Genomic DNA, 144,179 nt, shown 5'->3' on the forward strand with positions numbered 1-144,179 from the left:
GTTCCAGACCCGCTTTCCCCCTATGCGATAGAGGTAGCAAACACAGACCACACCCTTTCGGCCGTGCTCCTCCAGGAACGGCACAAACAGTTAAGGCCCGTGGCTTACGCCTCCAGAGTTTTAGATGCTGTGGAGCAGGGATTTTCAGCCTGTGAAAGGCACCTGCTCGCAGTTTTTTGGGCAGTACAATATTTTTCATACATAACCGGACTGAACCCCATCACAATCCTGACGGAACACACCCCCACCCAACTTTTACTGGACGGACGACTTAAGGATGGTACAGTCAGTCAAATAAGAGCAGCCAGATGGACCCTTCTTTTGCAGGGACGGGACATCACTGTTAAAAGGACCAAGACCCACACTTTCTTAGCAGATAACCTACAGTACCCAGGCACCCCCCATGAATGTGAAATCATCTCACCACACCACACACAAGCCCCTTTATTGCAAAAACACCCCCCAGAAAGATAGGTAGTTCACCCCAGAGCCCTCAGCCCACAGACACGTGCAAACCCACAAGAATATATGTGGATGGATCTTCCATAATATTAGAAGGGAAGCGCATTACAGGATGCGGCATTTATGTTGAGGACGTGCAGGGACGCGCCCTAGAAGAAATATCACTAAAGCTGCCAGGCCACTTAGGCGCGCAGGCGGCAGAACTAGCAGCCGTGGCGTACATTGTGGATCACCCAAATTCCTTCCCCAGCCCAGCAGACATATACTCGGACAGCCTCTATGTCTGCAATATCCTTACAGAATTCCTACCCCTGTGGAAAGCAAGAGTATTTGTTTCCGCAGACGGAAAACCCCTCCCTTCAGCCCCATTGCTCCGCCACATTTTAGAAAAAGCACAGAACAGGACATTCGGAATCGTTAAAGTTCGAAGTCACCACCGTTCCTTCCCCCCCTGAAAATGTAAAGGCCGACGCAATGGCAAAAGCAGGTTCCAGGCACGGATATTTTTGGACACCCCCCGAAAGCGCACCAGTAAATGCAGTTCAGGTGTCGCAGACTAATATCGAGGATTTAGGAGAGGCCCAGAAGCAAGACAGCAATCTCAGGGAGATTTTAAAGGGAAGATTCCCAGCACCCTATGATAGATTTAAAAATGCACTGACCACACATGACGGTGTGGTGTTAAAAGACACCCTTTGTGTGGTTCCTGAACAGGACAGGAATCAACTTATCTGTTTATTCCAGGACAATCATGGACATCAGGGAATTGATCCCACTACAGCCCACCTCAGGCAGCTCTGTTGATGGCCGAGTTTAAAAGAAGACGTAACTCACTACGTTGAGAATTGCCTTATCTGTGCCCAGAACAATCCGGACAGATACGCCAAGAAAGCTCAACTTAGTCACACCCGCCCCGTTAATGGCCCCTGGACTAACCTCCAGATTAATTTTATAGGACCATTGCCCCCTTGCAGGAATGGTTATAAGTATGTACTTGTTGTGATAGACACGTTTACAAAATGGGTAGAGGCATTCCCATCCAGAACAAACACGGCAAAGACCACAGCCAAGATCCTAACCCACCACATCTTTACGAGATGGGGTCTCCCCCGCAGCATTGAATCCGACCAAGGTTCCCATTTTACGGGACGTGTCATGAAGAACGTCCTCACGATATTTGGCATTACCCAAAAATTCCACATCGCATATCACCCCCAGTCAAGTGGTATCGTGGAGCGCAGGAATCGGACCCTAAAATCAACCCTCAGAAAAATGGTCCAGCAAAACAACACCACTTGGGATTCAGTCCTCCCTTTTGCGCTGATGTTTTTGCGAAATACGGTTTCAACATCTACAGGTTACACCCCACACACCCTCATGACCGGATGCCCCATGAAAGGCACAGAATTTTTATTGGGATTAGATTTGACCAGCCCCAAAGTGACGGCCCTCACACACGAGAAAGCAATAGAACAACTGGTAGAGAATGTTAAAACGGCTCATCTAGCAGCCGCAGTACATTAGGCACAAGAAAGAAACAGAGCAAGGCCAGTTTCGATAAGACAGTACATGCGACTGAGTTCAGTATAGGACAGCAAGTCATGCTCTCCATATACAACCCCAGCACATTCGGGTCCGTACTCCATTGTGGACAAAGTAAGCCCCTCCGTCTATAAAATTAAGTACCCCAACAGAAAGACTGCGTGGTTCCATATTAACCAGCTTAAGGCATATGGCCCACAGTCCAACCACGCAGCAGACCACACCCCGCCCACAGCCAATGTATCCCTCCCCCCCCCCAACATGCCCACCACATCCATGGACTCGCCCTCGACTCTACCCCCGCATCCAGTACATGGTGGCATCCACGGCAAAATTGCCAAGCCAGTTCCGCTGCCGGCGAGTGGGGGCTCGGGACCTGCTTTTCACCCTGGACTCGGGGTCCCGAAGCCTGTGGTAAAACCCAGGCCTTCCTGCCCACCATACAATGAGCAGAAAATCCAAGTCTGTGGTAGGAGTTTGGGAGAACCACAGTTTTCCTGGTAATATCTCCCAGTATGTGTGGGCACCAATGAGCGAGCAAGTCTCAAAAAAGAATTTCACGTGCAGCCGATAGGCCTCCTTATGTGAATCCATACTTCCACCTCCTGCGAGAGCATCACGGGGACCTCAGCACTGCTCATTCTTCGGATTTTTTAACCATTAGCTATAATGAGGGCAATATCCCAGTCTTTAGGGCTGGCCTCTCCTTTTCTTTACTCACACAAGGGATGTGAGCGGCAATGGCAAGGCCAGCATTTGTCATCTGTCCCCTGAACTGAGTGTCTGGCCAGGGCATTGCAGGGGGCAGTTTGCAGTGAACCACTTTGCTGTGGGTCTGCAGTTACATGTAGGCCAGACCAGGTAAATCCGTCCCGAGGGATTTTAGTGATATTTTCATGGTGACCCTGACTGAAATTGGGCCGGGATTATTCGATTCCCCAGCCGCATGTTTCTTGGTGGCGCGCCGTTCGCTGACGGTGGGATTCTCCCTTTCCGTCGCTTGGCAATGGGATTTTCCATTGAAGCACCCCACTCCGCTGGGAATCTCACGGGCAGGGGTGCGCTGTCTGTGGGAACAGAGGATCCCGACGGCCGGAGAATTCCGGCCTGGATTTCAATTCCACATTTGTGAATTGAATCTGAAATTCCACCAGCTGCCATAATGGGATTTGAACCCATATTCCCGAAGCATTAGCCTGGGGCCACTGGATTACTCGTCCAGCAATATCATCACTATTCAACCATCTTCCCATAAAACTGGCAATCTGTAGCCATTGGGATGGCCACTTACAAAGGAAACATGGATACTAGCAAAGACTCAAGGGAAATATGGCCAATACAGGATTCAGGCAAACCCAGAGCCTAAAACTATATTTGCTGACAGAGAACGAGACAGTATCGAAACCCCTAGCTGATTGGCCCATTTCCCCAGGACAAAGGACTGGTACTCAGGTATCACATACAATTCCAGACACATCGGCGCCTTCACCCAGGAAGCCCAAACAGCCAAGGTCAATGACCGCTCAGGACATGCCCAGCCATTCGCTCTCTTTAGGCCCTTGCACACCGGCACTCTTCGGCCCGGCCTACACCTGAAGCCAACCGCAGCACCACGACCAGAAGCAAGTTCAAGATCAACGATCGCGACCAGACGGATGAGCCCAGCAGAACCGAAGTTACTTCTCCAGACCCAGTCGCTCCAGATCCGAACAAAGGCCTTGTTCCTCTGCCAAAACCGGGTGCCTGAAGTTAAGTACAGGTTGTTGTAGTGTTAGGTATAATTTAGCTTGTAGTGTTTTTGTGTTGCATGTGTGAGTTAATCCTGTGTGTAAATAAACTATTATTGAATTTGAACTAACTGACTTGATTGTTGGGTCTTTGATCAATATCCGGTTGAACCTTGTGGTGGTATCATTCGATACCTGCCGACTCTGAAAGCAATATCCCACTCAGTATTAAAAAGATCAACAAACCTCAAATGTGTCGCTTGTAGAGTTACCATTCCGAAACTGACTCTGTGGGGTGGGAATGCGGGTGCTGGTTTCCCATCGGAAGCCAAGCACCATAATCCCAGGCAGGCTGAGAGTTCCAGTGTCGACACTGTGCGCGACAGTGTGTCTGGCCCTTTGTGCTCCGTTCTGGGTTTGTCCTCCTGGAGTTAAAGAACTCGGGCATCCAGACAGTGTGGGGTAAAACACCGGGTGAATTTGACTCAGTATGTCAGCTGGAAAGGGGATGGATGGGGGGAGTGGGGGAGTGCAGTATGTAGTGTGTGTGTGTTTATGTATACCGAGTCAGAAAGATAGAGAACCACCGGGTGAGGAACTACTGGAGGAACTACTGGGGAAGGCCCAGAGAGTGGGGAAAGCCCCTGGGGAGGAACCAGAGGCTGTTGAATCACTGGGAAAGGATACCACCGGGGGAGGGAGGGTGGGGGGGGCAGAGGAAGAGGCTCCAGGCAGTGAAAGTGGTCCTGTGCGCTGATTCTATATGGTTTGGGCTCAGAGAAGTCCCGTGGAGTTGAAAGGGCGACGGTAGGTCATTGACTCTGTGCCGCCGACCTTTGGCACAAAGGTAGCCAGCCCTATGGAGCAGTGGTGTTCTGCTCGGGGAGGCTGAACAGCGGGAATTGTGCCTGTGAGTGGGTGCTGGAGCACTGCCTCGGGAAGCCAGTGAACACAGTCTTGAGAAGCCAGTGAACACAGTCTTGGGAGGAAAGATTGGTCCATGGAGGTGAGCAGTGAGCAGGGTTCGAAGCAATAGGAGTCGGAGCAGGTTTTTAGGCAATTCAGGAGCTGGATCTCTGATAGTTAAGAATTGAAATCCCTCTGGATTTTCGAAGTCAGTGACTACGGATGTCAGGATGGATTACTGACACATTTGTGGGATCTGGAATGTGCAGGATATCGAGCTCGGCCACCGTTGAGTTGTTAACTCGCATTAACGTCCTGTTTTAATTTTCTTTTAAAAAAAATAAATTTAGTGTACCCAATTCATTTTTTCCAATTAAGGGGCAATTTAGCACGGCCAATCCACCTACCCTGCACATCTTTGGGTTGTGGGGGCGAAACCCACACAAAAACGGGGAGAGTGTGCAAACTCCACACGGACAGTGACCCAGAGCCGGGATCGAACCTGGGACCTAGGCACCGTGAGGCAACAGGGCTAACCCACTGCGCCACCGTGCTGCCCTAATTTTCTTTTTCTTTAAATGTAATAAATTTAGAGTACCCAATTAAGGGGCAATTTAGCATGGCCAATCCACCTACCCTGCACATCTTTGGGTTGTGGGGGTGAGACCCACGCAGGCACGGGAAGAACGTGCAAACTCCACACGGACAGTAACCCAGGGCCAGGATCGAACCCGGGTCCTCGGTGCCGTGATGCAGCAGTGCTAGCCACTGTGCCGCCGTGCTGCCCATTTCCTGTTTTAATTATGAATATTGTTGATTATTTTACTGTAAAAAGTTTTTTAGGCTGTTTAAAACCTTGGAATTTTGAGGTTTTATTTTCTTGGCAAATAACTGGAATTGCCAAACTCTGCCTATGTTTGAACAAAAAGCTAAACTTGGGCGTCCGAATCAAACTTGGGAGTCTGGCTGGGGATCATTAGAACACTTCACTTCCCTTGCCATTGAACTGCTGAAACAGCAGTAATCATGCCAACTGTAAAGCGGTTGAAAAACGCGCATGAACACATTGAACTTCACAGACAAACTTAATGATTGCTCAATCCACATTGCTGTGGATCTGGAGTCACTTGTTTTGCTTCGCTAAAGGACATTAGTGAACCAGATGGGTTTTAACAACAATCGACAGTGGTTTTTGACTTTCTATTCCAGATGTTTAAACTTTAAACTCAAATTTCACCATTGAATTGGATTTGAACCCGGGACCCCAGAGCATTGTCCTGGGTTACTCGTCATAGAGGTCGACACCACAGAAAAGGTAATTCGGCCTGTCCCATCTGACCTGGTCAAAAACAACCGGCTAACTATTCTAATCCCATTTTCCAGCACTTTGCACATAGCCTTGTATCGCAAGTGCACATCTAAATACTTCAGGCAGTGACTTCCAGATTCCCAACACCCTCTGGGTAAGAAGGTTTTTCCTCACATTCTCTCTGAACCTCCTGCCCCTTACCGTAAATCTATGTCCCCTGGTCATTCTCCATTAAGGGGAAATGTGTCTTCCTGCCTACTCCACCTATTAAATTCAGACATCTCAATCGTGTCCCCCCTCGGTCTCCTCTGCTCCAAAGGAAACAACCCCTGTCTATCCAACCTCTCTTCATAAGTAAAACTCTCCAGCCCAGCAACATCCTGGGAAATCTCCTCTGCACCCTTTCCAGTGCTATCACGTCCCTCCCACAATATGGATTCCAGAACTGCACACAATACTCCTGCTGTCACCTAACCAACGTTTTAGACAGTTCCAGCATAACCGCCCTGCTCTTAAACTTCATGCCTCGAGTATTAAAGGCAAGTATAGCATATGCCTTCTTAACCACTGTATCCACCTGCTCTGCTACCTTAAGGGACCGGTTTACGTGCACACCACGTAATGGTGCTTCCCACAGTCCTGCGGTTCATCATGTGTACCCTTGCCTTGTTTGTCCTGCCTAAATTTGTCCTGCCCAAGTACATCACCTCACACTTATCCGGATTGAATTGTATTTGCCACTGATCAGCCCATCTATATTCTCTTAATCGAAGGCTATCCTCCTCATTATTTACCACCCCACCAATTTTTGTATCATCCGCAAACTTACTGATCAGCCCTCTTACATTTATGTCTAAATCATTGATATAAACCACAAATAGCAAGGGCCCAAAGACTGGTCCCTGTGGAACCCCCCTGAACACAGGCTTCCAGTCAGAAAAACACCCCCTCGACCATCACCCTCTGCTTCCTGCCACTCAGCCAATTTTTGATCCAATTTGCCAAATTTCTTTGGTTCCCATGGGTTCTTACCTTCGCCATCAGTCTCCCCTGTGGGGCCTTATCAACAATCTTGCTGAAGTCCAAGTAACTACGTCAAATGCATTACCCTCATCTACACACCTGGTCACCTCTTTGAAAATTTCAGTCAGGTTCGTCAGACATGATCTTCCCTTAACAAAGCCAAGTTGACTGTTGTTGACTAATCACTGCCTCTCCAATTGCAGATTATTTCTGGGCTCAATTTTACCACCGCACCACGTCTGGACAGGTGACTCGCAGGAGAACCCCAAATTGGGCTCCACGCCAGGAGCGAACCCTCACACGAGTCACTCGACTCGTGGCGTGAGGTGCAATCTGGATCTTGCCCTCGCTGGGAAATTCCAGGTAATGACATTTCAATGAGTCATTCGGCTCATTCAAATATCCTGGGGCCGTATTCACCCGGGGCCAAGACGTCAATGGCCGTGTGTGTGAGGCCTCAACCAGGCGCCGTTTAGCACTGCTTTCCACAATCGTGGACCGGGTGTGATGGTACCTTTGAGGATCTCGCAGGCCATTAGCGCTCCCTGGGTGGCCAGGGACAGGGCAAGGTGGCACCATGGCACTCCCCCTAGCAGTGCCAGCCTGGTGCCCTGGCAGTGCCTCCTGGGCACCCTGGCAGTGCCAACCTGGATGCCCTGCTGACACTGCCAGGGTGCCAGGTTGGCACTGCCAAAGATCAGGTTTTGGGCACCATGCTCATGAAAGGGGGGAATGAGTAGGAGTTTAAGGGGGCTGCGGAAGGGTTTGGGGAGGTGAAAAGGGGGCCCTGAACGTGGACGGTGGGTCCTGAAAGGGGGGGGCCTAGAGATTAGGGCAGCCTTTCAAAATGACGCCCCGATCTGTTTGGAGCCGATCCCATTGTTAAGCTCAGCTCCCTGGTGCAGGAAACCTTTCTAAGTATGACCTCAATAGTGAGATACCCCCGAGGCCCAAAAGGCGGCTAAGTGTCGCTGAATTGGACTGTCAATCTTGGCACTACAGCCGCCAGGAAGCACACTGCCAAACGCACCCAAAACCGGACTTGGAAATTTATCCAGAGAATTGGGCCCTGTCTCTCAGAACCGCTTCTAATCGTTTCGCCACCACTGAGGTTAGACCTGTAGTTTCCTGGTTTATCCCTTCCTCCCTTCTTGAATAATGGGAGCACATTGGCTATCCTCCAGTCCTCCATCACCTCTCCTGTGGTCAGAGAATAATTGAATATTATTGCTAGCACCCCTGTTATTTCCTCCCTTGCCTCACTCAACATCCTGGGATACATTTCATCTGGCCCTGGAGATTTATCTACTTTTCAGCCTGCCAGAGCACCCAGAATCTCCTCGCTGTCTATGTAATCTCTTTAATTTTATTACAGTCCTTCTCCCTGATTTCTATACCCACACCGTCCCTCTCACTCATGAACACTGACACAAAGTATTTCTTTAGAACCCTACCTACAACCTCTAGCTCCACACACAAATTACCACTATGCTCCTTAATGGACACTACTCATTCCCTAGTTATCCTTTTACCCTTAATGTACTTGTAAATCAACTTAGAATTTTCCTTGATTTTCGCTGCCATTACCTTTTGGTGTCCCGTTTTACTCTCCTAATTTCCTTTTTATGTTCCCTCTTGTACATTCTGTGCACCTCTGAGGCTTCTGCTGTTTTGAGCCCTCACTGTCTGCCATAAGCCTCCCTTTGTGACAATATCGCTTCCCCCTGGATCATTTTAATGGGCAGGATTCTCCGTTTGGAAAACTTTGAGCGGGATTCTCCGATCCCCGACATCGATTTCGTAATAGGCAATTGTGCTGAGAATCCCTTTCTACAATGGCATCGGGGGCGGTGCCTGTTTTTGGATGCTCCGCCCCCTCCAAAACGGCATCACCCAGGAGCGCGCCGCACGCCATTGGGCCGGCCTCAGGACGTCACCTGAAGGCCCTCCCCCTGATGCTCCGCCGCTATGGGCCGAGATCCCGACTGAGCGGGGGACTTCTGGGCCGGGATTCTCCCTTCCGTTGATTAAGTCCCCACATGGGGGGAAAAACCGGCGCCAATGACTCCGGTGTCAACGGGCTCCCCAAGGTGAGGAATTCTCACCTGTCTCGGGGGCTAGGTGGACGGTGGACAGGTTGGCGCCTCTCCAGCCGGCGCCGAAGGGACTGCGCGAGTTTGCACATGTGCCAATGGGCTGGCGTGATCTCACGCATGCGCGGAACCGCCGGCGTGTTTTGCCGCATGCGCGGGGCATTCTCTTCTCCGCGCCGTCCATGGCGGAGCCCTACAGGGGCTGGCACAGAAGGAGTTATCCCATGGCACAGGCCCGCCCGCAGATCAGTGGGCCCCGATGGCGAGCCAGACCACCCCCGGGGTCGAATCCTCCCGCGCCCCCCCAGAGGACCGCCCCAGCCAACTTACCTGCCAGGTTCCGTCGTGTGCGATCATACGTAACGCACGCCAGCGGGACAGGCCAAAAACGGACGGCCGCTCGGCCCATCAGGGCCCTGAGAATTGCCGGCGGACCAATGGCCCCCAACCGGCGTGGTGTGAACCCCGCCCCTACCCGAAAAAGAGCGCCGGAGAATACGGCAGCCGTTGTCGGGACAGCGGGGCAGGATTAGTGCCCCCCCCCCCCCCGCCGGTATTCTCCGACCCGGCAGGGGTTTGGAGAATCCTGCACGCAGTCAGGAACCAGGGGCAAAATTCTCCGGAAACGGCGCGATGTCCGCCGACTGGCGCCCAAAACGGCGCAAATCAGACGGGCATCGCGCCGCCCCAAATGTGCGGAATGCTCCGCCAGCTGGCGGAAAAGGCCTTCGGTGCCCCGCCAGCTGGCGCGGAAATGACATCTCCGGGCGGCGCATGCGCGGGAGCGTCAGTGGCCGCTGACAGCTTCCCACGCATGCGCAGTGGAGGAAGTCTCTTCTGCCTCCGCCATGGTGGAGACCGTGGCGGAGGCGGAAGGAAAAGAGTGCCCCCACGGCACAGGCCCGCCCGCGGATCGGTGGGCCCCGATCGCGGGCCAGGCCACCGTGGGGGCACCCCCCAGGGCCAGATTGCCCCGTGCCCCCCCCCAGGACCCCGGAGCCCACCCGCGCCGCCTTGTCCCGCCGGTAAGGTAGGTGGTTTAATTTACGCCGGCGGGACAGGCATTTTAGCGGCGGGACTTCGGCCCATCCGGGCCGGAGAATCGCGCGGGTAGGCCCGCCAACCGGCGCAACGCGATTCCCGCCCCCGCCGAATATCCGGTGGCGGAGACTTCGGCAACCGACAGGGTCGGGATTCACGCCAGCCCCCGGCGATTCTCCGACCTGGCGGGGGGGCCAGAGAATCTCGCCCCCGGTGTGGTAGCTGCAGCTGTGTCCAGCAATGCCATAAGTCGGGCGGGAGTCATGCTGCTGGCCAGGGGGGCTGAGTGGTTGTACAGGGGGGGGGCACTATCTGGCAGGTTGGGTCTGCGCACGGCATGTTGTACAGCGTGACTGCTGCAGGTCAGCGGCGTGCGCATGCACAGCCACAGCATTTCCGGGTGGGCAATTCGCCAGGCATTTATATCGGGAAAGCCGTGTGTTTTACATAGCATGGCCCCTCACCGGTCGGTGGATTGCGCCGATTTTCCCCACGTAATACGCCACAGATCCTCTGGACATAGCCTGGAAATCGGAGAATCCCGCCCTCTGTTCTCCTGCTGGAGCTGAATCGTGACTGGTTTGCGCTCGTGCTGGGAAGGGCGCCCGGACGCAATTCACCATCCCCTGCTGTGCATATTATGCATATTTATGCCTGGCGCGGATTGCATGGGATTCCCTTGCGAAACCCGCTATCAGGTCACTATTGTGAGCAGGTGGCCTGGGAGCAAAGTCCAGCAGCTGACCCCTCTCCCAGCCGCATGTAAGTCTGCCATCCGAGGTTAGCTGAATCACCCTCCCACACTGTGTAAGCACACAAGGGTGACTGATTCCCCCCCCCCTCAATGGCCCCCCCACCAAAGAACCCCCCCATAACAGAGAACCCCCCCCCTCACATAACAAATGGCCCTGCCTGGAAGCTAAAAAGCAGTCCAGACAGAAACAGTGAAAAAAAGAATCACGACTTTAAAACTCACCTGTCCCCTACAGCTGCTGCCTCAGGCAGAGAAAGCAGCTGCTGTAAATTCCTAGAAAGAAAAAAAGACTTCATTGGGGTTTAAATCCCCTCAGCTTTGATCTGCAAGGCCTTCATGCACATCAATGAAAAATTGCTTTTAATAGATTGACAGCTTCCAGACAGATGTCTTGATTGTTTGATTTAATTTTCAGTCACGCTTGAATTGACCTCACGTACCTTTCTGAGAATTGTTTTTTTTATTAAGAGACAATTTAGCGTGGTCAATCCACCTATCCTGCACATCTGTCAGAGAGATAGGATTTATGATTATTTAGAAAAACATAGTTTGATTAATGATAGTCAGCATGGCTTTGTGAGGGGCAGGTCATGCCTCACAAGCCTCATTGAATTCTTTGAGGATGTGACGAGACACATTGATGAAAGCCGGGCAGTGGATGTGGTGTATATGGATTTCAGTAAGTCATTTGATAAGGTTCCCCATGGTAGGCTCATTCAGAAAGTTAGGGGGCATGGGATACAGGGAAATTTGGCTGTCTGGATACAGAATTGGCTGGCCAAAAGAAGACAGCGAATGATAGTGGATGGAAAGTATTCCGCCTGGAGGTCGGTGACCAGTGGTGTCCCGCAAGGAAGTGTTCTGGGATCTCTGCTCTTTGTAGTTTTTATAAATGACTTGGATGAGGAAGTGGAAGGGTGGGTTAGTAAGTTTGCCAATGACACAAAGGTTGGGGGAGTTGTAGATAGTGTTGACGGCTGTTCCAGGTTACAACAGGACATTGACAGGATGCAGAGCTGGGCTGAGAAGTGGCAGATGGAATTCAACCTTGATAAATGTGGTGATTCATTTTGGAAGGTCGAATTTGAATGCTGAATACAGGGATAAAGGCAGGATTCTTGGAAGTGTGGAGGAACAGAGGGATCTTGGGGTCCACGTACATAGATCCCTCAAAGTTGCCACCCAGGTTGATAGGGTTGTTAAGAAGGCATATGGTGTGTTGGCTTTCATTAACAGGGGGATTGAGTTTAAGAGCCGCCAGGTTTTGCTGCAGCTTTTTAAAACTCTAGTTAGACCACACTTGGAATATTGTGTCCAGTTCTGGTCGCCTCATGATAGGAAGGATGTGGATGCTTTGGAGAGGGTACAGAGGAGATTTACCAGGATGCTGCCTGGAATGGAGGGCATGTCTTATGAAGAAAGGTTGAGGAAGCTAGGGCTTTTCTCACTGGAGCGAAGAAGGCAGAGAGGTGACTTGATAGAGATGTACAAGGTGATGAGAGGCATGGATAGAGTGGATAGCCAGAGACTTTTCCCCAAGGTGGAAATGGCTGTCACGAGGAGACATAATTTTAAGGTGATTGGAGGGAGATATAGGGGAGATGTCAGAGGTCGGTTCTTTACACAGAGAGTGGTGGGTGCGTGGAATGTACTGTCAGCGGAGGTGGTGGAGTCAGAGGCATGAGAGACATTTAAGCGACTCTTGGACAGGCACGTGGACAGCAGTAAATTGAACGGGTGTAGGTTAGGTTGATCTTAGATTAGGATAAGTGGTCGGCACAACATCGTGGGCTGAAGGGCCTGTACTGTTCTATGTTCTATCTTTGGGTTGTGGGGGGGAGACCCACGCAGATACGGGGAGAATGTGCAAACTCCATACGGACAGTGACCCAGAGCCGGATTGAACCCGGTTCCTCGGTGCCGTGAGGCAGCAGTGTGTTTTCGAAAACTCACCACTATTCTTAGAAGTCTCCCTATACCAAAAAGGGCCGACATTCTAAATGGTGACCAGGAATTCTCACTCCCCGACTCCGATACAGACTTCAGTGGTTGCTATTCAGGTCAAACCATATTTTCAAGTTATCCCCCGGTATAGCCCATACCTTCACCGAAGATTTCATCTACTTACCACTTAGTAGCATCGATCCTGGGTCCCGCATTGCTAAGTAAGTAAAGTAGACTAATAACCATTGTTTCAGGTTATTACTTTTAAGTTATTTTATTATAATTTTTTTTTTCTTTTTAAAAGATGCAATCACTGTCTTTACAGAAAAGTAAAAAGATCTTGCTTTTGGATCCTTCTGGTTGGTTGAAGGGATCTTCAGGCCCAACTTGACAATCAATCTTCTTTAAAGTCTGGTCTTCTTTAGATGTATTCGCTGGTGAGCTCAGTTGCTGTGTCCCATCTTTCCCATGTACCGAGCTGTGAGAGCTGGCTCTGCTGGCTGACTGAGCTGACTCTGGCTACTCTTTAAATTCTAGTCTTCCTTAGATGTATTAGCTATTTTAGCTCGGCTGCTTTGCCCTGTCTCTTTCCCATGGCCGAGCTGACTGTAATCTGACTCTGCTTCTCCCCTCTCTCTCTCTCTCTCTCTCTGAGTTCTGATTCTGGTTCTGCCTGCTAGCCCCTTTCTTCGGGTTTATATTCTCTTTCTAACAATTAAGTTTTTATGACGTTATTGTAAAGTAACTCTTATTTTCTTTGATTGTAAAAAGTATCTTTGATCTAAACCTTTTAATCCAACTAAGTATTCATTTTGACATGACTTCATCTCATAGGTCTGATTACATTGTTTCCTTTGTGATGTTCAAAATGCTTTGACTTCAAGGTGTTACTTTTAATTCCTGTCATTTCTATAGTTTTATTTTCCAATTGTCCTCGGCTCATAATTTTGGCTTTGAATTATGTTTCTCGTAGACTGATAGTCTCCAGTTTTCTTTAATTTACCTGGTGTCAGCAAATTTTCACACCTAGAATTCTCACCAAATTCAACTGAACCTCATCCATTCTTTTCCAGATCGTTACTAAGATAATTACTTTCAATGAAGGTGTGAGCCATTGTTTTTGGCTTCATTCAAAATCCTGTTTGTCTTGTTTGCTAAGCCTGCTTGAACAAGGCTATCTGCATTTTACAATCCTGCTCCTGGCAGCTGCTGTTAACCCTTTGTGGGATCTTTCCCTGTATCCTCTCATGTTTCTCAGACCAGATATTGCCAGACCTCCATGTTTCAAATGACACATCTTTCCATATTTTCAATAACAAGCGCTAACCACTACACCACAGTGCTGCCCCAACACTTCTGTGAAACTAACCACAATGTTTATAGACATCTTGCTATGGCTGACATTTCTTGCCACATCAAAAACAGTCAGGTACTTTTTGCTAAGAAAAGGAGGGAGTGGCCGGACCGGAAGATTCCGCCAGCAGGGACTTCCAGAAGGTTCTGGCCCTGGTTTCCAAAAATGAAAACCAGTCATAATGACTGTACTCGGAACACGGAGACAAGGCTGGCCGCCTATTGGCTCACCAGTTGAGAAAGCAGGCAGCCACAAGGGAAATAGCGCAGGTAATGGATAGCAGAGGCAGACTGGTAACAGAACCAAAGGAGGTCAATCGGGCATTTGAGACTTTCTACCGGGGACTGTACACCTCCGAGCCCCCCAACGGGGACGCGGGGATGAAACTGTTCCTAGATAGACTGGAACTACCAGTTGTGGGGGGAAGACAGACGGGGGGAGCTGGAAGCACCAATAGACCTGGGAGAAATCATGGAGAGCATCAGCTCCATGCAGGCGGGGAAGGCACCGGGACCCGATGGGTTCCCGGCGGACTTCTACAAAAAATTTGCACCCGTCCTGGCCCGACCCATAAGGGACATGTTCGCGGACTCACTGGCAAGGGACAACCTGCCCCCCATGCTAGCACAGGCCACAGTCTCACTGATACCCAAAAAAGAGAAAGACCTGACGGAATGTGGATCATACAGACCCATTTCATTGCTGAACGTGGATGCGAAAATACTCGCAAAGGTCCTGGCCAAAAGGCTGGAGGGCTGTGTACCAGAGGTGGTCGCAGAGGACCAAACCGGCTTTGTCAAGGGTAGGCAGCTCACAGCAAACATCAGGAGGCTGCTGATCGTAATAATGACACCCCCCCCCCCCCTCGAGGAGGAGACACCAGAGGTGATCGTCTCCCTGGATGCAGAAAAGGCCTTCGGCAGAGTCGAATGGAACTACCTCCCTGAGGTACTAGAACAGTTTGGGCTAGGAGCGTCCGAACTAACACCACCAGCTCTGAATACTTCCAGATACAGAGAGGAACAAGACAGGGCTGCCCCCTGTCCCCACTCTTGTTCGCGCTAGCGATCAAACCCCTGGCGATAGCCCTGCGGGACGCGAAAAGCTGGAAGGGAATCCGGAGAGGAGACAGAGAGCACAGAGTCTCACTCTATGCAGATGACCTGCTCCTCTATGTCTCGAAACCACAGGAGGGACTGAAGGCAATACTGCAAATACGAAAGAGTTTGGAACCTTCTCGGGCTACAAACTGAACCTGGGCAAAAGCGAGGCATTCCCAGTGAGGGGGAGGGACAGAGCTGGAGGGGCTCCGTTCAAAACAGCCCTGAACAGATTCCGTTACCTGGGGATCCAGATAGCCAGAGACTGGACACAGATCCACAAGTGGAACCTGACCAGCCTGGTGGAGGAAGTAAGAAGAGACCTTCAAAGGTGGGGCTCACTCCCACTCTCCCAGGCGGGGAGAGTGCAGACGATCAAGATGAACGTACTGCCAAGGTTCCTCTTCCTGTTTAGATCCATTCCGATCTTCATCCCCAAGGCCTTTTTTCAAAACAGGACAGTCTAATCATGGTGTTTGTGTGTGGGGGTAAGAACCCGAGAATTCCCAAACTGACACTGCCAAGAAGGAAAATCAAAGGGGGCTTGGCCTTACCAAACCTACAATACTACCACTGGGCAGCAACGGCAGAAAGAGTGAGGGGATGGGTACAAGAACCAGACACAGATACGGTATAAATGGAAGAGGCATCCATTTGAGACATCTCCAAATAAAGCTCTTCCTCCGCAAAGAGACAGTAGGGTACCCCGGGGCCCCAGAAAGCACACTACTAGAGGACCTGATAGGCACAAGCAGCGAGAAGGGGGGGGGGGGGCTATATGGGAAGATATACGGACAGCTACTGGACAGAGCTGGAACACCACTGGACGGGACGAGACAAAAATGGGAGGACAAACTGGGGACAGAGGTAGGGTGGGTCTCTGGAGCGAGGCACTGAGCAGGGTGAACCCCCACCTCCTCCTGCGCAAGGCTCAGCCTAGTGCGGCTCAAAGTGGTGCACAGAGTGCACCTGACCAGAACCCGAATGAGCAGGTTCTTCCTGGAGGTGGAGGATAAATGTGAGCGGTGTCAGAGGGGCCCGGCCAACCACACCCACATGTTCTGGGCTTGCCCCAAACTTGCTGGGTTCTGGACAGGGAGCGGGGGGTGGGGGGAACAACGGGAAAGTGGTAGGAACTGTAGACCAATCTAGAGGGCAGCGAAATGTACCTAGGGTCAGTTTCACGAAGGACAAAATAAACCTCTCTGTACAATAAAGGAAATTAGCGCGGGCGAGGAAAATGTGATGCAGATATACCACTGTTTATAAATATGATAAATGCCAATAAAACGATTTTTAAAAAAACAATGAATGTACCGGGCGCGCACAGTGAAGTATAGATCCTGGGTGGTGAAGGATATTCTTGGACAGTGCCCGGTTATTCCTATCATTCACTCCTTTAGATTTTGTCTGTGCGCAATACACATCTACATGATTTTACCCGAACCGAAAGATTCAGCAGCAAACCCTCCCCCACAGGTCGGTCTGCACTCCCTGCCTGCTTGTACTGTGCCCCATACGCCAAGGTATTCCTGAATTTTTTTCACCCCGCTCCCCCAAGAGTTGACCATCGTGTTTGCAAATCTGACTGGTCACTTCTGTAGCGAAAAGCTTTGGACATGCACCTGTCAAATCCCAAATTTCTTTACCCGTCAGTCTGGCCTCAATAAAAGTCGAGATGGATTTGCAGGTACAGCATTAGTTATTTTATTTAGCTTGCAAGCTTTCCTCAATTCTCAGGAGCACAAAGCACATCCTGCTTCGTACACATCTGGAATCAAGTGAGGCTGTAGAACAAAGGAGTCTGTACTGATACATTCAAATGGCATCAAGTTTCACATACACGATGCCCATAGGTCATCCTATATCCCTCCTGACCTGTTGATATATTCTGATTGGCTCACTTCCAATCCCTTCCTCTGGCCCCTATTACCCAGCATCCTTTTCTCCTCCTTTGGTGGACACACCTCTTCCTTGCTTTGCCATGCGGTCTGAAATCCTTTGTCTGTGAACTCACCAGAATGAGACTGGCCTATCTCTACATTACAGTAACTAATATCTCTAAAGTAACTATTTTATATCACATTCGTCACACCTGTCTAGCGTCCAGTGAAAGTTCCCAAGTCAGCGAAGTGACGTCTTCTGGATGTGTGGTAACGCACCTGACTGATTTGCCTTTGAGAGAACCGTCACACGTAATGTTGCAGAATTTGCTCAACCAGCAATCGAACAAGGAAAAGCTGTGGGTGTATCTGTACGCTTGCTTAAAAACTGGTTTATTTACATGACTTTACAGACTTTATAGTGGGTCAGAGGGAAGGCACTTCTCTCTCAGAGTGAGTGACCCGTCTGCTGCCTACAGCACCGAGAACATGACTTCTTGATGTCACTCCTACATCACTCCGACATTCGGGCAGCACAGTAGCATAGTGGTTAGCACAATTGCTTCACAGCGCCAGGGTCCCAGGTTCGATTCCCGGCTTGGGTCACTGTCTGTGCGGAGTCTGCACGTTCTCCCCGTGTGCGCGTGTGTTTCCTCCGGGTGCTCCGGTTTCCTCCCACAGTCCAAAGATGTGCGGGTTAGGTGGATTGGCTATGCTAAATTGCCCTTTGTGTTCAAAATTGCCCTTAGTGTTGGGTGGGGTTACTGGGTTATGGGGATAGGATGGAGATGTGGGCCTGGGTAGGGTGCTCTTTCCAAGAGCCGGTGCAGACTCGATGGGCTGAATGGCCTCCTTCTGTGCTGTAAATTCGATATCATCATGCGCCTCACGGATTGGCATGTCCATTCTTTTACTCCACCTTCCCCCAAGTGTGCTGCCTTCTTTCTAACAACAATATGAAACTAGAAGTTTGGCTATTTACATGTTGTTTATTTTTGTAACTATGTAGTGCTACCTCCTCTTCAGCGCCGTCACTGTGTTTTGGTCAGTGGGGGTGGTATGTGGCTGATGGTTCTTAGGCAATCGGGGAACCTAATTGTTCAAACAGCAGCCCGTATGAAGACTTCAGCTGGAGAGAATCCATTGGCGTGGGGTGTGGCCCAATAATACTGCCCCAAGGCCACTGGAGGGTTTGTCTGCCATAATCTCCGCACAGTCAACAGTCGAAATCTTTCGGAAGCACCAGATGCTGATAGTGCAGAGCAGGAGGAAACATGTTTACATAGATAGATAGAATTTACAGTGCAGAAGGAGACCATTCAGCCCATCGAGTCTGCACCGGCTCTTGGAAAGAGCACCCTACCCAAGGTCAACACCCCCACCCTATCCCCATAACCCAGTAACCCCACCCAACACTAAGGGCAATTTTGGACACTAAGGGCAATTTATCATGGCCAATCCACCTAACCTGCACATCTTTGGACTATGGGAGGAAACCGGAGCACCCGGAGGAAACCCACGCACACTCGGGGAATATGTGCAGATTCTGCACAGACAGTGACCCAAGCCGGAATCGAACCTGGGACCCTGGAGCTGTGAAGCAATTGTGCTATACACAATGCTACCGTGCTCCCCACCAGTTGAGTGTGAAACCCACGTGTTGCCAGTGAATGGAGGCTGAACTTGGTATAAAATGAAGCAGAAAAAGTACATCAGGGCAAAAGCATGGTTCCTTCCTGAGAATAGTTCCGCCCTGATAGTGCATTCCCAATGCAGCGCTCCTCAATTTGGGATGCTTCCATCTCACCATTAACGGTCCTCGATTTCAGAATGCTTCCTTTCTGATTGCTTCTTCCCAAGGATAGCACCCCTGGTTTTGAGATGCTTCTTTGACGGTGATAGTATTGCTCGGTTCAACTTGATTCCTCCTCGTTAGCAGAGGCTCTACAGAGAAAAGAAAGTTCAGCAGACAGTTAGAAACACAGGAAATTCTGCATCGTTTGCCTGCCTGCTTTGAATTCAGTGGATGGGTGGGTGGGGGGGGGGGGGGTTCAGTGGAACTCCCTTGGGCAATTTGAAACTGGGCCATCCACCACATCCCCCCCGCATCCCGATCCCCACCATCCCATGGAATTGGGTGTAACAGCTTTGCTTTACTTTACAAACATACAAAAGCATAGAATAATGATCAGTTGTCAATTCGTACCTCCGAGATGTCCCGTCTCCTCCAGATACTGCTTGCAGAGGCATTCCCTCCTTCAAACATCAATAAGAAACATTATTAGTGAAATCTTTGAACATCTTCATGTCCCTGAGAAATTCAATGACCAGAAAGGCTGGGGTTCACAAAGTACATCCTTCCTATCAGAAGTTTCCAATGGATGTAAGAGGGAGTGGGTGAGGAAGGGAGCTTGTGGGAGTGACCCAGGAATACGGAGCCCAATCCAAAATCCCAATTCCAATCTCCACCCACCATTGGTTCCCAGGTAAACAACACCTTGATTTCAAAATTGTCTAAAAATTGTTAACATTTCAATAGAAATATTTCCAAAAAGAAATTCCTTATTTTAAAATCCCTCCATGCCCTTCCCAATCTCGGTAATGTCCAGCATTAGTGACCATGGCCGGAATTCTCCGGTCCTTGAGATTGATGTTTCCCACCGGTGGAATTCTTTCTGCCTCTTAGCCTCGCTTTCTTCCTTTAACACTCTTCTTAAAACCTGCCTCATGGAACAAATATCTGGTCCTGTAACCTAATATCCCGTTTTGTGCCATATCTTGTTCCGTTGCGTTTTATCCTTAGTCTTTGATGGTTTGGAGGCATCACTGGCAAGGCCAGCATTTGATGCCCTACGTTAATTCCCCTTGAATTTGCAAGACCATTTCAGGGGACAGTTCAGAGTTAAGCTCTGCACTGTGTGTCCGGAGTCACAAGTAGGCCAGACCAGGTAAGGACGGCAGATTTCATTCCCTAGAGGCATTAGTGAATCAGGTGGGTTTTAATGCTAACCAACGATAGTTTCAGGGTCACCACCACGAGACTAATTTACGTTCTCAGGCTTTTAAAAATTATTATTATTAATAATAATAATAATAATAATAATAATCTTTATTGTCACAAGTAGGCTTACATTAACACTACAATGAAGTTACTGTAAAAAGCCCCTAGTCGCCACATTCTGGTGCCTGTTCGGGTACACAGAGGGAGAATTCAGATTGTCCAATTCACCTAACGACACGTCTTTCGGGATTTGTGGGAGGAAACCGGAGCACCCGGAGGAAACCCATGCAGACACAGGGAGAACGTGCAGACTCCACACAGTGACCCAAGCCAGGAATTGAACCTGGGACCATGGTGCTGTGAAGTAACGGTGCTAACCACTGTGCTACCGTTAATTAATTAGATTTAATTTGCGGCACACACGGGCCAGGCAACAATCATAAACATAAGAACATAAGAACTAGGAGCAGGAGTAGGCCATCTGGCCCCTCGAGCCTGCTCCGCCATTCAATGAGATCATGGCTGATCTTTCGTGGACTCAGCCTCACTTTCCGGCCCGAATACCATAATCCTTAATCTCTTCATTGTTCAAAAAACTATCTATCTTTATCTTAAAAATATTTAATGAAGGAGCCTCAACTGCTTCACTGGGCAAGGAATTCCATTGATTCACAATCCTTTGGGTGAAGAAGTTCCTCCTAAACTCAGTCATAAATCTACTTCCCCTTATTTTGAGGATATGCCCCCTAGTTCTGCTTTCACCCGTCAGTGGAAACAACCTGCCCGCATCTGTCCTATCTATTCCCTTTCTAATTTTATGTGTCAAACAAGAGAGAATCTAATGTTATGGGCGAGGCTTTTCAGAACCCCAAAATGTATCATGGAGTTCAACCAACCTCCCCCTTTAATGGATTTGTTGCTTTTCCGAGCACACGGCTTTTTCCCTAGGTGTGGGATTACAATTATGGACACGTGGGTTTTTAAACACACAACAGTGTTTATTCCATGAACTCAACTTAACATCTTAAATAAACATTGGATCTCTTAACACCCCTTACTTCAAAGATAACTGAAAATATTGCAACAGTAAATAATTCCTTAAAATGTTCCTTCAAACTTCCAAGAGACTTAACACCTTTAAACAGTATCACATAAGGTTAAAGGACATATATATTTTCTGTAGAATGGCAGAGATATATTAGCTTGGGTAACTTCAGCACCTTGCTTTCTTCATGCAGCTCTCTGGAAACCCACAGACCTACCCACGCTGCTTTCTCAAACTGGCTTTCTCGCTTCAAGCAACTCACAGCAAATCAGAACTTCTCAAGCTGCTGTCTCAAACTGGCTTTCTCCTTTTAATCAGCTCACAGCAAAACAGCCAGGCACTTTTAAACTGCAAACCCAAACTGCAAAATGGCTGAACTGAGCTGAGCTCCACCCACTCTATGACATCACAGCTTTCTTAAAGGTACATTGCTTAAACATCCAGTTCTTAAAGGCACTCTCACATGACACTAACCATCGTCCTTTGACATTCAATAACATTACCATCGCTGAATACCCCATTATCAACATCCTAGGATTTACCATTGACCATAAACTGAACTGGACTAGCAATATAAATACTGTGGCTGCAAGAGCGGGTCAAAGGCTGGGAGCCCTGCAGCAAGCAACCCCAAAGCTTATCCACCATCTACAAAGCCCAAAGCAGGAGTTTGACGGAAAACTCCCCACTTCCTGCAGAAGTGCAGCTCTATCAACATTCCAGAAGCTCGACACCATCCAGGACAAGGCAGCCGGCTTGATTGGTACCACCTCCACCCCCGATACGCAGTGAGAGCAATGTGTACCATGCACTGTAGGAACTCCCTAAAGCTCCTTCGACAGCACCTTCCAAATGAGCGATTGCGACCATCCAGACGGACAAGTGCGGACCCATGGGAATGCCACCACTTATAGATTCCCACACCAAGTCACTCACCATCCTGATGTAGAAATATATCGCTGCTCCTTCACTATTGCTGGGTCAAAATCCTGGAATTCCCTCCCTAATAGCACTGTGAGTGTATCTATCCCACATGGACTGCAGTGGTTCAAGAAGGTGGCTCATCACCACCTTCCCAAGGGAACTTAGGGATGGCCTAACCAGCTGTGCTAATACTGTGATAGAATAGTTTTTGAAAACTCACCAGCTGCCCTGGTGGGATTTGAACCCCTGCCCTGAGATAATTTGCCTGTGCTTCTGAATAACTTGTCCAAGAACATGGCCACTGCCAAACTGACACCAACTTTCCTTTGACACATCTTGTGATGTTTCACCAGGTTAAAAGGCGCTACTGTGGCCATCTAAAATGGCCGCCCGCAAAGATCGATGGGAAATTTGGCCAAGCCTGAACACAGACAGGCTGCAGCCTACAAATATACAAAGCTGCAACTCAGACTTATGCAGAAACTAACACAGGAGAAAGGCCATTAAAAGGTCTTCCCGGGATGATGGGCTCCAGGCTGGAACTGATAATAAGTGGCAGACTCAGCGGCACCTGCTTTCCTTATTTGGGAAGACCTACGTGCCTCGGACACCAACGGACATGGCCGACCGGGACCCGCCCCACCATCAAGGTGTCCGCCCGAATTGGTCAGGATCGATCAGGGTGATCGAGACTCTATCGATCCATTGGACCTTCACCTGGGACCACCCAAAAAGCTAGAAGGATAAAAGGGACTGCATAGCCCAGCACTCGCTCTCACAACTGCAGCTTCGACAGCCAACAACAACAGTGAATTCATCACCAGCCAAGAAGAGGACCATCCATGGAGGGACCAGAGCCAAGGACACAGATGACCAGCTACAAGAATTCCAGCAATGCCAGACTACCAGATAAGGCCATATCTGCTCTGTACTTGCCAGTCACTGCAAGTTAAGTTAAGGTCGTTTTAAGTATATTGATTTCTAGTCCAATGAGCATCAACGTGTGATTAAGTAAAGAACCTTGGGCAGGGTTCTCCGTACCCCGACGCCAAATCGTGGCCGGTGCTGGAATGGAGAATCCTTTTCCCCACATGGAATCGGGAACGGCGCCGGTTCCCCGATTCTCCGGGCCCCCGAAATGTGGCGTACTCGGGGAGTACGCAACGCCGCGTATCCCCTACTTGTGGCCATTGCTGGAGGCCCGCCCGGCTATTCTCCGCCCCCAGCCGGCCAAAGTCCCGAAAGTGTGGACCACTCATGGTCCCACCATCCGTGATACCCGCGTGGCAGCTGCGGACTCAGTCCGCGGCCGCCATAGTCGGCGGCGGACCAATCGGAGGGCAGGGGGGCCTTATACGGACCCGGGCAATTTGTGGGCGGGCGGTGCGGATCGGGGGCACTACGTTTAGGGTCCAGCTCCGCGGTCCGAGTCCGCCATGGGGCACAGAACGGTCGCTGGAGACCATCGCCGTGCGCATACGCAGCCTCTGACCCAGAAGTGCGGGGGCTCATATCTGCAGCAAAAGCTGCTAGTTTTACGATGGTTCACTGATAGCCCCCTGCAGGGCTCTGTTGTAAAACTCCACACTTTTTATGACGGCGTCAGCACTTAATCTCCAGAACGGAGAATCCAGCCCCTCGTGTATGTAAATAAACAATTATTGTACTAAATAACTTGTGTGATCATTTGTCCACCGTATACTGGTTAAAACACACTGGTTTAGATAAAGAAAGGACAACATTACTGTGGTATTATAGGTATTACGGTACCTGACAGGCTAAAGCACCATTGGTGGAAACTGTTTGCTTTCTATTGGTAGAATGTATGATAGCTCCGCCCTGCTAGGCGGGGTATAAGAACCCGTGCCGCCCCAGCAGCCATCATTCTGTACCTGAGCTGCTGGGGGAAACATCTAGCTTATTAAAGCCTTCAGTTGGACTACAACCTCGCTTTAGTGGTCATTGATGGTGCATCAACTACATAAATAGAAGTTCTCAATGTTGTTAATTCTGACCATCTATACAGATGGGGCTGAAATTTCTGGCCCTTCCCACTAGCGGGAACATCCAGCCCCGTCGAGGGTGACCACACGCGGTGGGTTCCCTGGCCGCGCGGCTGGCGAACAGCAGAAAACGGCGTAGACATCGGCAGGACCGGAAAATCCCGCCACCGGCCAACGTCGAGCCGTCTCTGCCGCCGGAAAACATGCTGCGGGAGTGGAGGAATATTTATCAGCGCTTCCATTTATCAGCTTTTTTCCCAAGGTCCCACTCTTTCTCCTCATTTCCTGACGATAGATAATAGTACTTTTATTGGAAATATTCACCCGCGATTCATTTCAGATTGCACCATTAGGGGTTTCTCGCACTATATTTTTAAGCTCATTTAGTGAGACACATGTGCTGGAGTGACAGAAAGAAAAATCAATAGGAAATGGCTCTGAAAACTTATCCAAATAAGTATAGATCAAATTGTAGTGTGCAAGATTATGAGGGGCATGGATAGTGTGGACAGGGAGCAGCTGTTCCCTCCATTTATTTTTAATATTTCCAATTAAGCGACAATTTAGCATGGCCAATCGGCGCAGAAGACAAACAAGACGGTTCGCCAGCGGTCAGGTCCGGATCCTTCTGACCCCCTGACCCTGACTGACCCAGTGCCCCTGGCTACTGACTCGGGTGCAGCCGTTATGCCTCATCATCACCCAGCAACACCCGCAACCCGGTGACATAGCGGCATTGGATGACATTTCTGCGCAGGTCCCTGTAGGTGGCGGTAGTGAGGTGCACGACCTTGAACCAGAGGGTGCTCTGTCCCAGCCACAAATTCTGGAGAGAAGCATTGAGGGAGTCAGCCTGGAGGAGCCTCCAGAGACAGAGGTCTCCCCGGTGTGTGACCCTCTCCCCCCGCAAATGGCGTCACTCCAGGTTCATTCCCATAGATGTCACGCCCAGTCCCCGAAAGAAAAGAGGCGGGGGATACTGAGGAAATCCCAGCAGCTGCCACTGCCTGCCAAGCAGGAAGCTTCCGGGTCGGATAGGACCCGAGGGGGCCCGTTCCACCCAGTACAATTTAGCACCCTTGACTTGTTCAATTTCTCAGGGGAGGGGGTGGGCGGTAACTGCCTCCTTCTTGGGTTCTAAGCGGATTATGGTTTGGAAGACTCTCTGTCCCAACCCACGTCTTCGGGCGCCTCTCCCACTATCCCGGAGCTGTTTCCGGAGGTGTTTACGGGCCTTCCGCTGACCAGGCGACGGGGGCGGAGCAGGGATCTGCACCACCGCCTCCCGCTGGCCCGGGACCCTGGGAGGAGCCTGATGAGATCCCGCCTGTTGACGATCACGGTGGCGGGATCAAGGCAGGCCCTGGGTTGGTTGGTGGGCCCGTGTCGCCCGCCACACTCAGTGTGGTGGAGGACTCGGGCCCGGAGGGCGACTGTCCGAAGGCTGACAGCCACCCAGTGTCGGGAGGGCAGGGTGCACGAGACGCTCTGTAGCGGGGTGAGGGTCTCCTCGTGCCTGACACTGTGTCGCTCCTCACCCCCTCTGGGGGACTCCCAGAATCCGGCACATCATAATTGAAGGTTCTTTTGTTTTTCTGCCTCTGTAGATAGTTCAGGCCGTGCCCTATCGGGCCCCCCTCCACCAACACCCTGACTCCCTCCCTCCCCACCACTCTCCTTTCCCCTCTCTCACCCCCCCCTCCCCTTCCTTTCCCTTCTGTTGGTACAGAGGCGAGGGAATCTGGTCTCTCCAGCGCAAAGTTTAGTGCTTGTACCGTTTGTTTTTTGTAGAAACGTGTTGTGAACTGTTTTAATAATCAGAGTATCCTACCCCCCACCCCTCCTCATACGTTGTGTAGCCATGTAAAATGGCTAACTCCCGATTAGAATGGCCAAACCCCGATTTAAACTGGCGAACGGAAGAGGCTGATGGGAAAATCAGCCAACAGGACTCAAACAGACAGCTGCAGGTAAAACAGTGTATTCGCCTCTGGGGTAGCCAGACCGAATCGATACCTGCAGCCATCAACATAACAACACCCCAGCTATCTGCATATTAATCAGCAATCCCCGGGGACAATTGATACAAAATAGACACACAAAGCCAACCCAGACCTTTCAGCGCCAGCAGGAGCTGACACAAAGAGAGGTAAACGACCACCCCTCGGTCAAGGAATCGCTCCAGTATTGGAGAATATCGAACCAAGTGATTGCGACCAAGTCCAATCACTTGGAACCAGGTACAAGGTCCGCCCCGAGAGGGGGGAAGCCCCCGGGGACTATAAGAATAGGGGCCAAGTTCAAATCGACCCTTCTTCTCCTCCCGGCTGCACCCTTCTTCTCCTCTCCGCACACTTCAAGACCCTTCTGCAGAGAACGTAAGTTTTACTCCAACGATCGCTACAAGATGGGCACTCCTGACTATCGACCTGTACCAGCTTTTGAATCCCGCAGGCTCAGAACCCAGTCGAAAGGCCATTCGTTTCCCTGACCTGGTGGGCCATTTCCAAAGTTAAGTATTGGCCTGTTAGTTGTAGGAAGTAGCTTAGAAGTAGAATTAATGACTTCCGGGTGCGGCTATGCAGAGCTAGGTCGCATATTCGGTAGCTCCCGCTTGGAACGGACTTTTGGGCTCTTTTGCAGGGCCCCCACGGCATTTGTTTGACATTTCCCGGTGTGGCAAGAGGACTGCAACACTCCCCTGACGGTGTCCCCCAGGAGTGTTGTGTCTTTTGGCTACCAGACCCGGCAGAAAGAGTAAAAGATTTGGCTGCAACAGGATAAACAGGGCCTCTTCCAGCAAGCAGGCGAGGGAAGGGCAAGCTTAAAGCTGCAAACTGACCTGAGGGCCTGTATCAAAGGTGAATTCTAGCAGCAGAGGGAACAACTGTGAAAAGATCTCACCAAGGCCACTGAAGAAGCGGGGACGAGGCTTCCGGTGGCAGCCATGGAGGAATAGGTCGCGCATTCGGCAGCTCCCGTCTGGAACGGACTCTTAGACCTTTTTCAGGAGTTTCCACAGACATTTTGGGGCAGATTGGTGAAGCGAACACTACCAAAAGGATTCCCCCTCGAGACTTCCGGTTGCGGCTATGCGGAGCTAAGTCGCACATTCGGCAGCTCCCGCAAAAACTGACTTTTAGGCGCTTTTCAGGGCCCCCAAGGGCACTTTTTCGACGTTTCCCGGTGTGGGAAGGAGTTAATAATTGCTCCCCGTCAGTATATGGCTTTAACTAGGAGCGGGGTGACAAAAAAGGTGGTGGTGGACCAGAAGAAGGGAGGGAAGAAGGACAAAATGGCGGCGGGCGGAGACCAGACAGCGTGGAGGCAGTGGGCGGAGGAGCAACAGGAGGGTATCCAGCGTTGCCTCAGAGAGATTAAAACGGACCTGCTAGAGCCGATGAAGGCTTCTATTGATAAGCTGCTGGAGACACAGACGGCCCAGGGGGTGGCGATCTGAGAGGCTCGACAAAAGATCTCTGACAATGAGGACGAGATCTTAGTCTTATAAAGGTGGAGGCGCACGAGGTGCTCCACAAGAAATGGCAGGAGCGGTTCGAGGAGATGGAGAATCGGTCGAGGCGGAAGAATCTGCGGATTCTGGGCCTCCCGGAGGGGCTGGAGGGGCCGGACGTGGGGGCCTATGTGGTCACCATGTTAAACTCGCGGATGGGAGCGGGGTCCTTCCAGGGGCTCCTGGAACTGGAAGGGGTCCATAGAGTGTTGGCGAGGCGGCCCAAGGCTAACGAGCCTCCACGGGCGGTGCTGGTGCGGTTTCATCGGTTCGTCGATCGGGAGTGTGCGCTCAGGTGGGCCAAGAAGGAGAGGAGCAACAGGTGGGAGAACGTGGAGTTCGGATATATCAGGACTGGAGTGCGGAGGTGGGGAAGAGGAGGGCCGGGTACAATCGAGGGAAGGCGGTGCTGCACAGGAAGGAGGTGAAGTTTGGCATTTTGCAGCTGGCGCGACTGTGGGTTACCTACAAGGACCGGCACCATTATTTTGAGTCTCCGGAGGAGGCGTGGGCCTTTGTTCAGGCCGAGAAGCTGGACACAGGCTGAGGGTCAGGATGGGCGATTGGGGACTGCGGTGGATATGTTATGCCTATTTTTGGTTCGGGGGGGGGGCCTTTACATTGTTTTGGGTTTCTTTTTCTCTGTGTTTTCTCTTTCGGGTTGGGGAGGGTGGATGGGGCGGGTTGGGCACTGTTTTGGTTGGTGGCGGGGCCTGGTAGGTGGAGAGCGCGGGATTTTTCCCGCGCCGAAGACTGGGGGGGGGGGGCGGGGAAGCGAGGATTGTTTCCCGCGCTTAGAATGGAGGGGGAGAGCCTGTGAATGGGGAGCGGGAGAGGAGGGTGTGCCACACAATGGGAGGAGTCGAAGGGTAGGCGGGAGTGGTCGGGGTCAGCAGGAGTCAGCTGACTTGCAGAAGTGCAATGGGGGGAGTAAACCAGCTAGGATGGGTCCTAGCCGGTGGTGGTGTGGGGGGGGGGGGGGGGGGGGGGGGGGGAGGAGGATCGAGTTGCTGCTGCTAAGATCAAGGAGGAGCTGGAGCGAGTGGGGTGGGTCGAGACGGGGGTATGCCGCTGTGGGGAACGGGCCGGGTGTGGGGTGCGAGTGCGTGGCTGGCCGAGGTAGCCCCCTGATCCGGCTGATAACCTGGAATGTAAGGGGACTGAATGGGCCGGTTAAGCGGGCCCGCGTGTTCGCGCACCTGAAGGGGCTCAAGGCGGATGTGGTTATGCTCCAGGAGACACACCTGAAGGTGGCAGACCAGGTAAGACTGAGGAAAGGGTGGGTAGGTCAGGTGTTTCACTCGGGGCTAGATGCCAAAAATCGAGGGGTGGCGATCTTGGTGGGAAAGAAGGTGTTATTCGAGGCGTCGAGCATTGTGGCAGATAATGGCGGTAGGTACATAATGGTAAGTGGTAAGTTGCAGGGAGAGAGGGTGGTACTGGTCAATGTGTATGCTCCGAACTGGGACGATGCGGGTTTTATGCGGCGTATGTTGGGTCGGATCCCAGATTTGCAAGTGGAGGGCCTGATAATGGGGGGAGACTTTAACACGGTGTTGGATCCGGCACTGGATCGCTCCAGGTCTAGGACGAGTAGGAAGCCGGCGGCGGCTAGAGTGTTGAGGGGATTTATGGACCAAATGGGAGTAGTGGCCCCTTGGAGATTTGCAAGGCCGGGGGCGAGGGAATTTTCATTCTTCTCAAATGTCCATAAGGCTTATTCTCGAATCGACTTTTTCATTTTGAGTAGGGCGCTGATAGCGAGAGTAGAGGATACCGAGTATTCGGCAATAGCCATTTCGGACCACGCCCCGCATTGGGTGGACTTGGAGATGGGGGAGGAGAGGGACCAGGGACCGCTGTGGCGCTTGGCGGTGGGGCTGTTGGCAGACGAGGAGGTGAGCGAGCGGGTCCGAGGAAGTATAGAGAGGTACTTGGAGACCAACGACAACGGGGAGGTCCGAGTGGGGATGGTATGGGAGGCACTGAAGGCGGTGGTGAGGGGAGAGCTGATCTCCATCAGGGCCCACAAGGAGCGGAGGGAGCGAGGAGAGAGGGAGAGGCTGGTGGGGGAGATGGTGAGGGTAGACAGGAGGTATGCGGAAGAACCCAAGGAAGGATTGTTGAGGAAGAGGCGCAGCCTCCAGGCCGAATTCGACCTGGTGGTCGGAGGTGCAGTGGAGGAAGGCCCAGGGGGCGGTCTACGAGTATGGGGAAAAGACAAGCCGGATGCTGGCGCATCAGCTTCGGAAGCGGGACGCAGCTAGGGAGATCGGGGGAGTTAAGGACAGGGGAGGGAGCGTGGTGCGGAGTGGGGTTGGCATCAACGGGGTCTTCGGGGACTTCTACGAGGAATTGTACCGATCCGAGCCCCCACGGGAGGAGGGAGGGATGGGCCGTTTCCTGGACCAATTGAGGTTTCCAAAGGTGGAAGAGGGACTGGTGGCGGGACTGGAGGCCCCGATTGGGCTGGAGGAGCTGATCAAAGGGATAGGGAGCACGCAGGCGGGGAAGGCACCGAGGCCGGATGGTTTCCCGGTCGAGTTCTATAAAAAATATATGGACCTGTTGGGCCCGCTGTTAGTTAGGACCTTTAATGAGGCAAGGGGGGGGGGGGCTTTACCCCCGACGACGTCCCGGGCACTGATCTCCTTGATCCTGAAGCGGGACAAGGATCCCCTGCAATGTGGGTCTTACAGACCGATTTCCTTGCTAAATGTAGATGCCAAGGTGCTGGCGAAGGTCTTAGCCACGAGGATTGAGGATTGTGTGCCGCAGATCATCCATGAAGACCAGACGGGGTTTGTGAAGGCGGACAGTTGAACGCGAATGTGCGGAGGCTTTTGAACGTTATCATGATGCCGGCGAGGGAGGGGAGATAGTGGTGGCGATGGACGCTGAGAAAGCCTTCGATAGGGTAGAGTGGGGGTACCTGTGGGAGGTGCTGAAGGGGTTCGGGTTTGGGGAGGGGTTTGTCAGGTAGGTTAGGCTGTTGTATGAGGTCCCGATGGCGAGTGTGGCCACAAATAGGAGGAGGTCTGAGTACTTTCGGTTGCACCGAGGGACGAGACAGGGGTGTCCCCTGTCCCCCCTGCTCTTCGCACTGGCAATTGAACTCCTGGCTATGGCACAGAGAGTCGAGGAACTGGAGGGGGTTGGTGCGGGGTGGGGAGGAGCATAGGGTGTCGCTTTGTGCGGACGACCTGCTGCTGTATGTGGCAGACCCGGTGGCAGGAATGCCAGAGGTAATGAGGATCCTTGGGGAATTCGGGGACTTTTTGGGGTACAAGCTCAATATGGGGAAGAGCGAGCTGTTCCTAGTTCAGCTAGGGGACCAGGAGAGGGGGATTGGCGTGCTCCCACTAAAAAGGGCAGAGAGGAGCTTTTGATATCTGGGGGTCCAGGTGGCCAGGAGCTGGGGGGCCCCTGCATAGGCTTAACTTTACAAGGCTGGTGGAGCAAATGGAGGAGGAGTTCAAGAGGTGGGACGCGTTGCCGCTGTCCCTGGCGGGTAGGGTGCAGTCAATCAAAATGACGGTGCTCCCAAGGTTTTTGTTCCTGTTCCAGTGCCTCCCTGTGTTTATCCCGAAGGCTTTTTTCAGGCGGGTTAACAGGAGTATAATGGGGTTTGTGTGGGCGCGAGGGACTCCGAGGGTGAGAAGGGTGTTCCTGGAGTGGAGTAGAGATAGGGGGGGACTGGCGCTGCACAACCTCTGTGGGTACTACTGGGCCGCCAATGCGACAATGGTGCGCAAGTGGGTGATGGAGGGGGAGGGGGCTGCATGGAAGAGGCTGGAGACGGCGTCGTGTGGGTACGAGTCTGGGGGCGCTGGCAACGGCGCCGCTGCCGCTCCCTCCAAGGAGGTATACCACGAGCCCGGTGGTGGTGGTGGCCCTCAAAATTTGGGGGCAGTGGAGGCGGCATAGGGGGGAAGTTAGGGCCTCGGCGTGGACCCCATTACGGGGGAACCACCGGTTCGTCTCAGGAAGAACAAGTGGAGGGTTTTCGGGGTGGCACAGGGCAGGGATACGAAAGTTGGGGGACCTGTTTGTGGACGGGAAGTTCGCGGGCTTGGGTGAGCTGGAGGAGAAGTACGGGCTCCCCTGGGGAACACCTTCAGGTACTTACAGGTAAGGGCGTTTGCCAGACGGCAGGTGGTGGAATTCCCACGGCTACTGCCACACACAGTACAGGACAGGGTGCTCTCGGGGGGGGGGGGGTGGGAGTGGGGAAGATCTCGGAAACTTACCAGGTGATGCAGGAGGAGGAGGAGGCCTCAGTGGTGGAGTTGAAAGGTAAGTGGGACGAGGAGTTGGGAGAGGAGATCGAAGAGGGGACGTGGGCAGATGCACTAGGGAGGGTGAACTCTTCCTCTTCATGCGCGAGGCTCAGCCTCATACAGTTTAAGGTGCTGCACAGGGCACACATGACCGGGACAAGGATGAGCAGGTTCTTTGGGGGTGAGGACAGGTGTGTTAGGTGCTCAGGGAGCCCAGCAAATCACACCCATATGTTCTGGGCATGCCCAGCGCTGGAGGAATTTTGGAAGGGCGTAGCGAGGACGGTGTCGAGGGTGGTAGGATCCAGGGTCAAACCGGGCTGGGGGCTCGCAATATTTGGGGTGGCAGAGGAGCCGGGAGTGCAGGAGGCGAAAGAGGCCGGAATTCTGGCCTTTGCGTCCCTGGTAGCCCGGCGAAGGATTCTCCTTCAGTGGAAAGATACGAGGCCCCCAAGCGTGGAATCCTGGATCAGCGATCTGGCAGGGTTCATTAAATTGGAGAGGGTGAAATTCGCCTTGAGAGGGTCGGTACAAGGGTTCTTTAGGCGGTGGCAACCGTTCTTAGACTTTCTGGCAGAACGATAGACATTGGTCAATGGCAGCAGCAGCTCGGCGGGGGGGGGGGGGGGGGGGGGGTTTACTTTATTTTTGTTTATGTTATTTACACTGGAGGGTCTGAGGGGGTGTATACACCTGTTGTCTTAAGTCGGGGTGTTAAGGTTAATTTATTATTTAGGTACAGGGGGGAGGGGTTGGGGGGGTTGCTTTTTTAGATTGTGTTTTGTACTTAACCCTGTTGGGTTCTTTTTTCTTTCTCATTTTGTTATTGATATTTTATGAAAACCTTTAATAAAAATAATTCTACTTCTTTTTTAAAAAATAAATGTATAAGTATTAATTGCTGTATATAATAAATGTGCGTTGATTTAACTCTTACTAAGCGGTGTGTTGGATTATTGATCATTACTCGGACTTGAACCACGTGGCGGTATCAGAAAGATACCTGGCGACTCAAGAGCAAAGGTGACAGAATTAGAGCAAATAAACTAAGGCTAAAACGAGCAACAGTTGGTACAGAGGGGAGGGTACCTTGTTTCTCCAACGCAAAATTTGTGTTTGTACGATTTGGCCTTGTACAATTGTGATTGTTGCTGTTTTAATAAAAAGATATGGGTGGGAGTGCCAGGGAGGGAGGGAGGGTGGGAGTGCCAGGGAGGGAGGGAGGGTGGGAGTGCCAGGGAGGGAGGGAGGGTGGGAGTGCCAGGGAGGGAGGGAGGGTGGGAGTGCCAGGGAGGGAGGGAGGGAGGGTGGGGAGTGCCAGGGAGGGAGGGAGGGAGGGTGGGAGTGCCAGGGAGGGAGGAGGGAGGGTGGGAGTGCCAGGGAGGGAGGGAGGGAGGGTGGGAGTGCCAGGGAGGGAGGGAGGGTGGGAGTGCCAGGGAGGGAGGGAGGGTGGGAGTGCCAGGGAGGGAGGGAGGGTGGGAGTGTCAGGGAGGGAGGGTGGGAGTGTCAGGGAGGGAGGGAGGGTGGGAGTGCCAGGGAGGGAGGGAGGGTGGGAGTAGAAAAAAAATATATCTATATATGGCCAATCCACTTACCCTGCATAATCTTTGGGCTGTGGGGGTGAGACCCGGGCAGACACGGGGAGAATGTGCAAAGTACACATGGACAGTGACCCGAGGTCGGGATCGAACACAGGTCCTCGGCGCCGTGAAGCAGCAGTGCTAACCACTGTGCCACCGTGCCGCCCTCCTGTGCCCCTTAGTTGAAGGGTCAGTCACGAGTGGACACAAGTTCAAGGTGAGGGACAGGAGGTTCAGGGGGGATGTGAGAAAATAAATTTTACCCAGAGGGTGGCGACGGTCTGGAATGCGCTGCCTGGGAGGGTGGGAGAGGCGGGTCTGGAATGCGCTGCCTGGCAGGGTGGGTAGAGGCGGGTCTGGAATGCGCTGCCCGGGAGGGTGGGTAGAGGCGGGTCTGGAATGCGCTGCCTGGGAGGGTGGGTAGAGGCGGGTCTGGAATGCGCTGCCTGGGAGGGTGGCGACGGTCTGGAATGCGCTGCCTGGGAGGGTGGGTAGAGGCGGGTCTGGAATGCGCTGCCTGGGAGGGTGGGTAGAGGCGGGTCTGGAATGCGCTGCCTGGGAGGGTGGGTAGAGGCGGGTCTGGAATGCGCTGCCTGGGAGGGTGGGTAGAGGCGGGTCTGGAATGCGCTGCCTGGGAGGGTGGGTAGAGGCGGGTCTGGAATGCGCTGCCTGGGAGGGTGGCGACGGTCTGGAATGCGCTGCCTGGGAGGGTGGGTAGAGGCGGGTCTGGAATGCGCTGCCTGGGAGGGTGGGTAGAGGCGGGTCTGGAATGCGCTGCCTGGGAGGGTGGCGACGGTCTGGAATGCGCTGCCTGGGAGGGTGGGTAGAGGCGGGTCTGGAATGCGCTGCCTGGGAGGGTGGGTAGAGGCGGGTCTGGAATGCGCTGCCTGGGAGGGTGGCGACGGTCTGGAATGCGCTGCCTGGGAGGGTGGGAGAGGCGGGGTCTGGAATGCGCTGCCTGGGAGGGTGGGTAGAGGCGGGTCTGGAATGCGCTGCCTGGGAGGGTGGCGACGGTCTGGAATGCGCTGCCTGGGAGGGTGGGTAGAGGCGGGTCTGGGACGCGCTGCCTGGGAGGGTGGGAGAGGCGGGTCTGGAATGCGCTGCCTGGGAGGGTGGGAGAGGCGGGTCTGGAATGCGCTGCCTGGGAGGGTGGGTAGAGGCGGGTCTGGAACGCGCTGCCTGGGAGGGTGGGTAGAGGCGGGTCTGGAACGCGCTGCCTGGGAGGGTGGGAGAGGCGGGTCTGGAACGCGCTGCCTGGGAGGGTGGGTAGAGGCGGGTCTGGAACGCGCTGCCTGGGAGGGTGGGAGAGGCGGGTCTGGAATGCGCTGCCTGGGAGGGTGGGAGAGGCGGGTCTGGAATGCGCTGCCTGGGAGGGTGGGTAGAGGCGGGTCTGGAATGCGCTGCCTGGGAGGGTGGGTAGAGGCGGGTCTGGAATGCGCTGCCTGGGAGGGTGGGTAGAGGCGGGTCTGGAATGCGCTGCCTGGGAGGGTGGGTAGAGGCGGGTCTGGAATGCGCTGCCTGGGAGGGTGGGTATAGGCGGGTCTGGAATGCGCTGCCCGGGAGGGTGGGTAGAGGCGGGTCTGGAATGCGCTGCCTGGGAGGGTGGGTAGAGGCGGGTCTGGAATGCGCTGCCTGGGAGGGTGGGTAGAGGCGGGTCTGGAATGCGCTGCCTGGGAGGGTGGGTAGAGGCGGGTCTGGAATGTGCTGCCTGGGAGGGTGGGTAGAGGCGGGTCTGGAATGCGCTGCCTGGGAGGGTGGGTAGAGGCGGGTCTGGAATGCGCTGCCTGGGAGGGTGGCGACGGTCTGGAATGCGCTGCCTGGGAGGGTGGGTAGAGGCGGGTCTGGAATGCGCTGCCTGGGAGGGTGGCGACGGTCTGGAATGCGCTGCCTGGGCGGGTGGGTAGAGGCGGGTCTGGAATGCGCTGCCTGGGAGGGTGGGTAGAGGCGGGTCTGGGACGCGCTGCCTGGGAGGGTGGGTAGAGGCGGGTCTGGAATGCGCTGCCTGGGAGGGTGGGTAGAGGCGGGTCTGGAATACGCTGCTTGGGAGGGTGGCGACGGTCTGGGACGCGCTGCCTGGGAGGGTGGGTAGAGGCGGGTCTGGAATGCGCTGCCTGGGAGGGTGGGTAGAGGCGGGTCTGGAATGCGCTGCCTGGGAGGGTGGGAGAGGCGGGTCTGGAATGCGCTGCCTGGGAGGGTGGGTAGAGGCGGGTCTGGAATGCGCTGCCTGGGAGGGTGGTGACGGTCTGGAATGCGCTGCCTGGGAGGGTGGGTAGAGGCGGGTCTGGAATGCGCTGCCTGAAAGGGTGGGTAGAGGCGGGTCTGGAATGCGCTGCCTGGGAGGGTGGTGACGGTCTGGAATGCGCTGCCTGGGAGGGTGGGTAGAGGTGGGTCTGGAACGCGCTGCCTGGGAGGGTGGGAGAGGCGGGTCTGGAATGCGCTGCCTGGGAGGGTGGGTAGAGGCGGGTCTGGAATGCGCTGCCTGGGAGGGTAGTGACGGTCTGGAATGCGCTGCCTGGGAGGGTGGGTAGAGGCGGGTCTGGAACGCGCTGCCTGGGAGGGTGGGTAGAGGCGGGTCTGGAACGCGCTGCCTGGGAGGGTGGGAGAGGCGGGTCTGGAATGCGCTGCCTGGGAGGGTGGTGACGGTCTGGAATGCGCTGCCTGGGAGGGTGGGTAGAGGCGGGTCTGGAATGCGCTGCCTGGGAGGGTGGGTAGAGGCGGGTCTGGAATGCGCTGCCTGGGAGGGTGGCGACGGTCTGGAATGCGCTGCCTGGGAGGGTGGGTAGAGGCGGGTCTGGAACGCGCTGCCTGGGAGGGTGGCGACGGTCTGGAATGCGCTGCCTGGGAGGGTGGGTAGAGGCGGGTCTGGAATGCGCTGCCTGGGAGGGTGGGTAGAGGCGGGTCTGGAACGCGCTGCCTGGGAGGGTGGTGACGGTCTGGAATGCGCTGCCTGGGAGGGTGGGTAGAGGCGGGTCTGGAATGCGCTGCCCGGGAGGGTGGGAGAGGCGGGTCTGGAATGCGCTGCCTGGGAGGGTGGGTAGAGGCGGGTCTGGAACGCGCTGCCTGGGAGGGTGGGTAGAGGCGGGTCTGGAATGCGCTGCCCGGGAGGGTGGGAGAGGCGGGTCTGGAATGCGCTGCCTGGGAGGGTGGGTAGAGGCGGGTCTGGAATGCGCTGCCCGGGAGGGTGGGAGAGGCGGGTCTGGAATGCGCTGCCTGGGAGGGTGGGAGAGGCGGGTCTGGAATGCGCTGCCCGGGAGGGTGGGAGAGGCGGGTCTGGAATGCGCTGCCTGGGAGGGTGGGTAGAGGCGGGTCTGGAATGCGCTGCCTGGGAGGGTGGGTAGAGGCGGGTCTGGAATGCGCTGCCCGGGAGGGTGGGAGAGGCGGGTCTGGAATGCGCTGCCTGGGAGGGTGGGAGAGGCGGGTCTGGAATGCGCTGCCCGGGAGGGTGGGAGAGGCGGGTCTGGAATGCGCTGCCTGGGAGGGTGGGAGAGGCGGGTCTGGAATGCGCTGCCTGGGAGGGTGGGTAGAGGCGGGTCTGGAACGCGCTGCCTGGGAGGGTGGGTAGAGGCGGGTCTGGAACGCGCTGCCTGGGAGGGTGGGTAGAGGCGGGTCTGGAATGCGCTGCCCGGGAGGGTGGGTAGAGGCGGGTCTGGAATGCGCTGCCTGGGAGGGTGGGTAGAGGCGGGTCTGGAATGCGCTGCCTGGGAGGGTGGGTAGAGGCGGGTCTGGAATGCGCTGCCTGGGAGGGTGGGTATAGGCGGGTCTGGAATGCGCTGCCTGGGAGGGTGGGTAGAGGCGGGTCTGGAACGCGCTGCCTGGGAGGGTGGGTAGAGGCGGGTCTGGAATGCGCTGCCTGGGCGGGTGGGTAGAGGCGGGTCTGGAATGCGCTGCCTGGGAGGGTGGGTAGAGGCGGGTCTGGAATGCGCTGCCTGGGAGGGTGGGTAGAGGCGGGTCTGGAACGCGCTGCCTGGGAGGGTGGGAGAGGCGGGTCTGGAACGCGCTGCCTGGGAGGGTGGGTAGAGGCGGGTCTGGAACGCGCTGCCTGGGAGGGTGGGAGAGGCGGGTCTGGAACGCGCTGCCTGGGAGGGTGGGTAGAGGCGGGTCTGGAATGCGCTGCCTGGGAGGGTGGGTAGAGGCGGGTTGCCTCACATCCTTTAAAAAGTACCATAGCCGTGAATGTTAAGGCGTGCCAAGTGCTGGCAAATGGGATTCGCTCGGTAGGCCAAGTGTTTTTCACGTGTTGGTGCAGACTCGATGGGCCGAACAGCCTCTTCCGCACTGTGAGATTCTGTGACTGATCTCTCTGGTCGAGTGTTGGGATGGATGGTGGGCAGGCCGGTAACTTCTGACTATCAACCTGATCAGTTGATGATGCTCTGCCACATCTGAGATGAGTTGGTTTTTATGGGAGAGAGTGTGAATGTCATTTATAATGTAGTGTGGGCAATATCCTATTGGAACAGCTACTGTGGGCACATTTTATATGGGGTCATAGACCATAGAATTTACAGTGCAGAAGGAGATCATTCGGCTCATTGAGTCTACACCGGCCCTTGAAAGAGCACCCTATCCCCGTAACCTAGATACCCCACCTAGCCTTTTGGACACACCAAGGCGCAATTTATCATGGCCAATCCACCTAAACTGCACATCTTTGGACTGTGGGAGGAAACCGGAGCACCCGGAGGAAACCCACGCGCACACGGGGAGAACGTGCAGACTCCGCACAGACACCCGAGGCCGGAATTGAACCCGGGACCCTCGTGCTGTGAGGCGGCAGTGCTAACCACTGTGCCACCGTGCTGCCATGTGAAGTACAGGGTTGTAACCAGAGTGGAAGGGTAACGGTTAATGTTACATTGCAGCTTCCCGAATGGAACTGCGGGATGACACTCTACAATGAACAGGGTTGCACAGGGAGCCAGAATCAGAGGAGCTCAGATATCTCAAGAGGGCTGTGGGAGTGGACGAGAATACAGAGATAGGGCGGGTCAAGACCATGGAGGGACTTGACAAGAAGGACGAGAATTTTAAAATTGAGATGTCGCTTGACTGGGAGTCCGTCTGCGTCAGTGAGCAAAGAGGTGGTGGGTGAACAGCGCTCGGTGTGTCAGGATACAGGGAGCAGGCTTTGGGGTGATCTCAGGTCTTTTTATCCCAATACTTACCTCAGATGGCTGAGATTGCGCAGGACCTTCCTGATTTCCATTTGCGGATTGTGCTCCCCCCGGTCGTTCTTTCCTCTGTTTTCTGTCTGTTGGTGCGACACAAAATAAGTTGTAACAATTTACAAATGAGGCGAACATTCTGACAGTGATTTGTTCAGATGTCGGCGGATAGATTTTTCTGTTCCTGCTGAATCGCTCGGGGGAACCAGGTATTTTGGACAGGTTGGAGCATGTGTGCTTCGAATGGCACCCCCCCCCCCCACCCCCCCACCACCCACCCCCCACCCACCCACCCACCCACCCCCCCCCTCCACCGAATTTTCCTTCTGTCAAAAGTTCATTGAGCTGAAAAGGTTATCCAGCAGCCAACCGAGAGGCTGCCGCACAGTCAAAGTCACGGGCCCACCCCGAGAGCTGCTGGACCGATCAGCTGGCTGGCAGCTCAGCAGCCCCACAGCAGTGCCACTACTGGCAGCGGCTCACCAGCCGACCCCGGCTGGCACCCACTTCCCCGTTGTTGGCAACACGATAGGGTGGGAGGAAGAACGGGGTAGGGTGGGAGGAAGATTGGGGTAGGGTGGCAGGAAGACTGGGGTAGGGTGGCAGGAAGATTGGGGTAGGGTGGCAGGAAGACTGGGGTAGGGTGGCAGGAAGGTTGGGGTAGGGTGGCAGGAAGACTGGGGTAGGGGGGCAGGAAGACTGGGGTGGGGGGGCAGGAAGACTGGGGTAGGGGGTCAGGAAGACTGGGGGATCTGCCCCCCACCCCCACCATTTTGCCAGCTCTCCCATCTCTCATCCCGTCCCCAGAGCGCCCAGGAAATTCAGCCCATTAATTGAGTTTTTCTCTCTCCTCAGAAGCTGCCCGACATGCTCGGTACGTCCAGCGCTTGCCGTTGTCATTTCAGGTTCAACAGCCCGATGTACAGGAATTGGAAAATTTGCTCCAACTGCTGTCTCCCGTGACAATTTGGCCTTAAAATCCCAGCATGGGGGGGCAGCACGATGGCACAGTGCTTAGCACTGCTGCCTCACGGCGCCGAGGTCCCAGGTTCGATCCCGGCCCTGGGTCACTGTCCGTGTGGAGTTTGCACATTCTCCCAGTGTCTGCGTGGGTTTCACCCCCACAACCCAAAGATGTGCAGGTTAGATGGATTGGGTACTCTAAATTTATATTTTAAAAATCCCAGCATGCGTGATATGGGTAGCTAAGGGTGACAAGCAACTTCTAAAACTCCCTGGTCCAATATTTAACTGGCCCTGTTTGTATTATTTAGCAGCAGAAGTTCTTAATTGCACTCGGTATAATATAAACAATTCTTGTGCGATTGTTATCAGATAAATAAAAGATTACACCTTGAAATTCTGTAATACTTTTTAACGTAATCCAAGGCAGTTCACAGGATTGTTACTGGGTAAATGCAGACGAAGCCAAGTGAGGTGATAAAGGCAAATGGACCAAAGTTCAGTCAAGGTGTTAGGTTTTTAAAGAGCCTCTGATAGGAGGGACAGAAGGTAGAGAGGTGGGGAGTTTTAGGGAGGGAGTTTACAGGATTAAGGCTCAAAGGGCTAGAATTAGAGGAATGCAGACACTCTCGGAGGGTGGTGCAGATTGCAGAGTAGAGAGGGGCAAGGTCATAGGAGGCATTGGAGACAAAAATGAGAATTTCAAACTCATGGTTCTATTTAACTGGGCTCAGTAGGTCAGCGAGTGCAGGCGCAATGGGACCTGGTGCAAATAAGGACAGGGCAGCAGGGTTTTGAATGATCTCTGCTTTACAGAGGGCAGAATGCGGGAGAGCAGCGAGGAGGGTATTGGAATAGACAAATCCCGAGGCAGACACCGGGCTGGATTTTACGTTTCCCGAGCCGCGTGTTTCTCGGTGGCATGCCGTTAACTAGCACCGGATTCTATCTTCCCACCGCTTGTCAATGGGATTTCCCATTGAAGTCGCCCCACACCGCCAGGAAACCCTCAGGCAGAAGTGTGCCGCCATTGGGAAAAGAGAATCCCAACAGCCGGAGAACTTCGGCCAATAATACAGAGGTGGGAATAGGTGGCCTAAGTGACAGGGCGGATCGGAGGTTGAAAATTCATCTTAGAGTCAACTGTGACACCAATCTTAAATCATAGGCCCGGAACACCTGGGGCTGGATTCTCAGCTGGCGGGAGTCTCCGTTGCGCCGGCTATGCACCCACGCCCGGGGATTTCCCGATGGCATGGGGCTGCCCACAATGGGAAACCCCATTGGCCGGCTGGCGAGACGGAGAATCCCGCCCTTGAGCTCTGGAGCAGTGCAACTGGGAGCGGGATAGCCCAAAGATACCCTGGGGAAGCGTACCTTCTAAATTGACCTTCTCCCTGGCTGCTCAGTTGCTCTCTGCAAGAGTAATTTACCCAGTGCCACTCCCCTGCATTTTCCCTTGACCTTCCACATTTTTGCTCTTCAGATAATGATCCAATTCTCTATGCACCTTCACCACATTCTCAGACATTCCACATCCTAATCATCCACTGCATAAACAGGTTTTTCCTAATGTCACGGGCAGCACAAGTGGATAGCACTGTGGCTTCACAGCGCCAGGGTCCCAGGTTCGATTCCCCGCTGGGTCACTGTCTGTGCGGAGTCTGCACGTTCTCCCTGTGTCTGCGTGGGTTTCCTCCGGGTGCTCCGGTTTCCTCCCACAGCCCAAAGACGTGCAGGTTAGGTGGATTGGCCTTGATAAATTGCCCTTAGTGACCAAAAAGGTTAGATGGGGTTATTGGGTTACGGGGGTAGGGTGGAAGTGAGGGCTTAAGTGGGATGGTGCAGAATCGATGGGCCGAATGGCCTCCTTCTGCACTGTATGTTCTATGTCATATTGCTTCTTTTGCTAATCACCTTAAATCAGTGCCCTTTAGCTCTTAATCCTCCCATGGAATTTTCCATTTTTCCTCCACATCTCAATGGGTTTGGGCCGGGGGAAGGGGGGGGGGGGGGGGCGGGGCGGGGGGGGGGGGGCGTGAGCCATTCAAACGTCCATTCACTTTGATGGGACTAGAAGGTCCCATATGTCAGAGGGGTGGGAGAATTCCAGCCACTACCTCCTGACCCCTCATAATTTTGAATACCTCCACCAAATCTTCTCTCCATCTTCTTCTCCAAGGTGAACAGTTCAGTTTCTGATCAATGGTAACCCCCAGGATGTTGATTGTGGGGGATTCAATGATGGTAATGCCATTGAATGTCAAGGGGCGATAGTTAGATCTTCTCTTGTAGGAGATGGTCATTGTCTGGCATTCCTGTGGTGCCATTGTTACCTGCCCAAGCCTGGATATTGTCCAGGTCTTGCCGCATTTGGACATTTCTAATCTATCCACGAAATAGCTGACATTCCTCATCCCTGGGCCCAGTACCATAATTCCTTTCTGCACTCTCTCCAATGCTGTCACATCATTCCTAAAGGGTGGTGTCCAGGGCCGAATTTGCCTGCCGTTAGGATTCTGTTCCCAGCGGCAGTGCAACCCCCCACCGTGGGTTTCCCGGGCGTGGGGTGGTTTCAATGGGAAATCCCATTGACGAGAGGCGCGAATAGAGAATCCCGCGCCCAGCGAACAGCGGGCTGCTGGGAAACACGCAGCTGCGGGGGGAAGGGAGGGGGGCAGAGAACCCCACCTCAGGCCTGGACCCAATCTCTGGTTGAGACCGCACCAGTGTTTTTATTTATTTGTTTATTGCTCTTATTCATTTATGGGATGTAGGCATCGCTGGTTTGGCCTGCATTTATTACCCATCCCTACTTGCCCTTAAGAAGGTGGTGTAAGCTGCCTTCTTGAATCTCTGCAGTCCGTATGGTGTAGGTACAACCACAATGTTTTCCGGGAGGGTTTTGACCCATTGACAGTGAAGGAACAGCGATATATTTCCAAGTCAGGGTGGTGAGTGACTTGGAAGGGAACCTCCAGCTGGTGGGATTCCCAGGTATCTGCTGCTCTTGCCCTATTAGATGGTAGTGGCCATGGAAGGTGCTGTCTAAGAAGCCTTGTGAGCTCCTGCAGTGCATCTTGTGGACGGTACACATGGCTGTGACTGAACATCAGTAGAGGAGGGGTTGAATGTTTGTGGGAGGGGCAGCAATCAAGCGGGGCTGCTTTATCTTGAATGGTGTTGAGCTTCTTGAGTGCTGTTGGAGCTGCACTCATCCAGGCAAGTGGAGAGTATTCCATGACACTCTGCCTTGTGCCTTGTGGACAGGCTTTGGGGAGTCAAGAGGTGAGATACATACTGCAGGATTCCTAGCCTTTGACCTGCTCTGGTAGCCATAGTATTAATATGGCTAGTCCAGCTCAGATTCTGATCAATGGTAACCCCCAGGATGTTGATTGTGGGGAATACAATGAAGGTAATGCTATTGAATGTCAAGGGGCGATGGTTAGATCCTCTCTTGTAGGAGATGGAAGCCCACGTCTCCACCCTATCCCCATAACCCAGGAACACCATCTAATCTTCTGGACACTAAGGGCAATTTAGCATGGTCAATCCACCTAACCTGCACATCTTTGGACTGTGGGAGGAAACCGGAGCACCCGGAGGAAACCCACGCACACACGGGGAGGATGTGCAGACTCCGCACAGACAGTGACCCAAGCCGCAATCGAACCTGGGACCCTGGAGCTGTGAAGCAATTGTGCTATAGCGCCTTTTTTTCTCTCTGTAAATGTTACAAATTTGTTTTAAATAAAAAATTTCAAAAAAAACAAAAAAACTCCTGGCTGGAAATTGTACAGGAAACTGACTACAGCAGGAATTCAGTCACCGCAGCATATTGCAATGAGACACGGGACCAATGTTGTGCTGAATCATCGAATGTTTTAGGTGAAATTCACTGATAAACAAGTCATGGTCTGTCACCGAGGAATTTTTCGGTTAACAGCTGGGACTGTTTTGTTGCATTGGCAAATTTCAACCGATGTGAAATATTGCCACACATTCCTTCACCCCTTGGGGCTTGAGAGTTTTGGAGAAGTCACGTTATTGCGTTATTTCCCTTGAACTTTCTTCACAATACATCAAAAACAAGGTCATGAAAAATTTACAGATGAGGGTGGCAATGGTTAGCACTGCTGCCTCATAGTGCCAGGGACCCGGGTTCGATTCAGGCCTTGGGTGACTATGTGGAGTTTGCACGTTCTTCCCGTGTCTACGTGGGTTTCTTCCGGGTGCTCCGGTTTCCTCCCACTGTCCAACAATTTGCAGGTTAGGCGGATTGACCATTGAAATTGTTCCTTAGTGTTCAACGGTTAGATCTGGTCACAGAGATAGCGCTTAGGTAGAGTGCTCTTTCGGGGGGTCGTGTAGACTTGATGTGCTGAATGGCCTCATTCTGCCCTATCGGGATTCTATGAAAGGCCACTCAGCCTATCTCAGTTGATCTGTCCTAAATGACGAAAACCTACCAGCCAGACCGTCAATGACAGCAGCTACTCAGTGGAAAGGGGTTCACAGATTCACACCTCAGCAAATCAGTAAAAGCAGATCCCGAGTCTCATTTACAAGATGCTGGCTTCGTCTGACTGTGTCAGAACCACTAATATGGAATATTATAGATGGAGCGTGAGAACTATTCTGTGTACAATGCCAGCACTAAGGTACCACTGAGACTGGTTCTGGTCTGAAAGATTGCCAGGAGAAATGTCAAAAAGCAGTGAGGCGAATTCTCACTCTCAGGATTAAGCGCTGAACCCTAATGAGAGGTGCGTACACGACCCGCCTCAATGTGAAAATGGTTGAATGTTGGTGGCTCACAGATTACACCCAGTGCTTTATTTTACTTCTCACTGACTTCCATGGTCCACACCGATCAGGATCCCAACAGGTGAGTTGTCCTAAAATAATACCCTCTACCTCATGCGACTCCCCCCTCCAACACCACCCCCAATGCCAAAACTTGCACCCCACCTCCCTTCCAGTAAATAATTGCATCTCCTCCTGCGCTGTGGCAGGCCGCAGTCACCACGTTCACTGCACCCACCCCGCCTCCACCCCCCGCTGTTGGTCGCACAATGAGCAACAAATTTGCTAATAATAAGAAATGCTAACAACAACGTTAGTTTAATGTGATGAAGCATCCACAGGTAAAGCACAGGAGCTTTACTAAACAAAATGTGACACCCGTGTTGCGGGTTCTCTGTTGCGAGACCGCCCTGTTACCGTTGCTAATGGGGACGGAGAATTTGGCCGCGCTGTTTGCTGGCGGCTGCATGCTCTACTCCTGCTGCCTGTCAATGGGATTTCCCATTGAACTCATCCCATGCCGCCCGGGAAACCTGCGGGTGGGCATGCGCTGCCCGGGGGATCAGAAAATCCCACCGCCAGCAAACGGCCGGAGAATTCCGGCCCAGGTCAGGATGACCCAAAGCTCGGCCAAAGAAGCAGGTCTTAAGAAGAGGAAAAGTGAAAAATGGGGGCAGGAAATGGAGAGATGTAGAAGGAATTTCAGAGCTTGGGAGCGAGGCAGCTCAAGGATGAAAATAAAGGATACGCAAAAGGCCAGGATTGGAGGAGCACGGATATCTTGGAGGGTGGTGGGTTTGGCGAAGATAACAGAGATAAGAAGGGGAGTGACCATGGAGGGATTTGGAAGCAAGGATGAGAATCTTAAGAACAAAGCACTGTTAGATTGAGAGCCAACATAAATCAGCCAGCACAGGTTTGATAGGGGAATGGGACCTGGAACAAAACACATGCAGCAGAGTTTAGGATGAGCTCACGTTTAGCGAAGGTATTATGTGGGAATCCCACCAAGAGTACATTGGAATAGTCAAGCCTGGAGGTTTATAACAAGGCATTAATGTGGGTTTCAATGGCTGAAGAGCTGAGGCAAGGCAATGTTACAGAGGTGGAATTAGATAGTTTTCCTGATGGAGCGACATGAGGCTGGAAGTTCATCTCAGGGTCAGGTATAACATCTGGTTCAGTCTCAGAGAGAGGGGCACAGTAAGTAACTCAGGGGTGGAGTTTGGAGCAGGGATTTACAGAATTTACAGTGCGGAAGGAGGCCATTCGGCCCATCCAGTATGCACCAGCCATTGGAAAGAGCACCCTACTTGAGACCACACCTCCACCCTATCCCCACAACCCAGCATCCCCACCCAATATTTCTGGACACCAAGGGCAATGTAGCATGGCCAATCCACCTAACCTGCATATCTTTTGAGTACCCAACTATTTTTTTTCCCTTTAAGTGGCAATTTAGCGTGGCCAGTCAACCTAGTCTGCACATCTTTGGGTTGTGGGGGTGAATGCCACGCAAATACGGGGAGAATGTGCAAACTCCACACGGACATTGACCCAGGGCCAGGATTCAAACCCAGGTCTTCAGCACTGTAGTCCCAGTGCTAACCACTGCACTGCGTGCCGCCCCGCCCTGCATATCTTTGGACTGCGGGAGGAAATTGGAGCACCGGGAAGCCCACACAGGCACAGGGAGAACGTGCAGACTCTGCACAGACAGTAACCCAGCCGGGAATCGAACAGGAGATCCTGGAGCTGTGAAACAACAGTGCTAACCACTGTGCCACACTGCCGGGATTGCAGACAATGGCTTTCATCTCCCCAATATATAACTGGAAGAAATTTCTGCTCATCTAACACTGAGTGTCAATAAGGAGTCGGACGGTTTAGCAACAGTGGCGGAGTTGTGGAAGGTGAGGTGGAGCTGGACGTCATCCGTGTTCATGGCCTGAATTTTTCATTCGTCAGGTATGTGTACTGGGCAGGCCCAGAAGTGGGAACAAAACATGCTCCCGGCTCCGGCTGGGCCCGAAACCTAATTTCACACTGGCTGGCCAATTAATGGGAGGGTGACATGAAATTCGCACTGGGAAAAGCTCGGTGCTGCTGGGAGAGGGCGGGAAAAGAACAGGCACCGAGGAAAGTGAGGGTGCGAGCCGGCGCTTCTGAGGTGCACCCTCAGGGGGGACAGCAGGTGAGCAAGAGCTGCTGCAGGGAGCTGAAGGCCTGTAAAAAAAAAATTGTGAGGGAAAAATTATCTAGGCAGCACATTCAAACTATACCTCAGGCCTCAAGACACCTTTTTAAATTTTGGGCCGGATTCTCCGGTCCGCCAGCCGGGTGTTTCCCGGTCGCTCGCTGTTCGCAAGCGGCGGGATTCTATCTTCCCGCCAATTGTCAATGGAATTTTCTGTTGTAATCGCCCCACGCCACCGGGAAACCCATGGGCAGGGGGTGCGCTGCCGGCGGGAAAAGTGATTCACAATGACCTGAGAATTCCTGCCTTTATTTCAGCCCCCGACATTTCATCCCATCCTCGACTGAGGTTGCAGCTAAAACGTAAAGGCAGCCTGGCCAATGGGCCCGCCCGCCACCCATAAAAGAAGACAGGCCTGGTAAAACTTCATCTAATTCGTCCTTTAATGGGATAAATTGCCTGCTCGATTGACTGAAATATTGCACGGGTGCGCCAGGATGACAGGACACGGGACCCATATCTTCTCACTTGATTTCCCGCACTTTCGCCCAAGCAGCATAAAATCTGGACCATGTGTTTTTGGATGATGTGGCCAAGGGGAGAAAGTCGCTGAGAAATAGGAAATGGGCCTATTATACCATCACCAACAGTCCAGTCCCTGCCCAAATGAAGCAAAAGAAAATGGTGCAGAGGCTATGATCCAAAATCGTTGAACTCAATTTTGAGTGCAGGAGGTGCTTCACTGAAAGATGAAGTTGCTGCTCTTTGGGCTGCTGTTGAGCGTCACTGGAACTGTGTAGGAGGCCGAGGACGAGAGGTCAGAGTGCAAATATTCCTTAAAAGCCGATGTATTGACCAAGCTTTTGGACAACTGTCCGAACACCTTGATGTTTGCTTCAATGGCCATTTTTGTCAGCCTACACCCCTGTGAAACACCTTGGAACACATGGTTAACCAAAGGTAGATAAACGCAAGATACTGTTATAGTTTTAAAATGGGTGAGATCATTACTTACATTGTCGGACATAAATTCCAAAGATTAAAACAGAAATAACGATTGGCACCACCACAGCAAGGGAGATACGTAAATGTAGATCAGGTGATGGTTCACATCCTTTACCTGCGGATAGACAACATCATGTAAATCTATGAACTGCAGATTGTAATCAGCACATTCATTGCAAATTCAAAGGAATAGAAGACTATGCAAACCAAGAACAGGGACACTGGGAAAACTCAGCAGGAGAGAAAGAGCTAATGTTTCGAGTCAACGGACTTTGTCAGAACTGAAAGGAGGGAGAATAAAACCTTTAGTAGTATCACAAGTAGGCTGACATTAACACTGCAAAGATGCTACTGTAAAAATCCCCTAGTCGCCACATTCCGCCGCCTGTTTGGGTACACTGAGGGAGAATTCAGAATGGCCAATTCACCTAACAAGCGCGTTTTACGGGACTTGTGGGAGGAAACCGGAGCACCCGGAAGAAACCCATGCAGATTTGGGTCAGGCACAGACAGTGACCCAAGCCGGGAATCGAACCTGGGACCCTGGCGCTGTGAAGCAACAGTGCTAACCTCTACACTACTGTGCCGCCCAAATCTGTTAGAGCAAAAAAATCTTGAATCAAAAAAGTTGCAACTTTTAAAACAAACAACATGGCCTGATGTAAGAGGGGACCCCGGGGGTATTCTGCATTGAGGCAATATATATGGAATAGTAGAAAGAGAAAAACGGGGGGGGGGAGGGTTTAAGAAAAGTTGAAATCTAAAGTTGCCGAACTCAACGTTGAGCCCCGAGGGCTACCAAGTGCCAACCGGAAGATGAGACGCTGCTCCTCCAGCTTGCAGTGGGCTTCACTGGAGCATTGCAAGAGGCCACGGACGGACATGTGGGCCCGAGAGACCGCATTGGGAGCAGCGAAGGCAATATCTATTTTAAATATTTTCGAAAACAATTCTATTTTATTTTGTTAAATGCCCTATAGATGCATTCATCTTGTCCAACTTCCTGTCGTCTCAATTTTTTGAACACAACTTTGTCAACATTTAACACCAAGATGGACGAGGTACACATTTAGAAAAGGAAAAGTTGCAGGCTGTAGCCAGTAGGTGGCACTGGGTGGTGAAATATTTCTGTCCTCACACCATCATCTGTATGTACACAGTGGGCTGAATGGCTTCCTCTAATCAGTAATGATTCAATTATTTCATAACCACGCAATAAAGCAACTGATCGCAGGCTGGATTAAAGACAATTCATAAATACAACACAATATATGACATGTTCACATCATGCAAACAAAAGGAGGTGGTCATTCAGCCAATTTATTCTCTGCTGGCCCTTTGAAAGTATTATCTAATTAGTCCCGCTCCCTTGTTTTTTCCTCTATTGCTCTGATAATGGGCGGGATTCTCTGGTCCCCCAGCCGCTCGCTTCCCGGCGGTGTGCCGGTCACTGGCGGTGGGATTCTCTCCTTCCACAATGGGAACTCCCATCGAAACCACCCTAAGTCACCAGGAAACCCGATCAGAAGGGTGCACTGTCAGCGGAAAAGCAAATCCCGATGACCGGAGGATTCCGGTTAATCTTTCCTTTTCAAGTATATTTCCAATATCCATTTGACAGTTACCACTGAAACTGTGTCCAACCCCGTACTGCATTTCAGATTATAATTTGCTGCAGCAGTGAAATTCCTCTCAGTTCCACGTCCCCCCCAAACCCATAGGACCATAAGACACAGGAGTAGAATTAGGCCATTCGGCCCATCGAGTCTGCTCCGCCATTCAATCATGGCTGATATTTCTCTCATCCCCATTCTCCTGCCTTCTCCCCATAACCGCTGATCCCCTTATTGATCAAGAACCTATCTATCTCTGTCTTAAAGACACTCAGTGATTTGGCCTCCACAGCCTCCTGCGGCAAAGAGTTCCACAGATTCACCACCCTCTGGCTGAAGAAATTCCTCCTCATCTCAGTTTTAAAGGAGCGTCCCTTTAGTCTGAGATTGTGTCCTCTGCTTCTCCTGTTTCCGACAAGTGGAAACATCCTCTCCACGTCCACCCTATCCAGGCCTCACAGTATCCTGTAAGTTTCAATAAGATCCCCCCATATCCTTCTGAACTCCAACGAGTACAGACCCAGAGTCCTCAAACGGTCCCCCCCCCCCCCTTTCAGGTTCTCCTGCAACTCAAGAACCCCCTGAACTCTCAGCTCCTCTCACATTTTCTTTGCTGTACCACTGTCAGCCATGCCTGAAGCTGTCTGGATCCCATGTTCCGGAATTCCCTCCTCAAAATTACTCCACCTCCCCACCATCTCCCCCTTGTTTAAGTCTGTTATAACATGGGGTAATACAACGAGGCAGAGTTTGTAGTGATTGCTGTATATCAATATACATGATCATTGTATGTAAAACTAGTACAGTCAATTCAACACTTGATGTCTCCCTGTCAGGTGGTATAAAAATACTTTTTCCCCTCTTTCTGAGAGAGTGTGCATCAGGAGAGAGAACAGACAAAACATAGAATAGCTAGAGAGAGAGAAGTTATTTCACTGTTATATTGTATAGTTAGTTAGTTATCATTACTATATTTTATTTTATTACTAGTTGAATATTAAGTGAAAAGAACTCACAGTTATAATTTATATTACTCAATAAATTAGTTTATCTTTACTTTTAGATGGACCCAGTTAAATCACTAAGACATCTAAAGACCACTATTAATCTTAATTTGAACTGGAAGTTGTTCAAACAACAGTTCCAGCTCTATTTAGAAGCTAGTGATTTAAATGCTGCATCAGATGCTGGAAGTATTGCTTTACTTCCGTCCCTGGGAGGACAGCAATCAATCAAAATCAACAATTTGTTTAATTTTGCTGCTGGTGAGGATAAATCAAAGTTTGATGAAGTAATAGCGAAGTTCGATGAACGTTGCAAAATGCAAACAAATGACATTTTAGAAAAATTCATATTTCATAAAAGAGTTCAAACATTTGGTGAATCGGTATATAACTTTACAACAGATGTAAAAATTCCCTCAAACCTCTGCAATTTTTTTAATGCTGCGTGATTCTAAGATTCGTGATCAGATAGTTTTTGGAATAAGAGATGAAAGCTTAAGACAAGAACTCTTAAGGCAAAACGACTTAACTTAAAAATAGCAGTGGAAACCTTCCATGAGGTAAAGGCAGTATCGCACTCGATGCAGAAGCAAGAAGTATCAGGAATAAGGGGGATGAACTTACAGCACGGATCAGTACTTGGAACTACGATGTTGTGGCCATTACCGAGACATGGATTTCACAGGGGCAGGAATGGTTGTTAGATGTCCCGGGGTTTCGATGTCTTAAGAACAATAGGGAGGGAGGTAAAAGAGGAGGGGGAGTGGCACTGTTAATTAGAGAGTGCATCACAGCTGCAGAAAAGGAGGTAGTCGAGGAGGGGTTGTCTACGGAGTCAGTTTGGGTGGAAGTCAGAAACAAGAAAGGAGCAGCCACTTTGTTGGGAGTTTTCTATAGACCCCCCCAATAGCAGCAAAGAGATGGAGGAACAGATTGTAACAGAGTTGTTGTCATGAGTGGCTTCAACTTCCCTAATATTGACTGAAACCTCCTTACTGCAAATGGTTTAGATGGAGCAGATTTTGTCAGGTGTATCCAGGAAGGACTTCTGACTCAATATGTAGATAGGCAGACTAGTGCGGAGGCCACATTGGATTTGTTCCTTGGCAACGAACCAGGCCAGGTGTCGGATGTCTCGTTGGGAGAGGATTTCGGTGACAGTGACCACAACTCCTTGACCTTTACCATAGTCATGGAGCGAAGAAGGAAGAGAGGTGACTTGATACATGTGTACAAGGTGATGAGAGGCATGGATAGCCAGAGACTTTTCCCCAGGGCGGAAATCGCTATCACGAGGGGACATAATTTTAAGGTGATTGGAGGGAGATATAGGGGAGATGTCAGAGGTCGGTTCTTTACACAGAGAGTGGTGGGTGCGTGGAATGTACTGTCAGCGGAGGTGGTGGAGTCAGAGGCATGAGAGACATTTAAGCGACTCTTGGACAGGCACGTGGACAGCAGTAAATTGAACGGGTGTAGGTTAGGTTGATCTTAGATTAGGATAAGTGGTCGGCACGACATCGTGGGCTGAAGGGCCTGTACTGTGCTGTATTGTTCTATGTTCTTGGACATAGCTACGTATTTTGGATATGATGATCATCAGCAACAAGGTTGAAAATGACTCCACACAGAGAGTACTGATCAACTCCGTTGAGAGAGCGCTGATTGTCTCCACAGAGAGAACACTGCACGACTCCACACAGAGAGCGAGGAAAGACTCCACAGAGGGAATGATGGAAGCCCCCACAGAGAGATGGTTGACAGAGTCCAGAATGGAAGCAATCAAAGACATCAGAGCAACAACCAAACACGAAGAAGACTATGAAGGTCTATCCACCTTATTTGAGCAACGAGAAGATTTGAAAGTCTATCCAGCTCATTTAAACAACAGCACAGTCAATTCAACACTAGATGTCTCACTGTCATGTGGTATAAAAAGACTTTTTCCGCTCTTTCTGAGAAAGTGTGCATCAGGAGAGAGAACAGACAAAACATAGAATAGCTAGTGAGAGAGAAGTTATAAGTTATTTCATTGTTATACTGCATAGTTAGTTAGTTATCTTTACTATATTTTATTTTGTTACTAGTTGAGTATTAAGTGAAAAGTATCAAGTAATATAACAGAGTTCAATCATGAAGGTGATTGATTATCGATGAAAGAACTTTTTATACACAGATCAACACAACTCCAAACAGGCCTAGTCGCACCAACTACAGTGTTACCCTGATGATTCCCCGCTGCCTGGGTCTGCGCCCCAGCACCCGCTAGGCCCAGGTCCACGCGTTCTGTCCCTATAGGGTCTGAGCAGGTCACATGGCCCATGAAGGATCGCCCCATAAAGCGGCCATGCTATCACAAAGACCCTCATGGACCGAGGTTTGTGTCTGCCTTTCTAACATCTTCTTTGGCACAGTGTCCACTCTCCTCCCTCTCCGTGAAGCACCATTAAACAAGGTTCTACATTGGTTCCACAGGGTGCATTGTGTGCAGCTCTTTTTCACTCTTATCATACTGTAACCACACACATGCAGCACAGTGGTTAGCACTGCTGCTTCACGGCGCCAGGGACCCGGGTTCAATTCCGGCCTTAGGTGACTGTGTGGAGTTTGCACTTTCTTCCCGAGTTTGTGTGGGTTTCCTCCGGGTGCTCTGGTTTCCTCCCACAGTCCAAAGATGTGCAGGTTAGTTGGATTGGCCACGCTAAATTGCCCCTTAGTGTACAAAGATGTGCAGGTTAGGTGGGGTTATGGGGATAGGGTAGTGGGGCCTAAGTCGGGTGCTCTTTCAGAGGGTTGGTGCAGCTTTGATGGACAGAATGGCTTCCTTCTACACTATAGGAATTCTAAGAAATGGTTGTTTCGTGGCTCCCATTACTGGAGCATGGATTCCTATTACCTGCTGGGGGCAATCCTGCCTTTTTCCATTTAATGATAATGGCTATTGACACCGGTAAATTGCTAAAGATGGGAATGATAATAAAATGCATAAAAAGACCGGAACAGTAACCTTTGCTCCTTTCAAGACCTGAGGATGCCCTGAAGTGCTGTACAGCCAAGAAAGGTACTTTAAGTTAAAACACAGAAGTGTGATGAAGTATAATGTCGGATAAATAGCTTCCGATTTGTTTTTCTCGAACTTCCACAAATAACAACATGATAATGAGCATATAACCTGCCTTAATGACAATGGATATCACCTCTGTCCTTTCATAAAGTGCCAGGAGATCTTTCATATCCACCTGAGGGGGCAGACAGGGCTTTTTGTTGAATGTCTCCCTTCAGAAGACGGCAGCGCTGACACTGCAGCACTCCCTCCGTTCTGCAGTGAATTGTTAGCCTGGACTTTGTGCTCAGGTATCTGGAGTGGGACTTCAACTCACTACCTTGAAAAATTGGCGAGGTGCCTACTGGCACTGTGATACGAGGATAGACTAACAAGACTGAGGTCAGAATTCGCCGGCCGTTGGGATTCGCTCTCCGGCAGCGTGGGGGAGCTTCAATGGGGAATCCCGCAGCGGGAGTACAGAATCCCACCGCCAGCCAGTGATGTGTCAAATTCTCCGTCCTCGCTTGCAGCAGTAACGGGGCGGACTCGCAATGGAGAGTCCGGAATCACACACAATAGCCAATTTAATATCGTCACCAAGAGCCCAATTTAAAATTTGAATGATTATATGAGGATTTGCTGCCTCGTATGCATGCGGGTCAATTTTTTTTTCAGTTGAAGTTAGGAGTTAAATTTACCTCACCCTTAGTAAGCATACAAGTTTGAAAACATTTACTCACTCATTAAATATTTTGGTGCAGATAGTGGGCGGGATTCTCCATCTATTCATGGCAGCGGGATTCTCCGGTCCCACTGCAGTGAACGGGAGATTTGGCTGAGCGCCAAATTCCCCGTCCTCGCCAGCAGCATTACCAGGGAGGACTCGCAACAGAGCCAGTTTTTCAGAAGGGTGACATTGCAACTCTTAGAGGAAAATTGGATAAATATTTGAAGCTGAGCAAGATACAGGACTGAGGGGGAAGCACGGACAATTGTATTGCAGTTAGTTTGCAAAGATTTTGCGCTCGTGTTCGCCACGACGACGTGGAAGCAAATTTTGAGAGACACAGAAAACGGGAATCTCTTCGGCGAGATCTCATTTATCAATTTTCCTCGCCTATGATGTAACGAGGTTCCTGCCCAGAAAGGCGTGACGTCACGTCGGCGAAGTTTGCAGCAGCTTTTGATAAATGTCAAGAGGCAAAAGGAACCCATTGGGGGCTCCCAGGAAAATATCCCCCCTGAGGGAGGGGGGGTCATGCCTGGGCAGTAACCTCTGGGCAGCTCCATTGGTGGGGATTCCCCTTATTTGTGAGCGGGGGGTTGCCCTTGTGTGTGTGTGTGTGTGTTGGGGGGTTCCCCTTATCTGTGGCAAGGGGGGGGGGGGGGAGGTTGGCTTTGTGCATGTGGGGATGTTTTTCTGTATCTTGGCAGGTGAAGGGTGAAGGATTTTTTATCGACACCTATCGGAGAACCCCGATCTCTGTAGATCTGGCGTTTCCAGCTCGACCGGGCCCCAGCCTCCTTCTGCCGTGTCAACTTTATTCCTTCAGCAGGTGTCCATGAAAACTGTCAAAAATACCCCAGCAAAATGGGGCAGCACGGTGGCACAGTGGTTAGCACTGTTGCCTACGCCGCTGAGGATCCGAGTTCGAATCCCGGCCCTGGGTCACTGCCCGTGTGGAGTTTGCACATTCTCCCTGTATTTGCGTGGGTTTCGCCCCCACAACACAAAGATGTGCAGGGTAGGTGGATTGGCCACGCTAAATCGCCTCTTAAGTGGGAAATAAAAAAAATACCTCAGCAATTAGCTCTTTTTTCTGGGGTTTCAGAATCTGTTGATTTTATCATTGGACACCCACCTGCTAGTTTATTTATTTCCCAGAGCAGAATGCTTGATGTACATATCACAATCAGTCCGCCCATTGGAGTTACTGCATCCAGAGTGACACGGCAACCTGGCAAAAAATAAATCAGAAAGAATCACAGAGAGCACGCATCACGGACACACATGCGCACACACACACATGCGTGCACACATATACACAAACATGCACACGCACATGCAGGCACATACACACGCAAATGCTCGAACACAAATTCTGAGCTGTCCACATCATGCTGCATCTCTGGAGAATTTAACTGGTCAAAAGAAGAACCAAAACACTTATGTGGGCCTGCGTTTGGGATTTTTGGATCACCTGAGGGTGACAAATATCGTTGTCAGCTGTGGAGGTTGTGTGCGCAGTGGCAGCGTCCCGACTTGTGAAGCAGCAGTTCTGGGTTTGAGTCCCACTCTAGAGCATTGGTTAACCAGGGAAGGTGCTTTCATAACGTGGTCAAAGAGGTTGATTATCAACCTGCAAGTCCTTCAGTAAGACCAGGAGAGACTCATAGTCAGCCAGAACCGTGTAGTAGCTGCAACGCAGCAGACTCCCCATGTTAAAAGACTCCACATAGTGCTACGGATGCCTGGTGAGATCCTAACTGTGTCTAAGATACTGGAGCAGAACCACAATTAAGACTGCGGAAAGACGGGCAGTACGGTGACGCAGTGGGTTAGCCCTGTTGCCTCATGGCGCTGAGTTCCCAGGTTCGATCCCAGCTCTGGGTCACTGTCCGTGTGGAGTTTGCACATTCTCCCCGTGTTTGCGTGGGTTTCGCCCCCACAACCCAAAAGATTTGCAGGCTAGGTGGATTGGCCACGCTAAATTGCCCCGAAATTGGAAAAAATGAATTGGGTATTCTGCGGAAAGACCGATTGTATATGAAATAAGGCTTGGTTATTTTAGAAACAAAACTTTATTTGAACTTAAGAAAAAAACAATATTTAAACTTTTAAACTTCAAACCTAGCAATAACAGATTATGGACGCAATTTAATGGAAGGGTTTCTCAGTATGGGAGCAAGCAGGAACTGTCTCAAGCCTCCAGACGGTCGACCCGGTGAGGCATCACCAGTATTAAACGTTAATTGGTCCACTTAACGAGGCCCCTCAGGCTTCACGCCGCAAACGATGGTCCCACCGGCTGATTCGCCCTGACCACGCCCGCCAGCTCCCCGCCAACTAGGGGGAACAGCACTTGAACTGATCCTACAATTATTTGGGAATACAGGTGGCTCAGGTTTGGGCCTGGCTCCGTAAATTGAATTTCAGGAGCCTGGTTGGCAGGGTCAAGTCAAATTTATTGAAATGGGACAGCCTTCCCCTATCGTTGGCAGGCCAGGTACAGGTGGTTAAGGTGACTATTTTGCGGTGGCTTTTATTTTTATTTCTGTGCCTACCTGTCTTTTCGCCATAAACATTTTTTATGGGGGTGGAATGGTTGATTTTGTCGTTTGTGTGGACAGGTAAGGTAGCAAGGGTTAGGAAGGCGGTGTTTCAGAGAGGGCGGCAGTCAGGGGGCCTGACCCTTCCAAAGCTGTTGTATTATTATTGGGTGGCGAATGCTGAGTAGGTGGAAGATTGGTGCCTGGAGCCAGAGGCTGTGTCGGTGAAGATGGGGGCGGGCTCTTGTAAGGGTTGAGGGTGATGACAACGGCGCCGCTTCCGTTTGCCCCAGGGAAATATTTGTGGAGCCCAGTGGTGGTGGAGGCAATTTCGGCTGCACTTTAGGTTAGAGGCGGGGAACGATGGGGATACCAATTCGAGGGAGTCCCGTTTTTGAGCCAGCGAGATGGATGCTAGGTTTCAGGAATGGGAGGAGTGGGATGTAAGGTGTGAATTTGGAAGAGCTGGAGGATAGGTTTGGGATTCCGCGGGGGGGGGAGGTTTTTAGGTATATGCCGGTGCGGGATTTTGCGAAGAAGGTTTTCGCGACTTTTCCGGTTGCGCCATGGGGCTGGAGGAGGGGGTCCCCTCGGCAATCTATGGGAGGATTTTGGAGGAGGATACTGCTGTGATAGCATGGTTGTGTTGTAATTCACCAACTGACCACTAGGAGGCTCATTAGTATATAAGCAAATGTTAGAGTCAGGTGACCTCAGACTGACCAAGCAGCTGGGAGAGAGGTTGTTTGTGCGAGTTCATACTGCTATTCAAAATCTGTTGTTTTGTATATATTTGACCCACAGTTAATGTTAATAAATCATTAATAACCTTAGCTACAAGTGTTCTTGTAATATAAATCACGCCATCCGAAAACATTTCAGATATGGCGTCGTTGATGGGGGTTAAGGCCTAGTGGGCGAAGGAGCTGGGATGGCATTGGAGGAGGGGTTGTGGTGAGGTGCTGCGGAGGGTGAATGCCTCAACCTCATGTGCGAGGCTGAGGTTGATACAGCTAAAGGTAGTGCACAGGACACACCTGACGAGATCGAGGATGAGCCGATTGTTTGAGGGGTGGAGGACATCTGTGAACGGTGTGGGAGGGGTCCGGCCAGCCAAGTACATATGTTCTGGTCCTGTCTGAAGTTGGAGAAATTTTGGAGGTTGTTCGTCAGCACCATGTCGCCGATCTTGCCCGTGGATTTGGAGCCCAGTCCCCTGGGGGCCATATTTGGGGCGTCAAACTTGCCGGAGCTGTAGACAGGCGGGGGGGGGCCAGATGTTGTAGCCTTCGTCTCGATGATTACTCACAGGTGGGTCCTGTTGGGGTGGAGGTCAGCTTCTCCGCCCAGTGCCTTGATGTGGCCGGGGAGAAGGTCAAATTTGTTTTGAGGGGGGGGGGGAAAAGAGATGGGTTTTGTTTATATTACACTTTAAAGAGTTGGATACCATCAGCTGTTAAGGGTGGGGGGGGGGCAAAGTGGGGCTTTTGTTTCGTGTAATTAGGGGTGGAGGGGTGTGTGGTTTGGGGTCTTGTTGATTCTGCTTCGTTGTGTTGTGTTGTACAGTTAAAATATAAAAACACGAATAAAAATATTTTAAAAAACGTTCCCGCAGAGCAAATCCCACACAGCAGGAGACCAGCCCCAGGATTCGGGGATGCCGACCTGGCCAGATCGTTGGACACGGTCCAGACAGGGTGCCTGGTTTTCCAAGGGTCTCCCACAGGGTAGCCGGCTTCACCTGGGAGGAAGAGGCAGCAGCTGTCATCTCGGGCAGCATCACCAGGAGGAACGGCACCCAGTGCCGGAGGCCACCACCGGGCCGCACAGGTGAGTTGCCACGGCTGCCTAGCACCGGCCCTGGTCGCCACCCTGACGACCATGCACCTGGCACTGCCCCCGCCCAGCACCATGCTGTGTCCAAGCCCAACCCATGTCCAGCAGTGCTGCTCACACCTGCCCCCTCCCTACCCCTCTCAATCCTATTGTCCCCCCCCTCCCACGCCCATCCGCGATGCACACAGTGTGCGACTCAATATGCCCTCTCTGTGTCCCCGTAGAAGAAATTGGGCCACAACAGACGGGAGAGGGCCCAGATGGGCGGTGGGGGTCCCGGACATCAGAGTCCTCACCCCATATGAGGATCGGGCCCTGAGGGTCTTGGGGGTGGCCGAGGACAGATCAGTCACCGATGTAGAGGTTGGCCGATGGTACAGAGGACCCAATGGCAGCCACAAAGGTGCCATACAGAACGATCCGTCCCTCCCACAGACCTCATGTCCATTACCCCACAGGATCTCCATCCGATGGCGCCGGTCCATCCTGGTAGTTTCTCTGCCCCCCCGCCCCACCACCACCCCCCCACCCCCTCACTTCCCATAAGGAAGGGGAGCTAAGAGGAGGTCACCATATTCACAACACACCTCTCCTTCCCCAGCCTCCACCAGCGCATAGACACACATCTTGCTGGGCGACAGTACAGATCAGGCTTCTGGGGCACATTCTGGCGAGCGCCACAGCTGCCGATGCAGATCAGTGGAGGCAGGAACCCCCAGGCCAGACAGCAGTCGGAGGTCTGATGGATCCCAGGACCCAGCTGGGCCCCAGTCAGATGCTGAGCCTCTGGAACAGCTTTACGCGGAGCTGATGCAGTTGATTGGGTGCGGCCGTGATATGTCAGTGACACTCAGCAGGTCGCGAGCCAATTGGAGGAGTCCCAGAGGCTACGGGTACAGGTGATGTCGCCGGCAATGCGTGGCACCGAGGCCAACACTGCTAGGATGATGACCGCAGTAGAGACCTGGGGCGGGATTCTCCGCAAATGGCGTGATGTCCGCTACCCGGCGCCAAACACGGCGCGGATCAGTCCAGCGTCGGGCTGCCCAAATTCTCTGCACCTTTAGGGGCCAAGCCCTCACCTTGAGGGGCTAGGCCCGCGCCGGAGTGATTTCCGCCCCGCCAGCTGGCGCCGAAAGTACTTCGCCGGGCGACGCATTCGCGGGAGCGTCAGCGGCCGCTCACGGCATCCCCACGCATGCGCAGTGGAGGGGGTCTTTTCCGCCTCCGCCATAGTGAAGACCATGGCGAAGGCGGAAGGAAAAGAGTGCCCCCATGGCACAGGCCCGCCCGCGGATCGGTGGGCCCCGATCGCGGGCCAGGCCACCGTGGGGGCACCCACCGGGGCCAGATCGCCCCGCGTTCCCCCCAGGACCCCGGAGCCCGCCCACGCCGCCTTGTCCCGCCGTACAAAAGGAGGTCTAATCGATGACGGCTGGCGTGGGTTGACAGCGGCGGGACTTCGGCCCATCGCGGGCCAGAGAATCGCCGGGGGTGGGCCCACCGACAGGCGTGATTTCCGCCGACCGGCGCGATTCCCGCCCCCGCCGAATCTCTGGTAGCGGAGAATTCGGGACACAGCGGGGGCGGGATTCATGCCAGCCTCCGGCGATTTTCCGACCCGGTGGGGGGTCGGAGAATCGCGCCCCTGGTGCACGACATCAGCAGCATGAGTGGTGGCGTCCAAGGCGTGGCCCAGTCACAGCAGGCCATTGCTGAGAGCGTCGGCAGCATTGCCCAGGTGCAGGCTGGCGTGGCGCAGATAGAGGGAGGTGGCCCACACCCCGAGGGACGCGACCCACTCACTGACTGATGTGGCACAGACCTTCAGGGTGGTGGCACAGTCGCAGCGTGATCTGGTGCAGTTCCAGACGGAGATGAGCCACTCCCTGTGCTCCATGGCCGCGAACATGAAGACCCTTGTCGAGACCAGAGCAGGCCTCCAGGACTGGCAAGTGTAGGGGCGCCTCAGGGCATGGCTCCGCTTGCACCCCCGTCCCATGGAATAGCCTGGGGGCCATCGGGCACCCCGAGGGAGGAGGTGGTGTTGGGGCCCGTGCCGGAACAGCGCAGCACCTCGGACTCCGCCCCCCACATCCCTGGTGCAACTGGTGGGCAGCGGGCAGAACAGGGCGGCACCATGCCACCCGGGATTCCCGAGGAGCAGCCGGGCCCATCCAGGCAGGGCCACCCCAGGAGACATGTACCAACAGGGACGCTTGTCACAGGGCAGGAGTCACAGCAGTCCGCCTCCACGCCTGCTGTACCGTCTGGGGAACCGCCTAGGCAGTGTTAGGACCCGTAAGGCCAGCTTGACACATGGGTATACAGGGCATCCACGACAGCGCGGATGCACCTGTGCATCGATGCCTGGGAAATCCCGGACAGATCCCGACCCGGCGACTGGAACGACCCCGTCACATAGATGTTCAGCGTGACGGTCACTTTGACGGTCCTCCCCCATACCCCTGCAGTGCCAGGTGTGCCATCATCTGGTGGATGTGTCTGACGGTCTCCGTCTGCATGCCCGGTCCAGAAGGTCCGAAAACGATATGCGGTTGCGGTGCATTGGCACCTCCTCCTCCGCGGCCTGTTGGGCGGCCGGCCCTCCAGCCTGAGCAGCTGCCACCTGGCCCTCTGCAGCCCGCTCCTCTGCTGCAGCCTCCGCCCCCTCTCTGAACCGTCCCCGCTCACGCTGCCACTGGGCTGCGTGCAGGGCAGCGGCCATCGCCACGGCGACCAGCATCGCAGGCTGATGTCCGAAAGCCATAACTTCCTGCAGGGGGTGAATGGCAAACGCGTTATCATGGCGCACACACCCGTGCCCAGCCAGGTACCATGGGCTACACGGTGGAGCCGGTTGGCACTGCGTGCCCCAACCCCGCATGTCCCCCACCCCGGCCCCGTCGGTGCCCCTCGGTCCTGGCGCCATTGCCTGCTGCCAGGGGTATGGTTGGCTGGCACTGCCCTCACTGGGGTCTGCCATGGGTGTGGCTCTGGGTGGTCACCCGGTGGGGGCTGCCGGTTGGGTGGGGTGGTCAGGGGTTCAATCCATACGGCCGTTGTCACTGCGTGCACCCAAGGGCCGGGGTGGGTGCCCAGCAAGGTGGCCGCCGTAATGGAGCTCGGTACCTGGGCACAGACCTGTTGGGGTCCGGCTGCTCAGTCTTTCCCCCCCCACCCCCTCCCCTCCCCTGGCCCTGGCAGGGCCCCCCCCCCGCCCCATCCTCTGTAGCCAGCACGGCCAGTGTCCGGGCCGGGACCCCTCAGTCCCCCCCACGACACTTCCTACCTCCTCTCTCAGCCGCCGCAGCCAGCACGCCAGGTTCACGAACCTTTATAGCACATTAGAAACATGGCATCGGGAATTCGGCCCATCCGAGGTCCTGAATCGTTGAAGCCCCGGAGAATCGGTCGTCAGACCCGATAATGATGTGCCTTCCGTACTTTCAAGCCGCGCGGCGAGTGCCGCGATTTCGGCGCTTGGCTCGATATCGGAGTCGGAAGCCATTGTCCGCCCGATCACGTTTCCCGATTTTGACGTCGGCTAAGGGAGGATCCAGCCCATAATTTTCTCAATGATGATTCCATGAGTACATTTACCAAAACCCCTGATTGGTTTGCAAGTCGATGGTCAATAACATAGCAACGGCTGGACTCAAAGGAAGGGGCACCATTGCCACTGGGAGACAGTGTGGGTTATCAGGAGGAGGTTAATAGGACTCGTTAAATTGAGCAGAGAATGGGAAGAGGAAATTTAACCCAGAGTATTAAAAACTTAACATAAATAATAAAATAATCTGGGTTTGAACTTACATTTAGTATTCAGGATTTGTTTGAATGTTTCTATGACCCAGCCATTCATACTACATGCTGACAATGTGGTGAGTATTAGCAGTAAGGACAATATCACCAACATAAATACTGTAACTGCAGAGGTTCCTGTTGAAAGAACAAAAAGGCGATTGAAATGACACACATCCGTAGGTTAGGTAAGAGGTACAAGTGAAAACTAGATTCAACTTAAGTGAATTCTTTACTTATAGATGATAAATGTTTACAGCACAGAAAATGTGCAGCACAGAAAACTGGGCGGCTTGGACAAGTTGGGCCGAAGGCCTGTTTTCATGCTGTAAATCGGGATAAAATGGCTCATTCGGCGTGGGATTTTCCAGCCCGTTCCGGTGGAGGTATCTTCCAGTCCCGTCAAATTTGACCCCGACTGCGGGACCGGCGAGCCATGGAAATTATCATGTCTTCGGCAGGACCAGGAGATCCCGCCGGTGACCGATGTTTACGAGCCGCCTGTCCCACGGGGAAACCAGGCCTAGGTCTGTGCAGTGTGTTGCTGGAGTAATCCATAATTATAACACAGCTCCTTCAGTCTCTTAGGTAAATCTCCCTTCAAAGATACAGTGAACTCCACCTCACCAGCCCTCCGTTACACCCCTCCGCCTCACCACCTCTCCCTTACACCCCACCTCTCCATTACACATCTCCGACGCTCCACCTCTCTTGCATCCCTCCGCCTCACCACCTCTCTATTACACCCCTCCACCTCACCACCCCTCTATTACACCACTCTGCCTCTCTATTACATCCCTCCACCTCCCTATTATGCCTCTCCGCCTCTTTATTACACCCCTCTGCCTCTCCACCGCTTTTACAGCCCTCCACCACACCACCTCTCCATTACACCCATCCGCCTCCCCAGCTCTCTCTTACACCCCTCCGCCTCTCTGTTACACCCCTCCGCCTCTCCATTACACCCCTCCGCCTCTCCATTACACCCCTCCACCTCACTACCTCTCCATTACACGCCTCCGCCACACCTCTCTATTACACTCCTCCGCCTCTCTATTACACCCCTCCACCTCACCACCTCTCTATTACACCCCTCTGCCACACCTCTCTATTACACCTATCCACCTCTCTATTACACCCCTCCATCTCACCACCTCTATTACACCCCTCCACCTCACCACCTCTTTATTACACCACTCTGTCCCTCCACCTGTATTACACCCCACTGCCACTCTACTTCTCTATTACACCCCTTCGCCCCTCTATTACTCCCCTCCGCCTCACCACCTCTATTACACCCCTCCACCTCGTCAGCTCTATTACACCCCTCCACCTGTATTACACCCCTCCGCCACACCTATTACACTCCTCCGCCTCTCTATTACACCCCTCCACCTCACCACCTCTATTATACCCCTCTGCCTCACCACCTGTTTATTACACCACTCCGTCTCTCCACCTCTATTACGCCACTCCGCTTCTCTATTACACCCCTTCGCCTCTCTATTACTCCCCTCCGCCTCACCACCTCTATTACACCCCTCCACCTCTTCAGCTCTATTACACCCCTCCACCTCTTCAGCTCTATTACACCCCTCCACCTCTTCAGCTCTATTACACCCCTCCGCCTCACCACCTCTCTATTACATCGCTCCGCTCCCAACCTCTCTATTACACCCTTCTGCCTCACCAGCTCTCTAATAAACGCTTCCGCCTTTCCACCTCTCCAATACACCCCTCCGCCTCACCACATCTCTATTATACCCCTCCGCCTCACCACTCGATTACACCCCTCTGCCTCTCCACCTGTCTATTACACCCCTCCGTCTCTCCACCTCTATTACACCCCTCTGCTTCTCCACTTCTCTATTATACCGTTCCGCCTCTCTATTATTCCCCTCCGCCTCACCACCCCTCTAATACACCCCACACCTCCCTATTACACCACTACACCTATTCACCTCTATTACACGCCTCCACCTCTATTACACGCCTCCACCTCTAGAACATAGAACATAGAACAATACAGCGCAGTACAGGCCCTTCGGCCCACGATGTTGCACCGAAACAAAAGCCATCTAACCTACACTATACCATTATCATCCATATGTTTATCCAGCTTTTAAATGCCCAAAATGTTGGCGAGTTCACTACTGTAGCAGGTAGGGCATTCCACGGCCTCACTACTCTTTGCGTAAAGAACCTACCCCTGACCTCTGTCCTATATCTATTACCCCTCCGTTTAAGGCTATGTCCCCCCCGTGCTAGCCATTTCCATCCGCGGGAGAAGGTTCTCACTGTCCACCCTATCTAACCCTCTGATCATTTTGTATGCAATTACTCCCCTCTATTACACCCCTCCCCCTCAATTACACCCCTCCATCTCACCACCTCTCTATTACACTGCTCTGACTCCCAACCTCTCTATTACACCCCCTCCGCCTCACCACCTCTCTATTACCCCTTCATCTCTATATTACACCCCTCCGCCCCTCCACCTCTATTACATCCCTGCCTCTCCACCTATTACACCCCTCCGTCTCTCCACCTCTCTATTATACCCCTCCGCCACATCACCTCTCTGTTACACACCTTCACCTCTGTATTACACCCGTTTGCCTCTCCACCTCTATTATATCTCTGCCTCTCCACCTCTCCATTACTCCCCTCCGCCTTTCCACCTCTCCATTACACCCCTCCACCTCTCTATTACACCCTCCGCCTCTATTACACCCCTCCGCTTCTCCACCTCTCTAGTACTCCCCTCCGCCTCTGAACCTCTCCATTACACCCCTCCACCTCTCTATTACACCCTCCGCCTCTCCACCTCTATTAGACACCTCTGTCTCTCCACCTCTCTATTGCACCCCTCCGTCCCTCTGCCCCTCTATTACATCCCTCTGCCACCACCTCTCTATTACACCCCTCTGCCTCACCACCTCTCCATTACAGCCCTCCACCTCTCTATTACAGCCCTCCACCTCTCTATTACAGCCCTCCACCTCTCTATTACAGCCCTCCACCTCTCTATTACAGCCCTCCACCTCTCTATTACAGCCCTCCACCTCTCTATTACAGCCCTCCACCTCTCTATTACAGCCCTCCACCTCTCTATTACAGCCCTCCACCTCTCTATTACAGCCCTCCACCTCTCTATTACAGCCCTCCACCTCTCTATTACAGCCCTCCACCTCTCTATTACAGCCCTCCACCTCTCTATTACAGCCCTCCACCTCTCTATTACAGCCCTCCACCTCTCTATTACAGCCCTCCACCTCTCTATTACAGCCCTCCACCTCTCTATTACAGCCCTCCACCTCTCTATTACAGCCCTCCACCTCTCTATTACAGCCCTCCACCTCTCTATTACAGCCCTCCACCCCTCTATTACAGCCCTCCACCCCTCTATAACAGCCCTCCACCTCTCTATTACAGCCCTCCACCTCTCTATTACAGCCCTCCACCTCTCTATTACAGCCCTCCACCTCTCTATTACAGCCCTCCACCTCTCTATTACAGCCCTCCACCTCACCACCTCTGTTACACCTCCGCCTCACCACCTCTGTTACACCTCCGCCTCACCACCTCTCTATTGCACCCCTCTGCCTCACCACCTCTCCTCCACTTCTCCACCTCTTTATTGTACCCCTCCGTCCCTCCACCTCTCTATTATACCCTCCGTCCCTCCACCTCTCTATTATACCCTCCGGCTCTCCACCTCGATTACACTCGTCCGCCTCCCCTCCTCTCTGTTACACACACTTGACTCTCTTCCTCTCTATTACACCCCTCCGCCTCTCCACCGCTCTATTACACCCCTCCGTCTCTCCACCTGTCTCTTGCACCCCTCCGTCCCTACACCTCTCTATTGCACCCCTCTGTCCCGCCGCCTCTCTATTACGCCCTCCACCTCTCCACCTGTCTATTACACCCCTCCGCCTCTCCACCTCTCTATTACATCCCTCCGCTCCTCCACCTTTCTATTGCCCCCCTCCGTCCCTCCGCCTCTGTATTACACCCCTCTGCCTCACCACCTCTATTACACCCCTCTGCCTCACCACCTCTATTACACCCCTCCGCCTCACCACCTCTATTACACCCCTCTGCCTCTCCACCTCTCTATTACACCCCTCTGCCTCTCCACCTCTCTATTACACCCCTCTGCCTCACTACCTCTCCATTACACCCCTCTGCCCCACTTCTCTATTACACCCCTCCGCCTCTCCAGTCCTCCATTACACCCCTCTGCCGCTATTTAAAAAAAATATTTTTATTAAATATACAGAATGTCAGAAGAACAATATAATCAACCCAATAAACAACCTCAATCCTCCAGCTCCCCTGACCCCAGCTCCTTGCCACATCCGCCTTCCCCATTTTAACCCCCATTACCCCTCCCCTCAAGAACTCCCCTTCGATGACCCCTCATTCCTCCTTGAAGAAATCAGTGAACGGTTTCCACATCCGGGTGAATCCCTCTCCCGACTCCCGCAGAGCGAACCTGATCTTCTACGACGTCAGGACCTCCGCTCACCCGAACCCCAGCCTTCAGCGGCTCCGAATTCCACCAACACAGCAAAATCCGTCTCCGGGTTATCAGGGAGGCAAAGACCAATATATTCGCCTCTCCCCCCCCCCCCCCCCCTGAACTCCGACTCCTGGGTCTTCCGACACGCCAAATATCACAAACCTCCGGACTCATAGACCATAGAATTTACAGTGCAGAAGGTGGCCATTCGGCCCATCGAGTCTGCACCGGCGCCTAGGAAGAGCACCCTACTTAAGCCCACACCTCCACCCTATCCCTGTAACCCATCAACCCCACCTAAGCTTATTGGACACTCGGGGCAATTTAGCACGGCCAATGGTGACTCAGAGACACCCCAACACTGAGAACCTCGGACACAACGTCTGAGAACCCCTGCCAGAACCCCCTCAGACTGGGACACACCCAGAACACGTGGACCTGATTCACAGGCCTACCCCCCGCACACACCTATCTTCCACCCTCTCAAAGAACCTGCTCAGTCTCGCCACCGTCATGTGGGACCTATGCACCACTTTAAACTGGATGAGGCTTGACCGCGCACACGACGAGGACGCGTTCACCCTCCGCCCACGCAAACCCCGAGATCAACCCATTGACTTTCCTGAAAAGCGACTGAGGGACAAAGATGGGGAGGTTCTGAACACGATCAGAAACCGAGGCCACACCGCCATTTTCACTGTCTGCTGCCTCCTTGTCAGCGACAGCGGCAAAATGTCCCATCTTTTAAAATCCGCCTTCAGCCCCTCCACCAATCGGACCAAGTTCAGTCTATGCAGCTGGGCCCAGCTCCGCACCACCTGAATACCAAGGTACCTAAAGCTCGTCCCCACCAACCTGAATAGCAACTCTCCTAACCTCCTTCCCTGCCCTCTGGCATTGATTGGGACCACCTCACTCTTTCCCATGTTCAATTTATATCCCCAAAACCGGCCAAATGCCCCACAATCCCCCAATGCTGCTCAACGGATTTGAAATGTATAAATAACAAGTCACCCGCACACAGCAAAACCCTATGTTCGACACCCCCCTGTACAATCCTCTCCTGAGATGCCCTAAGTGCCAGTGCCAAGGCAAAAACCATCGGGGAGAGCGGGGACCCCTGCTTCGTCCCACGGTGAAGCCCAAACTCACTCGGTTCGTCTGCACACTTGCATCTTATGCAGCAGCCAAACCCAATCCACGAAACCCCTGCCCGAACTCAAACCGCCCCAGCCACCTTGAACAGATATGCCCATTCCACCCGGCCAAAGGCCTTCTCCGCATCCATCGCCACCACTACCTAAACCCCCTTCCCCGCTCCTCAGAGGTTACTTAAAGTAACCTCCGCACATTGACAACAGTTGCCTTCCTTCAACAAAACCCGTCTGATCCTCCCCAATCAGCCCCGGCACACAGTCCTCAATCCGCAATGTGAGCACCTTCGGCGAAAGCTTGGCATCAACATTCAGCAACGATATCAGGCCGTACGACCCACACTGCTCCGGGTCCTTCTCCTTTTGTAGAATCAGGGGTATGGAAGCCTCAAAATTATAAGGGGGGGGTTCCCGCTCTCCCCCACCTTATTATACGTTCTCACCAGCAGTGGTCCCAACCCTAACCCTAACCCCAAATATTTTATAAAACTCTACTGGGAACCCAACCGGACCTGGGGCCTTCCCTACCTGCATCGCCCCTATACCCTCCACCACCTCCCTCAGACCAATGGGGCCTCCACACCCTGAACCCACTCCTCACCCGCCTTGGGAAACTCCAACCCATCCAGGAACGGCCTCATCCCCTCTTCCCCCGTCGGGGCCTCCGACTCATAGAGCCTCCGATAAAAGGCCTCAAATACCCCATTCACCCCCTTTGGGTCCATCACCGCCGTACATCTCCCGTCCCTCACTCTACCAATCTCCTTTGCCGCTGCTTGCTTCCTCAACTGATGGGCCAGCATCCTACTCGCCTTCTCCCCATACTCGTAAACTGCCCCCCTGGGCCCTCCGAAACTGCCCCACTGCCTTCCCCGTAGCCACTAACCAAAACTCCATCTGGAGCCTCAGTCTCTCCTTCAGCAGCCCCTTCTCCGGCACTACCACGTATCTCCTATCCACCCTCAAGATCTCCTCCATCAACCTGGCCCTCTCCTCCCACTCCACCATCTCCTTGTGGACCTGAATCAAAATAACCCCCGCCCCGCTAACTACAGCCTTGAGTGCCTCCCACAGCATGGCAGCTGTGACCTCCTCCGTATCGTTCAGCTCCACATAGCCCCGAATGGAGGCCCTCACCCTCTCACAGCCCCCCTCATCTCCCAACAGCCCCAAATCTAACCTCCACTACGGCTGTTGGACCTCCCCCTATACCACCCAATGTGGCGCGTGCTCAGGGACCACGATTGCCGAATGCCCAAAGTCGGCCGCCCCCGGCTGCAGCGCCTTGTCCACCATGAAAAAGCCGATCCGGAAATACACCCGGTGCACGTGGGAGAACAAAGAACAAAGAAAAGTACAGCAGAGGAACAGGCCCTTCGGCCCTCCAAGCCTATTCCGACCATGCTGCCCGTCTAAACTAAAATCTTCTACACTTCCTGGGTCCGTATCCCTCTATTCCCATCCTATTCATGAATTTGTCAAGACGCCCCTTAAATGTCACTATCGTCCCTGCTTCCACCACCTCCTCAGGCAGCGAATTCCAGGCACCCACTACCCAGTGTAAAAAACTTGCCTCGTACATCTCCTCTAAACCCTCGCATATTAAATCTATGCCCCCTAGTAATTGACCCCTCTACCCTGGGAAAAAGCCTCTGACTATCCATTCTGTCTACGCCCCTCATAATTTTGTAGACCTCTATCAGGTCGCCCCTCAAACTCCTTTGTTCCAGTGAGAACAAGCCAAGTTTATCCAACCTCTCCTCATAGCTAATGCCCTCCATACCAGGCAACATCCTGGTAAATCTCTTCTGCACCCTCTCTAAAGCCTCCACATCCTTCTGGTAGTGTGGCGACCAGAATTGAACACTATACTCCAAGTGTGGCCTAACTAAGGTTCTATACAGCTGCAACATGACTTGCCAATTCTTATACTCAATGCCCCGGCCAATGAAGGCAAGCATGCCGTATGCCTTCTTGACTACCTTCTCCACCTGTGTTGCCCCTTTCAGTGACCTGTGGACCTGTACACCGAGAACTCTCTGACTGTCAGTACTCTTGAATTATGAAGTATGAAAACTCCTTCACCCTTAGCCTCCCAAACCTCCACGGCCCTCCGCCCATGCGCCCCATGAACCCCCTCAACTCCCTATCCATTGCAGACACCCTCGGCGACTTTGGACTCGAGTCCCGGACCGTATTAAAATCACCTCCATAATCAACCGGTAAGTGTCCAAGTCCGGGATCTTCTCCAATATTCACCTCATAAAATCCACATCATCCCAATTCGCAGCATAGACATTTACAAGGACCACCAGCATCCCCTCCAGTTTCCCACTGCCCCCAGCTCTCCCTTCTCAGCTGCACCGCACCAACCACACCCATTTCAGCAACCCCTCCCCCCCCAACAAAGAACCAACCTCACCCCCCCCACCAACGCCTTCCTCCTGATGACCCCCCACTTCACTTCCATTAACTAGCCTGCCCAGATAACATGGTGACCCCCCACCCTAGGCCTCTAATATCCCCTCCCCCCCCTCACAAAAAGCACGCTGACTATCGTCACTCCCCCACCCTGAACTACCCATCCCGTACACTCTACCACACACACAAAGCTCCTCTTCAAAGTTCAGTGTCCTCCAGGTCCATGGTCCCTCACCAGCAGTGGCCCCACTCCTCCAGGTCCATGGGCCCTCATAAAGTCCATTGCCTCCTCTGGCAAGTCAAAATAAAACCGCTGCTTCTGGTGTGTCACCCACAAGCGGGCAGGATACAAAACCCTAAACGACCCTCCTCTTCGCCAACTCCGTGCCCAGGCCTTGGCAGACCCACAGCTCACTCCCTTCTCAGGTACACTTCCTGGTCTGCCTCGCCCATTAAAAAATATTTTCTTAGTCCAAGAATCGATGCAGCCGCACCACCATCGCCCTCGGTGGCTCACCCACTTGGACCTCCGCCTCAGCGCCCTGTGCGTTCGATTCACCTCGAGGAGCGGGTCAAAGGCCTCTTCCCCCATCAACTGCTCCAGCATCCTCCCAACATACTTCGCGGCCTCCGCTCCCTCAGACATCCCAATGATCCTCAGGTTCCTCTCCTGAAGCGATTCTCCAGGTCCTCCAACTTCATTCTCAGCCTCTTCTGGCTGTCCAAGACCATCCCCAACTCCGCCTCCAACGAGACGATCCACCCATCATGCTCCCCCATCGCATCCTCCACCTCTGAATCGCTAGGCCCAGAGCCTTCAATCTCTGCCCCACTCTCTCAATCGCAGCTTCTCGTCCTCTGATCCATACACCGATCTCACCAGAGGGGAATTACCTTCCCGGGGCACTCACACACCTTGTGCACTCAAACATCCCCCCCAAAACGGGTGGGAAAATCCACCTTGAGCGGGTGCTACCAAATTTGCGACCGCTTACTCCATGGCTGCCACTGGAAGCCCCCCTCCACCTCTCTATTACACACCTCCTCCTATCGATTACACCCCCCCCCGCCTCTTTATTACACCCCTCTGCCTCTCCACCTCTCTATTACACATCTCCACCTTTCCACTTCTCTATTACACCCCTCCACCTCTCTATTACACACCTCCACCTCTCTATTACACCCCTCCACCTCTCTATTACACCCCCCGCCTCTCTATTACACCTCTCTGCCTCTCTATTACACCTCTCTGCCTCTCTATTACACCTCTCTGCCTCTCTATTACACCTCTCTGCCTCTCTATTACACCTCTCTGCCTCTCTATTACACCTCTCTGCCTCTCCACCTCTCTATTACACATCTCCACTCCACTTCTCTATTACACCCCTCCACCTTTCTATTACACACCTCCACCTCTCTATTACACCCCTCCGCCTCTCTATTACACCCCTCCGCCTCTCTATTACACCCCTCTGCCTCTCTATTACACCCCTCTGCCTCTCTATTACACCCCTCTGCCTCTCCACTTCTCTATTACACACCTGTCTCTCCACCTCTCTTTTCTTCTTTAAAACACTTCAAGTCTTTGGTTATCTGATCTAATAGCTTCATTTCTGTCTCAGTGTCGTATGTTCCTGTGAAACATGTTGGGGTGATTTTATTATAATAAAGGCGTTATCTAAATTTAAGTAGCTGTTATTCTCAGTTGAACACCATGAGCCACTAAACCATCACCCCAAGTGGGGGATGGTAACAAATACAATTACTAGCTCCAAAAGAAAACAAACGTGAGCACTCATAATACCTCCAGCCTGTAGCCAGCACAGAAGAGCCGCAAAGAGAATGATGAACGAAAGCATTGCAGCGACCTGCAAGAATAGGAGTGCTTTTCGCTGAAAATCCATTTCTGGAAAAAGAAACGAATGGTCATCAATATTACTCCCAGAACTGTAGACTGTGACAACACAGGGGAGGGCCACGTGGCCCATCATATCTTTGCAATCTCTTTGGAAGAGTTAACCAATTAGTGCCGCCTTCCCGATTTCCCCCCCATATTTAGCCAATTCCCCTTTCAAAGTTCCGATTAAATCTGCTTCCCTATCATTTCTTATTCATAGATTTCATAGAATTTACAGTGCAGAAGGAGGCCATTCGGCCCATCGAGTCTGCACCGGCTCTTTGAAAGAGCACCCTACCCAAGCCCACACCTCCACCCTATCCCCTTAACCAAGTAACCCCACCCAACACTAAGGGCAATTTTGGACAGTAAGGGCAATTTATCATGGCCAATCCGCCTAACCTGCACATCTTTGGACTGTGGGAGGAAACCGGAGCACCCGGAGGAAACCCACGCAGACGGGGAGAACGTGCAGACTCCGCACAGACAGTGACCCATGCCGGGAATCGGACCTGGGACCCTGGAGCTGTGAAGCAATTGTGCTAACCACCATGCTACCGTGCTGCCCTAACACTACAGTGTTATCACTACAGTGCAGAAGGAGGCCATTTGGGCCATCGAGTCCGCACTGACCCTCTGAAATGACACCCCCACCTAGGATCAGGCCCCCAACCTATCCCCCAACACGGTAACCCCACCTAACCTAACCTTTGGACACTAAGGGGCAATTTAGCACGGCCAATCCACCTAACCTGCTCATCTTTGGACAGTGGGAGGAAGCCGGAGCACCCGGAGGAAACCAACACAGACACGGGGAGAAAGTGCAAACTCCACACAGACAGTCACCCAAGGCCGGAATTGAACTCGGGTCCCGGTACCGTGAGGCAGCAGTGCTAATCACTGTGCCACCGTGCCCACTTCCACCACCTTTTCCAGCAAAGAATATTCACACCTTTGAATAAATCACTCGACACGTCAGGAGCCGGATTGGGGATGACTCAGTGTCACATTTAACTGCCTCCCATGTCTCAGTGATTAAGTTATAAGAGTTTCAAACTTCTGACGGCAAACTGTGAAAATAACATGTTTTTCTTACTTTGCATTTCGTTGTGCAAACATTGAAGTATTATACCAAAGAAAATCGCAGTAGCAGAAATCAGTGCAACAATGGACAATACCATTGTGTGGTGAATCAGAGGTGGAAGACCTGGAACAGAAAACAGTACGATAAACTTATATTCAAATCAGACTTTAAATTGCAACAGGGATGTTCTTTCCCCTCGAAAGATGTGGCTATCTCCAGGCTGTTTTGGGGAGGGTATAGGCGAGATTTACCAGAATGTTAGCAGATGAATCAGTTATGTGGAGAGGAAGGAAATTATTCTACCGAGAGCTGATCCAAGCTTTGCAGTCCTGCCACATCCAGATGTGAATTGTGGTGCACAATTAAACAACTCACTGGAGGTGGAGACTCTGCAAATATCCCCATCCTCAATGATGGACAAGCCCAGCACGTATGTGCAAAAGACAAGGCTGAGGCATTCGTACCAATCTTCAGCCAGAGTGACGAGTAGATGATCTATCTCGGTCTCTTCCGGAGGTCCCCAACACCACAGATGTTAGTCTTCAGCCAATATGATTCATTCCATGTGACATCAAGAAAGGGCTGAAGGCACTGGATACTGCAAAGGCTATGGGCCCTGACAATATGTCAGCAATAGTACTGAATTTGCCTCTCCATCATCAGCAAAGTGATGGAAGGAATCATCAACAGTGCTGTCAAGCAGCATTTACTCAGCAATAACCTGCTCATAGACGCTCAGTTTGGGGTCCCCCAGGGTCACTCAGCTCCTGACCTCATTACAGCCTTGCTTAAAACATGGAAAAGAGCTGAATGCCGGAGGTGAGGTGAGAGTGACTGCCCTTGACATCAAGGCAGCATTTGACCGAGTATGGCATCAAGGAGCCCCAGCAAAACTGGAGTCAATGGGAATCAGGGGGAAATCTCTCGCTGGTTGGAGTCATACCTGGCACAAAGGAAGATGGTTGTGGTGGTTGGAGGTCAATCATCTCCGTTCCAGGACATCACTACAGGAGTTCCTCAGAATAGTGTCCTAGGTCCAACCATCTTCAGCTGCTTCATCAATAACCTCCCTTCCAACATTAGGTCAGAAGTGGGGATGTTTGTGGATGGCTACACAATGTTCAGCACCATTCACGACTCCTCAGATCATGAAGCAGTCCATGTTCAAATGCAGCAAGACCTGGACAACATCCAGGCTTGGGCTGACAAGTGGCAAGTTACATTCGCGCCACACAAGTGTCAGGCAATGACCATCTCCTACATGAGAGGATCTAACCACCGATCCTTGACATTCAATGGCACTACCATCGCTGAATCCCCCACAATCAACATCCTGGGTGTTACCATTGACCAGAAACTGAACTGGACTAGCCATATTAATACTGTGGCTACCAGGGCAGGTCAAAGGCTAGGAATCCTACAGCGAGTAACTCACCTCCTGACCCCCCCAAAGCCTGTCCACCATCTACAAGGCACAAGTCAGGAGTGTAATGGATACTCTCCTCTTGCCTGGATGAGTGCAGCTCCAACAACACTCAAGGAGCTCGACACCATCCAGGACAAAGCAGCCCGCTTGATTGTTCTCCCTTCCACAAACATTCAAACCCTCCACCACCGATGAACAGTGGCAGCCGTGTGTACCATCTACAAGATGCACTGCAATAACTCACCAAGTTTCCTTAGACAGCATTTCCAAACCCACGACCATTACCATCTAGAAGGACAAGAGCAGCAAATACCTGGGAACCTCACCACCTGGAGGTTCCCCTCCAAGACACTTGCCACCCTGACTTGGAAATATTTTGCAGTTCCTTCACTGTCACTGGGTCAAAATCCTGGATCTCCCTCCCTAATAGCACAGTGGGTGTTCCTACACCTCAAGGACTGCAGCGGTTCAAGAAGGCATCTCAACACCACCTTCTAGGGCAACTAGGGATGGGCAATAAATGCTGGCCTAACCAGCGACACCCACATCCCATAAATGAATTTAAAAAAAGAGAAGTGTTCAGGGGAGTTTGCAAAGAATTGTTCAAAATTCTGAGGGATTTGGCTGGAAAGGAAGACTTGCATTGATATAACATTTGTCACGACCACAGGACATCCCAAATCCAATTATGTAGTTTGTGCAGTGTGGTTGCTATGGTACTATGGGAAAGGCAAGAGCCAATTTCTGCAAAGGTTCCCGCAAACAGCAAGGTGATAATGGTCAGTTTGTCTTATTATTTAAGAAAGATTTTACTGCATAAATGAGAAACTATCTTGACTGAGAATCAGTTTGGGTGGAGATAAGAAATAGCAAGAGAAAGAATCACTAGTGGAAGTGGATTATAGGCTGATGACAGTACCAACAAAGTAAAATCTGGAAATAATTGAGGCTTGCAAGAAAGGTACAGAAATGATCACAGACGATTTAATCTTCACATAAATTGCACAAGTTGGCAAAGGTGGCCTTGACCAGAGACTGAATTCAGGACATTTTCTTAACAATTGATTCTGAATCAACCAGTAAACAGCTTTTTAAAAAATAATTTTAGAGTACCCAATTATTTTTTTGTCCAATTAAAGGGCAACTTACTGTTGCCAATTGACTTACCTTGCACATCTTTTTGGGTTGTGGGGGTGAGACCCACGCAGACATGGGGAGAATGTGCAAACCCCACACAGACAGTGACCTGGGATCGAACCTAGGTCCTTGCCGCTGTGAGGCAGCGGTGCTAACCACTGCACCATCGTGCTGCCCTGAAAACAGAGTTTTGTTTCGACCTGTTAATATGCAGTGAGAGAGGATTAATTAATGATCACAAATTCTCGAAGGAAGAGTGATCATAACTTTTTTTCTGTTCATGGGATCTTGGTGTCGTGGGCTGGGCCAGCATTCATTGCCCATCCTGAAATGCCTGTGAATTGAGTGGCTATTTCAAAGGTGATTTAAGATTGCTGTGGATGTGAAGTTATACGGAGGCCAGAAGGCAGATTTCCTTTCCCTAAAGGACATTAATGAATCAGATGGGTTTTTATAACTGAAGATGGCTTCATGCTCATTATTAAACGTTAGTTCTATATTTATTTTTATTTAGTTCAAATTTCACCATCTGCCGTGATGGGATTCGAACCAGGATCTCTAGAGCTGGGTCCTGGGTCTCTGGATTGCTAGCCCAGTGACAATACCACTACACCACCGCCTCCCCATGATGACATTTCATATTGGGTTCAGAGGTAAGAAACTTTGGAGGGGACACAGTGGAGCTAATCTGCCACCCTGACTCGGTCTGGCCTACATGTGACTGCCTATCCACACCAATGTGGTTGACTTTGAAATGCCACTCAGTTCAAGGGCAATTAGGGATGGGCAAATGGCCGTGGCAGACAATTAAGGAGCTATTTCCCAACAAAAATTGATTCCGTGGAACTAGAGAGATTCAATGAAAAGATGCATCATTGGTGGCCAATAAAGGAAGTTGGGGTGGTATCAAAGCAAAGGCGTACAACGCTGCAAAGTTTAGCGGTGAGCTAGAAAATTAGGAACATATTAGAAACCAGCAAAGGATGCCTTAAAAAAAAAGGGAGAAATTAGAATAGGCGAGTAAACTAGCAAGAAACATGAAAACAGATGGTAAAGGCTTCTACAAGTGCACAAAAAGGGAGTGAAGAGCTAAGATAAATGTTGGTCCCATAGAGGATGAGACTGGTGAATAAATAATAGGAAAGAAGAAAACGGTAGAGGCTTTGAACCAGTATTTTGCATCAGTATTCACAGGAGAAGACACTAAAAACATCCCAAGAATAATAGAAAATTAGGGAGCAATAAGTAAGGAGAAACTCAGAACAAAGACTATTGCAACAGAAACTGTTTGAAGAAATTAACGTGACAAAAGGCTGAAAAGTCACCTGGAGCCATAGACTCATAGAATTCCTACAGCGCGGAAGGAGACCATTCAGCCCACTGCCCTGCCCCATCCCCGTAACCCCACCTAAACTGCACATCGCCGGAGCACCCGGAGGAAACCCCCACAAACGCAGGGAGAAAGTGCAAACTCCACACAGACAGTCACCTAAGGCCGGAATTGCACCTGTAGCACCAGGAGCGACCCCGCTATCTAACGGCACTCTGTTTTTCTTTCATGCCCCGGCGAGAAACCGCCCCCCCCCCCCGCATAGAGGCCGCACTTAGCGTCATTGTTTAATTTTACAAGAAAATATTATTTGTGTGGAGAGAGACTATCGAGTACTGTGTACACTTTGTCTCCTTAGCAAAAGAGTCAGGTGACTTCAGACGGACTGGAGAGCTGGAAGAGAGAGGTTGCTTGTGTTATTGAAAATATGGAAAGATGTGTCATTTGAAACATGGAAGTCTGGCAATATCTGGTCTGAGAGAAACATGAGAGAAAACAGGGCAAGATCCCACAAAGGGTTAACAGCAGCTGCCAGGGAAGGATTATAAAATGCAGATAGCCTTGGTCAAGCAGGCTTAGCAAACAAGACAAACAGGATTTTTGTTTGAAGGTAAAAACAAATGGTTCACACTTTCATTGAAATTAACTATCTTAGTAAGCAGCTGGAAAGGAAAGGATGAGGTTCAGTTGAATTTGGTGACAATTCTAGGTGCGAAATTCTGCTAACACCAGGTAAATTAAAAGAAAACTGGAGACTATCAGTCTACGAGAAACATAATTTAGAGCCAAAATCAAAGTCAAAATTATGAGCTGAGGACACAATTGGAAAATAAAACTATAGAAATGACAGGAACCAAACCAAAATTCACACCTCTTGAAACCAAAGCATTTTTGAATATCACAGAGGAACTTTGAACATCACAAAGGAAACAATGTGATCAGAGACCTGAGAGGTGAGGTCATGTCAAAATGAATACTTAGTTGTATTCGAATGTTTAGATGAAAGATACTTTTTACAATCAAAGTGATCCGAGTTACTTTACAATAAAGTCATAAAAACTTAACTGTTGGAAAGAAAATATAAACCGAGAGACCAGAGCAGGAACTACCAGAACTCAGAGAGAAGCAGAGAGAGGTGGAGAAGCAGAGAAGGAACAAGCAGCTCAGAGTCAGATTACAGTCAGCTCGGCCATGGGAAAGGGGCAGGGCATAGCAGCCGAGCTAAAACAGCTAATACATCTAAGGAAGACTAGAATTTAGAGGAGGCAGATTCAGCTCAGAGTCAGCCAGCAGAGTCAGCTCTCATTGCTCGGTACATGGGAAAGATAGGACACAGCAACCGAGCTCATCAGTGAATACATCTAAAGAAGACCAGATTTTAAAAAGATTGATTGTCAAGTTGGGCATGAAGGTCCCTTCAACCAACCAGAAGGATCCAGAAGCAAGATCTTTTTACTTTTCTGTAAAGAAAGTAATTGCAGCTTTTAAAAGAAAAAATATAATAATAAAGGAACTTAATTTAACCTGAAATAGTGGTTATTCCAAAATCTACCTTACTTACTTAGCAATGTGGGACCCAGGGTCGATGCTACTAAGTGGTAAGTAGATGACATTTTCGGTGAAGGTATGGGTTATACCGGGGGATAACTTGAAAACATAGTTTGACCTGAATAGCACCCACTGAAGCCTGCATCAGAGTCGGGGAGTGAAAATCCCTGTTCGCCATTTAGAATGTCGGCCCTTTTTGCTGACTTCTGGGAGCAACCTGGGGGGTGCAATTACGCTAGAAAAGGATCTAGCAGGGGGGGGGGGGGTTAACTGGGTTGCTGCTGCTGGGGAGAAGGGGGAGCTGGTACAGGGTGGGGTGGTCGAGGCGGGAGGGCACCATCGGGGGGATATACGGGTACGTGGGAACCGGGTGAGGAGCTGGGTTAAAAAAGGGGATGGCTAGTCGACAAGGGGGGGGGGGGTAAAGAGCCCCCCAACCCGGCTGATCACGTGGAATGTGAGAGGGCTGAACGGGCCGATTAAAAGGGCCTGGGTACTCGCACACCTAAAGAAACTAAAGGCAGATGTGGTTATGTTGCAGGAGACGCATCTGAAACTGATAGACCAGGTCAGACTACGCAAAGGATGGGTGGGGCAGGTGTTTCATTCGGGGTTAGACGCAAAGAACAGGGGGGTGGCTATATTAGTGGGGAAGCGGGTACTGTTTGAGGCAAAGACCATAGTGGCGGATAGTGGGGGCAGATACGTGATGGTGAGTGGCAGATTGCAAGGGGAGGCGGTGGTATTAGTGAACGTGTATGCCCTGAACTGGGAAGATGCCAATTTTATGAGGCGTATGTTGGGACGTATCCCGGACCTAGAGGCGGGAAAGTTGGTAATGGGGGGGGAGACTTCAATACGGTGCTGGACCCAGGACTGGACAGATCGAGGTCCAGGACCGGGAGGAGGCCGGCGGCAGCTAGGGTGCTCAAGGACTTTATGGAGTAGATGGGAGGGGTAGACCCCTGGAGATTTAGCAGGCCTAGGAGTAAGGAGTTCTCGTTTTTCTCCTATGTCCATAAAGTATATTCACGGATAGACTTTTTTGTTTTGGGAAGGGCACTGATCCCGAAGGTGACAGGGACGGAGTACACGGATATAGCTATCTCGGACTACGCTCCACATTGGGTGGACCTGGAGATAGGGGAGGAAAAAGAACAGCACCCACCCTGGAGAATGGACATGGGATTATTGGCAGATGAGGGAGTATGTTTAAGGGTGAGGGGGTGCACTGAAAGGTACTTGGAGCTTAATGACAATGGGGAGGTTCAGGTGGGAGTGGTCTGGGAGGCGTTGAAGGCAGTGGTTAGAGGGGAGCTGATATCTATCAGGGCACATAAAGGAAAGCAGGAGGGTAGGGAAAGGGAGCGGTTGCTGAAAGAACTTTTGAGGGTGGACAGACAATATGCGGAGGCACCGGAGGAGGGACTGTACAGGGAAAGGCAAAGGCTACATGTAGAATTTGACTTGTTGACTACGGGTAATGCAGAGGCACAATAGAGGAAGGCACAAGGTGTACAGTACGAATATGGGGAGAAGACGAGCCGGTTGCTGGCCCACCAACTGAGGAAGAGGGGAGCAGTGAGGGAGATAGGGGGGGTGAGAGATGAGGAGGGAGAGATGGAGCGGGGAGTGGAGAGAGTGAATGGAGTGTTCAAGGCATTTTACGAAAGATTATATAAAGCTCAGCCCCCGGAAGGGAAGGAGAGAATGATGTGCTTTCTGGATCAGCTGGAATTCCCTCAGGTGGAGGAGCAGGAGAGGGCGGGACTGGGAGCACAGATTGAGATGGAGGAGGTAGTGAAAGGGATTGGGAGCATGCAGGCGGGGAAGGCCCCGGGACCAGACGGATTCCCGGTGGAATTTTATAGGAAGTAGATGGACTTGCTGGCCCCGCTTCTGACGAGAACCTTTAATGAGGCTAGGGAAAGGGGGCAGCTGCCCCCGACTATGTCAGAGGCAACGATATCGCTCCTCCTAAAGAAGGAAAAAGACCCGCTGCAATGCGGGTCCTATAGGCCCATTTCCCTTTTAAACGTGGATGCTAAGATTCTGGCCAAGGTAATGGCGACGAGGATAGAGGACTGTGTCCCGGGGGTGGTTTATTGGGACCAAACTGGGTTTGTGAAGGGGAGACAGCTGAACACGAACATACGGAGGTTGCTAGGGGTAATGATGATGCCCCCGCCAGAGGGAGAAGCGGGGATAGTGGTGGCGATGGATGCCGAGAAAGCATTTGATAGAGTGGAGTGGGATTATCTGTGGGAGGTGCTGAGGAGATTTGGCTTTGGAGATGGGTATATTAGATGGGTACAGTTGCTGTGTAGGGCACCGATGGCGAGTGTGGTTACGAATGGACGGGGGTCTGATTATTTCCAGCTTTACAGAGGGACGAGATAGGGGTGTCCCCTGTCTCCGTTATTGTTTGCACTGGCGATTGAGCCCCTGGCCATAGCACTGAGGGGTTCCAGGAAGTGGAGGGGAGTGTTTAGGGGAGGAGAAGAACACCGGGTATCTTTGTACGCGGATGATTGGTTGCTGTGTGTGGCGGACCCGGTGGAGGGGATGCCAGAGATAATGCGGATACTTGGGGAGTTTGGGGATTTTTCGGGGTATAAATTGAACATGGGGAAAAGTGAGTTGTTTGTGGTGCATCCGGGGGAGCAGAGCAGGGAAATAGAGGATTTACCGCTGAGAAAGGTAACAAGAGACTTCCGGTACTTGGGGATTCAGATAGCCAAGAATTGGGGTACCTTACACAGGCTTAATTTAACACGATTGGTGGAACAGATGGAGGAGGACTTCAAGAGATGGGACATGGTGTCCCTGTCACTGGCAGGTAGGATGCAGGCGGTTAAAATGGTGGTTCTCCCGAGATTCCTCTTTGTGTTTCAGTGCCTCCCGGTGATGGTCACGAAGGCTTTTTTAAAGAGAATTGAGAAAAGTATTATGAGTTTTGTGTGGGCCGGGAAGACCCCGAGAGTGAGGTGGGGGTTCTTGCAGCGTAGTAGGGATAGGCGGGGGCTGGCACTACCGAGCCTAAACGAGTATTACTGGGCCGCCAATATTTCAATGGTGTGTAAGTGGATGGGAGAAGGGGAGGGAGCTGCGTGGAAGAGATTGGAGAGGGCGCCCTGCAAGGGGACCAGCCTACAAGCAATGGTGACGGCACCGTTGCCGTTCTCACCGAAGAAAGCAAGCCCGGCGGTGGTGGCAACATTAAAAATTTGGGGGCAGTGGAGACGGCATAGGGGAAGGACGGGAGCCTCAGTGCGGTCCCCGATAAGAAATAACCATAGGTTTGTTCCGGGGAGAATGGATGGGGGATTTGGAGCATGGCAAAGAGCTGGGGTAGTACAATTGAAAGATCTGTTCGTAGATGGGACGTTTGCGAGTCTGGGAGCGCTGACGGAAAAATATGGGTTGCCCCAAGGGAATGCATTCCGGTATATGCAAATGAGGGCTTTTGCGAGGCAACAGGTGAGGGAATTCCCGCAGCTCCCGGCGCAGGATAGAGTGATCTCAGAGACATGGGTGGGGGATGGTAAGGTGTCGGACATATACAGGGAAATGAGGGACGAGGGGGAGATCATGGTAGATGAGCTGAAGGGGAAATGGGAAGAAGAGCTGGGGGAGGAGATTGAGGAGGGGCTATTGGCTGATGCCCTATGTAGGGTAAACTCGTCGTCCTCGTGTGCCAGGCTAAGCCTGATACAATTCAAGGTTCTACACAGGGCGCATATGACTGGAGCACAGCTCAGTAAATTTTTCGGGGTAGAGGATAGGTGTGGGAGATGCTCGAGAAGCCCAGCGAATCACACCCACATGTTCTGGTCATGTCCGGCACTACAGGGGTTCTGGGTGGGGGTGGCGAAGGTGCTTTCGAAGGTGGTGGGGGTCCGGGTCGAGCCAAGCTGGGGGTTGGCTATATTCGGGGTTGCAGAAGAGCCGGGAGTACAGGAGGCGAGAGAGGCTGATGTTTTGGCCTTTGCGTCCCTAGTAGCCCGGCGCATGATATTGCTTATGTGGAAGGAAGCCAAACCCCCGGGCGTGGAGACCTGGATAAACGACATGGCAGGGTTTATAAAGTTAGAACGGATCAAGTTCGTATTAAGGGGTTCGGCTCAAGGGTTCACCAGGCGGTGGCAACCGTTCGTCGACTACCTCACAGAACGATAGAGGGAATGAAAAAGAAAGAAGACAACAGCAGCAACCCAGGGGGGAAGGGGGGGGGGGGATCCAGGCGGGCTCTCAGGGACGTCATTGTATATGTATAGACATTTGTTATAGGTAATGTATATTGGACTGTTGGATTGTATCTTTGGAGAGTAACTATTTTTGACAAGGCAGTTGCCATTTAGTTTTGTTTTTGTTTCTGTTTATATATTATTTATTTATTTGTTTAAAACTGGCCACTGTTATTTATATTGCGTTATTGTTGTTTAAAAGAAAAACCATGTACTGTTATGTTTGGCCAAAAAATCTTGAATAAAATATATTTTAAAAAAAGAATGTCGGCCCTTTTTGGTATAGGGGGACTTCTAAGAATAGTGGTGAGTTTCAACAACACTTGTGATTGATCATACTGTTATTCATCTGTCATTTTGTATATAGTTTACCCACAGTTAATGTTAATAAATCATTTATAGCTTTAGCTCCATGTGTTCTTGTAATATAAATCAGGCCATCCAACAAGAACATTACAGCCTTGACAGGGAAGATACTGAGAGGATATTACCCCTTGTTTGGGGCACTAGATGCAGGGGGAACAGTTTCAGGATAACCGGTCTTTAAGATGGAGATGAGGAGCTTTTATTCCCCTGTGGGTGATTAATGTTTGGAATTCCATTTGCTGGGGGGCAGCGGAGGCGGGGTCACTGAACATATTTGTGGCAGAGTTAGACAGGTTTTTGATCCACATGGAGTCCCTCACCAATGCCTGGATTGAACCAGCCTCAATCACACTCACAGGGCGTGCGTTCCATACCTGAACCACCCGCTGCGCAAAATGTCTTCTCCTCATGTCACCATCCCATCGCTTCTTTTGCCAATGACATTGACTCTGTGCTCTCTGCTTCTCAATCCTGCCAACAAAGGGAACAGTCTCTCCCTCTCTGTCCGGCCCTCTTGTGATTTTTGAACATCTCCATCAAACCAATCGTACCCGATCACATCCGTTTCCAACAGGGATGCGAGGCTGCAATTATAGCCCTAGTCACGGTGGAAACTGAACAGATAATTTTTTACTTTGCTATTCCTGGTAAATGTTAGGCGTGTACATCAGCAAATCCTGAAGTACCAGCCTGTGGTCGCCCATCATTCTCCTTCTAATAATAATCATGATAATCTTTATTAGTGTCACAAGTAGGCTTACATTAACACTGCAATGAAGTTACTGTGAAAAGCCCCTAGTCGCCACATTCCGGCACCTGTTCGGGTACAGAGCGGGAGAATTCAGAATGTCCAATTCACCTAACAAGCACGTGTTTCGGGACTTGTTGGAGGAAACAGGAGCACCCGGAGGAAACCCGCGCAGACACGGGGAGAGCGTGCAGACTCCGCACAGACAGTGACCCAGCGGGGAATCGAACCCGGGACCCTGGTGCTGTGAAGCAACAGTGCTAACCACTGGGCTACTGTGCCCTTTCTGCTTTGGAAATTTATTTCCCATTTTATTAGAGTCATATGGACTTCCGGGTTGCGGCGATGCGGAGCTAAGCCGCGCGATTCGGCAGCTCCCGCGTAAACGGACTTTCGGGCCCACTAACGGAGCCCCAACGGCACTTTTTTGAAAACCAACCCGTGGGGAAGGAAGGAGAAAGGTCCCCTACCAACCTGCAGCGAAACGGCAAAAAAAGCGGCCCTGGAGCAGCGAGAGAAGAAGGGAAAAAAAACAAAATGGCGGCGCCAACAGACAAAGAAGAGATGCAGGAGTTCATCAAGCGCTGCTTTGAGGTGATGCGCAAGGAGATGGTGGCGCCTATGCTGGCGATAATTGAAGGACTTGGAGCAACCCAGAAAGCCCAAGAGGTGAAGATCCAGGAGATCCAGGAAAAAGTGAGCGTGAACGACGATGAGCTCGTGGGCCTGGCGGTGAGAGTGGAGCGGCACGAGGCGCTGCACAAGACGTGGGCGGGAAGACTCGAAGACCTGGAGAATAGGTCGAGGAGAAACAACTTGAGGATCCTGGGACTCCCAGAAGGAGTGGAGGGGGCCGATGCCGCGGCATATGCGGGCACAATGATCGGGACGCTGATGGGTGTGGAGGCCTCTCCGGGGTTGCTGGAGCTGGATGGGGCGCACCGAGTGCTAGCGAGGAAGCCCAAGGCAAATGAGCCGCCAAGGGCGATGGTGGTGAGATTTCACCGGTTTACAGACAGAGAGAGGGTCCTGAAATGGGCCAAGAGGGAACGGAGCAGCAAGTGGGACAATGCAGAGATTAGAATATACCCGGATTGGAGCGCGGAAGTCGCTAAGTGGAGAGCGGGTTTCAACCGGGCCAAAGCGGTGCTGCATCGGAAAGGAGTAAAATTTGGAATGTTGCAGCCAGCGCGACTGTGGGTTACACATAATAGCCAACACCACTACTTCGAAATGCCCGAAGAGGCGTGGACCTTTATACTAACTGAAAAGCTGGACTCTAATTGAGGGTTTGTGTGGGAGGGGGGTGTTTGAGAGTTGAAGTATGATGGTTGTTGTACATAGGGGGTCAATCACGCACAGGAAATGTTATATGGGCTGGGGGAGAGAGAGACAAGGTCACGGCAGGAGGCGCCATGGGGGGCGGGGCAGGCTTAGGAAAGCGCGAGGTTTTCTTTCCCGTGCGCGGCAAGAAAGGCGGGAAGGGGAACGAAGGAATGTATATTGATTGGGAGATTCCCACACGGGGGGGTCAAAGGGATGGCGGGAGAAGCCGGGGTCGGCAGGTGTCAGCTGACTTACGGGAGGGATGTGGGGGGAGCAAAAAAGCTAGGTGGGGATCTAGCGAGGGGGAGGGGAGGGAGGGGAGGGGGGGGGGGGGAAGGGGGGGGGAGAGGAGGGAGGGGGGGGGGAAGGAAGGGTTGCTGCTGTACTGGCCGAAAGAGAACGGGACACAGAAGAGGTGGCTGGGACGGGGGTCGTCCGGCTGGGGGACTGGAGAGGGAGGGAGACGCGGACAAGGGACTGGCCCAGAAAAGGAGATGGCTAGTCGGGGGGGGGGGGTGAGAGTCCCTCCAATCCGGCTGATAACATGGAACGTGAGGGGCCTGAACGGGCCGGTGAAGAGGGCTCGAGTGTTCGCGCACTTGAAGGGACTGAAGGCACACGTGGCAATGCTCCAAGAGACACACCTGAAGGTGGCGGACCAGGTCAGGTTAAGAAAGGGATGGGTAGGACAGGTATTTCACTCGGGATTAGACGCGAAAAATAGAGGGGTGACAATTCTGGTGGGAAAGCATGTGTCATTTGAGGCCAAGACTATCGTAGCGGATAATGGAGGGAGATATGTGATGGTGAGTGGTAGGCTGCAAGGGACGAGGGTGGTGTTGGTAAATGTATACGCCCCGAACTGGGATGATGCTGGATTTATGAAGCGTATGTTGGGGGGCATTCCGGACCTGGAGGTAGGAGGACTGACAATGGGAGGGGACTTTAATACAGTGCTGGACCCAGCACTGGACCGCTCCAGATCAAGGACGGGAAGGAGGCCGGCGGCGGCCAAGGTGCTCAGGGGTTTTATGGATCAGATTGGGGGAGTGGACCCATGGAGATTTGCAAGACCGCAGGCCAGGGAATTTTCTTTTTTCTCCCACGTACATAAGGTTTACTCCCGGATAGATTTCTTTGTTCTGGGTAGGGCGCTTATTCCGAGAGTGGAGGGGACCGAGTATTCGGCCATAGCCGTGTCGGACCACGCCCCGCACTGGGTGGAAATGGGGCTGGGAGAGGAGAGGGACCAACGCCCGCTGTGGCGGTTGGACGTGGGACTGCTGGCTGATGAGGTGGTGTGTGGGAAGGTGAGGGGGTGCATTGAAAGGTACTTGGAGGCCAACGACAACGGGGAGGTGCGAGTGGGGTATGGGAGGCGTTGAAGGCGGTGGTCAGGGGAGAGCTGATCTCCATTAGGGCTCATAGGGAGAAGACAGAGGGCATGGAAAGGGAGAGGTTAGTGGGGGAGATCTTGCAAGTAGACAGGAGATAAGCAGAGGCCCCGGAGGAAAGAATACTCAGGGAACGGCGACGGCCCCAGACGGAGTTTGACCTACTGACCACGGGCAAGGCGGAGGCACAATGGAGGAAGGCGCAGGGGGCGACCTATGAGTACGGGGAAAAGGCTAGTCGGATGCTGGCGCACCAGCTCCGTAAGAGGGCGGCAGCGAGGGAAATAGGGGGAATCAAAGATGGAAGGGGAGCCACGGTTCGAAGTGCCACGAAAATAAATAAGGTATTCAAGGCTTTCTATGAAGAGCTGTACAGATCCCAGCCCCCAGGGGGGGAAGGGGGGATGAGGCGATTCCTGGACCAGTTGGGGTTCCCGATGGTGGAGGAGCAGGAGGCGGTTGGTTTGGGAGCACCAATTGGGTTGGAGGAGCTGAGTAAGGGCTTGGAGGGCATGCAGGCGTGGAAGGCCCCGGGGCCGGACGGGTTCCCGGTGGAGTTCTATAGAAAATATGTGGACCTGCTGGCCCCGCTGCTAGTGAGGACTTTCAACGAGGCAAGAGAGGAGGGAACCCTGCTCCAGACAATGTCCGAGGCGACAATCTCCTTGATTCTTAAGCGAGACAAGGATCCACTGCAATGTGGATTGTACAGGCCGATATCGCTCCTCAATGTGGACGCTAAGTTATTGGCAAAAGTGCTGTCCACGAGGATTGAGGGCTGTGTCCCGGGGGTGATTCATGAGGACCAGACGGGATTTGCAAAGGGCAGGCAGTTAAATACCAATGTGCGGCGGTTCTTAAACGTGATAATGATCGGAGGAGGGAGAAGCGGAAAAAGTGGCAGCTATGGACACGGAAAAAGCCTTTGACCGAGTAGAGTGGGAGTACCTCTGGGAGGTATTGCGCAGGTTTGGGTTCGGGGGAGGGTTTATTAGATGGGTTAAGCTCCTTTATAGCGCCCCGGTGGCGAGTGTAGTGACGAACTGGCGGAGGTCGGAGCACTTTCGGCTGTACCGAGGGACGAGGAAGGGGTGCCCCCTGTCCCCCCTGTTGTTTGCACTGGCGATCGAACCCTTGGCTATATCACTTAGGGAGTCCAAGAAATGGAGGGGAATAGTCCGTGGGGGAGAGGAGCATTGGGTATCGCTATACGCAGATGACCTGCTGCTATACGTGGCGGACCCAATAGAGGGGATGGTGGAGGTCATGCAGACTCTGAAGGACTTTGGGGAGTTCTCGGGCTACAAGCTTAATGTAGGGAAGAGTGAGCTTTTTGTATTACAGGCAGGGGACCAAGAAAGAGGGTTAGGGGACCTACCGCTGAGGAGGGCGGAGAGGGGTTTTCGGTATCTGGGGATACAGGTGGCCAGAAGTTGGGGGGCCCTACATAAACTGAATTTGACGAGGTTGGTGGAACAAATGGAGGAGGATTTTAAAAGATGGGACATGCTCCCGCTCTCGCTGGCGGGTAGGGTGCAGTCGGTCAAAATGGTGGTCCTTCCGAGGTTTTTGTTCGTGTTTCAGTGCCTCCCCATCGTGATCACCAAGGGCTTTTTCAAGAAAGTAGGTAGAAGTATTATGGGGTATGTGTGGGCAAATAAGACACCGAGGGTTAGAAGAGGGTTCTTGGAATGCAATAGGGACCGAGGAGGGTTGGCTTTGCTAAACCTAGAGAGTTACTACTGGGCAGCAAACGTGGCGATGATCCGCAAGTGGGTCATGGAGGGAGAGGGGGCGGCATGGAAGAGGATGGAGATGGCGTCCTGTAAAGGAACGAGCTGGGGGCATTGGTAACGGCACCGCTGCCGCTCTCGCCGACAAAACACACCACAAGCCCGGTGGTGGCGGCAACACTAAGGATCTGGGGCCAGTGGAGAAGGCACAGGGGTGCAATGGGAGCATCGGTGTGGTCCCCGATCAGGGGTAACCACCGGTTTGTCCCGGGGAAGATGGGCGGGGGGTTCCAAGGCTGGCATCAGGCGGGGATTAGAAGAATGGGGGACCTGTTCATTGACGGGGCATTTGCGAGCCTCGGGGCACTGGAGGAGAAATTTGAGTTACCCCCGGGAAACGGATTTAGATATATGCAGGTGAGGGCTTTTGGGAGGCAACAGGTGAGGGAATTTCCATTGCTCCCGGCACAAGAAGTTCAAGATAGGGTGATCTCGGGGGTATGGGTCGGGGAGGGCCAGGTGTCGGAAATATACCAAGAGATGAAAGAAGAGGGGGAAGCGCTAGTAGAAGCATTGAAAGGTAAATGGGAGGAGGAGCTGGGGGAGGAGATTGAGGAAGGGCTATGGGCTGATGCCCTGGGCAGGGTTAATACCTCCTCCTCGTGTGCCAGGCTCAGTCTGGTACAATTTAAGGTGGTTCACAGAGCGCATTTGACGGGGGCGAGGTTGAGTAGGTTCTTTGGAGTAGAGGATAGATGGGAAAGATGTTCAGGGAGCCCGGCGAACCATGTCCATATGTTTTGGTCATGCCCGGCATTGGAGGGGTTCTGGAGAGGAGTGGCGGGAATAATATCTCAGGTGGTGAAAGTCCGGGTCAAGCCAAGCTGGGGACTAGCAATATTTGGAGTAGTGGATGAGCCGGGAGTGCAGGAGGCGAAAGAGGCCGGAATTCTGGCCTTTGCGTCCCTAGTAGCCCGGCGAAGGGTCTTGCTATTGTGGAAGGAGGCGAAGCCCCCTAGCCTGGAGGCCTGGATAAATGACATGGCGGGGTTCATAAAATTGGAGAGAATTAAATTCGCTCTGAGAGGGTCTGCACAAGGGTTCTACTGGCGGTGGCAATCGTTCCTAGAATACCTCGCGGAGCGTTAGAGGAAGGTCGGTCAGCAGCAGCAGCAACCCGGGGTGGGGGGGGGGGTACGAGAGATTGCTTGAGGGGACGAATGAGCGGGGGGATAACATGGAGGGTGGGGAAAACTGGCACGAATGGGCGAGAGCCAGTGTATAAAGCTATGTAAATATATCATCTTGACATGTATATATCTTGCTCAGGGAGAATTTGCGTTATTTTGTTACGGGGGGGGGTTATTGTTTGTAAGGGGGAAAAATTGTGTTGTTAAAAAACCTTAATAAAAATATTATTAAAAAAAAAGTCATATGACAGTGAGAATAATAATAAACAGTGTGATTTTCAAATTAATTCCCTTAATGACGCTGAGCACAAGGATGTCGGCGGAGTTCTGCTTTTAACTAAGAAACGAACGGCTGAGAGGTTCGACTCACCGTAAATAGCAAGTGAATGTGAAGTGTTCTTTTTGCTAACAGCATTCTCCACAGTGCAAGTGTACACACCACAATCTGACTTTATGGCCTTCTTGATAACCATTGTCCAGTTGTCTTCTGTTAACTGATAACGTTGGTCATTCGTTATCACTTTGCCATCTTTCCACCACAACACGGAACTCACATTCTTGGCAGATACCTGACAGGCCAACCCAATGGTGGTATCCACATAGGTAGAATTACTGAAGATCAAAGGCTCTGACACTGGTTCTGTGGGAGTGAAGGGATAAACAGAGAAACAGGTTTGAGCATGAAGACTTCACATAACGTTAATGCAGTTAACTAACAAGAACTCTTTACTTTATGGGTGCTTCATATCAACAGGGATGCCAACTCTCCCCGTTACTTTTTGCCTTGGCGATAGAGCTTAGAGAGTCGAGGAGTTGGAAAGGGATAGTGCAGGCGGGGGTGTGGAGCATAGAATTTCACTATATGCGGACGATCTGTTGCTTCACATTTCAGACCTGTTGGGAGGTATTGGGGGGGAACCATGAGCATTTTAGAGGAATTCGGCCGGCTTTCCGGGTATAAGTTAAACATGGGGAAAGTAAGGTCTTTCCGATTCAAGCAAGGGGACAGGATGTTCACAGCGCCAGGGTCCCAGATTCGATTCCCGACTTGGGTCACTGTCTGTGCAGAGTCTCCACATTCTCCCGGTGTCTGCGTGGGTTTCCTCCGGGTGCCCCGGTTTCCTCCCACAAATCCCGAAAGACGTGCTATTAGGTGATTTGGACATTCTGAATTCTCCCTCAGTGTACCCGAACAGGCCCCGGAGTGTGGCGACCAGCGGATTTTCACAGTAACTTCCTTGCAGATGCTCGGCTCTGGAGGAATTGGAAGAGAAAGTATGAGCCTGAGCTGCCCGGAGGGAGTGGGTTCCAGTAATTACAGATATAGGATTGCGTTAGAAAGGAGCTGCTGTCCTTTTCCCACCTGCCTCCCCTGAGGCTTCAGGACAAGGTGGTGTCGAAAAAGGAGTTGGCGAAGGTCGGCTGTCGGAGATTTGTAAGGAATTAGTGAATTGTGAGGGAACCCCGATCGGAGAAGTTAAACGGATGTTGGAGGAAGAGCTGATGAGGGAGGTGGACACTGGGTTTTGGGAAGAGGCTCTGAAGAAGAGTGAATGCATCTTCTTCGTGTGCTAGGCTTAGCCTTATTCAATTCAAAGTGGTTGATCGGGTGCATATGGCGATGGTCAGAATAAGCAGGTTACTTGAGGGGGTGGAGGATAGGGGCGGGCGGGTCACTGGGGCGGGCAATGACGACCGCAAACCATGTCCACATATTTTGGGCCTGTCCGAAGCTGGAGGGAGTTTGGCGGGGGTTCTAGAACATAGAACACACAGTGCAGAAGGAGGCCATTCGGCCCACCAAGTCTGCACCGACCCACTTAAGCCCTCACTTCTACCCTCTCCCCGTAACGCAATAACCCCTCCGAACCTTTTTGGTCACTGAGGGCAATTTATCATGGCCAATCCACCCTAACCTACACGTCGTTGGACTGTGGAAGGAAACCGGAGCACCCGGAGGAAACCCACGCAGACACAGGGAGAACGTGCAGACACAGGGAGAACGTGCAGACTCCGCACAGACAGTAACCCAGCAGGGGTCTGGCGTAATGTTTGAGGTGCTGAGGATGAAGGTCCCCCCCCCCCCACCCCCCCCCAACCCCACCCCCCACCCACCCACCCATCCCCCAGCCCCCCCACCCCCACCCCCACCACCCCCCACCACCCCTCCCCCACCACCCCCCACCCACCCCCCACCACCCCCCACCCATCCACCACCACCCCTCCCCCCACCCCCCTCCCCCACCACCCCCACCACCCCTCCCCCTCCCCACCCCTCCCCCCCTCCCCCACCACCCCCCACCCACCCACCACCACCCCTCCCCCACCACCCCTCCCCCCCCACCACCACCCCCTCCCCCCACCCCCCCCCACCCCCCCACCCCACCCCCCCCCCACCCCACTCCCCCCCCCCACCCCACCCCCCCCACCCCCCCCCACCCCACCCCCACATCCACACCCCCCCCACCCACACACCCCCACCCCCCCCACCCACCATCCCTCCCCCCCCCCCCCCCACCCCCCCCACCCGCTGTGCAGTAATCTGCAACTGCACCTCTTCCATCTCATTTCAAAAGCACTTTGTTGGCTGTAAAGTGAAAATTGCCATCTAAATCTAAGTCTTGTGCCCACTGAATGTGAGAAATACCATGGGGAGGTCCACTAGCTTCTGTTACAAGAGTTTTCAATCGACAAAATAATAAACACACAAAGCACTTACCAAAGACCTTGAGTTGGATCATTCTGCTCCTGATTTCATTTAAGTTAATCTGCACTTCGTAGCGTCCTTCATCATTCCGTGTGATATTTCTCAACAACAGTGATCCATTGGATCTGTAAAAGGTGCATCGATTCTTGTACGAGTTAATGAAGGTGGCTGTTTGCGTCGCCTCGTCGTAATTAAGAATGCGTGTTTGTGAGAATGTCCACTTAACGTGATCGACATTTTGAAAATGTTGATCAGTGAACCCAGGCAACAAAACGGAAGACCCAACAGCAACAGGCAGCTCGATCGGATTCCCCATTTCTGATTGATCTGATGGACAAGAATCATTGTAATTAATTGCACCAAGAGATTTAGCAATTGAATTTAAATTTTGTCAGCTGACATGATGGGATTTGAGTCAATACTCCCAGAAACCTGGGCTTCCGTATCATTTGTCCAGTGATATTCCCACAACACCACCATTCCTCCTTCTCTGCAGCTGAGGGTTTCTTTTCTTGAAATAAATTTAGAATATCATATTTTTTCCCCCCCTCAATTAACGGGCAATGTAGTGTGGCTGATCCACCTGATCCAGCACATCTTCTGGGGCGTGGGAGTGAAACCCACGCAGACGCGGGAGAATGTGCAAACTTCACACAGGCAGTGACCTAGGACCGGATGGAACCTGGGACCTTGGCGCCGTGAGGCAGCGGCGCTAACCACTGCGCCGCCCTGCCGCCTTCACAGCCAACGGTTTCAAGGGAGAAAAGAAGGAAGGAAGGAAGGGCGGCAGTATTGATGACGGATAAATTTACAGTGCTTCTTAATCAGGAGAGGAAGAAGAAATGTCTTATTGTCACAAGTCGGCTTCAAATGAAGTGACTGTGAAAAGCCCCTAGTCGCCACATTCCGGCGCCTGTTCGGGGAGGCTGGTACGGGAATTGGACCGTGCTGCTGGCCTGTCTTGGACTGCATTCAAAGCCAGCGATTTAGCCCTGTGCTAACCCAGCTCCAGAAGGGTCAAAGACAGAATTTGTTTGGTGAGAGCCAGGGGGTATTCACTGGGTTGCATCACTGGGGGTATTCTCCATAGGTCACAAATGTTGCAGAGCATAAACTTGAGGGCAGTGACAGTGGGAGATTGCAGTGCCAACCTGGAAGTGCCACCCGACAGTGCCAACCCACAGTGCTAACCTCGCAGTGTCAATCCAACAGTGCCAATCTGTGAGTGCCAATCTACCAATGCGTGAAATGTAGAGAGGGCTCAGAGTTCATGAAATGCGTTCAGCAGAATGTTCCTGATCAGTAGGTTTGGCCTTTTTACATCGTCTTCTGGGAACTGAGGGGGACCCAGTCTTGGAACTTCTAGGAAACAATGATACACATAATAAGGTGTAGATTGGCGGTGCAAAAGGACAAGTATATTAGTTTCTTTCACAGGAGAAGGGCATCGCTGGTTAGGTCAGCCTTTATTGCCCATGAGAAGGTGGTGGTGAGCAGCTTTCTTGCACCACCGCAGTCCGTGTAGTGTAGGTAAATCCACAGTGCAGTCAGGGAGGGAGTTCGGCATCTTGAACCAGTGACAGTGAAGGAACGGTGATATATTTGCCAGTCAGGATGGTGTGTGACTTGGAGGGGAACCTCCAGGTGGTGTGTTCCCATACGTCTACTGCCCTTGTCCTTCTTGTTGATAAAGGTGGACAGTGTCCCAGAGGTCAGCTCTGACGCTGGGCAGGCAACATAGAGTTCAGGACTGAATTGGGTGGGCATGTGGCAGATGGAATTTAATGCCAAGTAGTGTGACGATGACCATATTGTTAGGAAGAATGATGAAGGGCAATATAAAAGATGGCAATTATGAAGGAAGTGCAGGAACAGTGGGACTTGCTGGTAAATGTATACAGATCATTGAAGGTGGCAGGGCTCGTTCAAAAAATGGTTCAAAATGTATATGGGATCCTGGGCTTTATGTTTAGAGGAATTTAATACAAAAGGAAATTATAATAAAACCATGGCCAGAATTCACCGGCTGTTGCGATTCACTTTTCCCACTGGTAGCGCCCACCTGCCTGTGGATTTCCTGGTGGCGTGGGGCAGCTTCAATGGAAAATCCCATTGACACGCAGCGGCAGTATAGAATCCTGTCGCCTGCAAACGCCACTCCACTGGGAACCATGCGGCTGGGGGACTGGAGAACCCAGGATTATATAAAACTTGGCTTGCAACGTAGATTAGGGGGTTAATTAGGCGGGTCCTTGTCGGATGGGAGCTGGTTTTTGCACTATGTTGAATGTTCTTTGCACACTGTTCTGTACTGTTGCTGCTTACTATGCCAAAATGCCTCAATAAAATTGTATTAAAAAAAAAAAAACTGGGCTTGGTCTTAACTGGAAATATTATGTCCATTTCTGGGCACACCCTTAAGGAGGGATGTGAAAATGTTGGAGAGGATGCAGAAAAGATCTACGAGAGTGGTTCCAGGAATAAGGCACTAAGAATTATTTGGATAGACTGGAGTGTCTGGAGTCGTTCCCCTTAGGGAAGAGAATGTTGAGAGAAGATAAGAGGCATTTAAAACAATGAAGGTTCACTTTGGAATTTTTATTCTATTTTTATATAAATTTAAATTGCCCAATTATTTTCTTCTCCAATTAAGGAACAATTTAGCGTGACCCAATGCACCTAACCGGCATATCTTTGGGTTGTGGGGGCGAAACCCACGCAGATACAGGGAGAACATGCAAACTCCACATGGACAGTGACCCGGGGCTGGGATTGAACCCGGGTCCTCGGTGCCATGAGGCAGCAGTGCTAACCACTGTGCCACCGTGCCGCCCTATTTGGAATTATATTTTAATCTTTCCATGAGATATAGAATAAATCATAGAACCACTACAGTGCAGAAGGAGGCCATTCGGCCCATCGAGTTTACACCGACCCACTGACAGAAAGAGGCCCACTCCCCTGTCCTATCCCACATCCCCACCTAACCTGTACATACCTGGACACTAATCAGTAATTTTATCATGGCGAATCCACCTAACCTGCACACCTTTGGACTGTGGGAGGAAACCGGAGCACCCGGAGGAAACCCACGCAGACATGGGGAGAATGTACAAACTCCACACAGTCAGTCACCCAAGGCAGGAATCGAAGCCAGGTCTCTGGCCTTGCAAGGCAGCAGTGCTGACCAATGTATCACCGTGCAGTTTATCATGTACTGATAATCTTGAACTTAAATGTACTTTTGTGCATTTTACAAATAAAGTCTATTTTTTTGAAATAAGACTGAGAGGAAATTTGCCAGAGAACGAGGGGGTTGGACAGAGTAGAGAGGGAAAAATCGTTCCCCCCTCGTACAAAGGATCAAGAACGACAGGGCACAGATTTGAAGTGATTTGTAATAGAAGCAAATGTGATGTGAGAAAAAACGTTTTCATACGAGTGGTTCTGGTCTGGAATGTACTGTCTGGAAGTGTGGTGGAGGCAGCTTCGATTGAGGCGTCCTGTTGCTCTTATGAGCCTTAGTTTTATTAGCTCTAATTCTGTCACCTTTGCTCACGAGTCGGCAGGTATCTTTCTGATACCGCCTCGTGGTTCAAGCTCAAGTTATGATTAATGAGACAGCACACCGCTTAGTAAAAGTTAAATCAACGCTCATTTATTATGTACAGCAGTAAATACTTTTCCAATAATCCTACTTCTAGACTACTACCTACCACTAAAGGCCAATACTTAACTTTGGTGATGGCCCACCAGGTCAGGGAAACGATTGGTCTATCGAATTGGGTTTGGCCTGCGGGATTCAAAAAGGCTGGTACGGGTCGATAATCTGGAGCACCTATCTGGTAGCGATCGCTGGAGAAAGACTTACTTGTTTCTTCGTCGAAGGGTCTCGAAGGTTGCGAGCAGGAAGAGAAGGGTCGATCTGAACTTGGCCCCTATCTTTATAGTTCCCAGGGGCTTCCCGCCTCTCGGGGCAGACCTTGACCCTGGTTCCAAGTGATTGGACTTGGTCCCAATCACTTGGTTCGATATGCTCCAATAATGGGGCGATTCCTTGATCGGGGGGTGGTTGTCCACCTTTCTTTGTCTCAGCCACTGCTGGCGCCGAAAAGTCTGGATCGGCTTTATGTTGCTAATGTGTAGCAATTGTTCCGGGGATGGCTGCTTAGTATGCAGATGGCTGGGTTGTTGTGCTGTTAATGGCTGCAGGTATCGGTCTGGGCCGACTTCCCCAGAGGCGAATACACTGTTTTGCCTGCAGCTGTCCGTTTGGGTCCTGTTGGCTGATTTTCCCATCAGCCTCTTTCGTTCGCCATTTTAGATCGGGGTTTGACCATTCTAATTGTGAATCAGCCATTTTAGGTGGCTACAGTTCAAGAGGACATGCGATGATTATTTGAATAGAACTAATGTGCAGGGATATAGGGAAAAGGCAGGGGAATGACACTAAGTCACGATGCTCCTTTGGAGAGCTGGTGCAGACACAATAGGCCAAATGGTCCAATTCTGTGCTTTAACAAATCTGTGATTCTGTGTATTCATCGCTGGCAAATCCAGAACTCGTTGCCTATCTCCAATTGCCCTTGAACTGGGTGGCTTGCTTGGCGATTTCAGAGTCGACCACATTACTTCAGGTCTGGAGTCGCATGTGGGCCAGGCCCGGTAAGGATGACAGATTCCCTTCCCTTCACGTTAGTGAACCAATTGAGTTTAACAACAATTAATAATATGCCATGGTTACTATTACTGAGACCAATTTATATTCTAATTCATCAACTGAATTTGAATTTCACCAGATTTGATCCCAGGTCCCCAACCCTAACTGGGGCCAGGCAGAATGATACTCGTGGGGGGTCTCCTGGGGGATCGGAGGCCCCCAGGTGCTTGCTCTCTGGGCAGGGTGGTACCCTGGCACTGCTGGTGCCATCCGGGCACTCTGGCACTGCCAGCTTGGCAGAGTTGCAATTGCAGTGCCAGATGGGTGCCAGCATGGCACTGCCAAGGTGCCCAGGTGGCACTGCCAGTTGGCAGGGGTATTGCCAAGGTGTCAACCTAGCATTTTTTGCATGGCGGCCCTGCGTAGGTGTTGGGGGTTATCTCTAGCTGCACTGGGGAGTTCCAGTGAGCTGAACCCCTCAGTGTAGAAGACGGTGCTATGTGTAGCCTAGGCTGTGCGTTCCCTGCTTAGGTCCCATATGTAACAGCAGGGAAATTAATAGCAGGATGAGTACCGGGAAACACACGGCTAAACCCGCTCACTATGGGACTTTGTTTCCATTTAGTTAAATCGCCCCCAATAATTCACAGCCACAGTCATCCCACAGGCAGGCCTGATGGGAATTCAAACAGCCAAGTTCGAATGCACTGTTCAGGGACAGACAGTCGGGACAAGTCTGGGCCTGCTCTGTAAACAAGCCAACAGGAGTTAATCTGTCATTCCAATAGATCTTTTGTTGTGGATTGCCCAGCTGAAGCTGGACTTTTCGGCACCAGCTATTATCATGGCTGGAGTAAGGTTACATGCAGCCAAGTTATCTGAAGGTGGACTCCTGGGGGTGGGTTCCTATGTCTGTAGAGTTGCTATTAGCAACTAGATTGTGTGTTGCAACACCCACCTTTAGACCTTATTGACTGAGGGCCAGATAACTTTCTGGAAAGGCGCAAAGAGGGATAGAAGAATCGACCACCAGGACCTTCCCCAGTGAAGGCTAGGTGATCAGGCAACAGAGAAGATTCGAAGGTGGACCAGAGGAAGGAAGAAAGCAGCTTGCGAGACCTACCTTCACGGACGGAGGCCCTGAGGCAACCGAGACACGGAGACTTGTTCCCGCAGCTCGATTGAGTTCATCGGCACGTTTAGTATGAAGAATCTCGGGATTATTGTAGGTAGGATAATTTTAAAGGAGTAACTGTTTTTACTGTGTTTGATAATAAATTTGGTTGAATCATAAACCTGTATTTGTCCTTTGTTCATCTCACAAATAAGGGAGCCTGGGTAAAACGTTTAAATAATAAACTGGAGGCAGCGCGATGGCACAGTGGTTAGCATTGCTGCCTCACGGCGCCGAGGTCCCAGGTTCAATCCCGGCTCTGGGTCACTGACCGTGTGGAGTTTGCACATTCTCCCCGTGTTTGTGTGGGTTTCGCCCCCACAACCCAAAGGTGTTCTGGGTAGGTGGATTGGCCACACTAAATTGCCCCTCAATTAGAAAAAATTAATTGGATAATCGAAATTTTAAAAAAAATAATAATAAACTGGTCGAAGAGTGTAAAGTTTTACAGACAACACGCATTTTCTCGGAAGGCAGCAGTCATGGAATTGTGCAACAGTGACCTGCAGTTTAAACGCTGGGGGAGTTCCATTTGGCAATTCGTTTTCAGCAAGTATTGAGCAATAAATCTGTTTCTATTCGGCTCGGGCTCAGTTACTGAACCTCATCAAAGCAGACACTCAAGGAAAGGGTCTGTGTTGGAGGATATAACTATGATGGATATAAAGACCTGGGTGGGGGTGGGGGGGTGGGGAGGAGATATCGGGTAACCTATCAGAAACATATATTCTGATGTAATAATGATGTCCGGCTCCCCCAGCCGCGTGCTTCTCAGCGGTGCGCCGTTCGCTGGCGACGGGATTCTCTACTCCCGGGAGTAGAGAATCAATGGGAGTTCCCAATGAAGCCATCCCATGCCTCCAGGAAACCTGCGGGCGGGGGTGCGCTGCCGGTGGGAAAGGCGAATCGTAACAGTCTCAGAATTCCGGCCCTGATCCCATGATCCTCAGACAGGTCATTCCGTACATGAAAAGAAAATACATAATAGGGCAAACATAAAATACACAATGTTTTTCAGCCAGTGTGCTGCCTACCATCAGAGCTGTCCAAGTGTGCCACTGAGGTTTGTCCTTGGCCCTAGACCATAATACCATAAGACACAGAACATAGAAAAATACAGCACAGAACAGGCCATACGGCCCACGATGTTGTGCCGAACCTCAGGACCACTCCCCCATTCGTTTAGAAATTTGAAAGGGAATGCCGCTTATCGGAGCGATTTGATCCACAATCCTCAAAACAATTACGAGATGTCGGTTAACCTGAGAACCCAGAAGAGGTTTCCCATGTTAATTGGATCTGTGACTGGATGAAGACAATTGTGTCGGCAAGGCAATTGTCCCCGCTTTAAATGAAAGAATGTGCAGCAAAATAATAATTGCCGTATATTTTAAAACATAAGTGCCACACGGCGACAGATGATTCGGCCATCTTGCTTTTTTAAAACACTAATTAAGCATTTAGTGCGTCTGGATTAAACAATGTTGGAGGGACACTTCTCAGCACTAACTGGGAATCTCTTCACTCTCGACTGTACAGTGTTAGAGGTTCTGTTAGTGACTATTCTACTAGAACCAGAGGACACAATCTTAGACTAAAGGGACAATCCTTTCAAACAGAGATGAGGAGGAATTTCTTCAGCCAGAGGGTGGTGAATCTGTGGAACTCTTTGCAGCGGAAGGCTACGGAAGCCAAATCACTGAGTGTCTGTCTTTAAGACAGAGATAGATAGGTTCTTGATTAATAAGGGGATCAGGCATTATGGGGAGAAGGCAGGAGAATGGGGATGAGAAAATATCAGCCATGATTGAATGGCGGAACAGACTCGATGGGCCGAGTGGCCTAATTCTGCTGCTATGTCTTATGGTATTATGGTCTAGGGCCAAGGACAAACCTCAGTGGCACACTTGGACAGCTCTGATGGTAGGCAGCACACTGGCTGAAAACCATTGCTCTAGGAAGGTACGAGACTAAAATCATACCGTGTGCTAAAAATGGGGCCAGACTGACGAGTTGTGGGGCCGAGAGAAAGTGTCTGAGCCTGAATAGAGCGCCACCCGATTGTATCAACAATGACGTCTTTGATCTGACCTGGGCTGTCTATCCATAAAGCTTTTCAGCAGCTACTGCTGCATCTGGTCCTTGTACCAACTCAACTCGACTAATCCCCTCCTGTAAGTTGTCAATCAAAACTGTCACTCAAAGGAATTCCATGACGTCTGCCAACACCTCATTTCTTTACAAGCAAAAAATAAATTTAGAGCATCCAATTAATTTTTTCCAATTAAGGGGCAATTTAGCGTGACCAATCCACCTACCCTGCACATCTTTGGGTTGTGGAGACGAGACCCACGCAAACACGGGGAGAATGTGCACACGGACAGTGACCCAGAGCCGGGATCAAACCTGGGACCTCGGCGTTGTGAGGCTGCAGTGCTAACCACTGTGCCGCCGTGCTGCCATAAATATATATAATGAATATGATTTGAGATTTGTTGCTGGCTGTGATACTGGGCTGGATTGTCCTGTTCCTCAGCCGCGTGTTTCTCGGACACGCGCCATTCGCTGGCTGCGGTATGCTCTACTCCCGCCGCTTGTCAATGAGATTTCCCATTGAAGCTGTCCCACACCGTCAGGAAACCTGCAGGCCGGGCAGCGCTGCTGATGGGACAAGTGAATCCCGTCGACTGGGAAATTCCAGCCACCGCCTTTCCCAATCTTTTTTATTGATGGCCTGAAACGGCAGGTATTCTTTGTGGAATCTGCTAAAAAATGTAGCAGGTGTCAACGTTCCATCTCCATGGAGACAGCCCTACCCCTTGGCTGTGATTGGCCATTGCCGGTTGGTGCATTGTGAGCTGTAGCCATCTGGGATGGTCACTTTCAGCATATAAAATGGCCACTCGCAGAGCATACAGGGAAAAATGGACATTGCAAAGTAACAAGCAGGTACAGACCCTGAATGTGTATTTAGAAGACAGACTGCAGATAGAACCAAAACTCTTGGCCGAGTTGCACATTGATGGCCCATCTCCGAGGAACAAAGACTAGTGCTCAGGTAGCGGATGCCGTCCCAGACATTCCGGCGCCAGACTAATCCCTGGGACGGCAGGATTCTCTAACAAGTACAGAGGGAGGAAGAATTAGAGGTGATCTCATTGAAACTCACAACATTCTTACAGAGTGTGTCAGGGTTGGTTATTGGATTGGATTAGATTGGATTGGTTTATTGTCACGTGTACCGAGGTGCAGTGAAAAGTATTGTTCTGCGTGCAGCTCAGACAGGTCATTCCGTACATGAAAAGAAAATACATAATAGGGCAAACATAAAATACACAATGTAAATACATCGACACAGGCATCGGGTGGTGAGTCTCAAACTAGGGACACAGTCTCAGAATGGGCTGTCGGCCATTTGAGGCTGAGATGAGGAGGAATTCCATAAGACCATAAGACATAGGAGTGGAAGTAAGGCCATTCGGCCCATCGAGTCCACTCCACCATTCAATCATGGCTGATTTCAACTCCATTTACCCGCTCTCTCTCCCTAGCCCTTAATTCCTCGAGAAATCAAGAATTTATCAACTTCTGTCTTAAAGACACTCAACTTCCCGGCCTCCACCGCCCTCTGTGGCAATGAATTCCACAGACCCACCACTCTCTGGCTGAAGAAATTTCTCCTCATCTCTGTTCTAAAGTGACTCCCTTTTATTCTAAGGCTGTGCCCCCGGGTCCTAGTCTCCCCTGTTAATGGAAACAACCTCCCTACATCCACCCTATCTAAGCCATTCATTATCTTGTAAGTTTCTATTAGATCTCCCCTCAACCTTCGAAACTCCAATGAATATAATCCCAGGATCCTCAGACGTTCATCGTATGTTAGGCCTACCATTCCTGGGATCATCCGTGTGAATCTCCGCTGGACCCGCTCCAGTGCCAGTATGTCCTTCCTGAGGTGTGGGGCCCAAAATTGCTCACAGTATTCTAAATGGGGCCTAACTAATGCTTTATAAAGCTTCAGAAGTACATTACTGCTTTTATATTCCAAGCCTCTTGAGATGAATGACAACATTACATTTGCTTTCTTAATTACAGACTCGACCTGCAAGTTTACCTTTAGAGAATCCTGGACTAGGACTCCCAAGTCCCTTTGCACGTCAGCATTATGAATTTTGTCACCGTTTCGAAAATAGTCCACGCCTCTATTCTTTTTTCCCCAAAGTGCAAGACCTCGCACTTGCCCACGTTGAATTTCATCAGCCATTTCTTGGACCACTCTCCTAAACTGTCTAAATCTTTCTGCAGCCTCCCCACCTCCTCCATACTACCTGCCCCTCCACCTATCTTTGTATCATCGGCAAACTTAGCCAGAATTCTTCAGAGGGTGGTGGATCTTTGGAATTCTCTACCCCAGAAGGCTCTGGAAGATCAATCATTGAGCATGTCCGAGACTGATAGATTTCTGGACACTAATGACACCAGGGGATATGGGGATAGTGAAGGAAAGTGGTGTGTATGATAGGCCATCATCTATTGGAATGGTGGAGCAGGCTGGATGGGCCAAATGGCCTACTCCTGCTCCTATTTCCTAAAACCCCATCTAGACCTCTAAAGCACACAACAAAACAGTCTGGACCACCTTATCTTGGCACGAGACGAACGCATGTGAAATGCAGTCGACAAAGCAGCGGGTGCTCCTGACTGGGGTGAAATGCTGCAATGGATCGGGGCTGATAGGAATCCTTGGGCAAGGAGGTGGGAGCAGTCTTTCGAGAGGAGCCCAATGGGCACTGGGTGAGTTGCGGAAGTGTCTTGAAACTCTTTAGTCCAATATCATTAATCAAAGGACAAATGCCTTGATAACCTCACACACGATCTGGTAAATGTTTCCGACGTCAATTAACATTTTTGTTTCAGGCAGCGAGGCTTTCTACTCAATTGTCTCTTTTTTTTTTTACATTAAATGTTGAAACTATTTCCTAGATTTATTCTGTGTGTGGGGTAACGGGTCATTAAATTACCTAATCGGACAGCACGGTGGCGCAGTGGTAACATTGCAGCCTCACGGCGCTGAGGTCCCAGGTACGATCCCGGCTCTGGGTCACTGTCCGTGTGGTGTTTGCACATTCTCCCCGTGTTTGCGTGGGTTTCGCCCCCACAACCCAGAAAATGTGCAGAGTAGGTGGATTGGCCATGCTAAATTGGCCCTTAATTGGAAAAATGAATTGGGTACTCTAAATTTTAAAAAAAATTAATTACCTAATTAATTCACAAAAATCAAATGAAAGTGTGATGCTGCTTTTACTTCAGAGCAGCTGTGTAGGGAATGAATGGCAGTCATGTTAAATAGAATGTGTGGAACCTTGCTCCCCATGATATATATTAATGATCTTGGTCTTGGTGTTCAGGGCAACAATTTCATAGTTTGCAGATGATACAAAACTTGGATGTATTGCACACTGTGAAGAGAAGTGTAGAACTTCAAAAGGACAGAGACAAGTGGGTGGAGTGGGCAGATAGGTGGCAGATGAGGTTCAATGCGGAGAAGTGCGAGGTGATTCATTTTGATAGGACGAACAGGAAGGACAACAATGGGTAACATTTTTAAATGGGTCGGGGAGGCGAGAGAGGGTGTTGCGTAGAGTAGTTTATTGTTCTTTTTAGTTTACGGTTCCTGTTTGTATTTTTGTATAAAATGACAAAAGCTTAATAAGAATATATATTTTTTTAAAACATTCTTGAAGGGGTGCAGGAGTACAGGGACCTGGGTGTATATGTGCACAGAGCATTGAAGGTGGCAGGACAGACAGAGAGAACAGATAGTAAAGCAAAAAGTATTCTGGTCTTTACTAAAAGGGTTATAGAGTACTCGAGCAAGGAGGCTATGCTGAACTTACACAAGACACCACATAGACGTCAGCTGGAAGGCCAGAATTTCCTGATTTTGTGCCAGCTCGGGAGGGAAAGTGCAGAGCGTAGCTCGTCGGCTGAGCTGCCGGCTTTTCTAGGGCAGATCCCATAACCTCATGCTGATTGAGAGCCTGCCCTGCCACTAACTCAGCCTTTTGAAATATCGGTGTGAAAATAAATCAAACCACCCTCTTCCCCTGGACCTCCGCCAGGCCCCTTACAGAACTCCCCACCCAGCCACAGAACTTCACTGACACCCCAGCCCCTCCGCCACAGAACCACCGGAGAATCGGCGCCACTGGCGCCGTCCCGGTCGGGGGCCGCTCTACGCAGCCACCCTGCCGATTTTCCGCCCGGGATGGGCCGAGTGGCGGCAACAAATATCCGAGACCTGCCGCCGCCATCTAGGTGTGGTCTTACCCAGTGGGACTTTGACGTGCATCCTTTCGGGGGTGGCCTGGTGTTGGGGGACGGTGCCCGACCCCGGGGGGGGGGTGGCCCCCGCTGTGGCCTGGCCCGTGATCGGGGCCTACCGATCGGTGGGCCGGCATCTCGGGCTGGGGGCCTCTTTTGCTCCGCGACGGCCCCATGTTGCGTCGGGGCTGGTGCGGAAAAGGAAGCCACCGTGCCTGCGCGCAATCGCGCCGGTAACGGTGCGCATGCATGCCGGTTGCAGCGGCCAGTGGCGCCATTTGAGGTCGGCATCAGCAGCTGGAGCGGCGTGGGTTGCTCCAGTGCTGTGCTGGTCTCCTGTGGGGCTCGGAATAGCTGCTCCTGGGGGCCTGTTGATGCCGTCGGAAAACGCGGCGGTGTCAACACTTAGCCTCAGGAATCGGAGAATCCCGCCCATCATTCCCGCTGGCGAAAGGATCAAGAAGGAAGGGGCGCAGATTCAAAATGATTTTCCAAAAAGAGGCACTTGCGAGGCGGGTGGGCCGGGGAGGCATTTTGGTTGGTGTCAGGCATGCACCGCCTTGGGGCAGGTTCAAATGAGGCAGTCAAGGTGATTATCTGAATGGAAACAATGTGTAGGAGGAGTGGACGGCGCTGAGTCTTGATGCTAGTTTTTGAGAGCTGGTGCAGACAGGATGGGCCGAATGTCCCCCCGCCCCGCCCCATCCCGGAATTCCGGTGCGAGCAGCCGGCCAAAAGAGCGAGAACTCTTCCGACGGTCTCCTCCGCATCTTCCGTGCCCGCCCTGGGCTGGCGGACAGACCACCCACACTTTGAGGATCGAGGCAGCGTCCCCCGCACAGCCGTCCCCGCCGGTCCCCTTACCTCCTCGTGCCGTGGCCGCCACTTCAATCCACACGGCGAGTTGGAGAAACTTCCACATGATTTATGTCCGACTGGCTCCTGCGCCCCTGCAAGCGTCCCCTTCTCCTTTCCAACCCGCGGGAGAGAGAAGGAAAGTTGTCTATTTTACCGCACTGTCTGCTGTCATAAACTTGCACAAGAGACAACATGATGGACGCCACCCATGGCACTCTCACTGCGCCGGGGACCACGGTGACATTAATGCGTCCAGCTGCTCCATTCAAAATCTGACGGGAAGAGCAGGAAATGTCAAGTGGGAGGATGTCTATCATTTGCTGCCCCCTGCCTGCTCACAGGCTCAATTTATTCCTCCCCTCCCATTTCACTGGGCTGGGGCAGCGAGGAACAATTTGGCGCCAAGTCCAGGGTGTCTCCCTCAGGATCGGGGTGGTCTGGCTGAGACCCCCATTGCTGCAGTCTGTGATTTAAACACACCCCTCTGGTGCTCCGTCCAGGCTCCTGGCTGCTCACATGTTCAGAGAGCCTCTGGTGATGTGCACCCTGGCTGCCCTCCTATCCCCACTGTATCATCAAAGGGATGGGTCAGACTGTTTACTGTGAATTCCAGCCCCAGCGGCAGTGAGGGAATTGCTTCCAATTCACACCGTCAGAGTGCTGGTCCTGGAATCGACAGTGCTGAAGGAGGCTATTCGGCCCATCGAGTCTGCACCGGCCCTTGGAAAGAGCACCCTACCCAAGCTCACACTTCCACCCTGTCCCCATAACCCAGTAACCCCATCTATACTTTTTTGGACATTGAAGGCAATTTAGCACGGCCAATCCACCTAACCTGCACATCTTTGGACTGTGGGAGGAAACAGGAGCACCCGGAGGAAACCCACGCACACACGGGGAGACCGTGCAGACTCCGCACAAACAGTGAGCTGAGCCGGGAATCGAACCTGGGACCCTGGAGCTGTGAAGCAACAGTGCTAACCACTGTACAACCGTGCTGGTCCATTGGCATGTCCCGAATCCCAGAACAAATAGCCCCTCCCAGTGGGAACACAAATTGCTTGCTCTTCAGTTCCGGCAGAACAGTTTAGGGCTGGATTCTCCGCTCCCCCAGCCGGGTCGTTCTTGGCAGCGCACCATTCGCTGGCGTCAGGATTCTATCTTCCCGCTGCTTGTCAATAGGATTTCCCAATGAAGCCATCCCACTTCACCGGGAAACCCGTGGGCGGGGGTGCACTGCCGGCGGGAAAAGTGAATCCCATCGGCCAGGGAATTCCCACTTTAGTCTCCCAAATGGAGAATTCCACCCACTATTTCTATCTCCCCTCAGTCCTCACAAAAAAGCCTTGATTCGCCGATCAGCGTCTGCGTCGATACCGCTGCCAGTCAGGATGGATAATTTGGCGTCCATCCAAACTTCCCATTCACAGCAGCGGGACTGGAGATTTCTGCTTCCGTGACCGGACGGAGAATCCCGCCTCATGGGACCGAAAACGTTTGAGGAGCGGGGGGGTGGGTGGGGGGGCGGGGTGGGGGTGGGGGGGGGGGGGCTATTCTCCAGGGCTACTAGTCCAAGGTGGGAATTGTGTTAGGGGCGAGGACCAAAAATGGGATTCCCATCTGACGTGCAAACCCGTGGTGCTTGTCGTGGTTCCCCAGGACGACAATTCGTGTTTATCGATTAAATCAGAGAGTCTGAACAGCGATCTTCCAAGCAGTGGATTTTATTCAGCTAGTACAAGAGAATAAAATCGGGATGTCCGGAACAATCCGAAGAGCCCTCAGGCTTACAGGCTTTTTATGTACATTTCAGTTCCATATCTCAAGGTTCTCATCTTCCTTATCTTACTTTACAGCCGGACCTCGCTTTTGGCCACTATTATTTTTAGATGCTTTTTATCTGTTTTAGTCACGATTGGTCGCTTCCTTTTTCCTCTCTCTGTCCCTTAAACCATGGTGGTTATAACTCCTGCTCTTATCTATACTTTTCTGCTTGTGCAACAATCGTGGTTTAGCTGACTTAGGCCGAATGTATAGGAAACATCTGCTTTCTTTATTCTTTCTTGTTTATTATTAAAGTAAGTCACGAAGCAGTATTCACTGTATTCCCAAGTGATTAGTAGTTGCTTTTATCAATTAGTAATGGCTAAGCTACTTTTCCGGGTCTTCTGCTTTGATTATATCAACTATACTTGATTACATTAGGTTGTCTATGCTGTGTTTGATTATGTTACTTCACACAGGGTTATTCTAAATTACATCAGGTTACATAGGTCACACATTCATTTCATTACTCACCTAACTCTACTTTATTATTTCACTAAACCCTATGATTCTTCATGCCATATCTAGGTTATATCATATCTAGGACAAGTTACCTATACTTATACAATACTCAGTACAAATTCCCAACATCATATCTAGGTTATATCATATCTAGGACAAGTTACCTATACTTATACAATACTCAGTACAAATTCCCAACATCATATCTAGGTTATATCATATCTAGGACAAGTTACCTATACTTATACAATACTCAGTACAAATTCCCAACATCATATCTAGGTTATATCATATCTAGGACAAGTTACCTATACTTATACAATACTCAGTACAAATTCCCAACATGTCCCCCCTTTGAGGCTACCTCCTAGCCTCATCACAATTACCAAGCTCAAATAACCCCTCGTTGTTTTGAAAACACATTTTAAATCTAATCGCTCCCTGCAGGCAATGTGGAGGAGCTGAATATTTTGGCCAGGGACCAATGCCCCTGTTACACTTTTAACATAATGCGGTTAGCCAGATTCAGATTCCCAGGCTGCTCCCCCAGGTTGCCTGCTCCTAACAGTCATCAGCCAAAAACCTCCCCATATTTGTCAAGGAAAGGGAAAAAGACTGATTCCTGTTTACAGACTAAGTTCTTTTGGGCAGCCGCGATGTTCAGCAAGGTGTGTATCCATGTCACCAGGCGATCGTCCAGAACCGCAGTTAGTTCACAGAGTGACGAGATTCAACTTCAACCAAAGTCATGGTAAATTCACTTCGTGGGGGCGACTTAAAGTCCCCCCAGTCCTCCGTTGCTCGTCCTGGGCGTGAACTGCTGAGCACCCGAGTTACCATCTGCCGTGCCGCGATCCTGGAAAGGAAGGATCTCAGGACGGGTAGGAAGCAACAAAATATTAATCCCAAAATAACTATTGTTGTGACTGCTATAGCTCCGGCCTTGGCAAACCATGCCCCCCATTTTCCGAACATTCTATCCAGCCAACTCCATACCCCCTGTCCAAACCCAGCATTATCTTTCATTTCTGTCGCAAGATTCTTTAACTTATTCATGGCCTGTGTAAATGACCCCTCCGGACTAGTGTTATTAGGGATAAATGTGCAGCACTGATCCCCAAACATAACACACACACCTCCTTTTTCAGCTAGAAGCCAATCTAATGCCTGTCGATTTTGCCATGCCATCTTGCTGGTTGCATCCAACTGCTCTCCCAAAGCCGCCAGGGCATCATTTGAATAATTAATAAACCTCTGCTGATTATAATAAATGTAATTGATCCACTCGGTATTCTTATTGGGTGATATCCAGAAAAAGATGGATTCAAACCCAGCGGCTATTTCATTCCTAGCTTTAAACTCATTTGGGATGCCTCGGGGTTGGCCAATTGCATCCAGTTTTACGTTAGGGTCAAGAGTATATGCTCTCTTAGCTCTATGTGATGTAATACCGCTTTCCACCGGTAGTATCACAGTGCTCTGGGCCAGCATTACTCGAGCACACAGGCCATGCCAATCTGGTGGTAACGTAGCCAGCAGCCCTTTTTCCGGGCCACAAAGCCACCAGAGATCGGCCAGTTGATTTGATTGATATTCCAATACATAGGGAGGGGGTGGCATTCCCCCTGTCAGTCTGGCATTAGCAGGGTTGAGAAGGCCACGGATGTCGGAGATGTCCCAAATCCGTTCACACTGTCCCGTGTAGTTCCCCAAATCACTTCCCGCCTTGTCTTCCCGCCAATAGCAATCTTGGACGCGTAAGTTGGGTTTTACCTGCCATTCCTCTGGGGCCGCATCCACAGCCGACTTTGGCCATATTGGACACTCGCGGGCCACATGGGAGGAGAGATGTTTTGCCCCAGCACGGAGGATACATTCAAATTGACATCTAGGCATTTGCCCCTTACAAAGGTTATCACATGCGTTTCCTGAACAGTTTATTGTATTATACTTATAAGTTCGATTCTTGTGTACATAGATACGTGGGATTGTGCTATATGGACGACACATTTCTTTTTTCCATTTTAATATCATGGTCCAACAGTCTGCTGATCCCCATGGTATATCAGCTACCTGGGTGCGTGGTCTGTCCGCCGCACATATCACACAGTCTTTCCCATCATTATTTTTCTTACCAGTATATGCAGCCCATTTCCACCAGGCGTTTGTCTGTGCTTTCTCCCATACAGTATCTGTGCTTGTTGACCGTTTACGTCTGGCTTGTTTTAATACTCCACTTCCCTGAATCTGTACCCTTATGGTCTCTGTACCCCACTTCCCATTGTCATGGTTCAAGGAAGTCCTCAAAGGAAATAGTTTCCAAGTCCCAGGTAGGGAATGAGGGCCCCTCCCTGTTCTCACCTTCCTCGGCACCTTGACTAACAGGCTCAGGCTGGGCATTTGTATCATCAGCCAGCCCATGCACAGGACTACTTTCATCATCATCTACCCCTTCCGGTCTACTTTGACTCTGTGCTACCTCTCCACGAGTCTCCTCGTCTTGCTCTATCTCTTCCTCGCTGCTACTTGTATCCGCACCGGCACCGTCCTCAACCTCCCCTCTCTCTTCTACCCCTGTTACCGTTCTGGTACAATGGTTCAAGTGATACCACAGTGTGCTGCCTTCAACTTGCAACGCCGTGGGAGACACTTTAGTGACTTCAAATGGTCCTTCCCTTCTCGGCTCGTTCCAACGTCTCCGGAACTTCCTGATGTATACTCGATCTCCAGGTCTGATCTGGTGTTCTGCTGCAGGGCTCTCTTCCTCTTTGGCTTTTTCCTGTTCAAATATAGTTCTATGTATAATAGTTAATTGTCGCACATACTCTCTTGCGTCCTGATCTAAACATTCCAGCGCGGGGCCACCTGCTCCCCTGATCTTTGGTACCGGCATTACTCTTCCTGTCATCATCTCATGTGGGCTCAGATGTGTGATTCTGTTCTCCTGACACCTGTATTGCATTAAAGCTAATGGCAGAGCATCCATCCAATTTTTTCCTGTGTCACTGCAAATTTTGCTGATTTTAGCCTTAAGGGTCCCGTTTGCTCTCTCCACCATCCCTTGGGATTGAGGATGATACACACATCCAAACCTCTGCTTTATTCGGAGTGCTGAGAGCGTTTCCCTTAGTGCCCTTCCTATAAAAGCAGACCCATTATCGGAACTTAATTGCATGGGTATGCCAAATCTCGGGATAAGTTCTTTTGACAGGAAGTTAATGACAGTTCCAGATCCTTGATCTTTGGATGGTGTTGCTTCTATCCATCTGCTGAATCGATCAATAATCACTAGCATGTATCTTTTCCCCCTCACCACTTTTCCCATATCTACATAGTCCATGCATAAATGTTGAAATGGTCCCTCGGGAATGGGTATGTGCCCTATTGGGGCAGTAATGCCCTTCCTGATATTATTCTGAGCACACACCTCACACTGACTCAATATGTAATCAATTGAGTTTTGCAGGTATGGTGACCAGAATCCTTCTTTCTTGATCTTCCTAGCCACCTCTCCTCTGGCACAGTGGTCCACTCCATGTGCTTCGCTGATTAGTACGGTCAGTAATGTTGTGGGTGCTATGACCAATCCCTCCCCATTTCTCCACACTTGATCATGTTGCCCTTGAATCGCTCCTCTATCTTTCCACATTGTCTTTTCAGCTACAGGGGCTTCCTCCTGTAGCTGTGCCACATCTTCTAAAGTGATTTGAGGTTCAATATTCCCCACTCCTGGCCCTGGGTGTGGCCTTGCTATCTCTACTGGGGCTATTGTAGCCTCAATGTATCCTGATACTTCTTTAGCTGCCTGGTCTGCTTTGATGTTTCCCTGTGTGATGCTATCCGTCCCCTTTTTGTGCGCCTGACACTTAATTATGGCTAATTCTCTTGGGCCCATCATGGCCTTTATTAAAGCTCTAATTTGACCCTCGTGGTGTATTGGTCCTCCTCCACTTTTCATGAATCCCCTTTGCTTCCATATTGCCCCAAACAGGTGGCAGACCCCATGGGCATAGGCCGAATCAGTATAAATTTCCACTGCTTCTCCGTTTGCCAACTCACATGCTCTGGTCAATGCTTCAAGCTCCGCTAACTGGGCTGAACATGGCTGTTCACATTCTTTCGCCTCTATTACCTCAAACGATTTCCCTTTCTGTTCAACTACTGCATAGCCAGCATGATTCCCCTTATGATCCCTACAACACGAACCATCCACGTACAATGTCCTCTTCCCTTCTGTGCTTAAGCTATCTGCTTTCAAGTCTTTCCTCAGTTTCATAAACGCTCTTGTCTCTCTTACACACTCATGCTCCTCTCCCTCATGTGGTAATGGCATATAGTCAGCTGGGTTGGCCCTATTACACTTTACTATCGTAATGTCCGGAAATGTGGTCAACATTTGGAAATGATGAATTCTAGCTGGTGTCAAAACAAATTTTCCTTTCTCAATCAACTCAGCTACCTTATGGTACACATGTATATTTATCGGATATCCCATTGTGACCGTAGATGCCTTTTCATACGCCCACCAAGCCGCTGCCAGGCCTTGGTAGCACGGAGGATATCCCATTGCCACGTCGTCTAACCTGGTACTGTAATAAGCTACAGCCTGCCTTCGTCTACCCTTACAATTCTCTTGTGTTAACACTGCTGTAGCAAATCCAGCTTCCCTGTTGCTCACAAATAAGTCAAAGGGTCTGTCATATGTCGGTAAGGCCAATGCTGGAGCTTGTGCCATTTCTGTCTTTATATTTTCAAATGCGTCTGAAGCATCTTTATCCCATCTCAATTTGGCTTTCAATTCTTCGCACCCTGCCTCCTTCATTACCTTTCGTAATGCATGTGTCTTTTCTGCATAATTTTCCACCCATTCTGAACTGAATCCTGTCATTCCCAAAAATGTCATCATTTGGCCCACCGTCTGCGGTTTCGGAATCTTTAATACAGCTTCGATCTGTTGAGAAGCTATCCCTTTCTGTCCCGCTGATATGTCTCTTCCCAGGTATTCTACTTTCTCCTGGCACATCTGCAGCTTTTTCCTGGACACCTTGTGGCCCCCTTCTGCTAGTCTTTCTAACAGTTTTAAACTATCCTTCCTGCATTGTTCTTGTGTTTCTGTGCATAACAACAAATCATCCACATATTGTATCAGTGTTCCTTCCAACTGCACTCCTGTTAAATCTTCTTTCAACACTTGATTGAATACATGTGGAGAGTGTTTAAATCCTTGGGGCATCCTGTTGTATGTGTATTGTTTCCCTTCAAACGTAAATGCAAAGAGATACTGACTTTCTTGAGCTAATGGTACACTAAAAAATGCCGAACATAGGTCTATCACAGTAAACCATTTACTTTCAGGTGGTATATTTGTCAACAAGGTGTAAGGGTTTGGAACCTCTACCGGCATATCTTCCACTACCTCATTAATTGCTCTGAGGTCATGCACCAATCTCCATTTTTCTCCGTCCGCTTTCTTCACCGGTAGCAGCGGTGTATTACACCTGCTCCGGGTCTCTTTTAATACCCCTGCTTCTATCAATCCCTTAATTGTTCCTCTAATTCCCTCAATTGCTTCTGTCTTGATTGGATATTGGGGCCTATAAGGCCCCTGGCGTCCTGTCTTTAATCTAACTTCAACTGGATTAGCGGTTTTGACCCTTCCCACATCCGTGTCCTGTCTGGACCACAACTCCTGCGGGAGGGAGTTCAAATCCTTCTCTAAACTCTCTCTCCATTCCAGTTCCTGTTTTTCAATTTGCACTCCTATTGTTACTTGTTTTGGCCTCCCAAGCAACCTAACATCCAAAATTATCTTCGTCATTTGTCCGTCACTGGACGTCCAAATATTTTCATTGTCTGTCTGAACAAATTCTAAGTCTTGTGCTTTCAGCACCATTGGTCCTAAGTCTTTTGATCTATATTGCGGATTCACTTTCAAGGTGACATGTGGCCCTGCTCCAGGTACAGAGAACCATTTATCAACCCATTTATTCCTAACGATTGTGAGGGCTGCTCCCTCTAGTCCAATTAAAATACTTCCTGTCTCTATTTCCTGTTCTTGTCCCGCCTCTCTTTCCCATTTCTCCTGGATCTCAGGTTCCTGCTTCTCATCAAATATCATTGTACTGTGTAATTCTGTTCTTGGCCATTTGGCTTGTGGTATCCTGGTATCTATAAGTTTTCCCCAAATTTCCCATATTTCTTTTTTAATTTGTTCTTCTACATCTCCCAACCAATATACATTAACCCTCTCCTCTCCTGGTATCTCAAGTGGATATATTCCCATCAAATCAATTCCCTGTTCTGTACATTCTAATTTTAGTCCCAAACCTAGGATTGCATCCCTTCCTAATAGATTTAAAGGAGTTTTATCATATATTAAAACAGGTACATGGGTAGTCTTGTTTCCAATGGTAACAGGCACCGGCGTCGTCATTCGAGCTAATGTTACTTTTCCCGAGAACCCCACAGTTTTTATAAACTGGTTTGACAATGGTAAGTGATCCGCATATTTCGTTTGTATGCACGTACATGTGGCGCCGGTGTCTATCATCATGGGGACCTCGATCCCTCCTACTCTAACGTTAACTATAGGTTCTTGCTCTGCGGTTTCTGTTATTTGTACGTACTGTCCTACCATTCTGGGGTTCTCTGGGCCTCCCTATGGGGAAATTTGATGATTTACCGGCCCTTGAAGCGTCGGGATGCTGTTTGGTGACACTTGGATCATTTGCTGGCTTGTCTGCCGCTGGTTCTCTCCCTGCCTGTAGGAATTTCGCGGACAATTCCTTTTTATGTGCCCTGCCTCCCCGCAACCCCAACACACACCTGGAGGGCCAGGCAATGGTCCCTGTCTCGGAGCCTGATTACTAACCTGTCCCTGTCCTCTTTGATTCTGATAGGGTGGCCTACCACCTCCTTGTCCTTTCCCATTTCTATTCCAGTCATTTTGACCTTGCAGGGCGTATGGGTTTTGATAATTTAGGCCACAAGCTTCTGGGTTCATGGACAGTGGGAAGGCAGAAATGTTATAGGTTACGATGGGTTGGCCTCCATCTCCGCTCCCCCCTAATATTATTGGTGCTGGTTGTTCCTCCAATTTTTGTTCCACCACCACCGGTGCTATCTTTCTGGGTACGAGATCCTCTTTTGTCTTTATCTTATCCTTGTTTTTGATCTCCTCCAACTGTGCCTGAAGGAGTTTACGTTGTATCTCCTTCAACTGTTTATCCGCATTCTTTTCATCTTTGCGATGTCTCTCCACTGCATGGGCAACATAATCAACAAACTCTCGGTAACTTTTTGAGTCCAAGCCCACTACCTCCTCCAGTCTTGTTTTAGCTGGGACTGGCAAGCCCTCCAGTACTGTAGCCCGAAACATGGCATTGGTCAGTGGGTCTATTAGAATGTCCCTTTCCGTGTCCCTTCTCCATCTTCTTAATTGTTTTTCCACATACACAGCCGCATTCTCCTCCTCACCCAATGGCTCCCCCTTTAGGGTTTTTACATCCATTCGGTTGGGGTATGTATCCCGCAATGCCTGCCATATGTCTTGGCGATACGGGTCCATGGGTGTCCCATCTACGTCTGGGTCATAAGCTGCCATCGGGATACCTGCACGTCTCATTATTTCTGCCATTTGGTCCATTCCTAGCACCTTTGTCAAGAGAGCTTTGATGTCACCCAGTGCCATCCTTTTCCCCATCATTCCCGCCTCCAACTGTCCAATCCACCTTCCAGCTCCATCCAAAATATTGGGTAATTCATTAATTAAACTAGGCAGATCCTGTCCTGACCAAGGGATGTACTGCAGTCTGCCACCCTTCAGAATCACCGGGAACACGCTCTTTTCTCTCCTATCCTCAGCTGGAAACTTCACAGGTTTATGTTTTTTCCGCATTGACTTTCTTCGTCCCCCTAACACTGATTGTCCTCCTTCATCTTCACTACTTGCTTCTGTCTCTTCTTCCATCTTTCCCTTTGTTCTATTTTTCTCCGGGTACCTCTCTGGGTGTTTCCATGTCCATGGCTTTTCCAATCTTTGTCTATTTGTCCCTTCGGGTGCTTCCCAGCCTATCTCTTCTCTTTCTTTTTCCTCTCTGTTCCATCCTACTCTTTTTCCTTCTATTTTTCCCTGTGCCGCCTCACTCCCGTACTTGGAGAGATCTTCTTCTGTCCTCCACTTGCATCCGTCTCTAACATTCTTCCCTTTCCTTTCTCGTTCCTTATCCACTTTCATTGTCTTCTTTGCCCATTCCAAAAGTTCTACCATATTTACTTCTTCTGTCAATTCCTTTCTTTTTTGACTCAGCTCATCCAAATCCTCTTCTACTTTCCTTGCCGCTTCTTCTATATCTTGTCTCTTTTCTCTCTCTCTTTCTTTCCATTCATCCTTTGTCATTGGTTCCATGTTATATTCTCCCTCAAAATTCATTGTACCTGATATAACTGGGTACAGTCCCTTGGAACTCTGTTCCCCTAAATATGGGGGCGGGGCTTCGTTTGGATCTTCCAATTCTGCTTTTTCCCTAAATTGTACTGGCATCTGTCTCCTGTCACCCCTCCATGCCCTTCTTTTCTCTTTCCCCTCTTGTTCAAATAGTGCTAGTATTTCTAACTCCTTTTCTCGCTTCTCCCTTCTTTTGCTCGATTTATCCTTAATTTTATAATTCTTTATCATTCCTTTCTGGTCCTCACACCTCTCTACATCCCATGTGCCTTCCTCCGGCCACTGTGTATTGGTCTTACTTGTCCTTTTGGCCCATTTTTTAGAAACGTGTTCTATATCTCCCCTAAGGGCTGGGAACTTCTCCCCTAATTTCTCCACTGGTGTTCTAAACTTGTGTTCCATTATTCGTCTTTTTGGGTTATTGTCACAATCTTTATCACTCAATTCGTCAGAGTTAGGTATCACAGTGATGATCACTTGCTGTATTATTTTCCCGTGTTCAGTCCCCTGTTTACCTTTCTCTTGGGTTTCCTTTGTCAATATCTGTAACTCTAACCGGGGTTCCGATATCCACTTCCCAGTAGTCCCCTGTCCCGGTACTATCTTCCTCTCCCGGGCTATGGGGTAGTATGTTCTCACTTGTTTATCTATTTGTACAGAAACCCTGTATCGGTCAGATTCCTTTATTAATTTCTCTAGAGTTTCTAATTCTATCTCGTCTATCCAATTTCTGTCGGTTATTCCTTCCCAGTTCACATACGGCCACTCATTTTTTATCTCTTCTAAATTAGTTACATGTGTAATCTTTTCCCACTCCAGGGTTGCTTCTGTTTTTTGTTAATTTTTAATCCCCTGACTTTTCTTCTCAGCCTGTTATATCAATCTCACCACTAGGTGGTCGTGTCAGTGTAATGTGCTTTTAATTACCGTATTAGGTCAGAGAGCGATCTCTCACTGATCTCTCTCCCTCTCGGTTGACGTCCGTTACCCGAGGTCCTGGGTAGGTTTGGACTGGCAGATTCTTCCACACTTACTCTCTTCCGGGCAAGTCGTGACCTGAAAAACCCGCTCCAAACCGCTTGACTTAACCTAATTGCATCAATTTAGCGTTCGGTCTTTTTCCCCGTCTCACTTTTTACCCATTCACAGACAATACAGTATTCTCAGCGCGCTTTTGCATGCAATGCTCCACTCTTCGGATCAGGCTCAGTCTCTCAAGTACTTTACACAATTTAGCTTCACCTTTGCAGGATATCTTTTGGGTTTGGGGAGATCCAGGACCAGCAAAGAGCCGGGTGCGCCGGGCCTCGAGATCCCTTTTCCGACAACAAGGATTTACATGCAATACAAATTTGCTCACCCTGCTGTCAGAATGCCGGCATTGGGATGTCCAGCCCCGGTCGGACCTCCGTCTCCGCCACTCCTTCCAGATGTTTTTCTGGGCGATCTCGCTCCAACCCTGCTCGCAGCGCCAATTCTGTCGTGGTTCCCCAGGACGACAATTCGTGTTTATCGATTAAATCAGAGAGTCTGAACAGCGATCTTCCAAGCAGTGGATTTTATTCAGCTAGTACAAGAGAATAAAATCGGGATGTCCGGAACAATCCGAAGAGCCCTCAGGCTTACAGGCTTTTTATGTACATTTCAGTTCCATATCTCAAGGTTCTCATCTTCCTTATCTTACTTTACAGCCGGACCTCGCTTTTGGCCACTATTATTTTTAGATGCTTTTTATCTGTTTTAGTCACGATTGGTCGCTTCCTTTTTCCTCTCTCTGTCCCTTAAACCATGGTGGTTATAACTCCTGCTCTTATCTATACTTTTCTGCTTGTGCAACAATCGTGGTTTAGCTGACTTAGGCCGAATGTATAGGAAACATCTGCTTTCTTTATTCTTTCTTGTTTATTATTAAAGTAAGTCACGAAGCAGTATTCACTGTATTCCCAAGTGATTAGTAGTTGCTTTTATCAATTAGTAATGGCTAAGCTACTTTTCCGGGTCTTCTGCTTTGATTATATCAACTATACTTGATTACATTAGGTTGTCTATGCTGTGTTTGATTATGTTACTTCACACAGGGTTATTCTAAATTACATCAGGTTACATAGGTCACACATTCATTTCATTACTCACCTAACTCTACTTTATTATTTCACTAAACCCTATGATTCTTCATGCCATATCTAGGTTATATCATATCTAGGACAAGTTACCTATACTTATACAATACTCAGTACAAATTCCCAACATCATATCTAGGTTATATCATATCTAGGACAAGTTACCTATACTTATACAATACTCAGTACAAATTCCCAACATCATATCTAGGTTATATCATATCTAGGACAAGTTACCTATACTTATACAATACTCAGTACAAATTCCCAACATGCTCCCGGTGCCCGCCCCACCCGCCCCAATCAGCTTCTCGCCCAGAGCAGGCGGGGACATGTTAAGTGCTCATCTGCATTCATTTCAGTACAATTATTGGGCAGTAAGCTTGATTCAATGGCCTTCTGGGATGCTCCCGCACCCCCCCCCTCCACCACCACCCCCCCACCAGCACATGTTACTTTCAGGCACCTGACTGTGGTTCGTGTCAGTTTCATGTGAGAGCTGTGAGGTCTCCCGTCCATTTAGGTTTCGTGCACCCCAAGCATTTGGGAACCTTTCATCGTCGTATCAGCGTTCCAATCGAAACGTGGGTGTGGCCTTGATTGATCACAGGAGCCCCAGCTGTTGGCAGACCTCATGGAACTCCTTTGAGTGACAGTTTTGATTGACAACTTACAGGAGGGGATTAGTCGAGTTGAGTTGGTACAAGGACCAGATGCAGCAGTAGCTGCTGAAAAGCTTTATGGATAGACAGCCCAGGTCAGATCAAAGACGTCATTGTTGATACAATCGGGTGACGCTCTATTCAGGCTCAGACACTTTCTCTCGGCCCCACAACTCGTCAGTCTGGCCCCATTTTTAGTATGATTTTAGTCTCGTACCTTTCTAGAGCAATGGTTTTCAGCCAGTGTGCTGCCTACCATCAGAGCTGTCCAAGTGTGCCACTGAGGTTTGTCCTTGGCCCTAGACCATAATACCATAAGACATAGCAGCAGAATTAGGCCACTCGGCCCATCGAGTCTGTTCCGCCATTCAATCATGGCTGATATTTTCTCATCCCCATTCTCCTGCCTTCTCACCATAATGCCTGATCCCCTTATTAATCATGAACCTATCTATCTCTGTCTTACAGACACTCAGTGATTTGGCCTCTGTAGCCTTCCGCTTGTGGTATTATCAGGTATTGCTGTACCTAAGAGGCTGATGACCATTGGTTAAACCTAGGAGTTTACCATTGGCTATAAATATGTAGCTCCGCCGTGAAAGGCGGAGTATATGAACCGGTGCCGTCCCAGCAGCCTTCACTTTCTGTACCGAAGCTGCTGGGGAACAGGTTCTAGTAGATTAAAGCCTTCAGTGATGAAATCACTTTGTCTTGAGTGTAATTGATCGTGCATCAATTTAATCCTTAAGTTGGAAGGATGGATCTCCGAATCAAACCGGAGTGCCTACATCTCAGCCCCCACGCGGAGAACTCGGCTGCAATATTTAAACACTGGCTGGCGTGCTTTAAAGGCTACCTCGAGACGGCCGGAGGTACCCCATCCGAAACCGAAGGACAGAAAATGCATCTCCTGCGTTCAAGGGTCAGCCCTGGGATCTACACCCTCATCGTGGAGGAGGAGGACTATGATGCCATGATCGAACTGTTGAAAGGACATTATATTCGCCCTGTAAATCAGGTCTATGCACGTCACCTGCTTGTAACAAGACGGCAAAGCCCCGGGGAATCGTTGGAGGAGTTCTACCGGGCGCTACTGGTGCTGGGCCGAAACTGCGGCTGCCCGCAAATTTCGGGGAGCGAGCACACGGAACTTTTAATCAGGGATGCTTTCGTAGCAGGTAGGAGATCCTCAGTGATCCGCCAAAGACTCCTAGAAAAAGACACCCTGGAACCTAGAGAGGCACGGGCTCTGGCAGGGTCCATGGACGTAGCCTCCCAAAACGCGCAGTCCTATGTGCCCGACCGCGCGGCGGCCCCCTGGCCTGTGTGGCACCCTGCAGCGGCAGCCCCACAGACCTCCCCCCTGACCCTGCTGGCCTGCGCGGCGAGACAGCCCGCTAACGCCGCCGGGCCCCGCTGTTTCTTCTGCGGGCAGGCGAATCATCCCCGCCAGCGCTGCCCGGCCCGCACCGCCACCTGCAAAGGGTGCGGCAAGAAAGGCCACTTTGTGGGGGTCTGCCAGGCCCGCGCCGTGGCCGCGGTCTCCAGCGACTCCGGACTGCCGCGGCAACCCCCCCTTCAGGCCCCGGCCAGCGCTCACCGCCACCCCCCTATCCTAGGGCCACGTGCGACCCACGGGCGTGGCCATCTTGCCCCCCGGACACCACGCTGGACGGGTGGGCGTCGTCATTTTGTCCATCCCCGCCGCCATTTTGTCCATCCCCGACTACCACCTGCGACCCGTGGGAGACGCCATCTTGGATGCGGTCCCAGGCCCCCAGCACGGCCGACCACACGCTGCCCGATCAGAACTCGCAACTGCTTCATCTGGCCTGGGTGACACTGGACCAAAATCGACCTCGGACACTTGCCACAGCAACAACGACGGTCTTCATCAACGGCCACGAGACGTCTTGCCTGATTCACTCTGGGAGCACGGAAAGCTTTGTTCACCCCGACACGGTAAGGCGCTGTTCACTTGTAACCTACCCTGTAAACCAAAGGATCTCCCTGGCCTCCGGGTCACACTCGATGGAGATCAAGGGGTTCTGCCTAGCAGACCTCACTGTCCAAGGCAGGAGATTCAACAATTTCCGCCTTTATGTCCTGCTGCACCTCTGCACGGCTACCCTCCTGGGGTTGGACTTCCAATGCAACTTGCAAAGCCTGACCTTTAAATTCGGCAGCCCTATACCCCCCCTTACTGTCTGCTGCCTTGCGACCCTTAAGGTCGACCCGCCTTCCCTGTTCGCGAACCTCACCCCGGATTGCAAACCCGTCGCCACCAGGAGCAGACGGTACAGTGCCCAGGACCGGACCTTCATCAGGTCAGAGGTCCAAAGGCTACTGAGGGAAGGGGTCATCGAAACGAGCAACAGTCCCTGGAGAGCTCAAGTAGTGGTGGTAAAGACTGGGGAGAAACATAGGATGGTCATTGACTACAGCCAGACCAACAACAGGTTTACGCAGCTGGACGCGTACCCCCTCCCCCGTATAGCCGACCTGGTAAACAGGATCGCGCAAAACAAGGTCTTCTCCACAGTGGATCTCAAGTCCGCCTACCATCAACTACCCCTCCGCACTAGTGACCGCACATACACTGCCTTCGAAGCAGATGGGCGGCTCTATCATTTTTTAAGAGTTCCCTTTGCTGTCACTAATGGGGTCTCGGTCTTCCAGCGAGAGATGGACCGAATGGTTGACCGGTACGTCTTACGCACAACGTTCCCGTATCTGGATAGCGTCACCATCTGCGGCCATGACCCAGCAGGACCACGACGCCAACCTCCGCAAATTTCTCCAGACCGTGAAGATCCTTAATTTAACGTACAATAAGGATAAATGCGTATTTAGCACCAACCGTCTATCCATTCTCGGCTACGTAGTGCGAAATGAAGTTATAGGCCCCGACCCTGAACGCATGCGCCCCCTTATGGAGTTCCTCCTCCCTCACTGTCCCAAGGCCCTGAAGCGCTGCCTAGGGTTTTTCAGCTACTACGCCCAGTGGGCCCCGAACTACGCAGACAAAGCCTGACCCCTAATCCAATCCACAACCTTCCTCTTGTCGACGGAGGCCCGCCAGACCTTCAGCCGCATCAAAGCAGACATTGCAAAGGCCACGATGCGCGCCATTGACGAGACCCTCCCCTTCCAGGTCGAGAGCGACGCGTCCGACGTAGCTCTGGCCGCCACCCTCAACCAAGCAGGCAGGCCCGTGGCCTTCTTCTCACGTACCCTCCATGCTTCTGAAATCCGCCACTCCTCAGTCGAAAAGGAAGCCCAGGCCATAGTAGAAGCTTTGCGACATTGGAGGCATTACTTGGCCGGCAGGAGATTCACTCTCCTCACCGACCAAAGGTCTGTTGTTTTCATGTTCGATAATGCACAGTGGGGCAAGATTAAAAACGACAAGATCTTGCGCTGGAGGATAGAGCTCTCCACCTTCAACTATGCGATCTTGTATCGTCCCGGGAAGCTAAACGAGCCTCCTGACGCCCTGTCCCGCGGCACTTGTGCCACTGCACAAGTGGACCGCCTCCGAGCCCTCCACGAGGACCTCTGCCACCCGGGGGTCACCCGTTTCTTCCACTTCATCAAGACCCGCAACCTGCCCTACTCCATCGAGGAGGTCAGGACAGTCACCAGGGACTGCCAAATCTGCGCAGAGTGCAAACCGCACTCCTACCGGCCAGAGAGGGCGCACCTTATAAAGGCTTCCCATCCCTTTGAATGCCTCAGCATGGATTTCAAAGGCCCCCTCCCCTCCACCGACCACAACACGTATTTCCTGAATGTGATTGACGAGTACTCCCGGTTCCCATTCGCCATACCCTGCCCAGACATGACCGCAACCACTGTCATCAAGGCCCTCCAGGGTATCTTTACACTGTTCGGTTTCCCCGCGTACATACACAGTGATAGGGGGTCCTCCTTTATGAGCGACGAACTGCGTCAATTCCTGCTCAGCAGGGGCATTGCCTCAAGCAGGACGACCAGTTACAACCCCCCGGGAAACGGACAGGTGGAGCGGGAGAACGGAACGGTCTGGAAGACTGTTCTACTGGCGTACGGTCCAGGAATCTCCCAGTCTCCCGCTGGCAAGAAGTCCTCCCGGTGGCCCTCCACGCCATCCGGTCGCTGCTCTGTAGAACTACCAATCAACACCTCATGAACGTCTCCTTGTCTTCCCTAGGAAGTCCTCCTCCGGGACCTCGCTCCCAACCTGGCTAGCAACACCCGGAACCATCCTGCTTCGGAAGCACGTGCGGGCGCACAAGTCGGACCCGTTGGTCGAGAGGGTCCACCTGCTGCACGCTAGCCCCCAGTATGCCTACGTGGCGTTCCCCGACGGCCGGCAAGATACAGTCTCCCTTCGGGACCTGGCGCCCGCCGGAGTCCCACTCGCACCGGAAACATTCCCCCCCCCCCCCCCCTCAGCACCTCACTGGAGGGTCAGTACTCCCGCCGCTCCTGCCTAGGCCCTCCCACCCACTGACGCCACCTATAGGCACCCCCCCCCGTCAATCGTTTGCCCCAACAGCGCCGCTTAGGGGTGACGAAGCTGCGGGGGAGGCCGAAACCACGCTCCCGGAGTCGCAACCACCGGGACCCCCACCAGAATCACCACCGAGGCTCAGACGATCCAGAAGGACGACCAGGCCACCCGATCGACTGATTGCTTCGCTGTGACTTTAATCGTGAACGAACACTTTGTAAATATTCTCGATGGCTCTGAATGGAGGTATCACGGTACCTTCATATCTGATCATACCATGTTAAAGGCGACTGTTACCACTGGCCGCCACCCCCGCGGGACTCTTTTTTTAACAGGGGGTGAATGTGGTATTATCAGGCATTGCTGTACCTAAGAGGCTGATGACCATTGGTTAAACCTAGGAGTTTACCATTGGCTGTAAATACGTAGCTCCGCCCTGAAAGGCGGAGGAGTATAAGAACCAGTGCCGTCCCAGCAGCCTTTACTTTCTGTACTGAAGCTGCTGGGGAATAGTTCCAGTAGATTAAAGCCTTCAGTTATGAAATCACTTCGTCTAGAGTGTAATTGATCGCGCATCACCGCTGCAAAGAGTTCCACAGATTCACCACCCTCTGGCTGAAGAAATTCCTCCTCATCTCTGTTTGAAAGGATTGTCCCTTTAGTCTAAGATTGTGTCCTCTGGTTCTAGTAGAATAGTCACTAACAGAACCTCTAACACTGTACAGTCGAGAGTGAAGAGATTCCCAGTTAGTGCTGAGAAGTGTCCCTCCAACATTGTTTAATCCAGACGCACTAAATGCTTAATTAGTGTTTTAAAAAAGCAAGATGGCCGAACCATCTGTCACCGTGTGGCACTTATGTTTTAAAATATACGGCAATTATTATTTTGCTGCACATTCTTTCATTTAAAGCGGGGACAATTGCCTTGCCGACACAATTGTCTTCATCCATTCACAGATCCAATTAACCCTCTTCTGGGTTCTCAGGTTAACCGACATCTCATAATTGTTTTGAGGATTGTGGATCAAATCGCTCCGATAAGCGGCATTCCCTTTCAAATTTCTAAACGAATGGGGGAGTGGTCCTGAGAGAGACAAAAACCCAACTTGAACCTTTCACCCCAGAACACATCCTGCAGGTGGAATAAACCCTGAATCAGTAAGACTCAATTAGATTTCCCCAGAGCGCCAAGGAAGCGGCCAAAGTAGGGACTGGGGAAAAATCCAGGTGTGCATGTTAAAACAAAAGGCAACTGATGAATAAATAACCCAGACCGAGACTTTAGAATGGATGATAATCTGAATGTGTTTCTCTATCTCTGTGCTGATCAATCGAACTGAAGATCTGAAACCGGAAACAATTTAAAATTGAGTTCTGTCTGTTTCTGACTGTCGGCTATTCGGTCCTTGGCAGAATTAGAAAGCTGTGTGCTTTTGAAATCAAACCGGGGAAGGTGGGAGAGAATCTGGGCTGGAATTCTCCAGCCTAGATTCACTGTTCCAGCCAGCAGCCCAACTCCTCCCGCGGGTTTCCCGGCTGCGTGATGTGGCTTCAATGGGAAACTACATTGATAAGCGGCGGGAATAGAGAATCCTACCGCCAGTGAACGGCGTGTCGCTGAGAAACCGGAGAATCCAGCTAAACTCAGCTTTGTGTTAAATGGCTTCAATGAAATTTCTTTTAATTGGCTCTGAGATTTTTGTGCACTTAAAAAAAAAAAACCATTCCTCCGGGTTGGAGCTGCCGTTTTCTTTAGTGTATATTCTGGTAACGTTGCAACTTTTTCCCAATCCCAACTTCCCCACTGAACATCTCTGTGGCTTCTTCAAGGGCCGGAACTAAACCTCAACGTCCTTTGAGATCCTTTGAGGAGAAACAGCCTTTTTAGTAAATATTTACGAAATATATACTTTCTGCCAAACATCACAGTATCGATTTATCAAACATCTGTGGCGGAATTCGCCCTTTCTGAGACAAAGCGTTGACGCCAGGTAGGATTCGTGGAGTTCCACGACAGCAAAACTGGCGCTGCACTTGGACTGGTTCAAAGACCGTTAAGGGGCTCGCACCGGCTCCGCATGGAACACAATCGATTCCAATGAGAAATGGTGCGGGATTCGCCGGGTCCGTGATTGACATGCGGGAGGCTGACAAGCTGCAGCTGCATATACACATTACACTCCCCACGCACACTCATCCCAGCCAACAAGACAGCACTGGTTGCATTGGAGCGCGTCCATACAGCTGATGGGTCATCTGGGGCCAGAGGGCACCGAGGAGAAGCTTGGAGGGACACCCAAATGACCCCTGTCACCGCGGGCAGTCCGCAGAGTGCGCAGCTGCATGGCTGCCTTGCAGGCCACGGCAATGGTGTTCCGTGCCCGTCCACCCGGACCCCACAGCCCACCTCCTGGCCACCCCCTCGCTACTCCTCCCCCCCGGCCCTGGCAGAAGCCTCCCGGCCAGCGGCACGACTCTCAGCAAACTATGGCGATGTTGGACACTTTCCTACCCCCTCTCTCTCCCTCAGCAGCCATTGCACCTGCTTCACAATTTTTAAAAGCACAAGTGAACCACGCCTTCGGGAATTTGCCCCGGTGGAGGTGGAGAATCGTGGAGGCCCCGGAAAATTCCGGGTCAGGCCCACTAAATGATATGCCAAGGGTGTTTACTGTACGTCCAGAGTGGAATGCATTGACGCCACTGTCAAGGTACCGGAGAATTGCGATTTGGCGTGAAACCGGCACCCGCCACTATTTTGGCATCAAAATCAATTCGCCGCCAATCGCGTTTTCCGATTCCGGCATCAGCCGTCAGAGAAACTCCTGGTTTTTTTAGTTAAAAAAGGGCGAGTTTGGGAAAGACATGAATTACAGGAAGAACGGGAGGCCACAGGGATGGCTTGACATTTGCCCCTTGCCATGTCAAAACCATAATTATCATGCACTCGGCAATTTTAATGTCTTCAGAATTATTTTCATGGAATAATATAGAAATGCACAACCTAATTGAAAAATGCAGCCAAGAAAGGGGACAGTGACAAATATTAACAAATTTAACTGAACAGTTCAGGTTAATTTCCAGAACTATTGGAATCTTTCTCCCATTTCTTTACAAGCAAAAAATAAATTTAGAGCATCCAATTAATTTTTTCCAATTAAGGGGCAATTTAGCGTGACCAATCCACCTACCCTGCACATCTTTGGGTTGTGGAGACGAGACCCACGCAAACACGGGGAGAATGTGCACACGGACAGTGACCCAGAGCCGGGATCAAACCTGGGACCTCGGCGTTGTGAGGCTGCAGTGCTAACCACTGTGCCGCCGTGCTGCCATAAATATATATAATGAATATGATTTGAGATTTGTTGCTGGCTGTGATACTGGGCTGGATTGTCCTGTTCCTCAGCCGCGTGTTTCTCGGACACGCGCCATTCGCTGGCAGCGGTATGCTCTACTCCCGCCGCTTGTCAATGAGATTTCCCATTGAAGCTGTCCCACACCGTCAGGAAACCTGCAGGCCGGGCAGCGCTGCTGATGGGACAAGTGAATCCGGTCGACTGGGAAATTCCAGCCACCGCCTTTCCCAATTTTTTTTATTGATGGCCTGAAACGGCAGGTATTCTTTGTGGAATCTGCTAAAAAATGTAGCAGGTGTCAACGTTCCATCTCCAATTAGACAGCCCTACCCCTTGGCTGTGATTGGCCATTGCCGGTTGGTGCATTGTGAGCTGTAGCCATCTGGGATGGTCACTTTCAGCATATAAAATGGCCACTCGCAGAGCATACAGGGAAAAATGGACATTGCAAAGTAACAAGCAGGTACAGAGCCTGAATGTGTATTTAGAAGACAGACTGCAGATAGAACCAAAACTCTTGGCCGAGTTGCACATTGATGGCCCATCTCCGAGGAACAAAGACTAGTGCTCAGGTAGCGGATGCCGTCCCAGACATTCCGGCGCCAGACTAATCCCTGGGACGGCAGGATTCTCTAACAAGTACAGAGGGAGGAAGAATTAGAGGTGATCTCATTGAAACTCACAACATTCTTACAGAGTGTGTCAGGGTTGGTTATTGGATTGGATTAGATTGGATTGGTTTATTGTCACGTGTACCGAGGTGCAGTGAAAAGTATTGTTCTGCGTGCAGCTCAGACAGGTCATTCCGTACATGAAAAGAAAATACATAATAGGGCAAACATAAAATACACAATGTAAATACATCGACACAGGCATCGGGTGGTGAGTCTCAAACTAGGGACACAGTCTCAGAATGGGCTGTCGGCCATTTGAGGCTGAGATGAGGAGGAATTCCATAAGACCATAAGACATAGGAGTGGAAGTAAGGCCATTCGGCCCATCGAGTCCACTCCACCATTCAATCATGGCTGATTTCAACTCCATTTACCCGCTCTCTCTCCCTAGCCCTTAATTCCTCGAGAAATCAAGAATTTATCAACTTCTGTCTTAAAGACACTCAACTTCCCGGCCTCCACCGCCCTCTGTGGCAATGAATTCCACAGACCCACCACTCTCTGGCTGAAGAAATTTCTCCTCATCTCTGTTCTAAAGTGACTCCCTTTTATTCTAAGGCTGTGCCCCCGGGTCCTAGTCTCCCCTGTTAATGGAAACAACCTCCCTACATCCACCCTATCTAAGCCATTCATTATCTTGTAAGTTTCTATTAGATCTCCCCTCAACCTTCGAAACTCCAATGAATATAATCCCAGGATCCTCAGACGTTCATCGTATGTTAGGCCTACCATTCCTGGGATCATCCGTGTGAATCTCCGCTGGACCCGCTCCAGTGCCAGTATGTCCTTCCTGAGGTGTGGGGCCCAAAATTGCTCACAGTATTCTAAATGGGGCCTAACTAATGCTTTATAAAGCTTCAGAAGTACATTACTGCTTTTATATTCCAAGCCTCTTGAGATGAATGACAACATTACATTTGCTTTCTTAATTACAGACTCGACCTGCAAGTTTACCTTTAGAGAATCCTGGACTAGGACTCCCAAGTCCCTTTGCACGTCAGCATTATGAATTTTGTCACCGTTTCGAAAATAGTCCACGCCTCTATTCTTTTTTCCCCAAAGTGCAAGACCTCGCACTTGCCCACGTTGAATTTCATCAGCCATTTCTTGGACCACTCTCCTAAACTGTCTAAATCTTTCTGCAGCCTCCCCACCTCCTCCATACTACCTGCCCCTCCACCTATCTTTGTATCATCGGCAAACTTAGCCAGAATTCTTCAGAGGGTGGTGGATCTTTGGAATTCTCTACCCCAGAGGGCTCTGGAAGATCAATCATTGAGCATGTCCGAGACTGATAGATTTCTGGACACTAATGACACCAGGGGATATGGGGATAGTGAAGGAAAGTGGTGTGTATGATAGGCCATCATCTATTGGAATGGTGGAGCAGGCTGGATGGGCCAAATGGCCTACTCCTGCTCCTATTTCCTAAAACCCCATCTAGACCTCTAAAGCACACAACAAAACAGTCTGGACCACCTTATCTTGGCACGAGACGAACGCATGTGAAATGCAGTCGACAAAGCAGCGGGTGCTCCTGACTGGGGTGAAATGCTGCAATGGATCGGGGCTGATAGGAATCCTTGGGCAAGGAGGTGGGAGCAGTCTTTCGAGAGGAGCCCAATGGGCACTGGGTGAGTTGCGGAAGTGTCTTGAAACTCTTTAGTCCAATATCATTAATCAAAGGACAAATGCCTTGATAACCTCACACACGATCTGGTAAATGTTTCCGACGTCAATTAACATTTTTGTTTCAGGCAGCGAGGCTTTCTACTCAATTGTCTCTTTTTTTTTTTACATTAAATGTTGAAACTATTTCCTAGATTTATTCTGTGTGTGGGGTAACGGGTCATTAAATTACCTAATCGGACAGCACGGTGGCGCAGTGGTAACATTGCAGCCTCACGGCGCTGAGGTCCCAGGTACGATCCCGGCTCTGGGTCACTGTCCGTGTGGTGTTTGCACATTCTCCCCGTGTTTGCGTGGGTTTCGCCCCCACAACCCAGAAAATGTGCAGAGTAGGTGGATTGGCCACGCTAAATTGGCCCTTAATTGGAAAAATGAATTGGGTACTCTAAATTTTAAAAAAAATTAATTACCTAATTAATTCACAAAAATCAAATGAAAGTGTGATGCTGCTTTTACTTCAGAGCAGCTGTGTAGGGAATGAATGGCAGTCATGTTAAATATAATGTGTGGAACCTTGCTCCCCATGATATATATTAATGATCTTGGTCTTGGTGTTCAGGGCAACAATTTCATAGTTTGCAGATGATACAAAACTTGGATGTATTGCACACTGTGAAGAGAAGTGTAGAACTTCAAAAGGACAGAGACAAGTGGGTGGAGTGGGCAGATAGGTGGCAGATGAGGTTCAATGCGGAGAAGTGCGAGGTGATTCATTTTGATAGGACGAACAGGAAGGACAACAATGGGCAACATTTTTAAATGGGTCGGGGAGGAATTGCGACATAGGGGGGTGGTGCTCGGTTCGAGAGAGGGTGTTGCGTAGAGTAGTTTATTGTTCTTTTTAGTTTACGGTTCCTGTTTGTATTTTTGTATAAAATGACAAAAGCTTAATAAGAATATATATTTTTTTTAAACATTCTTGAAGGGGTGCAGGAGTACAGGGACCTGGGTGTATATGTGCACAGAGCATTGAAGGTGGCAGGACAGACAGAGAGAACAGATAGTAAAGCAAAAAGTATTCTGGTCTTTACTAAAAGGGTTATAGAGTACTCGAGCAAGGAGGCTATGCTGAACTTACACAAGACACCACATAGACGTCAGCTGGAAGGCCAGAATTTCCTGATTTTGTGCCAGCTCGGGAGGGAAAGTGCAGAGCGTAGCTCGTCGGCTGAGCTGCCGGCTTTTCTAGGGCAGATCCCATAACCTCATGCTGATTGAGAGCCTGCCCTGCCACTAACTCAGCCTTTTGAAATATCGGTGTGAAAATAAATCAAACCACCCTCTTCCCCTGGACCTCCTCCAGGCCCCTTACAGAACTCCCCACCCAGCCACAGAACTTCACTGACACCCCAGCCCCTCCGCCACAGAACCACCGGAGAATCGGCGCCACTGGCGCCGTCCCGGTCGGGGGCCGCTCTACGCAGCCACCCTGCCGATTTTCCGCCCGGGATGGGCCGAGTGGCGGCAACAAATATCCGAGACCTGCCGCCGCCATCTAGGTGTGGTCTTACCCAGTGGGACTTCGACGTGCATCCTTTCGGGGGTGGCCTGGTGTTGGGGGACGGTGCCCGACCCCAGGGGGGGGGGGGCCTCCGCTGTGGCCTGGCCCGTGATCGGGGCCTACCGATCGGTGGGCCGGCATCTCGGGCTGGGGGCCTCTTTTGCTCCGCGACGGCCCCATGTTGCGTCGGGGCTGGTGCGGAAAAGGAAGCCACCGTGCCTGCGCGCAATCGCGCCGGTAACGGTGCGCATGCATGCCGGTTGCAGCGGCCAGTGGCGCCATTTGAGGTCGGCATCAGCAGCTGGAGCGGCGTGGGTCGCTCCAGTGCTGTGCTGGTCTCCTGTGGGGCTCGGAATAGCTGCTCCTGGGGGCCTGTTGATGCCGTCGGAAAACGCGGCGGTGTCAACACTTAGCCTCAGGAATCGGAGAATCCCGCCCATCATTCCCGCTGGCGAAAGGATCAAGAAGGAAGGGGCGCAGATTCAAAATGATTTTCCAAAAAGAGGCACTTGCGAGGCGGGGGGCCGGGGAGGCATTTTGGTTGGTGTCAGGCATGCACCGCCTTGGGCCAGGTTCAAATGAGGCAGTCAAGGTGATTATCTGAATGGAAACAATGTGTAGGAGGAGTGGACGGCGCTGAGTCTTGATGCTAGTTTTTGAGAGCTGGTGCAGACAGGATGGGCCGAATGTCCCCCCGCCCCGCCCCATCCCGGAATTCCGGTGCGAGCAGCCGGCCAAAAGAGCGAGAACTCTTCCGACGGTCTCCTCCGCATCTTCCGTGCCCGCCCCGGGCTGGCGGACAGACCACCCACACTTTGAGGATCGAGGCAGCGTCCCCCGCACAGCCGTCCCCGCCGGTCCCCTTACCTCCTCGTGCCGTGGCCGCCACTTCAATCCACACGGCGAGTTGGAGAAACTTCCACATGATTTATGTCCGACTGGCTCCTGCGCCCCTGCAAGCGTCCCCTTCTCCTTTCCAACCCGCGGGAGAGAGAGGGAAAGTTGTCTATTTTACCGCACTGTCTGCTGTCATAAACTTGCACAAGAGACAACATGATGGACGCCACCCATGGCACTCTCACTTCGCCGGGGACCACGGTGACATTAATGCGTCCAGCTGCTCCATTCAAAATCTGACGGGAAGAGCAGGAAATGTCAAGTGGGAGGATGTCTATCATTTGCTGCCCCCTGCCTGCTCACAGGCTCAATTTATTCCTCCCCTCCCATTTCACTGGGCTGGGGCAGCGAGGAACAATTTGGCGCCAAGTCCAGGGTGTCTCCCTCAGGATCGGGGTGGTCTGGCTGAGACCCCCATTGCTGCAGTCTGTGATTTAAACACACCCCTCTGGTGCTACGTCCAGGCTCCTGGCTGCTCACATGTTCAGAGAGCCTCTGGTGATGTGCACCCTGGCTGCCCTCCTATCCCCACTGTATCATCAAAGGGATGGGTCAGACTGTTTACTGTGAATTCCAGCCCCAGCGGCAGTGAGGGAATTGCTTCCAATTCACACTGTCAGAGTGCTGGTCCTGGAATCGACAGTGCTGAAGGAGGCTATTCGGCCCATCGAGTCTGCACCGGCCCTTGGAAAGAGCACCCTACCCAAGCTCACACTTCCACCCTGTCCCCATAACCCAGTAACCCCATCTATCCTTTTTTGGACACTGAAGGCAATTTAGCACGGCCAATCCACCTAACCTGCACATCTTTGGACTGTGGGAGGAAACAGGAGCACCCGGAGGAAACCCACGCAGACACGGGGAGACCGTACAGACTCCGCACAAACAGTGAGCTGAGCCGGGAATCGAACCTGGGACCCTGGAGCTGTGAAGCAACAGTGCTAACCACTGTACAACCGTGCTGGTCCATTGGCATGTCCCGAATCCCAGAACAAATAGCCCCTCCCAGTGGGAACGCAAATTGCTTGCTCTTCAGTTCCGGCAGAAAAGTTTAGGACTGGATTCTCCGCTCCCCCAGCCGGGTTGTTCTTGGCAGCGCGCCATTCGCTGGCGTCAGGATTCTATCTTCCCGCTGCTTGTCAATAGGATTTCCCAATGAAGCCATCCCACTTCACCGGGAAACCCGTGGGCGGGGGTGCCCTGCCGGCGGGAAAAGTGAATCCCATCGGCCAGGGAATTCCCACTTTAGTCTCCCAAATGGAGAATTCCACCCACTATTTCTATCTCCCCTCAGTCCTCACAAAAAAGCCTTGATTCGCCGATCAGCGTCTGCGTCGATACCGCTGCCAGTCAGGATGGATAATTTGGCGTCCATCCAAACTTCCCATTCACAGCAGCGGGACTGGAGATTTCTGCTTCCGTGACCGGACGGAAAATCCCGCCTCATGGGACCCTCGGGATGGGGGCCCTGTGGCTGACTCTGTACATTGTGCGGTTAAAGAGTAGCAACTCACTCCTTAGATGTTACTTCCAGGCACCTGACTGTGGTTCGTGTCAGTTTCATGTGAGAGCTGTGAGGTCTCCCGTCCATTTAGGTTTTGTGCACCCCAAGCATTTGGGAACCTTTCATCGTCGTATCAGCGTTCCAATCGAAACGTGGGTGTGGCCTTGATTGATCACAGGAGCCCCAGGTGTTGGCAGACCTCATGGAACTCCTTTGAGTGACAGTTTTGATTGACAACTTACAGGAGGGGATTAGTCGAGTTGAGTTGGTACAAGGACCAGATGCAGCAGTAGCTGCTGAAAAGCTTTATGGATAGACAGCCCAGGTCAGATCAAAGACGTCATTGTTGATACAATCGGGTGACGCTCTATTCAGGCTCAGACACTTTCTCTCGGCCCCACAACTCGTCAGTCTGGCCCCATTTTTAGCACACGGTCTGATTTTAATTTCGGACCTTCCTAGAGCAATGGTTTTCAGCCAGTGTGCTGCCTACCATCAGAGCTGTCCAAGTGTGCCACTGAGGTTTGTCCTTGGCCCTAGACCATAATACCATAAGACATAGCAGCAGAATTAGGCCACTCGGCCCATCGAGTCTGTTCCGCCATTCAATCATGGCTGATATTTTCTCATCCCCATTCTCCTGCCTTCTCACCATAATGCCTGATCCCCTTATTAATCATGAACCTATCTATCTCTGTCTTACAGACACTCAGTGATTTGGCCTCTGTAGCCTTCCGCTTGTGGTATTATCAGGTATTGCTGTACCTAAGAGGCTGATGACCATTGGTTAAACCTAGGAGTTTACCATTGGCTATAAATATGTAGCTCCGCCGTGAAAGGCGGAGTATATGAACCGGTGCCGCCCCAGCAGCCTTCACTTTCTGTACCGAAGCTGCTGGGGAACAGGTTCTAGTCGATTAAAGCCTTCAGTGATGAAATCACTTTGTCTTGAGTGTAATTGATCGTGCATCAATTTAATCCTTAAGTTGGAAGGATGGATCTCCGAATCAAACCGGAGTGCCTACATCTCAGCCCCCACGCGGAGAACTCGGCTGCAATATTTAAACACTGGCTGGCGTGCTTTAAAGGCTACCTCGAGACGGCCGGAGGTACCCCATCCGAAACCGAAGGACAGAAAATGCATCTCCTGCGTTCAAGGGTCAGCCCTGGGATCTACACCCTCATCGTGGAGGAGGAGGACTATGATGCCATGATCGAACTGTTGAAAGGACATTATATTCGCCCTGTAAATCAGGTTTACGCACGTCACCTGCTTGTAACAAGACGGCAAAGCCCCGGGGAATCGTTGGAGGAGTTCTACAGGGCGCTACTGGTGCTGGGCCGAAACTGCGGCTGCCCGCAAATTTCGGGGAGCGAGCACACGGAACTTTTAATCAGGGATGCTTTCGTAGCAGGTAGAAGATCCTCAGTGATCCGCCAAAGACTCCTAGAAAAAGACACCCTGGAACCTAGAGAGGCACGGGCTCTGGCAGGGTCCATGGACGTAGCCTCCCAAAACGCGCAGTCCTATGTGCCCGACCGCGCGGCGGCCCCCTGGCCTGTGTGGCACCCTGCAGCGGCAGCCCCACAGACCTCCCCCCTGACCCTGCTGGCCTGCGCGGCGAGACAGCCCGCTAACGCCGCCGGGCCCCGCTGTTTCTTCTGCGGGCAGGCGAATCATCCCCGCCAGCGCTGCCCGGCCCGCACCGCCACCTGCAAAGGGTGCGGCAAGAAGGGCCACTTTGTGGGGGTCTGCCAGGCCCGCGCCGTGGCCGCGGTCTCCAGCGACTCCGGACTGCCGCGGCAACCCCCCCTTCAGGCCCCGGCCAGCGCTCACCGCCACCCCCCTATCCTAGGGCCACGTGCGACCCACGGGCGTGGCCATCTTGCCCCCCGGACACCACGCTGGACGGGTGGGCGTCGTCATTTTGTCCATCCCCGCCGCCATTTTGTCCATCCCCGACTACCACCTGCGACCCGTGGGAGACGCCATCTTGGATGCGGTCCCAGGCCCCCAGCACGGCCGACCACACGCTGCCCGATCAGAACTCGCAACTGCTTCATCTGGCCTGGGTGACACTGGACCAAAATCGACCTCGGACACTTGCCACAGCAACAACGACGGTCTTCATCAACGGCCACGAGACGTCTTGCCTGATTGACTCTGGGAGCACGGAAAGCTTTGTTCACCCCGACACGGTAAGGCGCTGTTCACTTGTTACCCACCCTGTAAACCAAAGGATCTCCCTGGCCTCCGGGTCACACTCGATGGAGATAAAGGGGTTCTGCCTAGCAGACCTCACTGTCCAAGGCAGGAGATTCAACAATTTCCGCCTTTATGTCCTGCCGCACCTCTGCACGGCTACCCTCCTGGGGTTGGACTTCCAATGCAACTTGCAAAGCCTGACCTTTAAATTCGGCAGCCCTATACCCCCCCTTACTGTCTGCGGCCTTGCGACCCGCCTTCCCTGTTTGCGAACCTCACCCCGGATTGCAAACCTGTCGCCACCAGGAGCAGACGGTACAGTGCCCAGGACCGGACCTTCATCAGGTCAGAGGTCCAAAGGCTACTGAGGGACGGGGTCATCGAAACGAGCAACAGTCCCTGGAGAGCTCAAGTAGTGGTGGTAAAGACTGGGGAGAAACATAGGATGGTCATCGACTACAGCCAGACCAACAACAGGTTTACGCAGCTGGACGCGTACCCTCTCCCCCATATAGCCGACCTGGTAAACAGGATCGCGCAATACAAGGTCTTCTCCACAGTGGATCTCAAGTCCGCCTACCATCAACTACCCCTCCGCACTAGTGACCGCACATACACTGCCTTCGAAGCAGATGGGCGGCTCTATCATTTTTTAAGAGTTCCCTTTGCTGTCACTAATGGGGTCTTGGTCTTCCAGCGAGAGATGGACCGAATGGTTGACCGGTACGGCTTACGCACAACGTTCCCGTATCTGGATAGCGTCACCATCTGCGGCCATGACCAGCAGGACCACGACGCCAACCTCCGCAAATTTCTCCAGACCGTGAAGATCCTTAATTTAACGTACAAAAAGGATAAATGCGTATTTAGCACCAACCGTCTATCCATTCTCGGCTACGTAGTGCGAAATGGAGTTATAGGCCCCGACCCTGAACGCATGCGCCCCCTTATGGAGTTCCTCCTCCCTCACTGTCCCAAGGCCCTGAAGCGCTGCCTAGGGTTTTTCAGCTACTACGCCCAGTGGGCCCCGAACTACGCAGACAAAGCCTGACCCCTAATCCAATCCACAACCTTCCTCCTTGTCGACGGAGGCCCGCCAGGCCTTCAGCCGCATCAAAGCAGACATTGCAAAGGCCACGATGCGCGCCATTGACGAGACCCTCCCCTTCCAGGTCGAGAGCGACGCGTCCGATGTAGCTCTGGCCGCCACCCTCAACCAAGCAGGCAGGCCCGTGGCCTTCTTCTCACGTACCCTCCATGCTTCTGAAATCCGCCACTCCTCAGTCGAAAAGGAAGCCCAGGCCATAGTAGAAGCTTTGCGACATTGGAGGCATTACCTGGCCGGCAGGAGATTCACTCTCCTCACCGACCAACGGTCTGTTGTTTTCATGTTCGATAATGCACAGTGGGGCAAGATTAAAAACGACAAGATCTTGCGCTGGAGGATAGAGCTCTCCACCTTCAACTACGCGATCTTGTATCGTCCCGGGAAGCTAAACGAGCCTCCTGACGCCCTGTCCCGCTGCACTTGTGCCACTGCACAAGTGGACCGCCTCCGAGCCCTCCACGAGGACCTCTGCCACCCGGGGGTCACCCGTTTCTTCCACTTCATCAAGACCCGCAACCTGCCCTACTCCATCGAGGAGGTCAGGACAGTCACCAGGGACTGCCAAATCTGCGCGGAGTGCAAACCGCACTCCTACCGGGTGCCAGAAAGGGCGCACCTGATAAAGGCTTCCCGTCCCTTTGAACGCCTCAGCATGGATTTCAAAGGCCCCCTCTCCTCCACCGACCGCAACACGTACTTCCTGACTGTGATTGACGAGTACTCCCGGTTCCCATTCGCAATCCCCTGCTCAGACATGACCGCCTCCACTGTCATCAAGGCCCTCCAGGGTACCGTTACACTGTTCGGCTTCCTCGCGTACATACACAGTGATGGGGGTCCTCCTTTATGAGCGACGAACTGCGTCATTTCCTGCTCAGCAGGGGCATTGCCTCAAGCAGGACGACCAGTTACAACCCCCCGGGAAACGGACAGGTGGAGAGGGAGAACGGAACGGTCTGGAAGACTGTTCTACTGGCCCTACGGTCCAGGAATCTCCCTGTCTCCCGCTGGCAAGAAGTCCTCCCGATGGCCCTCCACGCCATCCGGTCGCTGCTCTGCACAACTACCAATCAGACACCTCATGAACGTCTCCTTGTCTTCCCTAGGAATTCCTCCTCCAGGACCTCACTCCCAACCTGGCTAGCAACACCCGGAACCATCCAGCTTCGGAAGCACGTGCGGGCGCACAAGTCGGACCCGTTGGTCGAGAGGGTCCACCTGCTGCACGCTAGCCCCCAGTATGCCTACGTGGCGTTCCCCGACGGCTGGCAAGATACAGTCTCCCTTCGGGACCTGGCGCCCGCCGGAACCCCACTCGCACCCGAACCATTACCCCCCCCCCCCCCCTCAGCACCTCACTGGAGGTTCAGTACTCCCGCCGCTCCTGCCTAGGCCCTCCCACCCACTGACGCCACCTATAGGCGCCCCCCCCTGTCAATCGTTTGCCCCAACAGCGCCGCCTAGGGGTGACGAAGCTGCCGGGGAGGCCGAAACCACGCTCCTGGAGTCGCAACCACCGGGACCCCCACCAGAATCACCACCGAGGCTCAGACGATCCAGAAGGACGACCAGGCCACCCGATCGACTGATTGCTTCGCTGTGACTTTAATCGTGAACGAACACTTTGTAAATATTCTCGATGGTTCTGAATGGAGTTATCACGGTACCTTCATATCTGATCATACCATGTTAAAGGCGACTGTCACCACTGGCCGCCACCCCCGCGGGACTCTTTTTTTAACAGGGGGTGAATGTGGTATTATCAGGCATTGCTGTACCTAAGAGGCTGACGACCATTGGTTAAACCTAGGAGTTTACCATTGGCTGTAAATACGTAGCTCCGCCCTGAAAGGCGGAGTATAAGAACCGGTGCCGTCCCAGCAGCCTTCACTTTCTGTACTGAAGCTGCTGGGGAATAGTTCCAGTAGATTAAAGCCTTCAGTTATGAAATCACTTCGTCTAGAGTGTAATTGATCGCGCATCACCGCTGCAAAGAGTTCCACAGATTCACCACCCTCTGGCTGAAGAAATTCCTCCTCATCTCTGTTTGAAAGGATTGTCCCTTTAGTCTAAGATTGTGTCCTCTGGTTCTAGTAGAATAGTCACTAACAGAACCTCTAACACTGTACAGTCGAGAGTGAAGAGATTCCCAGTTAGTGCTGAGAAGTGTCCCTCCAACATTGTTTAATCCAGACGCACTAAATGCTTAATTAGTGTTTTAAAAAAGCAAGATGGCCGAATCATCTGTCACCGTGTGGCACTTATGTTTTAAAATATACGGCAATTATTATTTTGCTGCACATTCTTTCATTTAAAGCGGGGACAATTGCCTTGCCGACACAATTGTCTTCATCCATTCACAGATCCAATTAACATGGGAAACCTCTTCTGGGTTCTCAGGTTAACCGACATCTCATAATTGTTTTGAGGATTGTGGATCAAATCGCTCCGATAAGCGGCATTCCCTTTCAAATTTCTTAACGAATGGGGGAGTGGTCCTGAGAGAGACAAAAACCCAACTTGAACCTTTCACCCCAGAACACATCCTGCAGGTGGAATAAACCCTGAATCAGTAAGACTCAATTAGATTTCCCCAGAGCGCCAAGGAAGCGGCCAAAGTAGGGACTGGGGAAAAATCCAGGTGTGCATGTTAAAACAAAAGGCAACTGATGAATAAATAACCCAGACCGAGACTTTAGAATGGATGATAATCTGAATGTGTTTCTCTATCTCTGTGCTGATCAATCGAACTGAAGATCTGAAACCGGAAACAATTTAAAATTGAGTTCTGTCTGTTTCTGACTGTCGGCTATTCGGTCCTTGGCAGAATTAGAAAGCTGTGTGCTTTTGAAATCAAACCGGGGAAGGTGGGAGAGAATCTGGGCTGGAATTCTCCAGCCTAGATTCACTGTTCCAGCCAGCAGCCCAACTCCTCCCGCGGGTTTCCCGGCTGCGTGATGTGGCTTCAATGGGAAACTGCATTGATAAGCGGCGGGAATAGAGAATCCTACCGCCAGTGAACGGCGTGTCGCTGAGAAACCGGAGAATCCAGCTAAACTCAGCTTTGTGTTAAATGGCTTCAATGAAATTTCTTTTAATTGGCTCTGAGATTTTTGTGCACTTAAAAAAAAAAACCATTCCTCCGGGTTGGAGCTGCCGTTTTCTTTAGTGTATATTCTGGTAACGTTGCAACTTTTTCCCAATCCCAACTTCCCCACTGAACATCTCTGTGGCTTCTTCAAGGGCCGGAACTAAACCTCAACGTCCTTTGAGATCCTTTGAGGAGAAACAGCCTTTTTAGTAAATATTTACGAAATATATACTTTCTGCCAAACATCACAGTATCGATTTATCAAACATCTGTGGCGGAATTCGCCCTTTCTGAGACAAAGCGTTGACGCCAGGTAGGATTCGTGGAGTTCCACGACAGCAAAACTGGCGCTGCACTTGGACTGGTTCAAAGACCGTTAAGGGGCTCGCACCGGCTCCGCATGGAACACAATCGATTCCAATGAGAAATGGTGCGGGATTCGCCGGGTCCGTGATTGACATGCGGGAGGCTGACAAGCTGCAGCTGCATATACACATTACACTCCCCACGCACACTCATCCCAGCCAACAAGACAGCACTGGTTGCGTTGGAGCGCGTCCATACAGCTGATGGGTCATCTGGGGCCAGAGGGCACCGAGGAGAAGCTTGGAGGGACACCCAAATGACCCCTGTCACCGCGGGCAGTCCGCAGAGTGCGCAGCTGCATGGCTGCCTTGCAGGCCACGGCAATGGTGTTCCGTGCCCGTCCACCCGGACCCCACAGCCCACCTCCTGGCCACCCCCTCGCTACTCCTCCCCCCCGGCCCTGGCAGAAGCCTCCCGGCCAGCGGCACGACTCTCAGCAAACTATGGCGATGTTGGACACTTTCCTACCCCCTCTCTCTCCCTCAGCAGCCATTGCACCTGCTTCACAATTTTTAAAAGCACAAGTGAACCACGCCTTCGGGAATTTGCCCCGGTGGAGGTGGAGAATCGTGGAGGCCCCGGAAAATTCCGGGTCAGGCCCACTAAATGATATGCCAAGGGTGTTTACTGTACGTCCAGAGTGGAATGCATTGACGCCACTGTCAAGGTACCGGAGAATTGCGATTTGGCGTGAAACCGGCACCCGCCACTATTTTGGCATCAAAATCAATTCGCCGCCAATCGCGTTTTCCGATTCCGGCATCAGCCGTCAGAGAAACTCCTGGTTTTTTTAGTTAAAAAAGGGCGAGTTTGGGAAAGACATGAATTACAGGAAGAACGGGAGGCCACAGGGATGGCTTGACATTTGCCCCTTGCCATGTCAAAGCCATAATTATCATGCACTCGGCAATTTTAATGTCTTCAGAATTATTTTCATGGAATAATATAGAAATGCACAACCTAATTGAAAAATGCAGCCAAGAAAGGGGACAGTGACAAATATTAACAAATTCAACTGAACAGTTCAGGTTAATTTCCAGAACTATTGGAATCTTTCTCCCATTTCTTTACAAGCAAAAAATAAATTTAGAGCATCCAATTAATTTTTTCCAATTAAGGGGCAATTTAGCGTGACCAATCCACCTGGCCTGCACATCTTTGGGTTGTGGGCACGCAAACACGGGAAGAATGTGCAAACATGGACAGTGACCCAGAGCAGGGATCGAACCTGGGACCTCGGCGCCATTAGGCAGCAGGGCTAACCCACTGACCCACCGTGCTGCCCTTCTCTCTCATTTCTGAACGCAAAGAATTTTGTCGCATTAATTTGCGAGTCACGGTTTGTGTTATTTCTTCTTTTGCCCTGACCATGGCCTTGTTTAATTCAATTGATCTCGATTTGAGATGGGCATTTAAAATAAACATATATAATTTTTAAAAAAAAATTTTGAGTACCTGATTCATTTTTTCCAATTAAGGGGCAATTTTAGCATGGCCAATCCACCTAGCCTGCACATCTTTGGGGTTGTGGGGGCGAAACCCACGCAAACACGGGGAGAATGTGCAAATTCCACACAGACCCCAGAGTAGAAGATCGAACCTGGGACCTCGGCGCCGTGAGGCAGCAGTGCTAACCACTGCACCACCGCGCTGCCATAAATATATATAATGAATATGATTTGAGATTTGTTGCTGGCTGAGATACTGGGCTGGATTGTCCTGTTCCCCAGCCGCGTGTTTCTCGCTTGCGCGCCATTCGCTGGCAGCGGGATTCTCTACTCCGCCGCTTGTCAATGAGATTTCCCATTGAAGCTGCCCCACACCGTCAGGAAACCTGCAGGCCGGGCTGCACTGCCGACAGGACAAGTGAATCCCGATGACCGGGAAATTCCAGCCACCGCCTTTCCCAATCTTTCTTGTTGATGGCCTGAAACGGCAGGTATTCTTTGTGGAATCTGCTAAAAAATGTAGCAGGTGTCAACGTTCCATCTCCATGGAGACAGCCCTACCCCTTGGCTGTGATTGGCCATTGCCGGTTGGTGCATTGTGGGCTGTAGCCATCTGGGATGGCCACTTTCAGCATATAAAATGGACACTCGCAGAGCATACAGGGAAAAATGGACATTGCAAAGCAACAAGCAGGCACAGAGCCTGAATGTGTATTTAGAAGACAGACTGCAGACGGAACCGAAACTCTTGGCCGAGTTACACATTGATGGCCCATCTCCGAGGAACAAAGACTAGTGCTCAGGTAACGGATGCCGTCCCAGACATTCCGGCACCACTACCCCAGCAAGAAGACACAAACAAAGCAAGGCCAGCGGCCACTTAGGACACGCCCAGCCATCAAGGCACCCGCCCCTTTATTGACTCAGATCGATGGCAGTGATCGAGAAGCTGCCCAATTAATTGGGACCAAATTTGAGGCCCGCCTAAGAGCGTGCAAAGCCACCCCCCACCCCCCCACCCCCCCCCCCCCCGAGTATAAGAAGGAACCCCCGCCATATGTTCAGTCTCTTGGATTCGGCTCTCAACCGGAGAGACCCTTCCACCTGCATCACCAGGAGCAAGTAAGTTCAAGTTCAACGCTCGCTACCAGACGGACCACCTTAGCTGTACCCCTGTTACCTCTTCAATCCCAACAGCCTCAGATCCGAACAACGGCCATTGTTCCTCTGACCTAAGTGGGCACCCGAAGGTAAGTGTAGGTGTTAGTGATAGACATAGTTTAGCCTGTAGTGTTATTGTGCATGAGTAAATCATACCGTGTGTAAATAAAGTAGTATTGAGTTTGAGCTAACTAACTGGTGTATTGGCTCTTTGATCGGTATCGGTTGAACCTTGTGGCAGTATCGAGAGATACCTGGCGACTCTGAAAGCATATTCATAATTAAGATTAAGAAAGGCGACTTTATTAACAGCCATATTTATAGCCACTAAAAGAGATCAACAGAGCAATCGACACAGCTGAAAGAAAGGTGGGTTTGCCGTGGAATTGTTTGTCTCATTGATGTGCTCCATGTTACTGGAAAGGTTGGGAGCCACTGCCCCAGACAGCACAGCTGCTTTGGGACACTACTGTTATTGTAAACAGCGGCTATATTTACCTTTGCTGCAAAGCTCCCAGCAAAGACACACGTCTCTCAATAACTATCATCTTCAGGCAGGTAGCTTCATTTCAGCTTCTTAAGAAAGAGCTGCAAGCCAGCACAGTATGAACATCACCACCACACACACCGCTGCCAATGATCAGACAAGCGCTGTAAATTATTGTTAAAGTGCCAGGTCCGACAGTGACTGTCCTGTTGTCTGGAGTGTAGCCACTCGGCCGGAAGAAGGTGGCGTGATGTTCAATCCTGATCACCCACCGGGCATCCGTCCTCACCTCTGAGAGCACCTGACTCTCTCACATTCCTGCTAGCCGAGAGCCTCCCATCAACCGTCTATCGTCAATGACAAACCAGCAATTCCGCCTCCCGGGCTCAACATCCAAGGATGGCTCGGGGGAAGAGGCAGTCGTGGGCAGGGCCTGAGGCCCGTTGCCATGGGGGCCACACAGGAGCATCCACTATCACCAGAATACGATGCGCAACACTGCTGATGAGGTGAAGGGAGAGATCACGCGTACTGCAGGCCGTGGGTGAAAAGAAGCAGTGCCCGTGACCATGCCAACCAGCTGTTGTGGGCAGCAGCTCCTCAAGGGAGCGTTGGGCGGTGGGAATGGTGAGGGTTGGTCAGCCTTCGTACGAATGATGACCATGGGAGGACTTGAGGGTCACGGGATGGGTGACTTTGCCGACTCTCCTTCTCCCCCACCTTACAGAGAAAAGATGAGTATTGGTTTACAGCCCAGCCCAGCTAGCTATACCCCTGGTGTCTGCTGCCAACGCAGTTTTAGGGTGGCGAGAGCTCTATGGCCAGCCCAGGCTGAATTCAGCACCACATGAGCCTTGCACTGAACATCAAGGGGCTGTCGCTGAGGCTCATAGTCAGAGATGTTTACAGGATGGAAACAGGCCCTTCGGCCCAGCTTGTCCATGCCGCCCAGTTTCTATCACTAAGCTAGTCCCACTTCCCCGTATTTGGCCCATACCCTTTTACACCCACCCTGCCCATGTAAATAGAGGCTGCCCATTCGGCCGGGGAGGGGGTCAGAAGACAGAGCTACTGTGGGCCATGTGTCTACAGGAGGCGCTGGTCTTTTAATGAGCTGTTAGATAAGATGTGCCGAGAAAGACTCCGTCTTCACAGGGAGGCTGTGGCACGTTCTCGCAGACCTGACACCAGGAGGAGGCGGAGGGGGAGGGCACCTACTTCCCGTGTCTG

General features: G+C 51.4%; 1 protein-coding gene across 1 annotated transcript; it reads right to left on the minus strand.

Annotated features, from left to right (window-relative positions):
• Positions 1 to 18,634: 18,634 nt before the first annotated feature.
• On the minus strand, positions 18,635 to 106,028 carry LOC140390342 (uncharacterized). Its single transcript, XM_072475414.1, has 11 exons — positions 105,456 to 106,028; positions 92,446 to 92,760; positions 90,097 to 90,366; positions 73,294 to 73,404; positions 72,105 to 72,206; positions 62,210 to 62,335; positions 55,150 to 55,245; positions 47,635 to 47,739; positions 38,651 to 38,736; positions 19,345 to 19,394; positions 18,635 to 19,082 (listed from the first exon to the last, which is right to left on the minus strand). Exons 1-11 carry the CDS (start codon positions 105,511 to 105,513, stop codon positions 19,052 to 19,054), a joined length of 1,350 nt encoding a protein of 449 aa, XP_072331515.1. The 5' UTR covers positions 105,514 to 106,028; the 3' UTR covers positions 18,635 to 19,051.
• Positions 106,029 to 144,179: the final 38,151 nt, after the last annotated feature.

Source organism: Scyliorhinus torazame, chromosome 14 (assembly GCF_047496885.1).
Source record: "Scyliorhinus torazame isolate Kashiwa2021f chromosome 14, sScyTor2.1, whole genome shotgun sequence".
Taxonomy (NCBI): Eukaryota; Metazoa; Chordata; class Chondrichthyes; order Carcharhiniformes; family Scyliorhinidae; genus Scyliorhinus; species Scyliorhinus torazame.

Excerpts from the sequence above, each read along its gene's own strand:
- LOC140390342 (XM_072475414.1), bottom strand. The coding sequence starts at position 105,513 with ATGTGGAAGTTTCTCCAACTCGCCGTGTGGATTGAAGTGGCGGCCACG. Across the intron at positions 72,207-73,293 it reads TTTGCACAACGAAATGCAAA|AAATGGATTTTCAGCGAAAA; the intron begins GTAAGAAAAACA and ends TTCTTTTTCCAG. Across the intron at positions 38,737-47,634 it reads TGGAATTTATGTCCGACAAT|ACAGAAAACAGAGGAAAGAA; the intron begins GTAAGTAATGAT and ends TCGCACCAACAG.